Source organism: Peromyscus maniculatus, chromosome 4, assembly GCF_049852395.1.
Source record: "Peromyscus maniculatus bairdii isolate BWxNUB_F1_BW_parent chromosome 4, HU_Pman_BW_mat_3.1, whole genome shotgun sequence".
Taxonomy (NCBI): domain Eukaryota; kingdom Metazoa; phylum Chordata; class Mammalia; order Rodentia; family Cricetidae; genus Peromyscus; species Peromyscus maniculatus.
The window spans coordinates 158002818-158144639 of record NC_134855.1 but is presented as its reverse complement, the minus strand read 5'-3'; the positions used below and the strand labels follow the sequence as shown (position 1 = coordinate 158144639).

At 46.8% G+C, this 141822-nt stretch overlaps 3 protein-coding genes and 1 pseudogene across 37 annotated transcripts; 1 reads left to right on the top strand and 3 right to left on the bottom strand.

Annotated features, from left to right (window-relative positions):
* Positions 1-14875: 14875 nt before the first annotated feature.
* On the bottom strand, positions 14876-47550 carry Slc17a9 (solute carrier family 17 member 9). Of its 12 annotated transcripts, none has more exons than XR_013051000.1 (15): positions 47203-47550; positions 41541-41738; positions 41034-41173; positions 39706-39805; positions 37844-37974; positions 36880-36976; positions 36540-36636; positions 35876-35963; positions 35054-35088; positions 34058-34173; positions 33400-33522; positions 33248-33277; positions 28434-28631; positions 26477-28277; positions 14876-16987 (listed from the first exon to the last, which is right to left on the bottom strand). XR_013051000.1 is itself a non-coding variant. In XM_042276943.2 (13 exons), exons 1-13 carry the CDS (start codon positions 47292-47294, stop codon positions 32545-32547), a joined length of 1269 nt encoding a protein of 422 aa, XP_042132877.1. In that variant the 5' UTR covers positions 47295-47545; the 3' UTR covers positions 31666-32544. The 12 variants fall into 12 exon arrangements, 6 of the variants coding, with proteins under 6 accessions (XP_042132877.1, XP_042132876.1, XP_042132878.1 ...); XR_013051002.1 differs by lacking the exon at positions 26477-28277 and adding an exon at positions 30040-30119 and having other exon boundaries at positions 47203-47546; XR_013050998.1 differs by having other exon boundaries at positions 26477-28631.
* A 7066-nt stretch (positions 47551-54616) lies between these two features.
* Positions 54617-62119, bottom strand: Gid8 (GID complex subunit 8 homolog). 6 transcript variants are annotated; one of them, XM_006976065.4, is made up of 5 exons: positions 61830-62119; positions 58939-59068; positions 57202-57398; positions 56355-56552; positions 54617-55536 (listed from the first exon to the last, which is right to left on the bottom strand). In XM_006976065.4, exons 2-5 carry the CDS (start codon positions 59054-59056, stop codon positions 55363-55365), a joined length of 687 nt encoding a protein of 228 aa, XP_006976127.1. In that variant the 5' UTR covers positions 59057-59068; positions 61830-62119; the 3' UTR covers positions 54617-55362. The 6 variants fall into 6 exon arrangements, with proteins under 6 accessions (XP_006976127.1, XP_015850490.1, XP_076427488.1 ...); XM_015995004.3 differs by having other exon boundaries at positions 57202-57422; positions 61830-62009; XM_076571373.1 differs by having other exon boundaries at positions 57202-57419; positions 61830-62009.
* A 15-nt stretch (positions 62120-62134) lies between these two features.
* Dido1 (death inducer-obliterator 1) lies at positions 62135-120955 on the top strand. Of its 19 annotated transcripts, none has more exons than XM_042276938.2 (17): positions 62135-62272; positions 84933-85022; positions 87021-87132; positions 87857-88688; positions 89591-89912; positions 92424-92636; positions 93995-94223; positions 103056-103515; positions 103629-103788; positions 104888-105004; positions 105147-105251; positions 106080-106215; positions 106440-106947; positions 107315-107468; positions 107836-107925; positions 108679-108874; positions 116323-120955. In XM_042276938.2, the coding sequence occupies exons 4-17, from the start codon at positions 87859-87861 to the stop codon at positions 119571-119573; spliced, it is 6771 nt and encodes a 2256-aa protein (XP_042132872.2). In that variant the 5' UTR covers positions 62135-62272; positions 84933-85022; positions 87021-87132; positions 87857-87858; the 3' UTR covers positions 119574-120955. The 19 variants fall into 19 exon arrangements, with proteins under 19 accessions (XP_042132872.2, XP_006976124.3, XP_076427467.1 ...); XM_006976062.4 differs by having other exon boundaries at positions 84933-85123; XM_042276939.2 differs by lacking the exon at positions 62135-62272 and adding an exon at positions 62390-62542.
* A 14587-nt stretch (positions 120956-135542) lies between these two features.
* LOC143273093 (ATP synthase F(0) complex subunit k, mitochondrial pseudogene) lies at positions 135543-139401 on the bottom strand (annotated as a pseudogene).
* Positions 139402-141822: the final 2421 nt, after the last annotated feature.

Genomic DNA, 141822 nt, shown 5'->3' with positions numbered 1-141822 from the left:
GATGGGTAAAATCATTTTTGTTGGTGATGTTTATGTCTCCACATGTAATCATGGCAGCCTTCAAGTCGCCGTCTTGCTCACCGAGCTCACCTCTTCCTACCAGAGATGTTTCCAGTACTCCACGCTCATTCGTGGCTCATGGTCACAGTGGCCTTGGGGCAGCTCCAGCTGTGACTATATAGAGCACTGAAATGCCCTTTGCTTCTCCCCTTTGTCTGATAATTACCAAGAAATGCCACCGATCTAGGGAACAGATTCTAGAGCCACGCAAACGCAAACGCACAGTGCTCTATCCCTTTTCTCTTTCGACACTGCTCATAAAATCTCTCAAAGATGCTAGGGGTGGGACTGATGAGAAAAGCCACTGTCAGCTGCCCATCAATAGGGGGATGGGCAATGTCCATTGAGTCTCTGGCTCCATGTCCTCCTGCTTCACATTGTCTGACCACACCCAAGCCAGGGGAACCCACCATCAAACAAGGCTGGAAGCCGGTGACAACCCTAGGTCCCTCCCACCTGGGAAGAGGTAGTTTTGAATCAGCACCACTTTCCTCTGCTGACCACATGAGTGAAGTCAGCCTTGCTGGTTGCTAGTTGAGCAGCTCAAAGACACTGACTTGGCCTATCCTGAGAAGGGCATGGTGGAGTCCAACTTACAGGGGCTTGAGGGGTATGAGCCCAGTGGCTCCCTAGGAACCACATTGCCCAGCCGGGTCCTACACCATCTTCACTAACTGTCATGTCCACTCCAGGATGTCTGATCTGGCCTGCTACTCTCCCCAGGGCATCCAGCTTGCCACACAGGTCAGGAGACCTGATTTAAGAGCCAAGACTCTTAAGTTCAACATCACCTCCCTTCCCCTCCTTTCTTAAAAGCACACAGACCGGTCTCTCCTTAAGTTTCTATGCTTTGTGCTTCCTGTAACTGAAACACTGCAGGTACCAGCCACATAAAGCCAAACTGTTTGCTGACGGTTCTCCCATCAACACCTGGGGCTTGTGGCGTATTCAGTCCCCACAGACCTCAAGGTTCCATCTACACAAAGGTCTTTGTTTCTCCCAAGTTAAGAAAACTTGTTCTGAAACACACACACACACACACACACACACCACAGAGCCAGGCTGTCGGGGCATCCAACAACTCTGAATGCTACTGAAAGTTCAGCTCCAACCCCAGAGAAGTAGAGGTGGCCCAAGGCACCCCTTTCCCAGCATCCCCTCCAACTCTGCAGATGTTTCATTTTGTTAATTTCATCTCAGAGTTGAATTCACACCCTCTCTCATGCAGATTTACCCAACTCATTGGAGAATCAAGTAGAAGTGTCCCCAGCCCAGATGAAAATATTAACAGGAGGGACTTTTAAAAATACTTACTTTATTTTTAACTGTGTGTATCTGTGGGTTGATATAAGCACACAAGTGCTGATGCCCTCAGAGACCTGAGGTATTGGATCCTCCTGGAGTTGAAAGTTACAGGTAGTTATGAACTGCCTGGTGTGGGGCTGGGAAACAAACTTGGGTTCTCTGGACAAGCAGCCAGTGTTCTTAATCTTTAAGCCATCTCTCCAGCCTCGAGAGGCACTTTTAGAAAATGTTCTTACTTTTACACTTTTACTTACTTTGTATGTGACAGAGAGGGGCGTGCGTGCATAACACACATGTGGAGAGCAGAGAACAACTTTCAGGAGTCAGTTCTTTCCTTCTACCATATGGGTCCAAACTCAAGTCATCACCTTGGTGGCAGGGGCCTTTCCTGCTAAGCCATCCTACCGGCACAGGAGGTACTCCTTCACAAAGGACAAACACTATTTTTCTAATTTTCTATAGCAAGTGAAAAACCACCATCTCATCCCCAAAGTCACTTGGGCCATACCGTCGGCTCTGCCAAAGGAAAGAAGCCGGAGTGCAATTGCTGAGCAGAGGCTCCTAAGCCTGGGTTAATCCGGCAGAGAAGGATGACAGCAATTGTATAATGTAAATTTGTTTGTGATCTGTTTCTGGTCTTTATTCCCTTTTGAAGGGATGGAGATGGAGGGATTTGCAATGTATTAAACCATTTCTCTAACAATTGCCTCTTTGTAACCAGCCGTTCGTTGTGTTCCAACACCTCAACCACAGTCTGTTCTGGAAAACAGGAAAGATACGACATGAATGCAAACACCCCCCCAGAGGAACAAAGCCCATGTTGCCATGATTGCCATGTTGCCAGAAAGGTTCCAACGATTAGCTAACTGACCTTCAAAGCCAGTATTGTCCCTTCGGTAAAAGGGACTCAGGTCAGTGCTTTGCCGGCCTGAAGCTCCCCCGTGGGCATTTACTTATGTCATGTAGAAAAGCTGCTTTTGAGTCACTACCAGAAAGGAGGGTGACAGTTGTGGGCTGCACATGGGGAAGAGGGTCTCTGAGTAGGCCAGCATTGCCCTGGGTCACTATCTCTGTTCTCCAAGATTACCTTTGTAAACTTCTGGGGCTCAAGCAGCCAGAGTCTGCATAAAGGGAGGCATGACCATCACAATGTAATGTTGAGCCGGGTGTGACCCTTGGGTGGCCTGTGTTCTCAAGACTCTCAGGTCACCTGGCATGCCCATTCTACCCTGGGCTACTAACTTAGGAGCTCAGAATGACAGCCAGCACATCAGAGAATACCTACCTAATGGATCTTTCTGTCCAGTTTCTACCTCTGAGTCCGACTTTGTCCAAAGCAATGAACACCTAGTTGTCACCCTCCCCAGGCCTCTGATTTAGCCTGACATGAGGCTAGTCTCTCTAGCCTCCGCAGCTGCACCAAGCCTTCTCAGCACTTCCTGCTTTCTGAGTACTAAATGTTCTAAAACCCCTGGAAACAAATGGTTTCACACAGGGAAGATTCCATCTTACACAGCCCCAGCAGACCCTGAGGCATCAAGTGATCTTCAGTCTGCCTTGGCCAATGCTGTGGTGCCATGGTCTGATGAGGGCCAGAGACAGCCCCAGAGGAGCACTTCATGACCTTTCTGTCTGACTGTGGTGGTGTGGGTGGGAGTCAGGACTTCAAAGTCCACGGACTTTGTGCTTATGCTCTGTGTACAGCAGTGGAACACTGTCCGTGAGCTGCACGCTGGATTCCATGTTTAACACATCCAAGTGGGAACAGACCACAGTGTCAGTGTCAGAAATGTACAAATGCACCATCAATGAGCTGGTTAGTGCCAAGGACCTCAGCAACAGGCTGATTCAGAAGGACTGTTGAGACAAGTACACTGGACAGAGACAAGTAGCCTCTGGACAGAGCTATTCCTTCTACCCAGTGTGTCCTCATACACTCCACAGAGGATGCTAGGGAATCAGAACTTCCAATGTTTAGGACAAATAAAATGATATTAATTCAGAACTTTCCAGGCTGTTTGTTCTACCTTGGTGACTCAGAGGACCAGAAGGAGGAAAAACATCAACCAGAATGGACAAAACCTGCTCCTGGAGTGTAATTGTTAAAAGGTCTTATTAATAAGAACAAACTCAGTGCCAGGTATTGGGGTGAATGCTGAAAGATCAGAGAAGCAGAACAAGCCACAGCCACCTCGCCTCACCAGTTCCTCAGCTGACCCTGTTTCCTCAGATTGGAAGCCTCTGAGTCCTCATCCGAATGGATCTCAGCTGAACTGCTGCTCCAAAGCCTAACCAGGCTCTACTTCCTGGTCCTCACACCTTATATACCTTTCTGCTTTCTGCCATCACTTCCTGGGATTAAAGGTGTGAGTCACCATACCTGGCTGTTTCCAGTGTGGCTTTAAACTCACAAAGATCCATCCGGATCTCTGCCTCCCAAGTGATAGGATTAAAGGTGTGTGTGCCACCATTTTCTGGCCTCTATCTAGTGGCTGTTCTGTCCTCTGACCCCAGATAAGTTTATTGGGGTGCACAATATATCAACCACACCTGGAGGGCCTGCAACCAGAGCAGGGTCCTGTCCATGTCCATTCCTGGAAAATGCTGGGCTCACTCCTCGAACTTCCTCTCTGAACCATACCACCACCTGCAGGTTGGGACTCAACATGGGTCCTGCCCACATCCATGCCTCTCTGTGCACAGCCTTTCCCCCAACCGTCAAGGAGCATCCCACGTGCATTTTTGGGTTCCAGGCCATGTTTACTGCCCACAGGTGAGGTGCTAATGGATCTGGTTTTGGAAAGGCCTAGACGGGAAACCCTGATTGGCAAAGAACAACTGAGCTGCCTTCAGTCCTGTCTGGAACCACGTGAACGACAGGTGAGCACAGTATTCTAAACACTATTGAATGTGTGTATACATGTGAAATACACACACGTGTCCATGTGACATGTGCACATGCACTTAGGTTTCATATGTGTGGGTTTTGATTGCATGTGCACATGAATGAGTGGCAAGAATATATATGTGTGGTTGCATCCCTATGTAGTGCAACATGCCTATGTGTACATGTGTGTACATACTAGTGGAGGTACACACAGCTTTTTCCCCCTTGAGGCTCCTGAGTTCTAGGTTCCAGTCTTCTTTTTTTAAAGATTTATTTATTATTTTATGTATATATGAGTGCTCTATATAGAGAAGGCATCAGATCCTATTATGAATGGTTGTGAGCCATCCATGTGGTTGCTGGACATTGAACTCAGGTCCTCTGGAAGAGCAGCCAGTGCTCTTAACCACTGAGCCATCTCGCCAGCCCTAGGTTCCAGTCTTGAAGCAGAACATTCCCAGCTCTTTGGATCACCAAGCCAGCTTCAGATCTCATCTGGCTCTGAGAGACCCTTGGTTGTCCAGCTCTGCAAAGGGCAAAAAGGGACCTATCAGCCCAGGAAATGGCTATGTGCGGCCAGGTGGCTTCTGGTTTGAAGAGATGTGGTACCTACTCATTAACATTGGAGGACATGCTTCCCACACTACAAGGAACAAGGACACAGCGTAATATCTCACTGGAAAATGGCTATGCTAACGGATGACAGGAGTGGACAGACTCCAAAGACACTTTCTTAGGAAACCTTGATACCACTTGTGGCCCTCTGAACACACCCATAAAATGAACAGGCCCACAAAGAGGATGCTGGTTTTCAACTGTTCTTACCCTGCACCTCTGCCCCACCACACAAGTGAACAAGTTCTCTCTGGCACTGTGAACTCTTTTCTCAGATCCTGTCCTCAGAGACCAGGCTTGAGATGGGCACTCGGGCCTCCCCGTAATCCCACCTGGGCGCTCCCTACTCTATGGAGTGACAGTGAAGAGGCCTTCTGTACTGAATGTTAAGTGGGAGAGTCACCTTCTCCAGGTCCTTGTAGGCACTCACTCAAGCTCATTGTCCAGGCAGCTGAGAGTCACATGGATTCTACTAAAACTTCAGTGACATAGCTTTGTGGCTCTTTGGTAAAAGTTTCTGGTCAGGGAGGTTCACATATAACCAGGACCTGGGCTCCGACTGAAAGAATGCTGTGGCCAACAAACACAATGATTATTGTTCCGAAAGGCCTGAAGGTGGGGAGAATGCATGACTGCTCTTCAAGGGAGTTGAACAGCCTCCCACAATATGATTCTTTCCTTTTTCTTTTTCTAAGTTAATTTATTTTATGCATATGGGTGTTTTGCCCAATGATCTCAGAAGAGGGTATCATATCCCCTGGAACTGGAGAGACAAATGGTTGTGAACTACCATGTGGATGCTGGGAATCAAGCCTGGATTCCTCTGGAAGAGCAGTCAGTGTGCTTAACTACTAACATCTCTCCAGCCCCTTTCCTCTCTTCCTCCTCCTCCTCCTCTTCCTCCTCCTCCCCTTTTTCCTCCTCCTTCTCCTTCTCCCCCTCTCCCTCCTCCTCCTTCTCCTCCCCCTCTTCCTCTTCTTCTTTCTTCTTCAATCATGGTAAAATATGAATAACTTAAATATTTTCTTGTGTAGTACTAGGGATAAACCTGAGTCTTGGATGTGCTAAATAAGCATTCTATCACTGAGCTACACCCCAGTCCAATTTTAATCACTTTTAGATGTCTCATCCAACAACACTAAAGTTGTTCACAACATCAGGCAACCCCCATCTTTCTCCAAAACAGTTTTACAGCTCACAATTTTATTTCTAAGCCACCGTTACTGAGGTATTATGCCTATACAGTAAAATGCCCCCTTCTGAGATGTACAGTTCTGTGGATGCTGATAATACACAATCAATACATGTGCCCGCTACCATGACAAGCTATAACATACTGCCATTACCTACTCCAACCCCCCCCCCAAGCACCCTGACCCTGTGTCTCTGATCTTCCTTTGTGCAGGTGATGACTCCAGAGTGTTGCTTCAGTTCAGCAGCTGAAAGGGAGGCTTTGCTCAGCAGACTACCCAGATTCCTTCCTGGGCCTCAGCCCATCACAAAGGCGAGAACAGGTCTACATCTGGCGTTGAGAAAACAGGGCAACACTGGTAGCTCAGTCTTGCCCTTGGGCAGGCATTGTCTGCCTGCAGCTACCATGGCTGTCACCCGCAGACAGTCCCCACCCCTGATTTCTATAGGTGTGACCTCAGGGAGCCTCTGGGGTGAGAGACATTTGGGGATGAAGATTCCAGTCTGAACTTAATCTTGCTGAAAGAAATCCCACTAATCTATCCCAAGGCATCCCAAGTTCATGCTCAGGCTACAGAGAAGCTCCACCATGAAGGACCAACACTGCACCCCCCTTCTGGGTGAGCTTGCCTTCTGCGTTCCCAGAGAAGCTTCTGTGGCTCAAGCACAGCTAGAGCTGCAGATCTGCCGGGAAGGTGGAGATAAAACAGGAGGGAGAGTCAAAGTCAGCCCGAGCGTCTTGAGTGAGGAGTCTCCATGAATGCTAACTAAGCAGAAATGGCAGTCTAGGAGGAGGCCGCAGTGGGTCCGGAGCTCATCACCCAGGGCTGCAGCTGAGCCTTGGTTCTCATGGCTGGAAACCTAAGAAACCACAGACTTTAAACCAGCTGTGACGGATCTTATGAGGGAAAGTTCCCATGAACAGCAAGGAAGAAAGCCCTGGATACATTGAAACCACCCCTAATGAGTGCCCCGGAAAGACACCACAGAACGCTGGCTGCCTCCCAGAGACAGAAGGGGAGGGGGCCCAACTCACATGTCATCTCCCAATTTCCCTTTTATACTTCTTTGATCAGGTGATATCTTTAATAAGTAAATCAAGGTTGAGTCACTCACTGTTCAGGTGACAGACCCCGCCCCAAGCCCTGGAGGGTTATCCAGGGCCACTTTCTAGGTTGATACAGGGCACACACGGGGATTCAAAATCCCCCAGTGGTAACAGTTATGCATCCAGCCAATGGATGCTAGGGATGAAGCTGTGATTAAATTTCCTCCCGTAACGACCCTAAGTAAATCTTTGCAATTTTCATTTTGCTGAGAATTAATATAGATCGGTGCCCTTGTTGCCGACTCCCACTTTAATCCAAAAATCGCTCATTAAGAAGAGACCAGCAGACGTCGGTGGGCAAGACCTGTGGCTGAGCCTGGATGGGAATACCAGGGCAAGCAGGCTCCAGATGGACAGAAGCAGCTGCCCTCGTTACGTGCTGGGCGCTGATCTGAAATGCTGACCTGCTTCTCTGCACATTACACATATTAAATAAGACCACAATTCAGGAGAACTCACACAGCAAGGGCCCCCAGAGAAAGTGCTCTGCTGTCTCTTCTGGAAGATGATGGATATTCCTGCTCCCTGGGCTGCTGGGAGCAGGGCTGGGAGTTTGCAGTCTAAGCACAGGATGAAATAGGGACCTTTATTCCAAAACCATTAAGGATTTTAGGAGGATAACAGCAGAGTCTTGAATGATGCTTAGATCCCTTTACAGTCACCAGGCCCTGGACAATACCCAATCATAAAGCTATAAGCCACCCATGTTCAGGGAGTCCCTTGCACCCGAAACTGGCTTACATCCACTTTACTATCTTCTTCCTTCTCCCTGCATAGCCAGGACCCAAAAACCACAGCCACATGTGGCCCTTGCCCATACACACACACACACACACACACACACACACACTTGTACATGTATACACATGCACACACAAGTGCACACCCACACATACCTACACATGCAGTCCACACATATCTAGACAGGTACACACCTATGGTTGCACATACACATGCATGCTCACTCACACACTTGTACATGTGTGTTCACACATCCACACACTTGCATATGAATGCCTTGCACACAATCCTCTGGACATTAATGCCACTTAGGAAGTGGTAGCAAATGTGCCTGCCGCTATTACCCTTGCTTTGCCCAGAGAGATGAACCTGTTTGGTCTTGAAGAGATCTAATACAGAGTGACAATTGACAGCTCTGCCCTCAGCACTGCCAGACCCTGGCACGAGGCCCAAGCAGCCAGGTGACCAGAGGCCAGTAACTTCCATTCTGTCAACCAGGACCAAGAAATGACTTGGCCACTCACTGAGAGAAGACTATGCAACCACCCACTGATAGCATCCATCCACCTAGACCCTCTGATGCAGACAATTCCAGAACCCGAGGGAACACATGAGCAGAGGAACTGTTGGCAGCATATTCAGCCTCCGTTTTGGTTTGTTCTTGTTGTTTGAGGCAGGGTTCTGTTTTGTAACCTTGGCTGGCTTTGAACTCACTAGGAAGGCCGGGCTAGTGTTGTATTTGTAGAGATCCATGCACCTCTGCCTCCTGAGAGCTGGGATTAAAGGCCATGTTAGCCTGGCCTCCACTTTGAGGCAGTGGCAGCCGCCCAGGCATAAACAACTCTGGAGGGACATGTGAACAGGCCACCATGGGTCTCCAAGTGCTCAAGAACAGCAAATGGGACAAGGGGGAGGCCTTCTTCTGCACATGCTTCTACTCCCTGAATTATCCTCCACCACTTGTGGATATTTTTATGGGCTGGGAGACAATCCTCAGAGGGTATGTATGGTCCCAGCATGGCATGATCTTAGCCACCATGAGCAGCAACTTGATGATGGGCCCTAAGTGACTCTAGTTGGTTATTTTGCATAAATTCCCAGAAAACTATAATTGAAAAAAAATACACTACAGTGGTGCATACAGCTCTCCCAGTCAGCGACCAAGCGTGGATGTGCCAGACTGAAGTGAGCTTGAGATAAACCAGCACAGTCCAGTGAATAAAGCTACTGCTTTGTCTTGTGTTCATACCCCTCCTGTCCAAACATGGAACCCACTGGGCCTGCTGCCATCCAGGAAAAGGGACACTCAGTGAGTCCCCAGCAAACTGAGCTCCATCCCTGCACAGTCCTGGACTTGCTTGCCTCTCTTGGTATCACTGCACCTCGGGCAAATCCTCATACATGGGACTTCATCAGTCCAAAACCAGCCACCATCCTGTTTCCAGGTCTGTGACCATGGCCTATCTGATGAAAAGTGGTAAAGCTGCAAGTCTGGAGAGCAGGCAACATCCCCTGTTGTCCTGTTCTGTGTGACCTGATGAGAACCAAGACAGGAGCTCAGAGACAGAACATAAGGATGGAGCCAAGAGAGGCAGGCAGGAGGATTGCTGCCACTGATTCCGGTTCCTGCTTCAAAGTGTAAGAGGGAGCATATTTTGATCTCGGCCATCTAGTGTATGGCACTTAGTTGTGGAGCTCCAAGGCCTCTGGCAGCAGCCTTAGAAGATCATTCAATTCTGTGAGAAGTCAGAGCCACCCAGCCATGCCTCAGGCACACACCTTTCCTCCTTTGGGCACATTCAAGTCTTACCTCTGACTTTGTTTTGCTAGAGGAATCAGAGGCTCAGAGCTGGGCAGCTATGTGTCCCTAACCCTGGCATGCAATACATGTGAGGGTCAAAGGTTACACACCTGTGCACACATTACAGGGAAACTATCTGATCCCAGAAACTAGTCAGCAGAGATGCCTGCCAGCCCAGCAGCCACGAATCTCTGCCCAGAAGCTACACTGTGGGGCCATCTTAGGGCCATGTGGGCTCAATGCTATTGCTATGCATGCCACATGCTCTGGAAATACAAGCATCAGTGAGAAGAATCATGTATCTTGTTACTCCCACCTAACAGATGGGAGAGAGGAGAAGGAGGTGAGGGGGGTCATCTCAGGAGGTCCTTCAGTTGCTGCCTACAGGTACCAGAACATGAACCAAGGTCTCTGACTCAACCTCACCCACAGAAGACCATGCCCTACCTAGTCCAGTCAGGGTTGGGGTGCCACCTTGGAAGGTTTCTGGGAAGGGAGTCCTTGCAAACTTCCCTGTATTCTAGTTTTCTAGGCACTCACTTTAAGACATCCTAGCCACACGGTATGGAAGGGCTACCAGAAGTTACAGGTATGTAGGCAGCCACCCTAAGATTGCTAAGAATGTAGAGGGGCACCCTAAGAAAGAAACTAGTAGCCAGGCTTTCTGCAACAGCTGAATCCTAGTAGTCAGGAGGGTGGCCTCAGCCGGCAATAGCCTCGGGAAACAGTGCCTGGTCCAGTGGAAAGGAGACATCAGCAGAAGGAAGAGGAAGGGGGAGAAAGAAAGGAGAGGAGGAGGCACTGAGGGATAAAGTGTAGAGGATGGGAGAGAGGAGAAGAGGGTCAGATAGAGAATAGCACCTTCCCGCCGCACTCTTCCTACTCTACCCTTCCCACTCTACCCTTCCCACCGCACTCTTCCCACTCTACCCTTCCCGCCGTACCCTTCCCACTCTACCCTTCCCACTCTACCCTTCCCGCCGCACCCTTCCCACTCTACCCTTCCCGCCACACCCTTCCCACTCTACCCTTCCCACTCTACCCTTCCCGCCGCACCCTTCCCACTCTACCCTTCCCACTCTACCCTTCCCGCTGCACCCTTCCCACTCTACCCTTCCCGCCACACCCTTCCCACTCTACCCTTCCCACTCTACCCTTCCCGCCGCACCCTTCCCACTCTACCCTTCCCGCCACACCCTTCCCACTCTACCCTTCCCACTCTACCCTTCCCGCCGTACCCTTCCCACTCTACCCTTCCCACTCTACCCTTCCCGCCGCACCCTTCCCACTCTACCCTTCCCGCCACACCCTTCCCACTCTACCCTTCCCACTCTACCCTTCCCGCCACACCCTTCCCTCGTCTCCAACCAGCCTGATTGGCCAGTTTCCTGCTTATCTATAATTTTCAGGCTCAGAAATATCTTCAAGGTAGAACAAAGCTCATCAAAAAGCTGAGTATAGGTGGCATGCCCACCTCTCACACAGATCCTGTGATGACCAAGGGTGCCCATGAAGGGAACTTTGGAGGCATGGACAGCACTGCCTTCTGGAAAAGAATGAAAGAGAGGGCTTTGGATACACTGGGCTAAATGGTGCCGGGACTGATGAGTTTCGTTTGGTTTGGTTTGGTTTTTGGTTTTTGGAGACAGGGTTTTCCTGTGTAATTTTGGTGACTGCCCTGGATCTCGCTCTGTAGACCAGGCTGGCCTTGAACTCACAGAGATCCACCTGACTGTCTCCCAAGTGCTGATGAGTTTTTAATCACTGTAGCTATGAGAACCTGTGAGCTGGCCTAGTGGTGAGTGCCCTGTGCAGCCCAACTGAGCAGTGACTGTTTCACCTGTATGCCGCATCTGCCTGCCTTACCTGCACACTTCACCGTCTAGTTGATTCATCCTAGAGTCGCCTCACAAAAGGAGTAATTGTGTGGAGTGGCTGTGAGGAATTGTCTTAATTATTAATTGGTGCACAAGACCTCGGTCCACTGTGGGAAGTACCATCCCTAGGCATTGTTTGTGGACTATATAAGAAAGCTAGCAAGCTGGGCAGTGGTGGTGCACGCCTTTAATCTCAGCACTTGGAAGGCAGAAGAAGACAGATCTCTGTGAGCTGAAGGACAGCCTTGTCTACAGAGTGAGTTCTCAGATAGTCAAGGCTACACAAAGAAAACCTGTCTTGAAAAACCCCCCAAAAGAGAAAGAAAAGAAAGGCAGGAAGGGAGGCAGGGAGGGAGGGAGGGAGGGAGGAAGGAAGGAAAAGAAAGCTAGCAAATAGTCTGGAGAGATGAACACTTGACAGTCTTGCAGAGGACCTGGGTTTGGTTCCCAGTACCCACATGGTGGCTATAACTCCAATTCCAGGGGATCTGATAATCTCTTCAGGACCCCACAGACACCAGGCACATATGTAGTATGTATACATGCATACAGGCAAAACACTTATATGCATAAAATAAATAATCTAAAGAAAAAAAAGAAAGCTAGGTAAGTATAACCCTGGAGTGAATAATCATGAGAACAAGTCAGCAATGATTTCTACACCAGGGTCCTGCTTGAGTTCCTACCTGACTTCCCTCAATGATGGATTGTAATCTGGAACTGTAAAGCAAATTAATCCTTTTCTCCCAAGATACTTTTGGTCAATGTTGTATCGCTGCAAGCTAAAGGAAACCAGGATACTCACCTAAGCACCTCTCCTGATCAGGGTCTACCTCACATTAGCACCTCACTTGTGTCCCTTACCTGAGTGGCAGCTGCCTCCCCTCAGGTCCAGGAATCTATCAGCCTTCATGCTCGGAAGTCAAGGAAGGATATGTTCATCCACATCAAAATGAGCTGAGCAGAGGAGAGCTCATGACCATGGGACATGTGCAGGCTGAGCAGCCAGATTGAGTCTACCCACATGGCCAGGCTCTGGAATTTACACTGGATCCTTGTGTGATCACCAGACTCCTGCAGAGCTAAATGTGCCCACTGAGTCTGTACAGTGACCAAGAAGAAAGCATGCGTAGCCACATTTTCCCAGAGCAGAGCCAGGACCCAGAGGCAAAGTCCATTTCCTGGCCGTATACAAAAGGCAGGAGATGACATCCTCATCGTGAGGGTCTGTCAGAGTCACGTGAAATAACGGGCTGCCCATGGAAAGCTCAACAATGGTCCCTAGCATCATAATAGCCATGGTGCTAGTGGTACAAACAAAATCAGGCTGTATAGGCCAGACCTGCCATAGAATGTCTTCCATGTCAATAATGCTACCTGTCCTAGATCCATGTCAGTACAAGGACCTCCATTAGTCACATGCACACAGTAGCTTAAAAGTCAACCCCCTGGGTGCCAAATCACAGCTGGGGTTGAAAGCTCCACCCACTCATCCCCACAGGAAGTCTTAGCTCTTTCTTTGTACCACGTGCTAGGGTGGGCTGTGCCCAGCTCCTGGGAAACCTGTTACCCTAGCCCCTCCCAGGGCCTTCTCTCTTTCCTTTCCCTTATGGTCTGGATAGACATCTGGTTTTGCTCAGGCTCTGGGCTGATGTCCACCTCTGCACAGGAGAGAATTGTGGCCTCCATTGGATCCTTCCTGTCCTTTGGAGGCTCCTAGATGCCAGAGGTAGTTTTCCAGGAAGCAAATATCTCCAGCAAGCAGAGTTGGGAGACAAAGCTGGGGAGAGGCTTGGTGGTGCTTCCACAGACCAGTCTATGTCCTCTTCATAAGCCCAGCTCAGCTCCGCCAGCCACAGCCCAGCTCATACATATGGATGACGCTCCCTCAGTGTGGAGCCAGCTCTTGGCCTCATGGTCCTACTCGGACTGCTGCAGAGTGCCCTGCTCCAAGATCGATCAGGCTTTGTTGAGTATCAGGCCACGCTGTGGCGACAGATGGATGCCCACTTCAAACCTCCATGCACAGAGCCCGCACAAAGGATCCAGGGATGTTTTTAATATCACACACTTGCCTCAGGCGAGTTTTCAATCTCCATCTAGCGGGGGCTCAGGCTTTTTATCAGGCAAACGCCTTAAGCACTTTGTCAACTTGGACATCTGGCCACTCAGTTAAAAAAATGTTCCTTTGCTAAAATATTTAGTGGTGTAGCAGAGGCCTAGCTGGAGACTCTGGCTGTCATATAGACACTCACACCCAGCAAAACACAAGTACCCACTAGCAACTGGGGGCCCCAGATTAAAGGGGTACACTATGATCACCAAGCCCTGGCCTGGTAGGAGCCTGTTATTATCTGCCTATCAGAATCTGTTGCATCTTGAGGCAAGATGGATGGTCCTCTGTGACTTCTTTCTATACCAGCAAATAGCCAAGATCCTGGGAGAATCTGTGTGCTCAAGGGTCACAACTAGAAACAGACTGAGACAAATGCTGGACACACACAGCAGCATCCTCGGTGCACTCAACCTTACGCAGGGCTCAACAGGAACAACTGGCGCAAATGCGTGTCAGCTTACGTCTAGACAGACGAGCCATGCCACGTGGTGGACTATTGTTCAGTCCTGAAAAGCTTGGAGCACTGACATACCACACAGATGAGACTTGAAATGTGGTCGGAGGAGAAGCCAGGCACAAAGGCCACATATGTCCTCCGTTGTTTCATTTCTATGAAGTGCAGAGAATAATGAACCCATGGGGACCAAGGATGGCCACTAGGGGCCACCAGGGGCTGCCAGGGTGTTAAAGGGGGGAATGGGGATGATCGATATTTTGGGCAAGGTGAAAAAGATCTAGAGGCAAATGTGCTAGTTGCTCAATTATAATGCATTTGGTGTGGCTGAAATGAGCCTTAACACAAATGCTTGGCTTGTTTTGTGATTATATTAAACACACACACACACACAAATTAAAAAAAAAAAAAACAAACAGCTGGGCACATGACTCAGGTGTCAGAGGCAAGTGGATCTCTGTGAGTTCGAGGCCAGCCTGATATATATATGGTGGGTTACATGACAACCAGAGATATATAGAAAGTTTCAAAAATCCAAACAACAGGGCTGGAGAAATGGCTTGGTTTTAAGCACTTGCTATTATTACAGAGAATTCCCAGCACAGCATCCACAGCTCACAACTATCCATGATTCCAGTTGAAGGTGATCTGACACACATATGCAGGTAAACATACATGCATACATACAAAATGAAATCATTTAAAACATTTAGGAGGGAGTAAAGAGAAGGAAGAAATAACTCAATTATATTATAATCTCAGAAAAATAAAAAAAAATCTGTACTTTTTAAAAAAGTCATTTCAGAGTAAAGACAGTGAGTTACTGACTACAGCATCTGCAGCCTACTGGGGGGCAAAGGTCACTGCACTGATCTCCGTCCCACAGAGGGCACACCTGGGCCAAACCCTGGTAGAATCAAGAGGCTCAACAGGCAAGGAAGAGGGTGTGGGAGGGGCTGAGGCAGCACAGGGGCACCTGGGGGAGGAGAAGAGGACGTTCAGGGAGGCCCAGGAAGTGGAGGACGGTGGTGATGGAGCCCTGGGCAGAGTGAAGTCAAGAGGGGCACTGAGGACATGGACTGAAGCCTGGGTTTTGCCCAGCAGAGCACTGCTATAGGAAAGAAGGGGAAACTGAGGCAGCTGGCATCACTGTGATTGGAAACCTAGCCTGTAAACATGTCCCAGGAGGCAGCTTTGCCAGCAGATGCCTGGTATAGACTCACATAGCAACATTGGCCTTCATCTGCTTCCTAGGACCCTACCCACTTCCTGACAGAACACCTGCCTGCCTCAACCTACCCACTTCCTGAGGAGTGTTTGCCTGTCAGAACCCAATTCTTGATGTGGAGGCTAAGGCTCAGAGGAGCTTGGCCTCTAGCCAAGTCTGCAGCTTCTAAGATGCAAACAAGTTTAGATCCAAGTTTGGATCCAGATCCTCAGCAGGACTGCAGAGAGCCACCTCTGAGGGCAGTAAGAAGGGAAGTAGCTCTGCAGCTCCAGAGTGGGTCCCAGAGAGAGGAGACTGGGGTCAGCATGAGCCAGTCCTGAGAAACCAGCTCAGGAGCTGTTGGGTCCCAAGGAGGCCAAGGGCCTGCAGCTTCAGGGCTGATTCCTCAGTGCTCTGAGCTGACAGGTTGGAAGTCACCAGCTCTCACACTCTCCTCGGTCACCTTTAGAGACTACCACTGGGCTTCACTGTGTGTCATAAGGCCTGATTACCTCATAAGCTATTCACTTAGAGTGGGCCTGGGCCACCAGCCTCCCATGCCCACTGGGCCTCTAAGTCAGCACAAAACGGCTGTAATGTGGATCATCTCTGTCCATTAACAGTGTGTAACATGGGAAGCTGAGTAGGACAAAAATTATGTAGCAGAGGGGCAAGGGCTACGGCATCTGATGCTGAGCATTCTTAAGCATTTCCCAGGCCCCAGGCCCACTGCTCCAAGACTTGGGATAGACAGCAGGGGCCCTCAGTGCTGGAGAATCCACCTCTCATGCCAGGAGCACGGTGACACCATGAGGGGCAGACTGGACGCCAAGGGAAATAGAATCCTTATGAGGTTTGGTGACTGTGGTACTGAAAGTTCCTGAAAGGGAACAGAGAAATGGGGAGGGGCCTAGGGCATGTTGAGGGGCATTTGGGCTAAGACTGTATGTATTTGGGTCTGCCATGTATCCATACATCCCATTCTCAGAGAGGCTGGCCTGTTACAGAGCACATTATGTCTGCCGATAGTACCTAACAGCCAATATCCCTGCACCCAACCTCTCCATGCCTCCAGGGCCTTGTGGGCCGGCTCCCACTGCCCTGTTTCTCCTCTCTCAACCTGTCCCCTTCTCCTGGGACCTGACCCTTTGCTACCTCCCAGACTGTCAGGGCCTGTTCACTGTACCAAGTGGGATCTTGGGTAACTACTGCCAAGCATGCCAGTCCTCATCAGTCCTCCCTGGCTTCTCTCCTGTCTGTACCCACTATGCAGGGCACTGCGGGAGGAAGAACAGCAGTCTGACAACCCCGTAGTGGGTGGGCCTCTGTTTCCCCATAATCCATCCTCAGCTCCCAAGCCAACCTTGCAGAGAACCAAAAAGGATCAGGGAATTCCAGAAGCTTCTCCACAGCTAACGCAGAGCCTGCACACACACCAGGCCTTTGCACATATGAGTCTAAGCTCCGGTACTCTTCACCCCACCCCCAATCTCTCCTCAGTGTTATCCTCTTGGAGAAGTTGATTTCTTTAAACGTAGGCAGCCACCATTCCACACTGCATAGAGATTCCTGCGTTCCTGAGCTGAGGGACAGTGGGGGGCGGGCATGCTGCTCACTGCTCTCATCTGCAAAAGGAACAAAAACAGAGAAGACTTAATCCAAGTGGAGAGTAGCAGGCACAGTCAAACCGCCTGGGCCTGGACCTGGACCCTGAAGCTGCAGGCCCTTGGCCTCCTTGGGACCCAACAGCTCCGGAGCTGGTTTCTCAGGACTGGCTCATGCTGACCCCAGTCTCCTCTCTCTGGGACCCACTCTGGAGCTGCAGAGCTACTTCCCTTCTTACTGCCCTCAGAGGTGGCTCTCTGCAGTCCTGCTTGGGGGTTGGATCCAAACTTAGACCTACGTCCTGGTTTGCATCTTAGAAGCTGCAGACTTGGCCAGGGGCCAAGCTCCTCTGAGCCTTAGCCTCCACATCCATCGGGAATTGGGTTCCGAAGGGACAGCATCCATCATGCTGCAGGAGCTGGCCCTGCTCACTGCAACTTCTTCAAAAGGAACATTTGTTCTTCTTTCAAGGAGACAGGGCTGCTCCCTCACTGCTCCTCAAATGAGCTTTCATGTCCCAGCAAAGGCTCAGTGACATGAAACACTCCTGCCTGGAGCCTGCCAATTATGTCCTGTCCTGAGACACAGTGGTGCCCTCTCCTGTGGCTGCTGTATTTCAAAACAGCAATGCACTGCCCATGATGTTCCTTCCATTTGAGAGAGTCCTGAGCCTGTCACCCCCACCTCGGTGCCTTTTTGTGTCACCTGCTTGCATCTGGTCCCTGGGGACCCCAGTGGGTCTGGGCCCACAGCCTCTCCCCCGGGCACTGGGACCAGAGCCACTGGCCCAATTCTGCTGTTCCTCTGCCTTTAGATGTTCAGCAACATGAATATTCTTATTTTTTATTTAAAACTAATTTGGAGTCCTCACTCTCCAAGGGGCTTCTAATCACCAAAAAGTGCCTACGGCAAAAACTGATTGACAGGCCAACGTGGGCACTTCTGAGGAACAAATTGGCCATTGGCAGCGCCACCTACAAAGAGAGATGCTAAGTGCTTGTTATTTATGAGCTATTAGGAAAACGCTTTCCACAGCTGCTTCCCACATGGGCAAAACACCTGTCAGACATCAGCAAACCATGAAAAGGCACTCAACCCGTAGTTACTTTGTTTAGAAAGTCATTAAAATTAAATGTCAGCTAAAACTTAGGAAAACATTTATTCTTCAAACCCCTTTGAATCCCGCCTGCAAGCAAACAGACACCGACCCTGTCTTTGTAAGATGAAGATGCAGGGGTGAATAGCAAGACAAGGCTATGAGAGGAAGCCAGAGTCTCCTGGAGCAAGACCTAGTGGGCCACACATGTGGTATGGGCGTGGGAGCATGGCCATTGCTTCCTGGGGCCACTGCTCTGAACAGGACCACAAATACAGTGATTGTGGAGATGCTCAGAGTCTTTTCCCTGCCACGGAGACTGAACGCAAGGGCCAGCTCTAGAGAGCAGCTAATCCCACAGGGTTGGGCAAAGGCTGCCCCTAGTGCTTCTACGTGATCCTGTCCTCACCGACACCTGGTTCTCCACCCACCTGGAGGCAGCTTCAACCTCTCCATCTCTGTAAGAGTGCAAAAAGCTGCCAATTAAGGCCAATCCCAAAGATGCCTCATGACAGACACTCCCAGGCCCAGGGTGAGGTCAGGGAGACAAGCAGGAGAACTAATTAAGGAGGCAGAGTGTCTCCTTTGCTGGAAGGTTAATGCAAGTGTCCATCTGTCTCCTAAGAACAGATAGGCTAGAGAGAGACTGGCCCAAGGCACTTGCTGCCTGCAATCTATTCAATATGGACGGAACATTGGATTTGAGGGGCAAGAGCCTCCACTATGGCAAAGCTCAGTGGACAGAAATGAGGGACTATATCCCTGACTGCTGCTGACCAGAGGGACAGAACCCCATAGGCCACCAAGAGAGGTTCCCAAGAGACTCTGGTCAGCAGCAGATCTGGCTCCAAGAATGCTGCTCTTAGCTAAGATTTTTGCCTTTTCTTGGCTACCTGGTCCTTGCACTTGCCTGGAGAGTCATTTGCTGTCCACTAAAGGCAGATGGATGAACAAACTGTAAGATAACAGACTCCAAATCAACTAGGATCTCAGACTGGAGAATGTGGTGACTCTGAGAGGGTGGAAGAGATGTCAGGTCAACTCTAACCCAACCAAGGAACCAATGCAGTTATGTTTGTCACAGAGAAATTAACTGTGGTGATATATTGTGTCCCCCAATATATTGTGCATCCTAATAAACTTATCTGGGGTCAGAGAACAGAACAGCCACTAGATACAGAGACTAGAAAATGGTGGCACTCACACCTTTAATCCTATCACTTGGGAAGCAGAAATCCATCCGATCTCTGTGAGTTTAAAGCCACACTGGAAACAGCTAGGCATGGCGACTTGTAGTGGGTAGCCATTCCAGCTTTGATCTAGAAGTTCCAACCTCCATTGAGGCTTCGGTAATGGTCACACCTACAAGGCGGGCCTGAGAGAAGATGCTGAAGACCCAAGATCCAGATGCACGGGCTCTCTTGGTTCCTGGACCCTGGACGCTGGAAGTAGACTGAGCAGAGTTCTCCAAAGAACACGGCCGGACTGCGCTGCACCTTTCCCAGACCCTGTAAACTATCCCTTCACTTGTAAGTTACCCCACAAAATAAACCTCCCTTTTAACTACGTGGAGTGGCCATAATAATTTCACCAATAGTGACTCATACCTTTAATCCCAGGAAGTGATGGCAGAAAGCAGAAAGGTGTATAAGGTGTGAGCACCAGAAATTTAGAGCCTGGTTAAGCTTTTAGGCTTTTGATCAGCACAGTTCAGCTGAGAGGCATCCAGTCTGAAGAAACAGGATCAGCTGAGGAATTGGCAAGAACAGGTGGCTGTGACTTGTTCTGCTTCTCTGATCTTCCAGGATTCACCCCAATAACTGGCACCAGGTTTCATTTTATTAATAAGACTCTTTAAGATTCATGCTACAATTAACCATGGTGAAAGTCCTTTTAGCCAATTAAACATGATGAGGGGGGAATGTTGGAAGCCCCATATAAGACCAGTTAGAAGGAAGCTGAGGGTCCACAGAAAAAGACCCCAGCCCTCCAGCATCCCACAGAGGCAGTCACTTCTCCAGTGCCTTAACCAAGCTCATCTCTTACAGAGGACAAAAGTGACACATCCACCTGACCCACACAGAAGAGGACTCCAGAGTTTTGGGAGTTTTTCCCTAACTTTCCACATTGGCTTTGGGCTGGAGGAACAGGAAATTGTTCAGGGACGAGGAAATCAGGACTGTGCTTAGGTCAGCAGAGTGATAATGGAGGCATAGGCTCTAATCTCAAAGACTTGGAAGGTTGCCTTGCTGATTACAAAAACCCTGACTGAAGTCAGCTCCACAGACTGAGGATGCTATGAGCTGGAGGTGTCCACAGGAAAGTTCTCAATTCTGTTTATAGAATAGTCACATGGCCCTTAGATGGGGTGACCAGACAACCAGAAAATCCCAGAATGCCCCTGCTGTGTACAGCCAGAGCTGAGGTGTAAGCTGGTCTGTGTACTGATACCTCTGTAGTCAGATACAAGGTTCCCTGTGGCCCTACACAGGGCAGGGTCCAGTCTTGCTTTTCTTGATGAGCCCAGGGAAATATTAGAATATGTTTCCAGCCTGCATTCTGGACCAAAAAAGGCGGGAGCATGGGAACCACTCATGCATTTAGAGGACGGTAATTAATATTAAGTGCATTAAATAATTTAATTGGACAGGCTATGTTTTATGTCACATATCTTGCATGCTTAGTGGTGTCTCCACTAGCATGACCTTGACACAGACTCACTCAGCTAAAGGCTTTTTCCTGAAGTAGCTCTGAGGTCCGGCTGCCTGCTCTGATAACATGGGGCACAGGATTGAGATAAAGTAGGCTATAGTCAGTGTTGGTCAAATTCTCTCCAAGCCACAGTTGTGAGCAGACTAAGGCACGAAGCAGCAGAGGCTCTTGGTGGTGGCCACTGCAGAGCTATTGACTCAGGACAAAAGGGTTTTTTGCATAACCAGGTGGAGTGAAGACCGGGAGAGGGGCTTGGGCAAGGGTTAGAGTGGCTGAGGAGGAGGGAGGAAGAAAAAGGTTCTGCAGATTGTAGGTGGATTTGAATCAGGTCAAGAGAGGAGAGGAAGGAAAGATGGGAAACAGAGGAACGGAGGACAAAGAGGAGACCGATAGAAGAGCTTAGTTAGGGCTACAGGAGGACGGGAAGAGAGGAGACAGAGAGGAACTGAGTGTGAGAACAGACCTGAAGCTGTGCAGATAAAATTTTGTCTTAGAGAAATAAAATGGACACACGAAAGAGCACAGTGTATAAAGATTCTTTTCCCTTGGATTACCCCACACCAGCTGTAGTGTCTTCCCCAAGACTCTGGGAGAAATCTTCTCAGGGCAGGCCCCTGGGAAAATTTCGATAGATCTTTGTGAGTTCAAGGCCAGCCTGGTCTACAGAGTGAGTTCCAGGACAGCCAGGGCTACACAGAGAAACCCTGTCTCAAAAAAAAAAAAAAAAAAAAAGTTAATCAAAATTTATGTTAAAAAGAAAGAAAAGAAAAGAAGGAATAGACCTCTTCCAAACCCTGTGGTCTCTCAGTCAGGAACTCAGGCCTGAGCCAGCTTTTCTAGGTAGCTCCTGCATGGAGTCTTTGCACAGCATGGCAGCTGGATTCCAACACTAAGTGTTGAAGCTGCAGAAACCTCAGCCAAGCTTCTAAAGCCACCAGAGTCGGGGAGGGGGTGGGGAGAGTCACAGCCACATTTTCAACGGCCCCAGCATCCTATGCACATTCCGCATCTTTGCCCACTTTTGCCAGAGAGGGGCACAAAATGAACTCCTGCCCTCTCACAGGAGGCAAGGATTCCCAGGTACCTCCTGTAGCTGTCTGCTTCCATCCAGCAGTCAAACAAGGAGGCCACGCTTCCCAAGCCGGGCGAGGGGCTCTTGAATTTTCTTCAGTCAATAACCACTACCAACTGGGGCAACTAGATACTGAGGCGCACTGCCCATGAACTCCAGGAAACAGGGACCCCTGTGTGTGTGTGCAGATATGTGCATGCACAATGGTATATTGATATGTCCATGTATTCGGAATACGTGTATGTGTTTGTATGGGTGTATGAATTGTGCCATGTTACACATAAGTAAGTGAATATTGACCGGTGTGTGTGAAATGTGTGAAAGTGTTCTAAGACAGAAACAAAGCAGTAAAGAGTCAAAGACAGGTAGAGTCAGAAAGGTGGGCATGGCAAAGAGGGAGTGGGCCGGGGGGGGGGGGGGGGGGGGGAACAGCAGCTTTCTGCTCAAGTGTTTGTCCAGTAGGAGCTGGGGCAGTGAAAGGACCCTGTAGCATAGGGTTAGCCTTGGGGCAGGAGCAGCTTTCTTTCCTTCTTTCCTTCTTTCCTTCTTTCCTTCTTTCCTTCCTTCTTTCTTTCTTTCTTTCTTTCTTTCTTTCTTTCTTTCTTTCTTTCCTTCTTTCTTTCCTTCTTTCTTTCTTTTTTTAAGATTGATTTATTTATTATGTATACAGTGTTCTGCCTGCATGTATGCCTGCAGGCCAGAAGAGGGCACCAAATCTCATTATAGAAGGGTGTGAGCCTCCACGTGGTTGCTGGGAATTGAACTCAGGACCTCTGGAAGAACAGCCAGTGCTCTTAACCTCTGAACCATCTCTCCAGCCCTAGTATTTATTTTCTTTTGTTTTGTTTTGTTTTGTTTTTCGAGACAGGGTTTCTCTGAGTAGCTTTGAGCCTTTCCTGTAGTCCAGGCTGGCCTCGAACTCAGATCCGCCTGCCTCTGCCTCCCCAGTGCTGGGATTAAAGGCGTGCACCACCACCCAGCTGGCAGCAGCATTCTGCTGCTGTGTGTCAAGGGTTGAGCAGGAAGTCCCTCCTTACTGGCCATAGTCACTTTCTCCACTCAGTGAGCAGCTTGTCCCCCTGCTTCAGGGCTGTCTGGGGTGACCCAGCAGGAAGAGGGAAGCTAGACACAGCATGAACCTCAAGAGGCAACCTTGTTCATCAAAGCAAGTAGCAGGACTTCTGTCTCCTGTTTCTGCTTCCTTCCAGGGCCCAGCACCACTGCCAGGGGCCAGGGCTCTGCCTGCTGGGCTTCACTTTACAGCTGTGCCTTCAAGCCCTTGGAACCCTTCTGTAAAAAGAGTCTTTCTACGGGTGTTAGGAGTTGAGGCCCTTCTGCTTGTTGCTAAGATGGATGAGTAACCATAGCCTTACTAACCACCTGCTCATGATGAAGGGGAATAAAGCTGGCACTGGGGGTTTTGTGTCCCTAAGGACAGTTCCCTAGGCCCCCCTCCAGGACTCTGGGCCCTTGGGGAATCAGTGGGCACTAGGTGCAGCATTCAGGGGACTCTCCTTCCCTTTTGTAGCTGTGGGCCGGGGTCCTCTCCTGCACTGGCCTGTGACCCTCATAGCCTCTAGCCTCCCCCAACTTCACTGAATCAAGGGTGTCTTTTGTATTCCAAAGGCCAAAGGGCCAGGCTTGCCTTTAATTAAAATGCACATCCTTTAATTAAAGGCCCCATAACACATGAAGGGCATCACTGAAATACGACGTGTGACATAGTCATCACCCTGCTGTTAATTACTAATTAATGAAGCTATTTCAATTAATAACTTCTCCACCACTACTCCCCCTTGGACAGGCCCCATGCTGAGGTGAGTCCCTGAATCACCAACAACTGGCTTCTTGCCAGAGACTCCAACCTGAATATTCATGACCCAACTTCAGTGCTTTTCAATTAAACATAATAAAGTAAATCCCATCAAAAGTGTATTTCTAACTCACAGGCCATCTCCCTTTACTACCTCACTTATCAGGAGCCAGTGGATGGGGGAGGGGCAGGCAGACAGGTGAACAGAGAACACTGGGGACTTGGGACGCTCCTCAGCCCAGGGCACATCCCAGGTCTGGTGGCTTCACCCAGAAGGTTGATGTCCAGGAGTTCCCAAGGGAGCGAGTAGGCACCTCGAGGCATTGTTATCCTACAGCTGAAGGACAATAGCCCAGACATAGGGAGAGCTCAGAGATGTGGAGGGGACATTAACATACTAATTATGAATATTAAACAGCCATTAAAGATTCTGCTTTGAAAAAAATGACAGGAAAGTCTCACTTAAAGTAACTAGGAGGGGGAAGCCCTGTACCTGAGCTAGAGCTAGAGGGTGGGGGATCCCTAGGGAGGTGTGCACAGGGCTTCTGGAGCCTGCGGACAGGCCAGCAGCTTGGTTAGGTACAGCCTCAGCTGGAGGGACATTTAGGCAGAAAGAGGTCGGAGGACTCAGGTTCAGGGAGACACTAGGCATGACCAGGGTGTGCCTCCAGGGCCACACAGGACCCCAGGAGATGTGTCTGCCCCTCCAAACTCCCCTATGGATAATCCAGCAATAGTCACAAATATGGTCAATCCCAGAATCATCATGAGGGACAAACCATGTACAAAGTGGGGTTCATTGCTGCCCTAGCCTGGCTCTCTTGCCCTAGACTGGGTTCCCAGGAGACCCCGCCCAGGATGGCTCATCCTTGATGGGCCCCAGTGTGGGGAAATGAGCCTCTTTTCCCATGAAGGATTATCCCCTGAGGGAGAGATTGAAGGTCTCCAGGGCCGTCTACTGAGGCCCACATGTGCCCAGGCAGAGGACAGCTCTCACCACCAACACTAAGCCCAATATCTCAGTCACTCTTGCTCTGAGAGGGAATGAGGACAGGTTCCCAGGGGCAGCAAAGGCCTAGGATATAAAGGGAGGATGTGGGAGGGCAGGCGCTGTAGTACCACACTGCTGCATCATTGGGAGATTGGACCTGCAATCTCTCAGCACCAGCGTTCTGTGTCTTCTCATCAAAGATGGAGTCAGGAACCACATGTTCAGCTCTGCTGGCCAGCAGGAGGTACCCACTACAGATGTCCCAGACTGAGGGTGGGAGGGACTGGTGGAAAGGTTCTCACCTGTCATATGTCAGGCTCCTACCCAGCATCCAACATGCCCACCCCAGCCCTGGGGAAGGATTGAAGGCCTAGAGAAGGTTCCTCCTTGGTTTCATATCCGTCTTTGCCTCACTATGTATGAACTGGGCTTGACTTCACCCCTGCCATCTTCAATGTGTTCCCTCCTCCTCTTCTCTTCGAGGTGGCAGAACACCAGCCCCCACTTCCCCTTTGTGTACTGAGATGGACACTAGGTGGCACCAGGCCCCACAGAATCCTGAGGTTAACATGGCTCTGTCTGGTAGTGCCCTCTCTTGGACAGAGGTGGAATGTCAATGGCTGTATGCAAGGCTGTGAGCTGAACAGACAAAACACCACCAGCCTCGTACACCCAGGCATAGACATTCACACACACTCATACTCACACTCATTTACACAGACTCTGTTTCTGGGATGTCCTCAGGGTTCCAGACCTACAGGAGAAAGACCCCACAGACACCAACAGGAGCCCTGGACTGCCCTGGAAGCTCTAAAAACCTTTTCTAGACACTGAAGCAGGAGGAAGGCTCTGGCATCAATCTAAGGGCCTGAGAACCTGGTGTCTGCGGCTCTTCCTCCAAACAAGGCCAGACTAGCTATGTGCATGTGCAGGGCTGGGGAGGTGAGCCCAGCTGGGCTCCATGAGATGATAAGAGAACCTGGCAAGTGAGGAGAGAAGGAAGGGAGTCAAGCTTCTCACCACTCACTCTGGTGTCTCTACAGCCTGCTCAGAGTTCCTGCACTCACTGCCCTTCATGTGAAGACCTCTCTCCAAATGCAGCGTGTACATGATCACTGTAGGGTCCTAATGCCTCTACTAGCCCTCCCCAGGAAGGTTCCCTCTTACCCCTTCTAAATGCCTCTGAAAAGCTCGATGCCCACCATGGCCAAGACCTCCTACCCAGAACTCCCTAAGACAGCCAAAGGACCTCCACATCCCAGTGGCTGCTTCCAGAGCTTGGAACTGTGAGAGGCAGGTTATAGGATTTTGCCGAATGAACCCACAAAGGCAAGAATTTACCAGCAAACAATTAGCCAGTTGGCTCTACTGGTACTCAATTAGCTACTTCATGCTCATCCTCTCACAGCCCGTCTCATCCTAGTCTGTGGTAGAAGCATGCCTACACCACCCTGACCATGACATACCTGCCTACCAGATTACAGGCATGCAGCCCCACCTTGCTGTAACTCCAGCACGCTCCTTCCACCAGACACAGCCTGAGGGTGACAGAACTCTGAGACAATGGCCCAGGTGAAGCAGCTGAGGGGAGGTGACGCCCCTGAAGCTCATGCAGCAGCCTCTGCTTACCATCTACCCTTTAAAGAAATGACAAAATGTGGCAGATGCATCTAGGAACCAGATATAAACCACTAGTTTACTCTGGAATGTGATACCTTTAAAGGATCCAGCAGGGCCTGACCAATGGCATGAACTGCATCACCACAGGGGCTTCAAGGAACTGGAAGGCCACATAATTCAGGGCCTCCAGGAGAAGGGAACTTACCCCACAGCAAAGATTGCCCAGCTAGCTGTGGATAAAGTCCTGAAGTGCCAATTTTATTCGCACATGGGCTGCAGCATGGTTCACATGAGGATAGAAGTAAGCCATCATCAACAGGCAGATGAACAGATGACTGAAGTGGAACCCATCCCTGTGGTCCCAGCTAACAGGAGGCAGAGGCAGTTTGAGCCCAGTAGTCAAGAGACAACATATAAGGCCCTTTTCCCTCAACTGTCTTTGTTATGGTTTTATACTGCTGTGAAGAGGCATCATCACCATAGCAACTCTTATAAAAGAAAGCATTTCATTGACTGGCTTACAGTTCAGAGGTTTAGTCCATTATCAGAAAGCATGGCAGCAAGCAGGCAGACATGGTGCTGGAGAAGAGCTGAGAGTTCTTCATCTGGATCAGTAGGCAGCAGGAAGAGAGAGTGAGCCACTGGGCCTGGCTTGAGCTTCTGAAACCTCAAAGCTTGCCCCCAATGACACACTTCCTCCAACAAGGCCACACCTCCAATAATGCTGCTTCCTGTGGGCCTATGGGGCCATCTTCATTCAAACAGTCATACTCACTCAATGGAATATTTGACATTTGCTGTGGAATAATCTTGTACACTGTAAAGATTTGTTACTCAAATTGGTTTAATGAAATACTTTTTGGGCAGTATCCAGGTAGGAAGTACAGGCAGGGCGACCAAATTAAGAATGCTGGGAAGAAGAAGGGCGGAGTCACCAGCCAGATACAGAGGAAGCAAGATGAGAACTCCAAACTGAGAAAAGGTACCAAGCCACATTGCTGTGGGACGTTCTGTATGTCAAATGTGTTGCTCTAATTGGTTAATAAATAAAACACTGATTGGCCAGTAGCCAGGCAGGAAGTATAGGCGGGACAAGGAGAGAGGAGAATTCTGGGAAGTGGAAGGCTGAGTCAGAGAGACACTGCCAGCTGCTGCCATGGAAAGCGAGATGTAAGGTACTGGTAAGCCACGAGCCACATGGCAACTTATAGATTAATAGAAATGGGTTAATTTAAGATATAAGAACTAGATAACAAGAAGCCTGCTGCAGCCATACAGTTTGTAAGCAATATAAGTCTCTGTGTGTTTACTTGGTTGGGTCTGAGCGGCTGTGGGACTGGCAGGTGAGAGAGATTTGTCCTGACCGTGGGCCAGGCAAGACCAGAAAAACTCTAGCAACACCACATGGCTAAACATAGATAAGAATTATGGGTTAATTTAAGTATAAGAGCTAGTTGGTAATAAGCCTGAGCTACCAGCTGAGCATTTATAATTAATATAAGCCTCTGTGTGGTAATTTGGGAAGCAGATGCTGGGTATTTGGGAGTAGTTGGCAGGACAGAAACCTCTATTTACAGAAGTTGGCTTTCCCCCTACCCCTGTGGTAATGAAATTGATTCAACCCAGGCAACTCTCACATATGAAGTAAGAGGTTGAGTACTGAACTCTATCCTAGATTCAGACAATAGAGTATTATTCAGCCTTGGAAAGGTAGGAAATTTAGACAAACAAACAAACAAAAATGGGGTTTCTCTGTATAGTCCTGTCTGTCCTGGAACTCACTCTGTAGACCAGACTGGCCTCAAACTCAGAGATCCACCTGCCCCTACCTCCCAAGTGCTGGGGTTAAAAGTGTGCATTACCACCACCTGGCTAAGGTAGAAAATGTTGGTGCTTGCCTCACCATAAGTGACTCCTGAGGGCATCGTGTTGAAGAAAAAATTTCTTCACAAAGGTACAAAGGAGTCAAATTCATCCACAAAAAGTAGAGTGATGGGTGCTAGGAGCTAAGGGTAGGGAAAGGGAGTTAATATTTGACAGGGACAGTTTACTTTGCAAGTTAACGAAGTTCTTAGATGCTGGTGTGATGATTGCACAATGCAATTGGTTTAATACTGCCCCACTACATTTTAAAAAATGCAAGATAATAAATTTTACATTACCTGTAATCAGGAGGATGAGGAAGGAGAGGAGACTGAAGAGGCAGGCTCCACTCCTCAGGTCTTTCTTAGGGTTTTCATTGCTGTGACTAAACATTATGACCAAAAGCAAATTCAGGAAGAAAAGGTCATTTCAGCTTACAACTTTCAGGTCACACGGCATCACTGAGGGGAACTGGGGCAGGAACCCAAGGCAGAAACCTGAAGGCAGGAATTGAAGCAGAGTTACTTGTGGTGGCATTGTGTCCCCCAAAATGTTGTGCATGCTAATAAATTTATCTGGGGTCAGAGAAGAGACCAGCTACAATATTAAACATAGAGGATAGGCAGTGGTAGCACATGCCTTTAATCCTAGCATTCCAGAGGCAGAAATCCCTCTGGATCTCTGTGAGTTCAAGGCCACATTGGAAACAGCCAGGCATGGTGACTCACGCCTTTAATCCCAAGAAGTGAGGCTTTAATCCCAGGGAGTGATGGCAGAAAATAGAAAGGTATATAAGGTGTGAAGACCAAGAACTAGCAGCATTTGGCTGGTTAAGATTTTAGGCTTTTTTTTTTTTTTTGGTTTTTTTTGAGACAGGGTTTCTCTGTGTAGTTTTGCGCCTTTCCTGGAACTCACTTTGTAGACCAGGCTGGCCTCGAACTCACAGAGACCCGCCTGGCTCTGCCTCCCGAGTGCTGGAATTAAAGGCATGTGCCACCACCGTCCGGCAGCTTTTAGGCTTCTAGCAGCACAGTTCAGCTGAGAGGCATCCAGTCTGAGGAAACAGGATCAGCTGAGGAATTGGCAAGGTGAGGAAGCTGTGGCTTTTCTGCTTCTTTGATCTTCCAGCATTCACCCCAATAACTGGCTTCAGGTTTGATTTTATTAATAAGAACTTTGAAGATTCATGCTACAGTTACTAGTTTACTCCTCATGACTTACTTGTTCAATCTACTTTCTTATACAACTCAGGATCATTTGCCTGGGGGTGGTATCACCCACAATGGGCGGGGCCTTCCCATATCAATGCTAATGGAGAAAATGGCTCCACAAGGCCCATCCAGATCGCCTGTAGGCATTTTCTCAATTGAGGCTCCTTCTCCCCAAATGACTCTCACCTGTGTTAAATCGAAAAACAGTAGTCAGCACAGGGGCCTTCTTGGATACGTCTCCCCAGTCTCAGGAACTCAACCATGGAGGCTTCTGGAAGCACAGCCTGAGGCTCTTAGGAAGCTCCCCCTGATGAAATGCTCAGGTCCCATCCTACAGGGCCAGGCTAGAGAGAGAGCTCATTGGCTAAGCACATGCTTTTTTAGACGACCCAACTGTTGTTCAAATCTTAGATGGTCTTATAATAAAAAAACCCAAAGCCAGATATCAGGGTGAAAGCTGAAAGATCAGAGAAGCAGAGCAGCCAGCCACTAGTTCTTACATCTATGAAATCTTCAGCCTAAAGAGTGAGTTCCTGTGTCCTCAGGCCTTATATACCTTTCTCTGCCCAGCCATGTCACTTCCAGGGATTAAAGGTGTGTACCACAACTTCCTGACTTCTGTGTCTAATCTCGTGGCTGGCTCTGTCCTCTGGTCCTCAGCAAGTTTATCAGGGTACACAATACATCACCTTACCTGAGTTTTGTTCTTCCACTCTGGGCATCTTATAACTGCCTATAACACCAGCTCTGGGGGATCAGATGTCCTCTTCTGGCCTGTATGGGCACCCCCACACATATAGTATACATTCATACACACATGCATAAAAATAAAAACAAACAGGGTGGCGATGGCACATGCCTGTAATCCCAGCTCTCAGGAGGTAGAGCCAAGCAGATCTCTGTGAGTTTGAGGCCAGCCTGATCTACAGAGTAAGTTCCAGGACAGGCACCAAAACTACACAGAGAAACCCCGTCTTGAAAAACTAACTAACTAACTAACTAACTAAATAAATAAATAAATAAATAATAAATGTCTTAAAAGATTATTTTTTTTTATCAAAATTGAGAGACCCTGGGGGAACATTTATGCTCATATGCCACTTTACGGCACATCTGGTGGTATGGTTCAGGGCATCTCACTCTGGAAATGTGTGCACACTACTGACAGTTGTATTAGACAGGTGAGGAAGCACTGCTGGCTACTAAGTAAAGCAGTTTGGGCCTCACATCCACATCAGTGCTCTGAGGAACTCCTCTGACTGGCACCTGACTGTTTTCCTTGTGAGTGGATCATAAACATCCTCAACACATGTTCATTCTTTAAAAAATTAATTGCATGTGTGTGTGCTTTCCCATGCTAGTGCATCTGGAGGCTAGAGGTGGGCACTGGGTGTTTTCTTCTACAGTTCTCTATTTTCTGAGACAAGGTCTCTCATTATACATGTAGTTCACCATTTAAGCTAGACTGGCTGGTCTGTGACTCCTCAGGATTTGTTGGGGTTACATGTGTACACCACAGTATCTGGCTTTTATCGGTAGGTTCTGAAAACCCAAACTCAGGTTCTCATACTTGTTCACCAAGCATTTTACCCACTGAGCCTCCTATCCAGTCTCCACATGTTCATTCTTAGAAGTACAGGCATGTTGTGGTCATTTTGAAGTGAGAACAGCTGATTCCTAGCATGAGACCCTCACAAGACTGAGTCCATTAGCATGCCCTCACAGGAGAGGGAGAGATCATGAGGCAGTTTAGCCATACCAGGCCCCTCCCCCGATGGCTCAGTGAGGAAGACTTTCCTTTGTGGTATAGCTGTAAGTTGCCCGTGTTCCTGTAAATAACTCCAGTTAAACTCATTGGTAAACTGGGCACAGTGGCACAGGACTTTAACCCCAGCACTTGAGAGGCAGAGGCAAGAGGATCTCTGTGAGTTCTAGGCTAGCCTGGTCTACATAGTGAGTTCCCAGGACAGCCAGAGCTACACAGTGAGACTCTGTCTCAAAAAAAAAAAACAACCTCATTAGTTTAACCAAGTTAGACTTGGGTGGAACCATTTTTGGTTTGTGTTTTGTTTTGAAACAGGGTCTCTCTACATAGTCCTGGCTGTCCTGAAACTCACTATGTAGACCAGGCTGGCCTCCAACTCATAGAGAGATTCACCAGCTTCCCAAGTGCCAGGATTAATGGTGTGTGCCCCTGTGCCTGGCTATGTAGAATCATTTTTTGTGTGTGATCAGTGATCTTACTATGGGTGAATAGAAGTTTGTTTGTCTCCCCAGTAAAAGGTCAATGCAACAAAAGGTGGTGAATAAAATAACAATCTTCTTTGAAATAGTTTAATAGTTTTCACTTAAATAAGGCTTTGGTGAGATTCACCATATATAAAGATAATCTCTATATAAACAGGCATCTTGGAGAATTCACCATCAGTTCATCAAACCACAGCTCCACAAGTATAAAAGGGGAGGTAGAAAAACAAGGCCAGAAAGTGGGGAAGGTTTCTCTGAGTTCTGGGGTCTGTGACAGCTGGGGTGTCCAGCCGGAGCCCAAGGAGTGTCAGGCACCTACCTACCCAGGACACATCAGTAGTGCTGAGGGATCCACAGGAAGGGAGTGGGGGCTGGGGAGGGGCTGGGGAGGCAAGCAAGGACCTCTGGCCCACTGCACACTGGTCCAGCTAGAGTGGCAGCCTGACTTGGGGGAGAGGCAGAAACCATGGCTTCTTTAGCACTGCGGTTCTTGGGGGCCTGTCTTATCATGGGTACTCAGCTGAATGTCAATAGACAGGTTATCACTACTGGAGAGATGGGGGTTGGAAGATGCCTGGAGTAGGTGGGGGTCAGAGCTGCTCCTGAACATCCTCCAGCATACAAAACATCTTCAACACAGAGAAAACTTATCAGAGAAACCACCCACATAGACCGGAGCTGTGAACGACTCCCATCAGTAGTGCAGCTTTCATGAGAGCAGGCAGCCGTCCCACTGCATCTGAGAGGAGGGCAGGATGGTCCTGACTAGCAGATGGGGACACTGAAGCTCAGAAAGGCCGTGACTCTACTCCTGACATGGGCCTGTGTGGGTTCATGTGTCTGTCTCCACCTATCTCTCCAATTCTTTAGGATTCCCCAAGAGACCATGGTCTTTGTTGTCTGCTCATACATCTGAGATGCAGATTCAGTTTCACCAACAGAACTGCTGTCCTTAGGCTGCTGACATCAGGGTCCTGGATGGGAGTGGATAGTCAGGGAGCTAGAGGTCCTCATGAGTAGGGGTCAGGTCCACCCTCTGGGCCTTCCCAAACACCAGAAAGGTGCCCAGTCCCAGGTTGCTGATGATGGCCACCAAGTTGAAAACACACGTCCAGGAGCCAGTGGCCTCAATCAGGTAGCCACCCAGACACACGCCTATCACACCTGGACAAGAGAGGCAGAGACTGACTGATGCTCCAGGGAAGCTGGCCCCACATATCAGTGAGCTCTAGGGGCAGAGCAGGGCAAACTATAGACTCCCCCGAAGACCCTGAGATAAATTTCAAAATCTGAGCTGTGGACCACAAAAGACTCAGTCTCAGGAGTCTCAGAGGACACAGACTTCACAGGCCATTCCAAATTACATATTGATGGTGTCCCCTCGCCACATCCCACCCAAGAGAAACAAAGCAGAAGGTAGAGAATGAACCTCTGTTAGCCCAGGTACTCGGTGGAGGGACCAGTCAGGGGAGAATGGCTTGGGAGTCTCCCACCATTACCCAAGTCAAGTGGCAGCTCAGCTGGCACAGCTGTGACCCCCTTGGGCCATCTTGGGGTTTGTGCTCTACCTTGACTCCAAGTCCAAGCTCATGTACTAATTGACCCAACCAAAGAACAAGAGAACCTCTAGGCCTGGGCCTGGAGCCGCCCCTTACCTGCCAAGGCCCCTGCAGTGTTGGCCACACCTGCAAACAGGAAATTGTGGGGAGAGACACCATGAGAAGACCCCCTGTTGCTCTACAGCCCAACCACCTGGGATAGCCCACTGGCAAGGGTAGGAATGAAGCAGGATAAGCAAGCGGCTCACCAAACAGAAAACCAGCACAGGATGGGGCCAGGTCCTGAATATTGACGGAAATACCACTGCAGGAAACAGGAAGGCATGTGAGTGGCACAGGCATGGCCACCTCTGCTTGGCCTGAAGGGGCTGCTAGCACATAATGAGGGTTATAAGTCACCAAAAGATACCCAGACCTGCCCCTGCCCCTACCTGCCAGGTGCTGCTAGGCCTGCTGACACCATCTACCCCACACCCCAGCTCTCCCACTCTCTTGCTGACACAATACCAGAAGCTGCTCCTGAGAATGTACACAAGGCCAGAAAAGCATGCTTCAGGAGGCTCGCTGTCTGTTAATTTGAAACAGCTTTGAACTGGGTTCCTAATGCGCCCGAAGATGCTTCATTAAGATTGCTATTGCTTGGAATAAGAGAAAAGATGCAAAAGGAAGAGAACAGACTGCAGAGGGGCATCAAGCTGGTGTTTATATTCATTCCTCTTCCCAGGCCCTCCTCCCAGTACTGGGTGTGGGGGGGCATCCCTATTTTCTTGAATGACCCTAGCTCAGTACTCAGATCTGCTCACTGTGACAGATTATGGTAAGCTTTCCCTAACTCCATCTTCATAAGCCCCTGAGCCAGAATGCTCTAAAACCTGGCAGCCCGTGGAATAGACCATGAACTCTTACCTGTGGTTGAAGGTCTGGAAACTAACGGAAGCTGATGCAAAGATAATAGCCTTGAGGAAGCTTGTGGTATGACCCAGACACAAGGCAAAAATGCTTGATAGACCAAGGCCCATCACCTGCAGGACAGGACTGGTGAGGGGCCAGGAGCCATGCTGGCCAATATGGCTTATCCTGTCTTGGCCCCACCCAAAGGATCCCTAGTGTTCTGAACAAGATCAGGTTGGTTCTCCCTAAAAACTCCTACCAGGCTGGGGCTTCCCTACCCTATGTGCCCTGAACACATAGAACACAGACCATGTTCAGAACTCAGAAAAGGTTCTCAGATAGCCAATAATGACCCCAGAGCATCTTCCAGGGGCCATCTACAGAAGCCCCTTTCTGGGCCCTATTGATGTAGATTGACCTCTGATGGTTTGATATCCCAGATTTTTGAATCTGAGCTGACCCTGCCAATGCCTAAGAGCAAGTGCTGCTTCTGAGACCATGAAACCTGGTACAACTTTCCCAGCTCGTATCTTTGATCTCAGCCTGGTTCAAGAAGTCAGGAGATTTGAGTACACACCCTCAGGTCCCAGGAGACCAGAACGAAGTAAGGATGTCCATAGAAGGATGTGGTTATTTGAATTAGAATGGTCCCCATCGATTCAAATATTTGAATACTTGGCCTCCAGTTGGTGGAACTGTTTGGGAAGGATTAGATGTGGCCTTGTTGGAGGAGGTGTGTCACTAGAGGTGGACTTTAAGGTTTCAAAAAAACCACACCATTCCCAGTGTTTCTTTCTCTGCTTTGTGGTTGTGTCTCAAAATGTGAGCTCTCAGCTACTGCTCCAGGGCCATGCCTGTCTGCTGCCATGCTGCCCACCATGATGGTCTCGGACTCTAACCCTCTAAAACTAGAAGCTCTAAATAAACTCTTTCTTCTGTAAGTTGCTTTAGTCACAGTGCCTTATCATAGCAATAGAAAAATAGGACAAGGGATTCAAATGATTTTCCTACCTGCATGAACTTACGCACTGTGATGACTCTGTAACCTGAGCAAGGAGAAAGACCCAGGATGAGTTTCCATCAGCTTATCTGGGTGACTCTTAAATGTGTCCTCAATGGGGTCCCCCCAAAAATCACAGAAGAGGAATACGGGTGCTCAGGGCAACACCTCAGGGTTCCAGACAGGAGATTTCCTTCATGGTTTGAACCCTCCCATGCTCAGTATGTGTGTCAGAGGGTTTCCTGTGGTGCAGTTTGGGTAGGAACATGGAAGGACAGCCCCATGGGCCGTTACAAAAGTGTCAGCTATCAGGCAAGCTTAGTCCAGTTCCTCTGAGTTTCTTCAAATTACCTGATCTTACCACAATGAATATGTGCTACTTTCTATTGAGGAGAACCTATATCCTGCAAATGAGCACACATGTGCCAGTCCTCTACACCTGAGTCTGTAAGGGCATTCCCCACAGGGCTGCAATATGGCCCCGTGGGGCTGCAGTATAGCCCCTGGAATTCTGGAAGATTCAAGAGCAGAGCTGGGTACCTGTGACAGTTGACGCACCAGATGCCTTCCTTTCCGTGGAGAGGTTCAGGATTATGTTCACTAGGATCCTCTTACTGTCCCCAACCCTACCCATTAAAGAGGACACCTCGGAAGATACAAGGGACTCCTCAGCCCCAGGCTACATCCATTCCTTGAGCTGACTCTAAATGATGGTCTGTCGTCTGTCACAGGATGGTGGTATGGCCTTTCCCCAGTGAGGCAGCTGCATTGCCAGAGGGGAGTGAGATCCCTGAGGCTGTGGATTACCCGCGACAATTTTCCCCAACACTCACCCTGACTGATGAGGCGATCAGAAAGGAAGCCACTGAATAGACTAGCAGGAATTGCCAGCAGCCAGGGCACTACATTGAAGACCCAGCCCTGTAGGGAGAGGTGATACCTCAAAGGTGGCCAGGGTGGCACCTAGCCTCTGGATGACACCCAGGCAAGAGGACCACCCTAGGTTCACCATGTCAGTTGAGCTCTGCCCACCCACAGGCTGGGCCTAAGAGCAGAGGTTCCCAGGAGGACAGGCCTTGACAGCCCATTACCAGCCCCCTAGGCAAGTACTGAGCCCTCTAATGGCTAGCTCCAGAAGCCACATTCCCCACATGCTCACCTTATTGTTATAGGGCTAGAGCCAGGCCAGTCTGCCTGGGAATTTATAGCCCAAGAACTCTGGTGTTCACAGGTCTCGCTTGGATGTGCCATCAGCAGCTTAACTAGCCAGCCCTGAGAGAGGGGGCTCTCTTGGGCTGAGGTAGCTACAGCTATTACAGTGGTAGCTCTCATAGCCGTGAACGAATGTCTGTTCCCAAATGGACTGTCATCTCAAGGCCTGAAGCCCATACGGTGATGGACTTACCAAGCAAAGGGTGTTACCACCCACACACAAGGGCCTTTACACCCCAAGCTTTGCCCTCTTGACCCTGTGAGGACCCAGGCAGCATTACCTACCTTGGAGTGGGGGAAGGTCTCCTTGAAGAAGGTGGGCAGCCAGGAGAGCAGAATGAAGAAGGAGCAAGCCGAGGACAGCTGGGAGCAGACTGCCGCCCTGTGTGTGGGGGCACCAGGCTCAGGATTCTACCCAGCTGCCGGTCGCTCCTGACACTGATTCTATGTGGGACCCAGTCCTTCCCCCAGGACACCAAGGCCCTACCCTCTGAAACATGGGGCATTTGCTGGAGTGTTAGGACTGGGTCCTGCCAAGCATAGCCAGCTCCATGCAACAGTGGCTGCTTTGCCCCATGCCCTGTCCTCACCCATGCTCTGCCTAGCCATGCCAACCCTGGCTCACCAGACAGAGGGCTTCCGGAAGAGTTGTCTCCAGGGCACTTTGGAGGGCCTGGCCATAGGCAGGCCTTGTGCCAGGACACCCAGGGCCAGAATAAGGTCTGGGGGAACAAATGATTTCACAGTGATAGCTTTCAGGACCAGGCACCCCATCTCTGTCCCTAACACAGCAGCCATTTAGGAGCTGCTAGGCAGAGGAGTCAGGGTGCATCTTACCATCCCTTCTAAGGAGTGGCTATCAGGAGGGACCACCCATGAGAGTACAGTTCTATGTCTAACTCGTGCCTGTGCCTGGAGCCCCTCTGAGGCCTCTTCTTGCTACCTGAAGACTCAGCCTAGTCCTACCACCTGCCTTCACCTGCTAGATTCCCTATGTCAGCCTTAGCCTCGATGGAACCATATGATGAGAGTCCAGGGCTGGGGCTGGCAGGCTAAGGGATCAGCACTTAGGTTTTTGAGCTGGTCATTACTATCTTCACCAGGCAGCTATGATTACCCACAAAGATACCCTCAATATGGAGCCTGCTGATATTAGACTCTCACCTGAGATTCCAGCCACTCTTGCCTGTGCTCCCCCCTTACTCCCACCCAGACCCCAGGATGGGGTTTCCCTGTGTAGCCCTGGCCATCCTGTAGACCAGGCTAGCCTCAAACTCAGAGATATGCCTGCTTCTGCCTCCCAAATGCTGGGATTGTAGGCATGCACTACCACCGCCCATGTTTTTTGTAATATTGCCCCAGCTACAAGTGGCTTGGGAGATTAAGGTAAGAAGGGGACTCCACCCATGCTGGGGTGAAACCAAGCTAGATTTGAGTGGAATCATTTCTTTGATCTGTTGGTGGTGGTGCTCTGTCTGGGAGGAGTACATGTTTATTCACTCTTCCCAGGAAAAGTTCATGCAACAGATGTTTGCGGCACTGCGGGGAGGGGAGGGGGCACACGGACTGGCCCGCGTGGCTGCAGTTACCTTTCTCATTCAGCAGGTACCTGTACACGTAGTACACCCAGAGCAAGGTGAGACCACCGGAGAAGTAGAAGACACTCTGCCAGCCACACCAGTCCAGGAGCACCGATCCTACGCCCCCAGTCACCAGGGTCCTGGGGGATACAGAGGAGTGCCGCAGTGACCTCGGTGGCTGTCCACAAATGAGTCAAGCCCCCAGGGCAAGAAGCTATTCAGATGGCCTGCCTCATCTATTTTGCTCTTCAGAGACTGGAGGTGGGACAGTTGGGCAAAGGGAATCTGGGAGCAGCTAAGGAGACTCAGCAGGGAACTGCTGCCGCAGCATTTCTAATTTCTTTCTTCTAGACCTTCAAATTGGTATACAATTTGTCATGTGAATGCTTGGGAGAAAAAAGGTAAGGATAAAAGGATAGCTTAGGAAACATTGAAATGAAAATACTCCTTCCCTCTTTCTTTTTCTCCATGTGTTATGGAGGATAATATTCCAGAAAAACTTCTAAGGGCGAAAGCATGACTGCTAGCACCACGCCCACAGCCTCCTCTTCCCTTTGGCTCCAGGGTGCTATGGTCCCAGAGGCAATAAATGGTACTTTTGCCTCACCCTCCAACCTCCACCTATCACCCTGTGCACTCATCCAAGAGAGAGAGAACACTGGGCTCTGGTGTGAGGCTGAGCTGCCTTTCTTCTTCCTGTGCGTTCATCTGTGCCCCAGGCACAGCACCTGGGCAGTAGTCTACCCTTGGTGGAGGCAGCACTTTCCCTCCCCAGCCCTCCTGGCCATGCATAGAACCCTGTCTGCTGTGCAGGACACCAGGACTGGGATTGAAGGTGTACACTGGACCCCTCTGTAGAATTTGAGCCCCATTGTTTCTTTGACACTCACACTTCACGATATAAACTGTGCTTTTAGTGTTAAATCAGACCACCCTAATCAGCAGAGTGGCTTCTGTGTTCCCACTTTCTCCACTCCCCATCCTGAACTCAGCAACAGTAGACCCAAGCCTGGATGATTCAGAAAGTCCCCATTAGCCTCCCAGGAGTCCACCCAACATACTAGTTAGTGGCCCTTCCTCCATGCATGCTTACATAGGGATATCTCACAGAGGGTGGGGCAGCCTCTGGCTCCCCTAGGGTAAAGCAAGTGCTCACCCACTCCACATGCCAGAGCCCCAGCTTACAGCATCCAGAAAGGCAGAGACATGCTGTGATGGTTAACTTTTATTGTCAACTTGACAAGATTTAGAATCATCATAGAAACACACCTCTGGATGTGTCTATAAAGGTATTTCCAGAAAGGTTAAACTGTGGAGAGGAAGGAAGAACTATCCTGAGTGTTGGCAGCACCAAACCATAGGCTGAGGTCCTGGCCTGAGCTGTTGTGGTGGCAGACACCTTTAATTCCAGGTCTCAGGAGGTGGAGGCAAGGGACGTCTCTGTGAGTTCCAGGCCAGCCAGGGCACACAGTGAGACTTTGTTTCAAAACAAACAAAAACCAATCCCCCCTCCAAAAGGAGAGAGTGAACTGAGTAGTATCAACATGTATCCCTCAGCTCTGGCAGTAATGCAATGTGTCCAGCTGCCTCATATTCCTGCTGTCATGATTTCCCTGCATGATAGACTGTACCCTCAAACTACGAGCTAAAGTAAATCCTGTCTTCTTAATTTGCTTCTTGTCAGTTGTTCTGTGGTGGCAACAAATGTAGCACTTCTCACAGAATTAGGGACAGCAACCAGCCATTGGAACCTAGCACTAGCCAACAGAGTTCTCAAGTACCTCTACCCTGACCATCACGGCTGGACTTGAGGAATGGACCTTCAGGGCTCAGGTGGAAGCTTCCTGAACCCTTGGGAGGTAGGGCCTTACCCGAACTGGGAGCCGGCACCCACAGTGCTGTAGGTAAAGGCCCTTTCACTCTCCTGAACTCTCTGGGACAGCAGACTGGTCAGGGCCGGGAAGTAAACACCTAAAACAAGCAGAGAATGCTGTAACCGGGTTCCCAGAGAAAGCCGGTGAGGGTCAGGACACCACTTGAGTTCGGGCTGTGAATCCAGAAGACGTCCGTGTCTCCTTTCCATTACCTCACTGGGCTGTAAGGGACCAGCAGGGCTGGGCTTTTGGCAACATTTAGGTAAGGAACCAAATTAATTCAGGGTGAGAGTTCTACAGAGTGATGTAAAACATCCCTTGGAGAGCACTCTACTTCAAAACACCTCTGCCCCAGGCATACTACCCGGCCCCCAGGCTATTGTGCACACACACACACACACACACACACACACACACACACACACACACACACTTATATGCCCCACATCGGCTCCCTGGAGACACTTGCTAGCCCTCCCACTAAAACATTTATGTGTGCACACACAGACTACACAGAAGATTCTCACCTGTGCTCTGGCACCCTCAGACACTTCCATACGTGTGCCATGTACACAATATACCCTTCCAGGAAAGAAACTCTACCTACTCTTCTTTGGAGAGTTTCCTCCTTTGGTTTGTAGGCAGCTTAAAAGCTTGGAAATATCAGGATACACAATTCTAATCCCAGTACTCAGGAGGCAGAGGCAGGCAGATCTCTAAAACTTTGAGGCCAGTCTGGTCTACATAGTGAGTTTCAGGCCAGCCAGAGCTACACATAGTGAGACCTTGTCTCAAAATAAATAAAAAAGCTTGAGTATTCTCTTCATTCTAGAGGGTTCTAAACCCCAGTCTGGAGAGACTCCTCGAAAGGTCCCTTTGTGGGTGTGGTAATAGGAACCCACAGATTCCCTGTTGTTATTACTCACAATGGGGAGGCAGGAACCATCAGCCGGCTTCCCCTTTGGAACTTTTTATCACCATGTCAATAAATGGGGCTCCTTAGAAGGCAGTTCTTGTTCCTTGAGAGCATGAGACCTGGGACCTCAGCAGAGGCCAAAGACCCACCACCCTGTGAAGGAGAGCCATGGGGTTGGGTAACTTCATCATCTCTCTCTCTCTCTCTGCCCACAGATAACAAAGATATGGCAACACCCTCCCCCATCCCTGTCCTAGTGAATAGTCATTCAAATAAATATCTTAGTTATATAGAACAGACTTTTGAGCAAAGGATATAGGCACACGGGTGGGTATGCACAGGGCTCTCTCCACCCTTATCTGGCAAGGTTGAATGGCAACATCAGGAGGAAGCTGGAGATGGCCCTCACCTTGGAGCAGACCCGTAAGGATTCGAGAGAATGTCATGAAGGCCAGGTGGCCACTGCCAAGGTGGGCAAGCAGTGGTGTGACGACAGTAATGAAGCCCCAGGTGGAGGCTGACAGCAGGATGACCTTCTCTCCTCCGATGCTGGAGGAGACACGGGGACAGGATGAAGTACTTTTTGAGAGGGCTGAGGGAGCACCACCACTAACCACTGTACAGAGCCTTGTGGTGGGCACTGCACGGCCTGCCCAATAGAGGAGGGGCTGAGTGCTGTGTACGGGACTCAGTTTAGCCTGTCTGTTTCATGTTTCTGTACCCACTGCCCAGAGCTGCCACACCCGACCTCCTCTTCCTACAGGTTAAGCCTCTTCCCAGATACTTGTTGAGCTCCTCCCCCATCGGCCCCTCCTCTCCTGTGTGCAAGGGCAGGACTGACCATACTGACTCTCTGAGGCACCCAGGTGATGGCCCCCCTTCAAGCCTGAGCAGTGGGGAGAGGGGGGTTGGTTACCGATCCCCAAGGTGGCCGCCCACCACCTGAGTCAGGCAGTAGCCCCAGAAGAAGCTGCTGAGCACGATACCAGCCTCCTTCTTGTTCCAGCCGAAGTCCTGGCTCATGGCAACGGTGCAGACGGGCATGGTGACTCGAGCGCAGTACAGCAGGCAGGTGCCCAGGAGTAGCATCCCTGTCCATGCCTGGCACTCAGGCCTGTGAGGCACAGAGAGAGGTCAGGAACTGGAGAGGGCCCACAGACAGTCTTGATCACTCAGATACCTTCCAGAATGGAGTCATGCATACAGTAAGGGTTGGAATTAAGATAACCTCTTTGGTGGGGAGTTTGGCACTGACTTCTAGAAGATAAGGCCAATACTAAACACAGGGGCTGAAAATAGTACAAGAGCCCTCAAGATGTGGGCAAGTTAAATACATGACAGCACATTCACAAGGCTCAGAGCCTGGGTCCATGCTTCTGGCTGCCAGGACTACACCAGGATCCCAAGTTGAGGACCAGACACTAGCATTGCCCATATTCTCAAGCCTCTTATTGACCACAGGGATTCAGAAAGGGAGCCAGAACTAGCAGACAGCTAACAACCTTCAGGGCAGGGGTATGCTAAGTAGGGGAACCCAAAGAAGGCAAGGCTCAGGGGGAGCAGAAGGCTCCCAGTACAGTCAGCCCTCGAAGGTCCCCAGGAAAGCTCTTGAGCCTTCCCAGAAAGGGAGGCAGTCAGGAGAGGATATAGAACTGTGGGGGTAATTTACCCTGGAGGAATTCAGGCAGAGCAAGGTTGATGGGCAGTGAGATCCCACACAGCAGTGCAACTGGGAGCTCAGGGCTCGCACTTGTGTTGGGCTTGTTGTACATCAGACAGTGGGAAGGCAAACAGCCTCAGAGGGGAACAGACCCTGGCACGGCTTCCAACTAAGAAAGGAGTTGGAGTGAGATATCTTGGAGTGAGATATGTGGCCCAATTATGGGGGCCAGGTTCATGCTTCCTGAGAAGAGCTTTGAAGATAATTAACTTCCTGGTATATTTAAGGTCACATGGTAGGCTGGTGGGCTTAGCTGGATGGAAGGGTAGCAAGCAAAGTGCTCTCTCTCTCTCCCTGCCCTGCCTCCATCTTACTGTGCAGACTAGCCTAGAATGATGAAGCTTAGGGTGACTTCAGACTCAAAGCAATCCCCTTGCTTCAGCCTTCTGAGTGCTAGACCTACAGGTATAAGCTACTAACTAGCTTGCTGCTGCTTCTTCTTCTCCTTTTTTAAGACAAGGTCTCTCTATTTTGTCCCAGAGCTCACTATGTAGACCAGGCTGGCCTCAACGCACATGGATCCTCCTGCAGTGTTTTTAAAGGTGTGTGCTGCTATCTGCTGCTGCTTAACTACTTCTTCTTCTTCTTCTTCTTCTTCTTCTTCTTCTTCTTCTTCTTCTTCTTCTTCTTCTTCTTCTTCTTCTTCTTCTTCCTCTTCTTCCTATTCTTCCTATTCTTCTTCTTCTTCTGTTTTATTTTTTCGAGACAGGGTTTCTCTGTGTAGCTTTGGAGCCTGTCCTTGAACTGGCTGGCATCAAAATTACAGAGATCCACCTGCCTCTGCCTCCTGAGTGCTGGGATTAAAGGCGTGTGCCACCACCTCCCAGCTGCTGCTAGCTTCTTAAACATTCAAGTTTTGGATTAATATCCACCCAGAGAATTCTGCTGACCCCAGTGATCTGATAGTGAAACAGGAAATATGGTATGCCCTCCAGACCAGCCTCATCTGCTTTGTCTTTTTGCTCTTCAGTGAATTTGGATATCAGCAGTTTTATGAGAGATGGTGATGACAGACATGTAGGTCTGGGTATTGTTCATGGGTTTGATCACACATGCATAGATCTAAGGTCCACATTATTTCCCTCATCTCAGCTTGTAAAAACCCCAGCTCTCTACTGGGGAGAGAGATCTGATTCCTTTTTTTTTTTTTTTTCCTTTCTAGAGGTGGAAATCAAACCTAAGATCTCACTCTTGCTACGCAAGTACTCAATCACTGAGCCATGTCACTAGTGGGAGGTGGATTTGAGACTTGCTTTCCTGTCTCTGTGTGTGGTCACCTGGCAAGCAGATTCTTTTTTGTAAGAGTTTATTGTTTGAGTAGGCAAACTTGGCCTGATTCTGCCAAAGCAGGACAGTGGAGAATGGCCCTTGAGACCCTCCTCTTAAAGACACCCTGCACAACAAATGTCAACATGAATATTCTACACAGCACTGGCCAGTCAGTCATCAGCCACTTAGAATATCCACAATGACTCACAAATAGTGATGAGCATACCATCCATCGAGGACAGCAATGGAGAATGTGGGTTAGGATGTTTGGGGATTCTGCATAACTATCCTCACGAGGATTCTAGAAGAAAACTACAGTTCAGATTTTTAAAGTAGGAAATGGGTTTGAGGTCTAGGGAAGTGGGTGCTCCATACAGAAGGAAGAGGGAGGGCTTGGGGGAGGACATCTTCTCTGGGAGGGGGCAGACAGGGGGGTTGCATAACTGGACACAAGTCCTTTGGAAGTGGGCTGGAGTCTCGAGGCAGGTGACTGACACTGGCCACCCCCTCAACATAGGTACAGACAGAGCAGGGAAGAGACAAACTAGCAGATCTCCAGCTAGAGGACTAGGTTTGGGTGACCGGAGGCTGCAGCTGGGCTGGATTCAGAGCTCCCTAGGGTAAGTGCTGGACAGAGTCACAGGTGAGAGCCAGGAGGCAGAATGGACAGCCCACAGGAGCAGCAAAGTCAAAATAAAACAGCAGAGAGAAGACTAAGAGCCACAAGCCAGGAACCCAAATTGTGTGATCAGTGTCTAGCAGGCGAAGAAGGTAGCATGGGCCTCAAAGAGCAGAGGAAGGCTAACAGTGAGACAGGAAGCAGGTAAGATGGGCTCCTGGGGGCGGGGCGTTATACCCTGTATTCCCCAAAAGACGTGTGGTGTCCTGGGGACCAGCAGCAGTCCCCAGACTAGAGTGCCAAGATTCTTCCAGAGAGGTCAGGGGAGGTGGATACTTCTGAGGTCTGCTCTAGTAATGGCCAATGTGGTGTCCACTGTGTGGTAAGGAACCTCTGAACCCCAGAGTCAGGAATGAATCGCTTGAGTAGGTCCAAGAAGGACTGAGTCCTCTGCCACTTATCTGGGGACACCAGGTACTGAGGAGGGCAGCAAGCTGGGAGCTTACCCAATATGATGTCAACAAGTTCCCTGCTGGTTGAGGGGGAAGACTCAGAGCTCAAGATACTCCCAGGCTGGGATCCCCAGATGCTACTTTTTTTCATAGAGAAGACAAGGCATGGATAGGCTAGCAGGCAGGAGGGGGTCATCATCTGGCAAGACTCCATGTGAATTCAGTGGGTCTGAAGCTTACTAGTTGGGGAAACTGCCAGCAGCTGGTTCAAGAAAGGTTTTGCCCCCTTAGCTGGTGCCACATGTACATGGCATAGTGTAGCTTGGTTCTTTCTCAGGCCTCTAGGAGCAGGGTTTCTGAGTCTTCCCCTCCTATCTCCTCAAGAGTCTGTTCTTGGATTTGACAGATCTCTTCCCAGTAAGAGCTCAGAACACAGCAACCCCCACCTTCCAATTCTGCTTTCATTTCTTGTCACGTCCTGAGCAAACATTGCTACTGGATTATTGAAAACACAGGTGACCAGTCAAGCATTAACGCTGCCCTGGAAAGTGTCCTGCTTGCCCTAAAGTGTTGTCCCGCTTGTGGAAGCCCACTCCTAGGTGAGGATTCTATATGCAGCATAGGTGGCTTGTTTCAGCTGACTGGAGGCACAAGGATCACAGCAGGAGCACAGGAGCAACACTAACTCACCCACACAATCCAAAGGTGTCTTTCAAGAGGAGCTTTATTCCTTTATGTGACTAAAGTCAGAGTCACTTGTGTTCAAGAGAGACCCACCCAATATGCTACTCTTCCCTAGGTGCACCTATGATTGCCCAGCCCTGTTATTGCTAGAAACTAGTTAGAAGCAGGAAGCCAGTTAGACCCACACCTTCCAAATGAGAGGTGTCTCTAGCTTCCTGATGGCGATGAGAGGTCAGAAAAAACCTAGGCAACATCAAAGTCCTCCTGGTGGGGTCCTACCAGGCCAGCTGCTGAGGACTAGTTAGAACTTCAGGTCCAAGATCCCTCATCTTGCTGAGAGCTCTTTAGGACCAGGAGCTTGGGTCAGGATTGCCTGAAAAGCTCCACCTGCCCGATTGGAGCCAGAGCTCAGGCTGGCACTCTCAACAGGCATGATACTTCCTCCCAGACTTCTGCAGCCTTGGCTTCCTGTAGATGGCCTGTGCAGAACATCCGGGGTTGAGCAAACAGGTGGTCACATGGCCCTTAGTTCAGAAAGGGGAAATGTGCTGGCTCCAGTGGCCAGAGCACCAGACAGACCATAGTGTACCCTGGTGCTATATCTCCCTAACTCAGCCTCCACCAACCTCCCCATATCCCAAAATTTGCTGAGGAGAGCATTGCCTTCCAAGTCACAAAGAGGACTGGAAGAGATGGGAGGCAGACAGAATACTTATTGCTGTTACTGTTACCCCCACATGAGTTGAGAGTGACCTTGACCCTGCAAAATCCCCCAGAATTCTCAGCCACCACCTCTGCCAAAGGTGACTGGAGCATGCACACAGGGAGAGCAGTAAAGACAAGGGCCAAGCAGAGCCATTAAATTGTAACCTACAGCAAAATTGGCAGAACAGTTCAGAGTTCTCAGAAAGCCCACAGTGGTGCCTCCAGGGCCCAGGTGAGGCAGAGTCATTGGGATAAACATGGGGTAGGGTGGGAGGTAGCAAGCCAGAGAGCAGAGAGAGAGAGCTAGTGAGAGCAGGCACACAATGCTCCTCTTCAGGCCCTCCCCGAATTGTTACTGGCAGGGATGAGATCTGGTTTGGTGCCTCTCCATAACCTCCTGCTGTGCCTTTCAGCTGCTCTAGGAGGACCTTGAAATTCCTCCCAGGAGATCCAGGGCTCTTGCCTGAGGTGACTGGGAGGTACCAAGGCTTGACTCTGGGCCCTGGGTCCAGCACCTCCATCTGGGGGCCTCAGGAACCGGAGCAGGGTGTGAGATTTTTTGTACTCTGAATCTCCTTTTCTGGGCTCCCATTTGAACCCTCTCACAGTGGTCCTGTAGCCAGATGCCACCTTCTTGTACCTGGTTTCTGTGGGGCTACTTGTTTGGAGGGCAGTGGAAAAGGTGGGAATGGAGTATGAATGAGTATGGATGGTAACTGCTGTTTCCCTTCTTAGTTGAGAAGCCTTGTGAACTCAGGACCTGCCTCTCTGACACAGAGGTGCTGCTTGGATCCCTAGGCTGGGAGCATCTGTCTAGCCCAGTGCGTCCATCAAGTGTCCCAGACCTCAGAATACTGGCAGGGAGAAGGGCGAAGGAGCCATTTGCCAGATTTTGGTATTTGATTAGAAGAGGAGGGTCCCTTTACTTGGTTGAGCATCTGCGTTCTCCCTCTTCTTGGGCAGCTAAGAGGAGCATGCCAGTTCCAGAAGTGAAGGTGGCAGGTTACATACAGAGAGCCTAGGAGGCGCCCCTAGAGTCTGGTGCTCTCTGCACTCTGGTCCCGTAAAGTTGCGTCTCCCTAAATGTAAATGTCCTCCCTGCCCCGGCACCACCCACATCCCCATTCACCTGGACCATTGTGTATCCTCTGCTGCTGCAGATGGGGTCTTGCCGGCTTCCTCTGGTGTTGACTGCATCAGGCTGGAGCGCTGAGATGGCATGGGCACCGCTGTGTCCCAGTACCGTGCCCTCCCCTCAGGCCTAGGCCAACCCACAGGGCAGCACCGCCCAAGTCCACGTGTCAGTCCCAGTGCTTCCGTCTAGCTCTCCTAGGACGTGTCGCCCCCGGAATTGAGTCCCGCCCTACTAATGTCTGGGGAGGCAGGGCCAGGGACCTTCCAGCTCCACAGCCCCAGGCTTGCCACTGGGACTTCCGGCTGGGGAAGAGAATTCCCTGGGGAATTGTGGTCCCAGACCTGCCAGCAGTAACTTTCAGAGCAGTACGTATGGGGGTCTCTGGTCCTTGCTACAAAGTCCTGGGAGATAGGGATGAAAGACCTCATCCGGCTGTGAAACGGTCTAGTAAAAGCCAGGGATCAATCCATAACCAAATGCAAAGACAGTAAAACTTTAGGGCAGTCAACTTTAAAAATGGATCTTTGGGAGAACTGAGCTGGTGATAGCACTAGGGGCAGTGAAGGTGGTCACTGGCCTTGAAATCCTGGGCAAAGGATTTGAGCAATGACCACCGGTTAGGCACTAAGGTGGGTCCCAGCTACACCTCACCTGCAGGCTTCTGGGGCTCCTTCCTTATACTGGCTCATCCCTCCTTTATTTCCAGCTATCCTAAATAAACCCCTCCCCCACACAGCTGCAGGCAAACTGGGACACACCCACTAAAGGTTTCCCATTGCACTCAGAAGTTCCACTTTCTCTCCACCCTCCACACAATGCCTTATGAGCCTTCAACAGCCCAGCTCACAACAGGTCTTCACTATAGTATACATACGTATTAAAAAAATATTAGGACCTGAGTGTGCCCAGCATATGTGAGGCCCTGGATTCAATCTCCAGTACTGGGGAAAACAATCAGGACCTAATAAAAGTAAGGTCAGTCTTCCATCTACATCAGTTATCCAGTAGGACACAAAGATGATGGAAGAGAAAGGCTTGCTTCCCTAGCAGCCCAGGGATTGTATGTTAAGTGTACAGTACTAGTAAGTATGTTCTCTTCTAGTTATCCATTTTATTATGTGACTCTCTTCAGAAACTGTATATGAAAGATCCAGAATCACAGAGCAGGGCAGCTGTTTAGCATTTCTTCTTGAGGGGTGTCACTGTTCTGGGGACAAGTGAACAAAAGTAGAGAAGGGATGCTACCTTAAGTAGGTTGAATGGAGGAGGGACCTGTAAGATACATGAGGTCTGCAGGAGTAGCCACAGGGTGTTTGATACATATCAGGCCAGAGCCTCAACAACAGAGTGGATAGCTACCCTGCCAGAGTTAACAGGGCAGGTGAGGCCAAGGTACAGGGGAGACTTCTTCTTTTTTTTTTTTTTTTGGTTTTTCGAGACAGGGTTTCTCTGCGTAGTTTTGCGCCTTTCCTGGAGCTCACTTGGTAGCCCAGGCTGGCCTCGAACTCACAGAGATCCGCCTGGCTCTGCCTCCCGAGTGCTGGGATTAAAGGCGTGCGCCACCAACGCCCGGCATGGAGACTTCACTACCAAATTTTAAAGACAGAGTCCCCAACCCCTCAGTGTTGGGATACCCCGGCTGCCATGTGAATAGTTGAGTAGCCAAGGTAATGCCTGGGGGGGGGGGCATTCCTCCCCAGGCTCCCAGTCACTAAAGCAGAAGGCATGGGTACAGCCAGAATTGCCTGAAAGATCACATCTAGCTGGGAGGTGAGCAACACCAGAAGTTGGCAGTAGCTGGGGTGGACATTCTCTAGTTGATACTATGAGCTGCCCTACACCCAACTGACAAAGCCATCTTTGCAGTTCAAGTTGGAAAATTCCATGTGGAGACATTAGGTAGGTAACATCTGTCATAGTCCACCAAGCACAGGCTTCTTGCTCTGGAGCAATGGCTGTGCCTTTTGAGTGCATCTGCCTGCCCCATGTCAGCATGTTCTGTTATACAAACCTGGCACGGGGGCCATGGCACGGTCCCTGGGGGTGAGAGACTCACTCCTTGCCGCTTATACTGTCATCCTGGCCTTCTTAGATCTTTGCTTATTTCTACTGAGAAGGCAGTCTGGGTCCAGATGACTGCGTTCATGAATAAAAGCAACTCCCAGACACTACCCTGGGCCTAAGCCTCCAAGACTCCACTTAATCCCTGCCTCTTCTGTAACCCAACACACACAGTTCAAAGGTGAGAAGTCCAAATAAACCAGACTGAAGAATTAGATTTTACTCCATTAGTGACAGGCATATGTAACAAATAAGACTTTGTAGCTGCAGAGCTCTCCAGCTACCAGACTTCAGGAGCCAGATGTAGTGTTGCATGCCTGCAGCACAGATGTAGCCAGACTGGGCTACAAAGTTAAGATCTGAAAAGAAGAAAAAAAGCTTTTGGTACTGAACATAATTTGTATCCACCTTCTAAGCCAAATGTGCACATGGTAGAGAAGAGTTCAAGCAGCCTTGTCTGAGTCTGCCGGAAGCCAGACGGTGGACATCATGATGACCAAAGATGCTTGTGCGTGGCCAGTTCCATTCACAAAATTATCTCTGGGGCTCTGGCACAGCTCTTTTTTGGGTGCCTTCAGCTGAACCTTGTAAACACCAAAAGTGCTGAGAAACACAGCCACCGCCCCACTACTCTCTCACTCTCTTCACACCAGTTCCAGGTGACAGGACAGCCTGTTTTACTTTTGAGAACCAGCTGGGGGAGGTTGTCAGATATCTGACCTATGAGAGGGATAATTCCTGTGTGTACATGTGTGCATACATATGGGTGAAACCTGTAGATGTTTACAGGAAAGGGGAAGTCAGAGCTGTTTAGAGCCTATCTACCAGGCATTGCAGGTCCCGCTTTAGGAGACTGGCAGTCATGCATGGCATAGTAGATTCAGGAAGTGGACAATCACATGCACTATAGTAGTGTAGTAAGGATATAGTGTAGTAGCTATCTTCCAAAAGCCTCCAATCCAGAGTCTCCATCAAACTTTCAGAGAAGCCAGGCAAAAGAAATTTCATCAGGACCTGCATCTAAGAAAGAACTCCCTTGAATTCACATGCAAATGGCTGGAGAGATGGCTCAGTGATTGAGAGCCCTTCTTCTGACAGAGGACCTGAGTTTGATTTCTAGAACCCACATTATAGCTCACAACTGTCCATAATTCCAATTCCAAGGGATCCGATACACTCTTCTGACTTCTGTGGGCACTAGGCACATATATGGTGCATGAATATACATCTAGGCAGAACACTCATCCACATAACATTTTTAAAAATCTAAAGGAAAAAAAAAGTTATATACAGGCAGCATCCTGTAGTCATATCTCTTGATTACAGTTAGGCACAAACAGTTCTGCAGTTTTCTTCTGTATTAGGGTCACACTGGGCCCTTAACTTGGTCTTCATCTAAGGGCATGAATGAGATTCAGATACAGCAGACTTCCACAACCCTTTAAACAACCATACCCGCCTGAGGCCACACATTCCTGCCCTACCAGTCTACCAGATTTACATGTAACCCCATTGATGGGTAGTTGCTCAGGACTTAATACCACTGGAGATATTCTGCTTCCAGAACAGGCAGACTATTTTAGGACATATTACCCATAGAACACAGAACTGTGTCAGAGTCCGTAACAGGTAATGACACCAGGGGCTAAATTTTGTGTTCTTTCATATAAGTATAAAGTCTCAAGTCAGGATGGCATTCCAAAATTGAGGGAAAGCATTCATGATAGGCAGATGGTCTCCCAAATTCCACAGATTCAACATGCAAGAGTTCACATTCAAGCATACAAGAAGAGATCTCTGCCACTGGGAAGTTTAGCATCATTCTCTGGAAGCATGAGGGAACTGTGAGCGATGGTCAAGAGTGCCACATCATGGCACTGCCATGAAGGGCCCAGGGATGGTAAAGGCCCTTTCCTGTATACAGTCACACCCACCACCCAGTGCAGGATGCTTCTGCAGTGTGCTGCTTGGTGCCCTTGGAGGCTTCTTTTCCCTGCATTTCCCTCAAGCCTGATTGAGAAAACGGCCATGGAGAGGTCCACACTGGCCAGCAGCGTGGAAGCCACTGCACACTGCACAGTGCACCCACAGCCATCTCATCCTGAGGTCCAGGAATGCTGCAGCTGTCAGCTGGGTGGACTGGCACTATGCTGAGGCATGGTAGTGCTTGTATTTCTGATGTCTGGAAGCTTTCTTGTAATAAGGTAAACACTGCTGAAGTGGGGACAGCAAAACCAGAGTGCAGATACATCTTCCTACGCTTTCAATTCTACACTGACTTGCATTTCCCCCAGGGAAATGGGGGTGGGGGCGGAGCTTTCAGACAACCATTCTGGGAAAAACATGAAAACTTGTACTAACAAATCGCAGCAAGAAGCCAGAAGCTACCCATCTGTACTTCTCAGATGTGTGGCTGGGTCACAAATGCCCGAATGAAGAATTACAGATAAGTATGCACATGAGTACTCTAGTAAGCTAAGGATTTATACAGATTCTACACATCTATTGCTGCCAAACCAGCTTACTAAGCATCACAAAAAAGCAACACGTGTGAAACAACAAAAAAATGCACATGGTGTCAGAAGAAAACACGTTAACAAAGCAACAGTGAGTGAAGGCTGGCCATCAGACTGGAACCGTGCATGCCGTCCACTGCACACAACTCAGTGTGTTCAGATGCAGGGGTGTGCACAGACCACTCTGTTCACTTGACACTGGAATTTGGTCTTTTGTTCATTCTGAGACTGGACAGCAACAACCTGTAAGGGAATCCCATTTCATTCTCTTGATGACATCAGTGTCTTTATCATGGAACATGTAAGAGTCCTTCTGGAACCCTGATTCCTCCTCTCTAAAACTAATAGCACAGGAGAAAATAAAGACATCACACTGCCCACCTCAGGTTCACAGGCCTGACCTCCAAGACACTATTCTTCAGCTACATACACTATAGAGGTCTCAAACACCAACTCCAAACTATAATTCAAGTGACAAAACTAATAAATCCTCATCTTTAGTGTGCAATTAATCACCTGCTTTAGAAAATTTCAAACTGGGGTTACTCCTTGCACAGCTCTATGATATTGGAAGAGTATCAGAATATTCTTATTTCATTTATTTCAAGGCACTGTCCATTAAAAGGTGCAAAAAAGAAATAAAGCTACTTTGTAAAAAGCCATAAGCACTTTTTTGAGTGAGACTCAGAGACAAGTAGAAAAACTAATCTATCCTGCATGCTCAAGTAGCTTAACTTCATTTGTCTGCTGCAACAGAAGTCTACATGTACTCCCTTGGGAGGGGATGTCTATGCACTGGCAGATCATGGATAAATAAGCAGTTCTATTTGAAGTCTTCCAGCCTTGCTGACATCTGTGGTGTTGGCTGATTAAGCGACTGACTGAAGTGGTAAGATGTCAACACCTTGTCTTACGGCCATTTAACATTTCATGCATGCAACAAGCCTCTTTTGTGGATTTGTGGATAATCTCTACTGAGGGAACTTCCCACTACTATACATTTCATGCCCTCTAGTTTTAAGAACATATCAAACTGATTTGTTATACGAATGATCATATATATATATATGTTAATATATATATATATATATTAACAAAAGATACAAATATGCTGGCTATCTGGTGCTATTTTGTTTAAGAAAGGATCTCATATATAATATAGCCTAGGCTGGACTGGAAAAATCCTTCCTCAGCCTCATGAATACTATAATTACAGGCAGGAGCAACCACACCTAGCTTTATATAGTACTTTAAAAACAAATACTGTATCTTTACTGATACCCCTCCCCAACTTCTGCTTCATTTAACTTACTAGCTACCTGAAAACTAAAACTTCCTTTCCCTCTACCTTTAAAAAAAAATATTTGCTGGGCAGTGGTGGCACAAGCCTTTAATCCCAGCACTTGGGAGGCAAAGGCAGGTGGATCTCTGTGAGTTCGAGGTCAGCCTGGTCTACAGAATGAGTTCAGGACAGGCTCCAAAGCTACACAGAGAAACAGTCTCAAAAAAAAAAAATTAAAAATATATAAAAAATTGTCTGTGTATGAACATGTATACACGCACCTGCATGTCTGGCTGGGTATGCGGAGGCCAAAGAGAGCATCAGATCTCCAGGAGCTGCAGTTACAGGCATCTGGGGAACACCTGACTTGTTATGTGCGTGCTGGACTCTTGCTCCTCGTGATTATTCGTCATGTCCTCTTAACCAGCATCCCATCTCTCCAGTAACTCCTTCCATCTTATTCTTATCCTCAAACCTAATGAGAGGCTACATCTGAAGACGATGTTGAAAGCCACCTGTTTAGGAGGTGGAGGGGAGGTCTGCTCACTCCTTACTCACAGACCAGAAGAGCAGTGTGTGTGTGTGTGGGGGGTCGTAATGACAGCAACAATTTCATCCTTGAGCCTGTTGCTAATGTGATCCTAAGAATACTGCCAAAGCACCTGCATTCTGCAGTAAAAGCAGAGAGCTGGAAGACACTTCATCCCATCCCAACAAGGAAGGTATCCTGTGGGAGAAAAATAGATACTGATGAATACTGAAGTATGGACATGATAGAGGCAGCTGGTTAGTTGTGCTACCTGAGCAGCTTAGGTGTCAGCAAGCTGAACAAACCCAGTCTGACCCAGCTGTCAGTATGCACTGTACTGCTCAAGAACAAGGCAAACAATCCAAATTCAGTAGTTACTAAGGACACTGCTTGTCAGCAATAAGCACCAGAACTCTTTGCTCTAATGTCAGACAGGCAAGAGCTTCTACCAATGGACAGTGCCCATATCATCTCCACCATCCGTATCCATGGATAACTGGCTGAGGGCTCTGCAGGTCTGTGCATCCCCATCCCAGCCTTCAGCACTGCTCTAACAAGGCCAATCAGGCCTGGGCCACTGCCAAGAATCAACCAAACACACCTGCCCCGGCATGACACATGTATATGCTCAACACTCTGATCACTGACCTACACATGCACCTCACACCTCATAGGTAATGACCCTCCTGCCTTCCACTGAGTATGTAACAAATAACTCAAATAGCTCATGAGAATCAGGACACTGTAGCACTGCTGACATAGAAGCACAAGATAAGAAACTACTTTGCCAAGCAGAAATTCAAACTAGCTAGCATGAACACCCAGTCCTGTGAAGCCTGAGACCACCCAGCCATGCCCACCAACACCAGGTTGCCTTGCTGTCATGGAGGGCATTCCCTAGGCACATGGACTTTTCAACTAATCCTTCAGGTATGGGTAAAGGTGCTGTCCCTATGCCAATAGGGACAGGACACCCAAAAAAAGGATGTGTGGATGACAATTTTTTAGAAGCCATTGTGGTCATTTTGGAAGTAAAGAGAAATCTTTATTTTCAACAAAGTTGCCTACAAGAGATGGTTCACTGGTCCACTATGAACGAATCTCTCATCACATACAGCACCAAAAAATATATTTAAAAAATTAAGAAAACACAGCCTCATCCCTCACACACACACACACATTCCCTCCCAAAAGCCACACAGCCCACACCAAAAGGTAAAGAACTAAATCAAACTCAATACCCGCACACAAGTTATCTTTGAATTAAGATTTACAAATTTATATATTCTTTCCTATGAAGGAACACAAAGAGGAGGAAAAGAAAAGAAGAAAAGGGGTAAGGAAAAACTTGAAGAAGGCCTGATAAGACCTAGGAAAATAAAACACTGCCTGCCTGCACGCTAGCAGAAAGCAAAAGAACGTCAGTGCTTTTCATATGCTGTGAGCATGAGGCCTTCAGCTGAAATGACACTCCCTAGCAGTGCAGCACACACGCAGCAAACCAGATCTTCCAGAGCCAGCAACACTGAAAGCACTGGGATAGTCAACTGCAGTGTGCAGTGCTCAGGACGCAGGGCATGGCAGAGGTGGTGTCTTCCATCATGGGTTTGCCAGTGTTTAAAAAGGCCATTTCCCCTTTTTAAACAATAAGGGCCAAAGAAAATGACAGGGGGAAAGGTTCTCTACTGCAGTGACAAATCTGCCAGTCGCAGACAGACGGGAACGAGTCCTGTGCTGGTTGACAGTGCTGGGTCCGTGCACAGGCTCTACTTGGGCTCCTCAATCACACCTTTGCTGAGGTCTGTCATTTTGGGATATTTTACTTTCTTCTGGTCTAGCTCATTCTGAGCCCAAAGTAGCAGTTTCAGTAATTTTGCCAGCTTGGGTGTGGACTCTCGGTTTTCGTAATCCAGAACAGCCTGGTTAACTTCACTCCACACCTAGAAAAGAAACACATCCAATAGAGATGGCCACATACATGTACTACCAGCAAGTCTGATATATACTTAAGACATCTTTTTGTAGTGCTAGGGATAGAATCCAGGTCCTTAAGCACGTTAAGCAAGCACTCTACCATTAAGCTATATCCAGCCCATCTGGATACTGTTCACACCCAAGAAGCTCGTTACTCATTTAAAAACACATCAACCACGTGGCTATAAGCCACTGCAGTCCTCATCTGAAGGGGTCTTACACTTTGGTCAGCAAGTGCCCTGACCCTTTAAACAAGTGCTGTGAGGACCCTAGGGAGAAGAGCAGCACAATGGCTAGGTGAGCTCCCTGCAGGCAAGCCTTAAAGAGACATCTCAGGCCTTAAGGATGGGCAGTCCTTCTAACGCGGTGTGGACAGGACAGAGCCCTAGGAGAGAGGGATCCAGCACATGGGAAAAGGAAGACATGGGCCTCGGAAGCAATGAGCTGTCATGCCTGCAGCACACTGAAGGAACAAGAAAAAGTTTCAGAAGAATAAACAGATCTTAAGTTGAAAATACTCAGGATACCCATTTCTAAACTGACAGGAAGAAGGTTAAGAGAAGAAAAATTGACAAAGGGTTTTGGATACTAACAGTCACAATGCTGCTGCTCCTAGTTTTACCAGATAAAGGGTACAGATGAGTACAGTACAGAGGAGCTGCCGGTGTCCTACTGGAGGACCCTAGCCCGGTGTGTTTCACCCCATCACAAACGCAGCCTGTGCACCCTCCTCCCACAAGTCCCGAGTGTCCACGAACAGAGCTCTCCCTTTCCAGCCTTTTACCTTTTGCCTTTGCATCATGTGGAGAAGGTCTCCAAAAGGTGACTCCTCAGGGCTATCGAAGGCCAATAAGGCCAATGTACGCTCCATTTCTGTGAGGCACTCTCTGCTTTCCTCACCCTGTTCTGCGAGCTGCGTTTGGGCAAACTCCAACGCTGCTTCTGTCTCACGCTGACGGATAAGCTCGATCAAGTGCTGTTGCTGGTTAGTAACAAAGACAGACACGCTGAGCTACACAGTCTTGTAGGTGACACCCAGTATGGACAACAGCAAAGACAGCCAACCCTGGCTGGCACACACAGTCAGAAGTCTATCTTACGGGCTGAGGGCGTAACTCTGGGTTAAAGGACTTGGTTAGCATGCAGTCAAGGCCTGGTTTCTACCCACACCACCACAAAAAGAAAAAACAAAAACAAAGACATTTCAAAGGAAAGGCTTTTCTAGCATCTCCAAGTTAGTACACTTCCATTTTAAAAGCAAAAGGAGAGGTTGTTGAGATGCTGCAGTGAAAGTGCTTGTTGTGAAAGTGCTTGTTGTGCCAAGCATGCTGTCTCGGTTTGATTCCCAGAACCGGTGTAAGAGTAGAGAAAGGACTCCCAGGATGGTCCTCTCACTACCACACATGCTATGCGCTCGTGTTCTCCCCCCCCCCCCCCCCCCCCGTCTCTCACACACACACCTTTAAAAAGTACCTAGTTTCTATATAGTACATCAAGCAGCAGTCACCTCAAAGCCTGTCCCCTTCTCAACACTAAGCAATGTTCTACTAACACCCAACAGCCAACGTCTTTCTGAGCCTTTGTGAACAAGCGTAACTTACCAAGCATCCACTTCAGACTCTAAAACTCACCTGAAGGTGAAAGTAAAGATAGCGGTTTGTGTCCAGGAGCTCTGGGTGGAGGCTATTGATCAGGGCGATGGCCTCCTGGATCTGACCCTTCAGAATCATCTCCCGAATCTTGATTCGCTCATCAAGTGTTTCTAGGTCCACACTTGGTTCGATCCCAGACTCCATTCGAAACTTCTCTGCTGCTTCCTTAAAGCCCTCTGAAAAGAAAACTATCTTCACTGCTAGGAAAGATAACCAGGAATTAAGGCTTTTTACCTCTAGAGAACCCAACCACCATTAAAATGATCCTACATATAATCACACTTTCCCAGGGACTTGGGTTTTTTTTGTTTTGTTTTGTTACTATTTTTGTGATTAATAGTGAATGCTGTTATTCATTTGCAGCTTTCCCAAACTCTAGCCTCCATCTGGGGGTTATAGACTGCTAGCCCTTGTGTGCTGTGACACCTTCAGGGCAGGGATTTTGGTTGGGATGCCAGAGCAACAGAGCCAACTCCGGGTGAGGCAGACACACAGGGCCACTGTGCTTTGGTGCCACTTTACCCACAGGAGCCTGGTGAAACGGCAGGGCCAAGATTTCTATAGCCACTTTCTAAGAAATTTTAGCAGAAATTAATTGGAGGGGTGCAGGAAGCTAAAGATTACTGGAAGACTTCCACTCTGCTTTTGAAAATTGGGCAGGATAGCTGACTCTCTCACCCCAGTTGACAATAACCTTCCCCTGAAACAGGAGCATCAAAGTGCTGTTTTTTTTCATATTCCACCATTTCCCTTCCCTTCACTGTTCTGAGTTGGGCACACCTAGAAACAGGCCAGAATATTTTTTCAAGCTGGCCAGAAGATATCAATTATTTGGGCTTTAAATCTACTCAAACTAACTAACTTTCTTTCTTTCTTTCTCTCTCTCTCTCTCTCTCTCTCTCTCTCTCTCTCTCTCTCTCTCTCTCTCTCTCTCCCTCTCCCTCCCTCCCTCCCTCCCTCCCTCCCTCCCTCCCTCCCTCCTTCTTCTTCTCTCTCTCTCCTCTCTCTCTCCCTCTCTCTCTCTTTAAATTCTGAGACAGGGTCTTGCTGTGCAGTCCAGGCTGGCCTAGAATTCAGAATCCTCCTGCCTCAGCCTTCTGAGTCAGAACACTCTTAATAATCCTGAAGGCTTAACTAGAAATTGTCAAGAGCCAAAAAAGGATGTTCCTTTAAGGTCTCAGAGACCTGGAGCAATTATTTTATCGACAGGAAAAGTGTTTTTTTTTTTTTTTTTCGGAGTAGGGAAGTTGAGAAAAGGTCTCATATAGCACAGGCTGGCCTTGAACTCAAAATCCTGCCTCAGTCTTTCAAGTGCTGGGATTATGGATGTGAATCCACTTAGGGCTAGAAAAGGCCATCTTGAACATGTCCATTTGGTTTACAAATATCAAGTTAACATTGTGTTTTTATGATTTCTCAGCATAACCTAATATCATTATGCTTCAGGGGTAAAGGGCTACTTATTTATTTTTTGTTTTGTTTTTTTTTTTTTTTTTTTTGGTTTTTTCGAGACAGGGTTTCTCTGTGTAGCTTTGCGCCTTTTCCTGGAACTCACTTGGTAGCCCAGGCTGGCCTCGAACTCACAGAGATCCGCCTGGCTCTGCCTCCCGAGTGCTGGGATTAAAGGCGTGCGCCACCACCGCCCGGCTTAGGGCTACTTATTTAAAAAGAAGAGAGCTACTGCCAAGTGGTGACACCGTCACAGCCAGGCGTTACCTGTGACTAGGTAGTTCATGATGAGACGGTTCATATCTGCTCGTTGAACATGTAAGTTATTGAGCTTTTCCATCCATTCATCTTTGGTTATTTCATCGGGTTTTTCTGCATAACTCATTATGATTTATTTCTACAGGAAAAAGATACAACAACTGAGGAAGAATTATATACCCACTGTAATCATTTCAGAAAATAAACACATCAGTGTAGTAAGAAATGGAAGAGTAGGAGGACACTTTTAATCTTGAGACAAGCAAAAAAGGCCTGAGAAAAATACATGTCTGGGTAAAATAAAGAAGGTCAAGGGTGGGAAGTATGGTCAAGGGTGGGAAGTATGAAATGAAGAGATCAAGACATCAGATTGGGTCAGATAGAAAAATCATCACACTCTGAAGGAGGTGGTTAGTTTTGAAGCTAGGTATAAAGGAGAGCTATATACTAAAAATTTTATGCCATGATGTAAAAAAGGAGGCACCAATCAAACAGGCAAAATGAAGACAAGTCTTAGTGAAGGATAGAACTTCTCCAACTCTTTTGTTGGAACACACACGTAGAGAAAGCAATTTAACATTCCTTATAAGGTGGCACACAATGCCTCCTGCAGTGCAGCAATTGTATCCCTGCATTCTAGAAAGGTTCTAACACACACCAAAGATGTGCTGTTCACCAATACACACCTCAAGATGGCAAAAATGTGGACACCACTCCCCAAAATGTTCATTCAACAGCCTGAATAGAGGCAGTTATATAGATGACATGACCAACCCTTGGGCAGGTGTGTTCTGAATGTGGAATTCTGCAGCTTGCACATAGATAATATGGCACAAGTTCCCATCTGCTTTATGTACGACAGCCTCTCCAGAGACTAGGGAGCATGGTCTAAGTACACATCATTTATTCAGTGAAACACACTTATTCACACTCAGTGTAAAGAAAGCTAAAAGATGTTATCAAGTTTTGCCAACAAACAGGTTTAAAAAAAATGTTTTGGCTGAGTGTAATGGCACACAATTTTTTTTTTTTTTTGTTTTTTTTGAGACAGGGTTTCTCTGCGTAGTTTTGCGCCTTTCCTGGAGCTCACTTGGTAGCCCAGGCTGGCCTCGAACTCACAGCGATCCGCCTGGCTCTGCCTCCCGAGTGCTGGGATTAAAGGCGTGCGCCACCACCGCCCGGCAATGGCACACAATTTTAACCCTAGCATTTGTGAGGTAGAGCCAGGTAGGTTTCTAAATTCATAGCTAGTCTGAACCTGGTCTACAGATCAAGTTCTGGGCCAGCAAGAGTTACATGGTAAGACCCTGCCTCAAAAATAACTAAAATTAAAATACTGCTTTTACATTCAGAGTATTTAGACTTCAGAAGGAAATATGGTTGTGCATCACTTTAAAACAACACTGAATGGGAAAAAAGTTAAAACAGAAGTCCAAGCGTGACCTGAGTTTTGCAAAGTCAAACAGGAAATGAACTACATGGCACGTCTTTAGCACAAAATATTGAGTACTTTTAAGCAAAGACATGGAATCTGAAAGGAATTGTTTCATATGGGAGGAAGGCAGGATGGCAGAGCCACAAGAAGGCAGCTGGGGTAGCTTGGGAGCATCAGCTGGAACATTTTCATACTTTGTCACTAACATATATCTCATGGATATTATTTTGCACACTGCAAATGATAAGCTACTTTGCTTTAATAAATCATAAAATTGAAAGATAGCTTTGGTTTCTGGGCTGACAAGGGAATGCCTACTGGGTGGGGAGAGCTAAGCAGTCCAACAAAGAGACATCCTAGTGCTGTCATAGAGGGCAGCAGAAGAGAACAGACACTCGAGATCAAGTATTGGCCTCCAAATCAGTGGCGGCTGTTGCTGGACTAAGTGTGAAGGAACAAGAGAAAAGGAAGAAGCATGGGCAACCAGAGACTGCAGGTTTCGAGTGCCAGGTCTTGGAAATGGGACCACAACAACGTGGGAGGGGTGCGAGTAGAACAGGTTGGAGGAGCAGGGCAAGTCTGGGTGCAGAGGACTCCGGATTACAGGTCCCGGGACCCACGCTGGAAACAGTAATTAGGGAAACACATTGACACACACTGGGAGGAAAGTTATTTAAGCAAGAGTGTTTAAAAAAAAAAACATAAGGTATTAAAGTTTCAAAGCCCACTTTTGGAGAATGTGGTCAGAGAATGCAGAGGGGCTTAGAATTTGAGGCATACTAGGACTTCTAGTTCTGGAGGACTTGGGAGGCCCCAGAGCCTGAAAGGTAGCCGGGGAGGCGGGAAGTGAAACTCAACGGGGTTGTCATAGGACTGTGCCTCTCCATAGCCACAGGATAACAGCAGAATTTACCGATTCAACTTTTATTCTGGATACACAGGTAAGCGAAAAATTAGTCTGGGAAAATGTCCCCCAATTAGGCCCCTTCCTCTCCATTTCCACTCGGCAGCCTGAAGCAGTTACCCAGCAAGACTGCGGACAGAGAGACCCGGCGATAGGGTTTCTCTAAGAGTCTGTGATCCCAAATCCAGCGATTACACAGTCGATAGGGAAGCATCCTGAGCCCTGAGGATGACTTTCAGCGAAGCAACTGATTGCATCTTCACCTTTCAGCCTCCGCTTTCCTGCGGCTTTCATCACTGAGACATGGGAACATTTGCAAACTATTCCGGTCCCGGTAGCACCGCAAGTGAGCGCAGCCTCCAGACCTCCCGCTCCGGGGCAGGGCCGCGGAGGGCAGGGCCGACTTCCCTGACCCCGGCTCCCGCCGCGGGCTTCGGATACCCGAGGCAGGTCAGCCTGGCGGGCACAGGCCCCCAACCTTTGACCTCCGCGCCTCGGCCCACCCCGGAGCCCCGTGAAGACGCTCGGCACCGCCGCCGGCGCCCGCTGCGGCCATCTTACCGTGCGGATCCCGCCTCCCGCGCGACAGGGTCTGGGCGGCGGCTCCGCAGCCGCTCCCGGGGCCGGGGAGGGGCGGCAGCGACAGCGGGAGATAGAGGTGGAGACGGAGGCGGAGGCCGCGGCGGAGGCGGGGGCGGGGCGCGAAGCGGAGGTAGACACACCGGCGTCCGCCTCAGACACCTCTCGCGAGATCGCGAGATCTCGCTATGCGAACGAGCAACCAATGGAATCCTCTCGCGAAGGGGCTGGGCGGGCGGTCACCGGACACTTGCACTTCGACTTCCGTTTTTGCGCATAACTCTTCGGCGGTGCCCTAGCTCTACGGGTTGGCGCGAGAGTCAAAAGGCCTATGTGCTTTCTGCGTAAGATGGCTGCTGCGGGGGCGTCTGCGTACTGAGTGCTAGCACGGGGATGGAGACGTGTAGACTGAGTTCGAGGCAAAGGTCTTAGCTCTTTTCTTGTTTTGTATGTGTATGAAGCTGGGGGAGGGATTCAGGTGTGTGGGGACGCGGGGATGCGCGAGAAAGGGAGGGCATTCTCCGTCTTGCAGTCCTCCGGGCTCTAGTCCCAAAGGCAAGGCCTCCGGACGTAAGCGAGCGCCTAGGATTTTGCTCCGCGGACGTTATAATCGAGGCCAGATCAGCGTCAGAACAGCGCTGCCTAGAGCTCGAGAGCGGACTTCGGAGACTCCTGTTCCCTGGGCACTCTCGAAGGTGACTCCTTAGTGTTGGGGCTCTCAGGGATGGGAGCATGCACAGAAGTGACTCCCTGCTTCTAAGGCACTCACGGAACGGAGCGGATCCATGCTTCAGAAGCGCTCACGGTGGGGACTACCCCCGGGCACAGAGGGCCTTCCTACTTCTAGGCGCTCACAGAGTGTACGCCTCTTAGCTGCGTACGGTGGGGGACCCTGCTCTAGACGCCGGCGGAGGGGATTCCTGCCGCCGGAGAAGGGACCCCCATGCACTGGGAATTGTGGTTACTCCTTGCCTTGGGATGGGTCCTAAGAGCTTGCGGTAAAAGCTGGGGGTAGCTGGAGGCCCTAGAAAACTGCCTGGCTGCATGTTTATGTGTTTATTGTCTACCTATTGTCTACCAGAGGAGAATGTAAACTGAGTCATTGTAATGTAAATAATTCTGGAATATTTCTGGGAGGAATGTTGGACAGCTTGCGTTGAGGTAGTTGAGTATGCTTGCTTAAAATTGAACTGAGTTAGCCAGGTGATGGTGGCACAATCCTTTAGTCCCAGCACTTGGGAGGCAGAGGCAGGCAGATCTCTGTGAGTTCGAGGCCAACCTGGTCTACAGAGTGAGTTCCCGGACAGCCACCAGGGCTGTTACACAGAGAATCCTTGTCTCGCAAAAACAAAAAAGACAAAGCACAACAAGCTGTGACTTGAAAAAGGAGTCTAGGGAAAGTAACTTTTTGGGCGGGCGTGCTTCGAGACAGGGTTTCTTTCTCCGTGTAGCTTTGTGTCTTTCCTGGAACTCACTTTTGAAGACCATGCTGGCCTTGAACTCACAGAGATCCGCCTGCCTCTGCCTCCCAAGTGCTGGGATTAAAGGTATGCACCACAACCATCCAGCAGTTTTATTTATTTATTTTTAATTAATTAATTTAGTTTTGGTGTTTCGAGACAGGGTTTCTCTGAGTAGCTTTGGAGCCTGTCCTGGAACTCACTCTGCAGCCCAGGCTGGCCTTGAACTCACAGAGATCCTCCTGCCTCTGCCTCCTGAGTGCTGGCATTAAAGGCGTGTACCACCCCCACCCGGCAGTTTTTGTTTTTGTTTTAAATATATTTTATTTTCCAGATAGAGTTTCTCTGTGTATCCCAGGTTGTTTTGGAACTCAAGGACTTGTTCTGTAGCCCAAGCTGGTCAGGAACTGACAGAGATCTGCTTGCCTCTGCCCCCCCCCCCCCCCCCCCCCCCCGAGACAGGGTTTCTCTGTGTAGCTTTGCGCCTTTCCTGGATCTCGCTCTGTAGACCAGGCTGGCTTCGAACTCACAAAGATCCACCTGCCTCTGCCTCCCGAGTGCTGGGATTAAAGGCACGTCCCACCACGCCTGGCAAATCTTTAAAAATAGAAAGAAATTTGGCTGGATGAGGTGGCACAGGCTTTTAGTCTCAGTGCTTAAGTTCAAGGTCAGTCTGATCTACATAGAGAGTTCTAGCACAGCCAGGGCTACATAGAGAAACCCTGTGTCAAAAAAAGTCTGAATGAATTTTTCCCCATGATTTATTTTATTTTTGTGTGTGCATGCCTGAGCATGTGGGTCTGGAGGTCAGAAGAGGCTGTCAGAACCCTTGGAGCAGAGGTTGTAAGAGCCAAACTCCACTTCTGAAAGAAGAATAAGTGTTCCGAGCCCCTTAGTCCAGCCTGGAATTTTATTTTTTGGAAGACAAGGTCTTGTAGTCTATGCCGACTTTAAATTTATGTGTAGGCAAGAATGACAGTGAATTTATGATCTCCTACCTCTACCTTAAATGCTGGGATTATAGATTAGTAGCAGGCTTTCTTGGACCACCAGCTCCCAAACCATGACACCAAGATTTATTAATTATGAATGCTCTGTCTTAGCTTAGGCTTGTTTCTAGATGGATTTTTTTTTTCAACTTAAATTAACTCATTTGTATTAATCTATGTGCTGCCCTGAGTCTCATTTACCTCATCTACATACTGTCCAACCTGCTTTCCTGCTTCCTCCATGTCTGGATGGCCTCCCCTTTCTCTCTGCCGGCCAGCTCCACTTATTCCCCTTCTGCCTACCTATTGCTGTTCAGCTTTTTATTAGATCAGTCAGGTTTCTTAGTCAGGCAAGGTAAAATAGCAACATATTTTTACATAGTTAAACAAATGTCCTATTCCACAACATAGATTTATGCCACTACACCCAGTTTATGTGGTGCTGGAGATTGAACTCAGAGCTTAGTGCATACTAGGCAAGCCGTCTGCCAGCTAACTACATCCCACTCCTGATTTGTTTATTGGCAAAACTCAAGTCAGTAAATCCAACAGCAGTTTTTAAAATTAATATCCTAAACACCATCCAAAGTTACTAGTTGGGCACGCAAACTCAAATGCTGAAGAATGACTGTAAGAGAGTGTTTTCAAACTAAAAAACTATTGTTTGTTTTGTTTTTTTAGACAGGCTTGAAGTCTGCCTGCCTTTGTCTCCCAAGTACTGGGATTAAATGTGTACAGCACTACATCTGGCTTCTGTTGCATTTCTGAAAGAGCATAAGTGAGCTGCAAACCAAAAACACTGCAGCTGGTTGGTGGTGGTGCACGCCTTTAATCCCAGCACTGGGGAGGCAGCAGAAGCAGGCGGATCTCTGTGAGTTCGAGGCCAGCCTGGTCTACAGAGCAAGATCCAGGACAGGCACCAAAACAACACAGAGAAATCCTGTCTCAGGGAGAAAAAAAAGAAAGAAAGAAAAAGAAAGCAAAAATATTGCAGTTCACAAAAAGCAGTAGTCTTTAAATATGAGCAAGGTGCATTTGTAGGTGTTTCATGGCATATATAAACTATGCATGTTTTATATTCAGAACTAAGACTGCAGCCCAGAGAAATAGCTCAGTTCTTGCTGCCGTTGCTGGATAGTTTTATTCCCAGCCCCCACATCTGGTGGCTTATAACCACTTGTAACTCCAGCTCCAGGGGATCTGATGTCCTCTTCTAAACTCTGCAGGTATCTGCACCTATGTGCACAGACACATGCTTATAATTTAAAAATAATGATAAGTCTTTTAAAAAGAACCAAGACAGTAATTGATCAGTGCAGCATAGGTGGACCTTGCTAGAAACACCTCAGGGCCATTATGTGTTTGATTTTGATTTATTTGCTATATGCATAGAAACCCATAACTGTTGCCAAATTTTTCATCATCTATCTCCCTATTTCAGTTATGCAACCCCATATAGGACTGCAACTCACAGTTTGAGAAACTGGGTTCTGGAGTTAGAAAGGTGGCTCAGCAGTTAAGGACACTTAACTGCCTGTAGCTCCCCATTTCAGGGGGTTGGGCTCCCTCTTTTTTTTTTTTTGGTTTTTCGAGACAGGGTTTCTCTATGTAACAGAGTCCTGGCTGTCCTGGAACTTGCTTTGTAGACCAGGCTGGCTCGAACTCAAAGAGATCCTCCTGCCTCTGCCTCCCGAGTGCTGGGATTAAAGGCGTTTGCGCCACCACCGCCCAGCTCTGGGCTTTCTCTTTTGATCCTCATGAACACTGTTCATGCATATGGTACGCATACATACAGATGCAGGCAAAACACTCATACACATAAACATGGTAGGGCATGTCTTTAATCTTAGCTCTTGGAGGCAGAGGAATTTGAGGTCAGCCCAATTTACATAGTGAGTTATAGGTCAGCCAGGGTTATACAGAGAGACCTTGCCTCAAAGAAAAAAGATGAACTAATTTTTTTCCCTTGGCTTCCGACATTCTACTCCATGTTGCCGATGCCTTATATCAAGATTCCCTAAAAACCTAAGGTTCACTGTGCTGGGGAAATGGCCCAGTCACTAAAGTGCTCACTACACAAACATAGGGACCTGAGGCTGATCCCTATGTAAAAAGACAGACACTGGGGCTTCTGTGTCTAACTCCAGTGCTAGGAGGCAGACAGAATCCCTGAGGCTTCCTGGCAAGCCCACCTACCTGAACTGGTGAGCTCCAGAATCAATGAGGCGTAATTCTCAAAAGTAAGATAGAGATTGAGGAAGACCCAACATTGACCTTTAGCTTTCTGCCTGCCTGAGTACACAGGTGCATCTTCACACAGACATGAACACACACACAAAGGAAAGGAAGGTTCCTTGTGTATTGGGCATCTCAGTTAATAAAAATATTCGCCACATTTTTTAGGTACTTTATATGAATCTGTTGTAAATGGGGAAATAAATGCATGAATAGTACTGATGTCCTTCCCCAGGATGAATACTTGCAAAGGGGAGAGGGTTTGAACCAATAACTCATTTCGTTTTTTTCTTTGTGTGGAGATGTACACCCAGGTGTGCATAAAGGCCAGAGGACAAGGCCTGTGTTCTCTTTCACTCCACCTTATTTCTTCAAGACAAGATCTCACTAAACCTGAAGCTAGGCTGGTAGCCAGCAAACCCCAGCAATGCTGTCTACCCCTTCACCACCACCCACACACAGTGCTGAGATTACAGGCACAAGTTTATGTCTGGCTTTTTATTATGTAGGTGGTAGGGATTAGAACTCAGGTGCCTCTGCTTGAGCTTCAAATGCTCTTACCCACTGAGTTATCTTCTGATCCCTGTGAGCCACTTTTTGTATGTTAGACTTTGAAATGCTTTTGAATTTGAGGTATACATGGGAAGGTTCTGGGGACCAGGTGAGAAGGGTAGATCGATCCAGAGTAGAGGTGGTTTCTACAGTATGTGTGGAACAGATAGGACAGTGGAGCAGAGTGATGAAGACCTGTGTGCAATGGTACTAAGGATGTAGGAGAGTAGGAAATAAGTGAGCGTGTCCAGAGACAGCCACACTGGCTACAATCTGGGACAGTTGCCAAGTTGACAGAAATGTCATCAGCCTGGTGGATTCATTAACTAGCCAAGCTTCCTGTATGTAAGAGGTGGACCTGGGGGAGAGACGCCATAAGGTTTGGTCCTGAGGTAGGAGGGTCTACCCTGTGATCAAAGGTACCACTGTTATGCAAGCCAAGGCAGCTATTTGAAATTGTTTCGCTGTGAAAGAGTAGCAGTTCTCAAGCCTGGCAATGGTGGTACACGCATTTGAGAGGCAGAGACAGGAGGATCTCTGAGTTTGAGGTCAGCCTGGTCTACAGATGGAGTTCCAGGACATCCAGGGCTACATAGACAAACCCTGTCTTGAAAAAAGAGAGTAGCAGTTCTAGAGAGAGAAACTAAAAGTATATGGCTAAAAGAACTGGTGGGTGAGGTAGCCCAACAGGCTAAAAAGTATTTGTGCTTGCTGCATGATGCTGTGAACCTGATGACCTGTGTTCTAGAGACCCTGGGAACCCATGTAAAGGTGGAAGGAGAGAAGATTCCACACCTGTGCTGGTGGTGTGGGTGTATGCATACCACAATAATAAAAATGTTTAAAATTTGAAAGAACACTATCAAGGGTCTGAGGTGGTATCTCAGTGGTAGAACACTTGTCCATCTATAGTGGATTCAATCCCTAGCACTGAATAAATAATCAAATATCACAGAGGTTTTGTTGTTGTTGTTCTTTTTAAAGAGGGAAAAGCATTTTGAGGATAGAATACAGAATACTTCCATTAGGTGAATGTTCAGATGCCAGGATGCCAGCTTTGAGACAGCATCTAACTGTGTAGACCAGGTTACCCTTGAGCTCAGAGACCATCCTGCCTCTGCTTTCCAAGTTCTGGAATTACAGGTGTATACCACCAGGTGTGGCCAGAACCACATTGTTTCTGTGGATACTTTTCTTTTACTGTCACCAAAAAAATATAAACTCTGGCATTCCGGGAGCCCTTGGCTTCTATAGAAAAGATCTGCAAAACAAACAGCTTTTCATTTACTCCTCAAATTTTTTTTTTCTGTTGGAAGAAGGTAACTTTTGTATGTGTCACTTTTCCTTTCAGTTCAAGGGGATCTGACACCTTCTGACTTATTTGGGGTCCTAGGTATACCTACATTCAGGCAGAACACTTACATACATAAAATAAATCTGAAAAAAAAAAAGATTATCTTTGACCTCTCACCTTTTATAGGTAGATTTGCACAGATTGTGTTCTCTTATGGACACATTAGTTTGTAATACACACACACACACACACACACACACACACACACACACACACACACAAGCTTTGGTGTTTCTTTTGTTGTAGCTTCTTTTTTGTTGTTGTTGGTGGTTTTGGGTTTTTGTTGTTTTAATATTTATTTACTTTTGGTTTTTTTGAGACAGGATTTCTCTGTAGCCCTGACTGTCCTGGAACTCACTCTGTAGACCAGGCTGGCCTAGAACTCAGACCCACCTTCTTCTGCATCCTCAATGCTGGGATTAAAAGCATTACCACTACTGCCTGTCCGAATTTTTTTTAAATTTTTTTTTAAACTTTATTTTATGTGCATTGGGGTGAAGGTATAGACAGTTGTGAGCTGCCATGTGGGTGCTGGGAATTGAACCCGGGTCCTCTGGAAGACCAGCCAGTGCTCTTAACCACTGGGCCATCTTTCCAGCCCCGATTTTTTGTTTTTAAAGACAATGTTTCACTATGTAACTAAAGTTAGCCTGGAACTCGGTCTTCCTGCCTCAACCTCTTTAGTGCTAGTAATATGAATTACTACAAAGTCTGAGTCGTTCTCTTGGGGCTTTTCTGTTCTTCCTTTACCCTATGCTCTGTACTATGGTGGCTGGTGGTGCTGGTTCTCAGCTGTGTGTGGATGTAGCACTGCCAGTTAAAGATCTGCAGATTGGAACCTGCTGTTTGTTTTCTTTAAAGAGGAACCAAAGACTTCTGCCTTACTCTGTTCTGCTTTGTGTAAAGCAACTGGTGATTTGATTGTTACTGGATTATTCAGTGCTGTGCAAATAAATATATCTAAATTTAGCTGTTGGGACTACCAGATCACTCATGCCTAGCATGTCCTAGTGTGGCTCTGGGCTCGGTCCCCAGCACTGCACATAATAAAATGAACTAGAAGCTAACTGTTGACTTTTGTATTTTAGATTTTTTAATTTTTATTTCATGTGTATGCGTGAGTGTTCAGCTTGCATGTATGTGCCCATACAGTGGGTGCCTGGTGCCCAGAAGAGGGCAGTGAATCCCCTGGAATTGGAGTTAAGGGTAATTTGCCTCCTTTGGGATGCTGGGAACTTAAGTCCTCTGTAAGAACCGCAAGTGATCTTATAACCACTGAACCATCTCTCTACTTGGTTTTTATAAGGGTTTATCAGTTTCTCAAAAAGCAAAATAAAAAAAAAATGATTTAAGCTTTTATTAGGAATAAGAAAACACATCATCCTTACACGCCCCATCCTTCCCTTAGTGACCAGTGTATCTGCATGTTCCGTACCTGTAGGCTCAGCTAGCTTAGGATCAGAAATGCTCTGGAACCAGGCTTGGTAGCACAAGCTTGTAATGTTAACATTTGGGAAGCTGAAGCAGAAGGATCTTGAGTTCAAGGATGGCTAGGCTACATTGATAGATTTTGTGTGTGTGTGTGTGTGTGTGTGTGTGTGTGTGTGTGTGTGTGTGTGTACAGACATGCACACATGGGTGTGCATCTGCACTGAACAAGTACAATATTGTTTCTTGTCCTTATTCCCTAGACAATGCAGCATAACATTTATGTGGCATTTACATTGTATCAAGTCATCCAGAGACTTATGTGTGTATGTTCTAAGGAAATAAATCAATTTACATAAAGGACTTGAGCATTTATGAATGTTAGCATCCTGGGTAGGAGTCATGCACCCAGCCCCCTCCTATACCTCCTGTGAGGGAGGGCTGTGCTAGGCTTCTCTTCTGGGAATCTGCATTCTGTCTCTGTAGAATAGGAGTTTTGTCATAGTTATCAGTCTATACACTTGTTTAGTTAGACTTCTGGGGATGAGAGTGTGCCACAGGTGTAGCTGGTCAGGTGTAGATGTACAGCACTACCCTTGTGTATGACCTGTCAGCTAGGGTGTAGGTCAGGGAGCAGGGGACAAGAAGAGGAAGCAGGCCAAACCAGCTTGGTTTACCTTATTTCCCCCTGCTTTATCCCCCCTTTTGAACCCTGATTAGTTTCAGGGTCCACACATCCCCTCAACAGTTTATAGGTGCCCATCTGAAGGGCCAGCAGTACTTTGGGTCCAGGCCCTTGTGTCTGGCTCTGATAATGTTTGTTTTGAGACAAGATCTTACTGTGGTGGGTAGTCTGTGCTTGTCTGAAACTTACCATCCTTCTGCCTCCTCAGCCATATGAGAATTTGGTCACAGGCATGGGCTGAGTTGGAAAGTGGTCCTGCCTACTAAGTTTCCAGTGTCTGCTGAATATCTTCAGGGTCTTGAAATTTTGGATGGGGGTTTCAGAGCAGAATTTTAAGTGGCATCATTCAAAGGACTTTATTTAACTCTTTGTATTACACTTTATTGTATGTGTTGCCATGACATCTGTGTGGATGTTATCAGAGGACAGCTTGGAATAGTAGGGTTCTCTCTTTTTGCCATGTGGACCCTGGGGATCAAACTCGGGTAGTCAGTCTTGGTGATAGCCCTGCTATCCCGCCCCCAACAGTTTCTCTGTCATGGAACTCACAGAGATCCACCTGCCTCTGCCACCTACCTGCTGGGATTAAGGGCATGTGCCACCAACCCCCAGCTTGCCCCCCCCCCTTTAAAGTTCGTCTGTGTACACACTTATGTGTGATGTGTGGTGTCCAGTGTTCTTTTAGGCTAGAAGCCAGCAAGCCATGGGATACTCCCATCTCCACCCTCCAACCCCCATCTTGGAGCCAGGGTTACAGACATTTGCCAGGATGCCAGCTTGTTATGTGAATGCTTGAGATTGGAAACAAGATCTGGTGACTGTTCTCTGTCTTCTGGTTTTTACTTTTAAAAAACAGAAAGAGGGCTGGAGAGATGGCTCAGAGGTTAAGAGCACCAACTGTTTTTCCAGAGGTCCTGAGTTCAATTCCCAGCAACCACATGGTGGCTCACAACCATCTGTAATGGCGCCCTCTTCTGTATACATGATAAATAAATCTTTAAAAAAAAAAAAAAAAAAACAGAAAGAATTATTCAGTTAGTAGAGTCCAACTTAAAAACACTCAAACTACAGATTTTTTTCACCAAGGAAGGTGGTTCCTATTGGAAATGCCAGCAAGTAAAAGACAGTGAGCAGATAGTTGTCCCATAGATGACCACTCTGGCACAGCTCTCAGAGCACAATGCAGGGTGGTTCACTGAACCTGCAGCCACCACATGAGCTTGGTTTTTCTGTCCTCTTGGTTCTTGGTCTGAGTTCTCCATGCTTCCTTCCTGTTCTTTAATACCTGGGCCTCCACTTTTGCCTGTGATGTGAGCAACCCCATTCTGCAGCTTGCACATGCTCACCATTTCAAACTAGATTCAACTCTGTCTAGTTCTGTGTCTGAGGGTAGAGAATCCTCCTTCGACTCAAGGTCAGAGTTGAGAAATCAAGAGTAGACTCCTGGACAAGAGTCAGAAAGGTGGTATTGAAGAATCTCACCAAGGGAAGCAGAAGCAGCTTCCTACTCCACTGGAAACCCCAGGAGTTGGCATGTGACCTGCTTAAGTCCTGGGCTTCTGGATAGAGCATTAGAGGTCTCCACAGTGTGGGTGAAGCTTTACTAGACAGGGACACGTATTTGTTCTTAGAAGAGGCAGAAATTAGGATCTGAAGACTGGCTTCCAAGCAATGTGCCTATGTGCATACGTATATTAGAAGCGGGCTGTATGGAGCAAAGCTGAGCACTCTACCCTGGTGTTAAGTGCTCTCAGGGCAAGTGGCTAGTTAGTGTTCATGGTGCTGTAAGAGTGTAGCGACCTATCTCCCGTTTCCTGAAGTATTTAGGGCACAGTGAAGGAATGTCACTTTAGTTAGCACTAGGGGGAAATTCTTAATGTTTGGGGGGGGGGGGGTCCCTGACCCTCGTATTCACGTATACCCAGGCATTGAGTCCTGGCTCCTTGTCGGTATTTAGGAAGAAATGGTTACGGGGCAGGAGTGTTTCTAGTACGGAGTGAAGCAGGGTTAAGTCCCAGGGAATTCCTGCTGGGCAGACGCCTCTCTCTGCCCCACACACCATGCCGGAGTCCAAGTGAGCAGTGCGGTCTGAGTAAGGGCTTTGGGCGGTCTTTTCCTTTCTGGCTCCTCCCCAACGGAATCGGACGCAGGTTCACTCCGAAGCCCCTATCCCGCTGACGCAGAGGGTTTCTAAAGCTTTTTTTGGGGGGGGAGGGCGGGGTTCGAGACAGGGTTTCTCTGTAGTTTTGTGCCCTTCCTAGAACTTACTTTGTATCCCAGGCTGGCCTCGAACTCAGAGATCCACCTGGCTCTGCCTCCGGAGTGCTGGGATTAAAGGCGTGCGCCACCACCACCCCGCTCTCTAAAGCTTTTTAAATGCTGGGCAGAGTACTGCCCCAGGATAGCCCGAGGGACCTCTCAGTGGCATTGACTCCCAGTTTAGCCCCTTGGCTCGGACGCGGGAATTTGTCAAGCTTGTCGAGCACACAGACCAGGCGGGCTCTCCAGGGAACCTGGGTAGCAGCGGTGGCGCATGCGTGCGGTCAGGTCGGCATAGCCGCTCTATCCTCGCTGCGTCTCTGTGGCCGGTTGATTTCTTCCGCTTGCTGTGCGGCCTGCCGCTCTAGGCCGGCAATCTCGGTGGCCTCCGCTCTAGTTCCGTGGCGGCTCTGGAAATGGCTGCGGGATCCCGTTGGCCGCAGTAAGTGACTTTGTGCAGCGAAGGAGGGCGGGAACCTTGTGGACCCGAAACGCGCTTGGAATCGGGACTAAGCGGCGCCGCGCCATGCCCGCAGCCCAATTCCTGCGAGCGGTGTTATCGCGCCGAGAAAATGGCGTCGCGGCCCGCTGGGCCCTTTCCGGGCCCGGACAGAGGGGTCGCGGAGGAGCGCGCGAGGCCGGGCGGGCGGGCGGTCTGCGTCTGGTTGAATCGTGTCGTCCAGGCTGGTCCGGGCCTGGGAGGCTGTGAAAGCCTTTGAGTGCAGTCGGAGTTGCGGGCCCAGCCGGCCGCGGCCTCACGTCCTCGGCACTTGTGGTAAAACACTTGTGGTAGACGTGACTGGGTGTGGGTTCGCGGGTGTGCGAGCAGATATCTTGGGGAGTGGGGGGTGGTTTGGGGAAGATCCAGCCCCAGTCTCGTGTGTGACTTAGGGCCTGGGCGTTGCCTCCGGCTCTCATTACCTCTTACCGATGTTGGTGACCAGGTGCATGTTAATGTAGATTAGTCTTAAGTGACTTGAGTAAGAAGGGGCCCTGGTTTTGATTCAGAGTGCTATGTATTGTTTAATTTTCCACAAAAGGAGGCTCTTTGTTATACCTGATTAACTGGAGGTTCTGTCAGGCAAACTCAGTTGTGTACAGATGAGAAACAGAACACAAAAAAAGGTTGTGCAGTTGATTGCCCCTGCCAGCACCCATGACCAGCACTTTCCTCCTGGCACTCAGGGCATGTGTAGCATCACAATGGCTTGCTGAAAACATGTGCTAGGGGCTGAGAGTCCAGATAGGTCTTGAAGGTGAGATGGTATGTCTTCCTGTGGAACGGTCGTTCGCAGGAATTTTCTATTGTCAGTAAAGCTCTCTGGACCTCTGGTAGGTACTGCCTTAATAGGCTCAAGAGTCTTAATTCCCGAGCCAGTACTGAGCAGCTCAAGGAGTGATTTCTCAGCATATGGATGCTTTGCCAGGCTTTACACATCTATCAGCAGGACATGTTTTACCATGTTATACACCTGTACTACCATGCCAGGTGGCTTCTGTTTGGCTCTGGAAAAACAAAGGTTCGATATGTAAACCAGCCTGTTTCAAGTTGCTCTTAGATCCCTGTACAGTGTTCCATGTTTTAGGATGCTTCTCATGCTTAAGTCCCAACTAAGAAATTGTTCTGAAACAGTCTTTTTTGAACCTTACTTAGATGACTGGGTCCTATAGACAGATAAGCCCATTAGTTCCTATGATTGTATCAAATGATGTGTGTTGATTCGGTTACAAAGGTTATGATTAACAGACAGTGATAGTATGCTCTTAGGAAAGAAGAGGTCAAAGCCCAAAGTCTGAGTTGTGCTCATTTGTTCGGAGTGTGCAAGCTCACCTGTAAGACAGACCATGTTGACCAGGCTTTAATTTATTTTCTGAGCGGTCAGTTTGAGAAGTTGATAAGGGAAGGTGAGTAGGCATTTGTACATACTTTTAAAGAATAATTCTGGAGCCTAGAGACATGGTGACTCAGCTGTTCTGTCTCTCTTCTAGAGAAACTGTTCTAGAGCTCCTTTTTTCTCTTCTAGAGGACCAGAGCTTGGTTCCCAAGCATCTATGTCATCTGGAGGGCTCACAAACACTTGTTAACACCAGCTCCAGGAAATCCTATGCCCTCTTCTGGTCCTTTGGGCACCTGCGCACAGGTGGCAGATAGCGTTTTGTTTTTTTTTTTTTTGTTTTTTGTTTTTTGTTTTTTTAAAGAATGATTCTGTGCTTGTGTTGATTTATTCCTAGGTGTTGATTCTCTTCTGCACTATTTGTAGGACATACACTTCTGTGTGTCAAATGTAAGTGCTAGGGATATGTTTTTCATGTGCTGATAGAAACTTAAGTGATATGTAATATACCATGAAAAGGTAAGCCAGGTTTTTCCAAAATGAAGGTGGCTTTATTGTGGTTGTGTCAAGAGAATGGGCTGGAGAGAAGTCTCATGTTAAGAGCATGTACTGCTCTTCCAGAGGACCTGAGTTTAGTTCCCAGCACCCATGCCAGGCAGCTCACAGCAGCATATAACTCCACTCCAGCTTCAGGGATCTGACACCTCTGGCCCCCACAGGCACCTGCACTTGTGCACGTGCAAATATATATACACAAAATTAACAACGATAAAAATAGATAAAAATTTTTGAATAATTTATTTTATACTTATGGGTATGTCTGTATGCCACATGTGTGCCTGGTGCCCTCAGATGTCAGAAGAGGGTAACTGATCCCCTGGAACTGGAGTTACAGATGGTTATGAGTTGCCATGTGGGTGCTGGTTATCAAACCCTGATTCTCTGGAACAGCATTTAGTACTCTTAACCACCGTACCATCTCTCCAGCCTCATAAGTTTTTTTTAAGGATAATATTTATACAGAAAAAAATCTTAAAACAGTGCAGAAATACTGCAAATAGCCATGTTATAGCTGTTTGAGTGTTCAGAAGCACAGATGTGTGGCACTGTGAACTATTTGTCAGTGCTCTTTTCAAGTATTGTGGAACCTGCCCAAGGGTTGATGTCTTAAATTTTCATACTAGTTACCTTTTTTGACAACATGACTGTGTGCACTCTTATATTAGTCTGCTAAATCAAAGGGATCAGGCATTACAATGTCCGCTTTGATGCTCTTGGTTAACTATGACCCTAAATCCCACAGGAAATGTGGACACTTGGGATTTGGTGTGTGATATTGACCATCTGTTGCACGTCTGCCATGTGGGGTGCTGATGTGATGTCTGACCTGGTAGGGCTTCAGGAAGGATTTTGGGAAACTTGAGGCTTGTGTCGGCCCCACTTCATAAAAGGTAATAGCCCAGTGCAAAGTCCACAATTTGCAGCCAGGACTGAAGGCTTGAAGGTTCCTTTTCACACTTGGTTCTTCCTGAGCCTCTAACCCACTCCTACTTGGCTAACTCTAACACCCAAATGTCTTTCAAGGGGATTCTTGCTCTGACTGTTGAAGATAGAAAATACTGGTTATTGGGACTGGAGCAGGAATTTGGAGCCTATATCTAGAGAGCTATCCCCTGAGAAGCCTGATAGTCAGGGACCATCAGGATTTGTTAGAATGTAACTAAAGAAAATCATGTCTTTTGGGTCGACACAGCCTTCTTGTTACCTGTTTTTACTTGTGTTAATGTTGAGTAAGTACTGGGTGTTGTTGCTCTTAACTGGCTTGAGAATGGAGTTCAGCTGTGTGTGGATCTGCACAAGATAATACAGGAAACACTGTTAGAACTCCTTTATCAGTGCCATACTTTGATATCCTAAACCCCCCCCCCCTTAAAAAAAACGAAAGGGAAAAAAACCCATGCACTGTCCCCTACTAATCTCAAAGAAGGAAAGGAAGATTCTAGCTGAAGTAACAGCTTCTGACTTGAGTTTCCCAAGCCTTACAGCCTCCTCAGAGTAATAACTGAACCTCAATGAGGAGGGAAGGAGATGGGATAAAGATTGGGTCTGGTTATTGCCCTTGTGAATCCAGGCTAGACAGAAAGGGTGCTTTTTACAGGTAGACAGCAAGTGTGGGAGCTCTGTGCTCAGTCCCCATACCAGCCATTCTCAAACCAAACTCTGGAGTCTTTATACTCAAAAATTCCTAGTGACACTAAAGAGCTTTGGATTTAGGCTTTGTTGATCCTGATTGTTCGATTTTACAACTGATACATTTAAACCTTTTATTCATTTTAAAATACTCAGTTAAACTCATCTGCCCTTATGCTAACAAATATTTTGTGGGAACTAATTTCTAAGTCTAAGACCACTTCATGAGAAAAGTAATGTTTATGCTTTTTGTAAATCTGTTTATCTCACAGTGACTGGTTTCTTCCATCTGTTTCTACTTTAAGTGGCACATTGCTATCACCTAGCTTCTGAAAAAGTGTGAATATAATTCTCAGTGACAATAAAGAGAGCATGTGATACCTTAGTGCTGTGCAAATAGCTTTGATCTGGGGATCCAATTATCCATTGTAACCATTACTGTATTACTGTTCATAATAATTAAAAATGCTCGTTTTGGTTTCTTTCTTTCTTTCTTTCTTTCTTTCTTTCTTTCTTTCTTTCTTTCTTTCTTTCTTTCTTTCTTTCTTTCTTTCTTTCTTTCTTTCTTTCTTTCTTTCTTTCTTTCTTTCTTTCTTTCTTTCTTTCTTTCTTTTTGCAACAGGGTTTCACTATGTGGCTCTGGCTGTCCTGTTAATCACTATGTAGACCAGGCTAACCTGCCTATGCCTCCTTAAGAGTGTTATTGCCAGGTGAGGGGCACATGCCTTTGAACCCAGCTCTCAGGAGGTGGAGTCAGGTGGATCTTTGAGTTCCAGGCCAGCCTGGACTACAGAGCAAGTTCTAGGACAGCCAGCACTACACAGAAACCCTGACTTGAAAAGGGTGCTCTTATTGTTGAAGTGAGTTGAAAGAATAGTTGACTCTAATAATTGACTCTAAACATCTAGAAAAACAGATCACTTTTATACTATTAGACAGTATCTTTGAACTATTTTCATTGTCTCAACCAGTTTCTTGCTTTGGGAAAAGGTATGGAACAAATGATTTTCTTGTGACATTGAAGGTGCTTTTATTCAGTTCATGCTCCTCCAAGGGAAGTGAGTTAGGAGTTGCCATTTCCATGACACTTAGGATAATGCCACATTCAGCTAGTGATGTCTGCATGGGAGAGACACCAGGATTGTGTTTGGCCAGCCCTTTGCATTTACCATAGGATGTAATATGCTTTTATTGTAGACAGTGAGACATAAGATGGTATAACTAACCTTCATTTGGGGCTGTGGAAGTGAATAATAGCTCTAGGTCCTGGGGACTCCCATGTCCTTTGCTTGTAGGCTAAAAAAGGGTCCTCCAAGTCATGTGCATGTGCACATATTGTTGAGTAGTCAGCCTGTGAGTACATTGTGGGTACTGGGTTTCCTGATAAGCATAAGAAATCATGATCAATGCAGGTAATCTGGTGGTGCCCTTAGAGCCACGGTACCTATCCAGAGCCCACTGTCTCTGGGAATGTGAAAGAGGCAGGAGGGGAGCCCACCCTTTGTAGCTGCTTTAAGAGACTTGGTGCAAGTGCTAGCCTCACAGTTTCTAGTTCCTGGCTACCACGAGAAGAGTTGAAATTTCCTCCCTGTTGCCACCAAATTTAAAAGCCTATACTTTTTTACTAGAAGCTGGAAGGAGTGAATCTGTGGGATACAGAGAGGCTTGGGACCTAGCTGCAACATCAGTCCTCAAAGTGGTTTTTGTCTTGACAAGTGTTTGGTCTCCGTGGTTTTATAAAGCAGTAATAACTGTGTAGGATATTTTTGTTGATTTTTTTTTTTTTTTGAGATATGGTTTTTCTGTGTAGCCGTGGCTGCCCTAGTACTTACTCTGTAGACCCAGGCTGACCTCAAACTCACAGAGTTCTGCCTGCTTCTGCCTTCCAACTGCTGGGATTAGAGGCATGCGCCACCACCTCCACCTCCTGGCTTTTTTTTTTTTTTTTTTTTTTTTTTTTGGTATGATTTCCTCATAACTTTTCCTCATTTTCTTTCACCTAACCAGAATAAGTTAATAACATGTGATTTGGTAAATAACATTTGTATTGCCGAGCAGTAGACACTGAGAGAAATAAAAACTGGGTTTCTTAATTTTCTTTCATGGGCCCAAGCATCAACACATGTGATAGAAAATTTTGGCAGCGGCTGGAGAGATGGCTCAGAGGTTAAGAGCACTGACTGCTCTTCCAGAGGTCCTAAGTTCAATTCCCAGCAACCACATGGTGGCTCACAACCATCTGTAACGAGATCTGGTGCCCTCTTCTGGCCTGCAGTCATACATGCTGTATACATAATAAATAAATAAATCTTAAAAAAAAAAAAGAAGAAGAAAATTTTGGCAGCTGCAGACCTTGGGGCTCAATGACAAGCACCAGGCCTTGCAGCCCACTGGGTAAGAGTCATGGACAGCAAGTTGCTCCTACTGAGAAGAGCAGTTTCCCATTTCTGAACAGGCTGAATTTCCTAAGCACATTCTAATAAAACTTAGTTTAAAAAGAGCCTTTTCTTAGATAATCTTCCATGTTTTATAAACAAGGTTAGCATCTTTTAAGTCCCATTTACTTAACAGATTTCCCATATAAAAGATCTTTAATAATAGAAAGTATAAGTAATGATAAACTGGCCTAGCCTGTCAGAATTAACAAATTCTGAGTTAGAGCCAAATATTCTTTATTACAGCACTGGATAGAATTTCTAACAAGTTAGAATTACTTTAAAATTAAATTTGGGGACACTAAAGGACTCTTGTTGGTATTCAGTAGAGTGCTCAGGCCCTGGGCTCACCCCCAGCATTGTATAAGTCAGGTGAAGCATGCCAGTCTTCTCAGCATCCCAACAGCACTCAAGAGGTAGAGGCAGGTGTATTTGAAGTCAGAGGCATCTTTAGCTACATAGGGAGCTGGAGGACAGTCTGGATTACATGAGAGCCTGTCTAAAATAAAATAGTTTTGATTATTATTTCAAGGAAAACTGAAGTTTGGAAACATATGTTGCATCCAGTAGGGCAAAATGTGCATGTACACTTGGGTATTAAGAGTCATGACTGTCATGACTGGTTTTCTGGACTTGCTGTGGCATGAGTGAGTATAGGCACTTCATCGTGGCCATATGTCACATTTCAAAGTAGCCCCTACTGAGAGCTAAGAAGTTAGTTTTATGGCTGTGGCTGTAGACATCTTTAGTGCACAGCAGTTAGAATAGTGGTTGTTAAATCTTCAGATTAGAGTGGTTAAAAGGTCATGTACCACACTCTTTTATTTTAACATCTGGGGAGATTGGTTTTTGCTTAATTTCTCCTTTGCAATGATAATGATGTTTTGCTGAGTCAGGAAATGGGAAGGGAATTTGGAGGTTGCATCTTTGGAGCCAAGAAAGATGGCTCAGTGGATGAGTGTTTGCTGCCAAGCCTAGTAGCCCGAGTTTGATCCTTCAAACCTGTATGGTGAAAAGAGATAAGTGACTACTGCCAGTTGTCCTCCGACCTCTACACACCCATGCCATAGCAGACATGTGCATGCACATGTACAGAGAAAGTAAATGTAATTTAAAAAATTTTAATATCCTTGAACAAACTGTACATGTTGTTTTTATTAGGCTTAGCTCTTAGGTGCATACCTATGTCACTTTCCTATGGGGAGTTGGTACTTGTACATCTTGTGGGATGTCTCCTTGGATGATAAGGCACTGCAGCTGTCAGGCTCAGTGTTAGGCAAGCATGATCTCCAATACAAATGATGTGAGTCTTTTTTGTTTTGTTTTGTTTTTTTGAGACAGGGTTTCTCTGTGTAGCTTTGCGCCTTTCCTGGAACTCACTTTGGATATCAGGCTGGCCTCGAACACTCAGAGATCCTCCTGCCTCTGCCTCCCGAGTGCTGGGATTAAAGGTGTACGCCACCACCACCCGGCAATGTGAGTCTTAAGAAAAGCAACTGAGGATTTCTTGATAAACATAAAATTTGCACTTTCAAGAGAAAATTAGAATTTGCAAGCTTACATCTGTTATTGTGAGCTTGATAGCTTTCCAGTTATTTAAACATTACTGAGGCAATCCAAGCTGTTACAGATGCCTTTCTTCTCTAACTCAGCATGAGATTCTGTGCTCTAGTGCTTTCTAAATGACCCATGTGTATGTGGTCAGAAGATGCAAGTTGGGTAAAAGACTCATATAGTGCCAGACAGGCCAGTGGGTTAATACAAGAAAGTAAGAGACCTTGATTAGAGGCATTAGAGTCCACAGCGCTGCTGATTTTTGAGACTGCTGCTGTTGATTTGGTGTGGTTTCAAAGAACATCCACAACTATGTAAAATGAATGACATGCTTCTGTAAGGTGAGACTTTCTTCATAGAGTTCACTCAAATCCATACAAGGCAGAAGCATATTTGGAAATCCTGTTATCTTGTTAAGCCAGAGAGCTGCAAAAATAAATACTACCATTCTTAATGCTTGTGTGATTTTGAAAATAACAAAAAAAAAATAAGTATAATGGACTTTTAATAAATGACTTTTCAGAAATAGCAATACATTCCACATAAACAAAAGCTCGTTGGAGTCCTCAGAGTGTATTTTGCTGAGACTAAAAGTTTTGAAACCTACCATCTACGAGTGTCAGCCATATACCCTGTTTCTGCTGCCACTCTTCAGCATGTAGTTGGTATTGAATCTTTGGAAGCTCTGTCCCTAGCAGCACTTTTGAGAAATGGTAGCTCTTTTTTTTTTGAGGACAAGAAACATGTCGTCCTTGATTTTGCTACAGTCCTCATATCTGCTCCCCTTGAATACTGAGATTATATGTGTATGGTGTGTACATGTGAATATGCATGCCTGTGTGCCTGGCATTCTGTGTCTTACTCTGTTGCTTTCTACATTATTTCCTTAAGACAGAGTCTCACTGAACTGGAAGGTTGGCATTTTAGCTAGACTGTGGCCATCAAGTGTTCAGGATCTGCCTTTCTGAGCACTTTCTAATGTTGGGGTTACCATTGTAGTACATGCAGCCATACCAAGCTTTCTGTGTAGGTGCTGGAGATTTGAACTTGGGTTCTCATGCTTACAAAACATGTATCCCACTGAGTAAAAAACATTACCCCTACGTAAAATTTTAATGCTGTAATTTCATTGTATAATCTGTACTTCTGGTTAATAGGAAACAGTGGGTTTTAGCTGAGAGGCTGGGAAAATGCCCTTTATAAGTATCTGGTTTAGTGTCTCACACCTTTAATTATAGCATTCAGGGGAAGACTAAAAAGACAGTAGGATTACCACGAGCTCTAGGGCATCTTGGCCTAGAATCAGACCCTGCTCAGAAAGAGACTGACAGAGATTGTGCACTGCTTAGAAATGTAGAAAATTAGCAGCCGGGCGTTGGTGGCGCACGCCTTTAATCCCAGCACTCGGGAGGCAGAGGCAGGCGGATCTTTGTGAGTTCGAGGCCAGCCTGGGCTACCAAGTGAGTTCCAGGAAAGGCGCAAAGCTACACAGAGAAACCCTGTCTCGAAAAACCAAAAAAAAAAAAAAAAAAAAAAAAAAAGAAATGTAGAAAATTAATTGTAACTTTAGTGCACTCAGAAATGGTCACTTTTTTCTTCTTTGGGGAGAAACTGTTAATATGATATGATTACAATTTCATGGCCACTTTTTATATGGACTGTGCTGTGTAGTGTGCAGAACTATATACTAATTTGAGTTAGAAATGTAACACAATTTTTTGCTTATTCTTTGGTGATGCTAGGCTTGGTACCCAGGACCTTGTGCACTCTAGGCAAGTGTTCTTACTGTGCTATAGCTACAGCTCTTACTTAGTTTTATAAAATGGTCTCCTTATATAACTGAGGTTGGCCCTGAACTAGCCTTTCTCCTATCCTCCCTATCCCTTCACTACTGAGAATCACATGCCTGTTGCTGTGGTGCAAGGCGCCAACACTATTTTTTACTTATACCTTATGATAGGTTTTATTTTGTTTGTACTTTTGCCTTGATACATTATGTGCTTTTATTTCACAAACTGAATTTTTAGTAGTTTTCTGCATTGGCAGAGTTACGAAAAAATTTTCAAATACAGAATAATCTATTATGAATGACTTCTGTCTTATTCTACTTAGCAGAAATAACTACATTTTTGCTTCTTAATATTCAGGAGTATTCTAAATACTTAGAAACATGTTTATTCTTCAGGTTAACCTGTGCTTTATACTCCAATGTTGGGCATCTAATCCATGATAGACACCTACTACCAGCAAACTCTCATGTATGAATTGAATCTTTAAAAGAAATTCTTTTTAAGTTGTTTCATGTGTGTGAGTGTTCTGTCTGCAAGTATGTCAGCGCACCACATATGTGCCTGTTGCCCGTGGAAGTCAAACAAATGAGGGTGTTAGATTTTCTGGGGATACTCTGGAACTGGAGTTGTAGGTACTAGGGACCAAACCCAGGTCCTCTGCAAAAGCAACAAATGCTCTTAATTGCTGAACCATCCCTTCAATCCCTATAAATTGAATCTTTTAAAATGCTTTTCATTCCTGAGATTATTGTGAGGGTTTTTGTTGTTTGTTGTTGTTGTTGTTGTTTTTGTCTTTATAAGTACTCGGTGTTATAAAGGTGTTTCCATTTTACTCTAAGAAACAGTTTCTGACTTCTTGTTTTGTTGTCTGTTTAGTTTTGTTGTTTGTTTGTTTCGTTTTGGAGACAGGGTTTCTCTGTGTAGCTTTGTGCCTTTCCTGGAACTCACTCTGTAGCCCAGGTTTGCCTCAAACTCACAGAGATCTGTCTGCCTCTGTCTCCTGAGTGCTGGGATTAAAGGCTTGTTCCACCCCCACATGGCATCTGTTTAGTTTTTGAGGTGCTACATAGATTCAATCAACCCAGGTTCTGTGACCTGGTCCAGCCAGTAGTTTCTGAACTCTGGAAGTTGATTTTTTTTTTTTTTTTTTTTTGGCTAGCCTTCCATGTGATAGAAGCTATAGTGACACCTCCTTATAGCTACATGGATTGGACGTGAGGTCTAAAAGGTCATTGTCACTTTAAGGACACATGGAATGTTTGCTCTTTGTCTTGGGTCACTAGGGAGACCACAGTTAGCTGGAAAGCAGTTGGAGCCAGGTAGAGAGAGGAGTTAAGAGGTGAGTTCTGCTCAGAATTGCTGGCTTTGGCCCTTGTAGTTTAAAAGACTGGCTAGAAACAAAGGCATCTGGAGAGAGTGTTTATATTATGGTTGTATGAAAGAGGAAAGGAGAGGGCTGGTTTGGAAGTTGGGGGTGGGGTGGGGTGGGGGTGAAAGGTATTCTGCTTTTTTAAGATAGAGCCAGAAAACATTGTCATTAGTTAGGACCTTACCAGGAAGATTGGGCAAAATTAAAATGATTATTTATTTACTTATTTTGGATTGAAGCAGTCTCCTGTGTAGCCCAGACCTCTGTAACTCATGATCTTCTGTCTGCTTCAGCCTCTGTGTGCTGGGATTACAGATATGTACCACCCTGCCTGGCTCTCAGATATACATAGATAACCATATCACATTGATGTTTAGTAAATATAAATTTAGTCCTCTAAATTTCTTAGATTTTTAAATTAACTTATGATACTTCTATACTGTTAAGATTTTTTTTTTTTTTTTGGTTTTTCGAGACAGGGTTTCTCTGTGTAGCTTTGCGCCTTTCCTGGGACTCACTTGGTAGTCCAGGCTGGCCTCGAACTCACAGAGATCCACTTGGCTCTGCCTCCCGAGTGCTGGGATTAAAGGCGTGTGCCACCGCCGCCCGGCTACTGTTAAGATTTTTAAAAACAATTATATAATTTTGTTGTTCAGGCTTGCCACTTTTTGTTTTCTCCTCTCAGTGTTGTGTTTCTTTGTGCTGGGTCTGCTTCATGATAGGCTCTTAATTGAGTTCAGAAGTACCTGATGCCCTGTGCCTTCTTCTTACCTTGCCTTTGACTCTTGCCTGGGTGGCTCCTTCTTTCAGAGTACACCATTATCACTACTTCCCTATTCTTCAGGTATCTTTGTAGGTCACTCTCAGAGTAGATTTACTTTTTCTTGGTTGTTGGCGTGTGGTTTAATCACAGTTGCACAGATCTGTAACATGTTTTCCCTTTCCTCTAGGAGCTTGCTCAGGAAGCAGTCCACACTGTCCCTTTGGTTGTTGGAAGCTCCAGAATCTTCTCACTGATGAGCTGAGACTGACAAAGAAAGGTGTGGTGAGACTTGGCTATCAGCTGGACCTGGTTCCCAGGTTTATTGTTATATGTAAGATTTCTCAGCCAAAGATTTCCAAGCTTTCAGTTTAGGGACAGGTAAGTGGCATTATTTGTATAAAGAAATTAGCATAATGTAGCATTTATATGTGTTTTTAATAATCTAAAGTATCAGATTTTATACTCTTGAGCACAGCTTTGTTTAATGAATGGCCATTGTTAAGAATTTGACTCGTTGTTTCTTTGTTTTCACTTTGGCTATATTATCAGTTTGTAAACCTTAATTGTGTAGTTTCTGTCTGATGAGAAAATAATTTTTTATTTGTTTGTTTTTTGTTTTTGTTTTTTTGAGACAGGGTTTCTTTGTGTAGCTTTGGAGCCTGTCCTGGAACTCACTCTGTAGTCCAGGCTTGCCTCTGCCTCCTGAGTGCTGGGATTAAAGGCATCTGCCACCACCTCCCAGCACGAGAAAACAATTTTGTAGAGGAAAAGTGGAGTTGCCTTCTGGGCTCTGGGCTGGAGGACTTCTTAGGAAGGCTGGACAGGGTGGCCCCTAGACTGCACTCTGAGTAGAGATGCAGTATTGCCTGAAGTTAGGATGCAGCTGTCTTGCTTCAGCCTGTGTCTGGAGTATGGCTCAGTGGTAAAATAGAGTAGTTTAAAAATGTTTTGGTACAAAACTTGTTTTGCATAAACAGCAAGACCATACTTCTCTCCCCCAAATTTCCTAACTTGAATGAACAAGCCACTATAGGAGGCACAGTTTGATATTTACTCAGCTCTGTGTATTTAATTTTTTTATAATTTGTAGAATTTTTAACTTTTATGTGTATGGACATTTTGCATGGTTGTGTACCATGTGTATGCAGTGCCAACAAAGGCCAGAGGGGCTGAGGGTAGAATAAGTTATTAGCTCTCTTGTGGATCCTGGGACTTAAGCTCAGGTTCTGAAGAGTAGCCAGTGCTCTTAGCTGCTGAACATCTCTCCATCCCTAGTTATGTTTATTTAAAAGGAATACACTAGGTGGGCATGGTGATGATGTCTTTAATTTCAGCAGTGGGGAGGCAGAGGCAGGTGGATCTTTTGAGTTCAAGGCCAGCCTGTGTAGCATGAATCTTAAAGAGTCTTATTAATAAAAACAAACCTGGAGCCAGGTGTTGGGGTGAATGCTGGAAGATCAGAGAAGCAGAACAAGCCAGAGCTAACCTCACCTCACCAATTCCTCAGCTGATCCTGTTTCCTCAAACTGGAAGCCTTTAAGTCCTCATCCAGAATGAATCTCAGCTGAACTGCTGCTCAAAAGCCTAAAAGCTTAACCAGTTCTAGTTCCTGGTTTTCACACCTAATATACCTTTCTGCTTTTTGCCATCATTTCCTGGGATTAAAGGCTCTTGTTACTACGCCTAGCTGTTTCCAGTGTGACTTTGAACTCACAGAGATCCAAATGGATCTCTGCCTCTGGAATGCTAGGATTAAAGGCGTGTGTGCCACCATTTTCTGGCCTCTATATCTAGTGGTTGTTCTGTTCTCTGACCCCAGATAAGTTTATTAGGGTGCACAATACTTTGGGGAACACAGTATCAACACAAGCCTGGTCTACATAGCAAGTTCTAGGCCAGTCAGTTACATAGTGAGACACTATCTCCAAAAGATAAAATGGAGCACACCTCAGGCTTATGAGGCCAGCCCCTCCTCTTGAGTAACAGCAGTTTAATGCCATTGTTTCTGTCCTTGGTGTCTAGGCAGTCTGAGGAGCTGTGCTGACTTAGTTGAGTTCTGACTTTTACCATTTTAGAGAAGGTCACCTAAGGTGACTAAAGAAGTGATTATTTACTCAACAGCTTCACAAGACCTAAAGGTCAAGGTTAGAGGGTGGTAAATATCAGTGCTAGGCAGCCTCTGTAGCTGAGTGACAACTATTTACTAAACTACTAGGAAGGAAAACAATATTTAGGGTACTAATAATTTTAAGTTTTCTGTGTTTTGCATTTTTAGGGTTTTCGTTTAATACCACTCCTTTCCCTAAGATGGACCGTGCAATAAAATCATTCATCACTAGCATTTAAATGCTATTAAAGCCTGGACAGCTAGGAAAAGAATTCTCAAGGTATATACCTTTTCCAATTTTGTCATTTTAAGCAACAATGAAAATTTCATCTTTTAGAGAGAAATGGAAAGACCTGAGTGTGTGGTGGTATATGTTATAGTCTCAGCACTTGGGATGCTAAGGCATGAAGGTCGCCACAAGTTTAAAGCAGACCTTTGCCACATAGTAATAGCAAGACCTTAGGGAGGGATACAGACATGGGGATACTTGGGAGGAATATACCTTGAAGCTGTTGTTTACTTAGATCAGTAGGTACAGGCAGACTAAACTGTGGTCAGGAATCTGGGTGGCAGTTCTTACTAGGTGTCCACAAGAGTTACTCCATGCTCAGTTGGTTCTATTTTCCAGACCCTGTCCTTCCCAGTCTAGGCCCTAGATGAAACTAAAAAAGCCAGGGCCAAAGCCCTGGCCAGACATGGCCAGACTTCAGTGGATAGGCCCAGATGTGGCACACACCATGTGCCTTGTGCTCATTGATGGTCATGAGCAGCCTGACACTACACATAGTGCCTTGAGAATGGTATGGCCTCTATAAGTTACCTCACATACACACCATAGGAAACAGTGATCAGAAGCATTAAGTTTATGTGCAGTTCTGCTCCTCTAAGAAAATGTCCTATCTTGCCACTGTTGGTAAGGGGCACCCCTGGTATGCCATCCAAGACTACATGGTGTGGTGGGTTTGTAGCTTGTTGGTCACAGTGTGATTGCCTTTTCTCATTAGGTATGGATGATAAAGGGCACCTGAGCAATGACGAAGCACCCAAGGCTATCAAACCCACCAGTAAAGAGTTCAAGAAAACCTGGGGATTTCGAAGAACCACGATTGCCAAACGTGAGGGTGCAGGAGACACCGAGGTAGACCCCAGTGAGCAGCCACCACAGCAGCATAGCCTCTCCCTGCGCCGCAGCGGACGGCAGCCAAAGCGTACTGAGAGGGTAGAAGAATTCCTTACCACAGTTCGCCGCCGAGGAAGAAAGAGTGTGCCAGTCTCCCTGGAGGATTCCAGTGAACCCACATCCTCCACGGTCACTGATGTAGAAACAGCCTCGGAGGGGAGCGTGGAGAGTAGTTCTGAGATTAGAAGTGGCCCTGCACCTGGCTCCTCAGGGAAGGAACATCCTGCCTCTTCCGAAAAGGCAAAAGGAGGTGATGAGGAAGAAGACACCTCTGACAGTGACAGCGATGGCCTTACTTTGAAGGAACTTCAGAACCGCCTTCGAAGAAAGCGAGAACAAGAACCTGTGGAGAGGCCTCTGAGAGGCATTCAGAATCGCCTGCGGAAGAAGCGCCGAGAGGAGGACCCTGCTGAAACTGGGAGTGTCCTAACAGGCAGTGCTGATGAGAATACACCTCTCTGTAAGCAGGAGCCTGAGGCTAGTCAGGGACCAGTGTCCCAGTCAGAGAAAGATGACAGAGAAAATCAGTCAGAGGGGATATCAACTCAGGGAAGTAAAGAGGAAGGCCCCAGGAATGTGGGCAAACCAAAGCCTGAGTGTGAGGTTTACGACCCCAATGCCCTGTACTGCATCTGCCGCCAGCCTCATAACAACAGGTAGGTGGGGGGAGGGAACTTGTGCCCATTTTCAGAGAGCCAAGGGATGGAGACAGTGAGCGGACTCCTGTTTGCTTTGATGCAAAGGAGCTTAATGCTGGGCTTGCCAAGCATTTGGTTTATTGAAAAAGGATGAATGAGTCCTATGAAAAAAGAAACAAAAGGAGTGCATATATGTGGACTGCCTCGAGCACCGCCTCCACTGTGGCAGTCACATATGGTCACTTGTGTATAAAGTGTCCAGCATGAGATGAAAAGCTCACTGCCTCAGTCTCTCAAGCCATGTAAAACCAGTGGACACTGTAGATAGGTGAGAACCATCTGTTGTCCCAAAGATCCAATGGAAGAGTGTTACTCAGGATATGACTGCATCCAGTGTGGTCCTTTGCTTGAGTTGGCTGCCAAGTGGTGATGGGGCATCCTAGTGGGGTTATATAGGAGATGAAGCTGCTGCTGCTGCTGCATAGAGACACTCTGAAGCCTCTAGTTCACTCCTCAAGTGGTCCATCCAAAAGATGAGGGACTGAGGATGTAGCTCAGTAGGTAGAGTGCTTGCTTACCATGCATGAAGCCCTGGGTTTGATTTCCAGTGCCTCATAAAATGGTGAGGTGGCATATACCTGTAATCTCAGCTTTCTGTAGAGGCAGGAGAATCAGAAATTCAAGATCATCCTTGGCTACATAGAGAGTTTGAGACATGAGAAACTCTGTCTCAAAAAATAAGTAAATAGAAAAGAAAAAATATGAAGCAGATTTGGAATACTGGTAACAAAAGGAAGGGCACATGGGTGTTTTCGTTCTGATTTCCTATTTTTACTTTATTTGCATGTTTTTCATAATGAAATGTTAAAAGTTTGACTTGGTAATATGTTAGACGTAACTACATAATCTTCCCATTTCAGGTTTATGATCTGCTGTGATCGATGTGAGGAGTGGTTCCATGGAGACTGTGTGGGTATTTCTGAGGCCCGAGGGCGGCTCCTGGAAAGGAATGGGGAAGACTACATCTGCCCAAATTGCACCATTTTGCAAGTGCAGGATGAAACCAATGCCAGTGCCTCTGATGAGCAGGACCCTGGGTGCAGACCTATAGGTGCTGACGGCACAGACTGTACAAGTATAGGGATAGTAGAACAGAAGTCTGGTGAAGACCAGGGGATAAAGGGTAGAATTGAAAAGGCGGCAAACCCCAGCGGCAAGAAAAAACTCAAGATATTCCAGCCTGTAAGTATCTGTCTGCCGTGGCAGGCACAAATGTCAGGCTTACTGCTGATACCAAGATTAGGAAGGTACCTTTCCTTTGGAATAGTTAGGTATTTTGTGGGGACAGATACTGTATCTCGTCTGGGTCTGAGCCCTGCAAAGGCGCATCCTGCTATTGCTTCCATCTTGTATCAGCTTAATGGCATTTTTGCACACATTTTGTCACTCAGGTTGGCCTCCAGTTTGTGACCCTCTGCCTTAGGTATATACCACCAACATGCTCTAATGGAGCTTTCAAGGGAAAAATACCCATCTCTCCAGAGTGCTGTTGACCTGTGCTTGGGATTACATGTTTTGAGTGCTCAGAATTATTGAGAGAAAGGTGACTTGCATTCCCCTTAGCATCTTGTTACAGACCATGATGTTCATATTTCCCATAAACCAAGTAAAACTAACAGTCTCTGCTGCTAAGGAGAGCTATCTCTTCTCAACGTCTGCATTGCATTTCTCATGAGGAGTGCCACTATTATGTGCATTTTCATTTTGGATCCTTAACCTTCATAGCCTGCCCCCCAGTAGGTGTAGAGTCTAGAATGTCACTGCCTTAGCATTCATTGTGTGCTGCAAGATGAAAATGTGGTGCTGTTAGCACCATTTATTAAAGGAAGTTGTCAGTTTGATATTTTTATTGCCAGTATGTTAGACATGGCCTGAATTTTATTCTGTGTAAACTTAGATTTGGTAGAAGAAAAGCAACTATGTTAAATATTGCCTGAATCAGTGTAAGGGACATGTTAATGTGTACTTAGCTTTTCCGTCAACATAACATTAGAAGTTGTAAGCGGAGACATCCATATGTGTTGTTTCTGCTGCTGCTACAGACTTAGCTTAAAATTCCACTTCTAGTCTCCATGGCTCAGATCCTGGTACAGAGCCCTGACCCCTAAGGGGCACAGAGTTTTTTCCAAGGCTTCAGCTTGGCTGGGGCTGTGATCTCATGAGAAGGTAGCTAGAGATGACCCTCTCTGGGGGCTCTCAAACTGTCAGGCATATGTTCCAGTCAGTCTTTCTGACATACTGCAAACTTAATGGTGTCAATGGTCACTATTTATCCAAAATGCATGTTTAATTGGGTATCCTGTGTCTTTTGGCTGTATTACCACCACCCAAAATTAGGGCTGCCTTTCTTCAAAACCAACTGGATCTCTTCTCTTTTAGGAAATGGCACATTTTTTCTTTTAAGAATTTTTCACCTGAGAGCTGGGTGTGGCAGAGCCCACATTCTGAAGGCAATATGAGTTCAAGGCTTTCCTGGTCTATATAGTGAGTTCCAGGCCAGCCAAGACTTCATTAGGAGACTTTTTCTTTCTCCTGGGTGCCTTGAAAGGTAGCTCAATGATTAAGAACACTAGTTGCTCTTCTAGAGGATCTGGGTTCAATTCATAGTACCCACATGGTGACTCACTCCCATCTGTAACTCAGATGTTAGGGAATTGGATGCCCTCTTTTGTCTTCTGTGCCACTACATGTAGAAAGACACACCTGTAGGCAGAACACCCATACACATAAAGGAATTTTCACCTGAGCCTCTGAGATGGCTCATTGAGTAATGCCGCCTGCCATTAAACTGATGACCTGAGTTATCACATGATAAAAGGAAGGAACTGACTCCTGAAAGTTGTCCTGACCTCAACTGTACACATGTGTGTACCTATACACACACACACACACACACACACACACACACATACACACACAGTAAAAATTTTTAGCATAATTTATACCTCTTTAAATAAACATTTTTACTTTTTTCATAATGTTTTATTTTTAATGTGTATGTCTACACATTAATGTGTATGTATACAGTGCAGGTGCCCTCAGAGGTCAGAAGTCTAAACTTGTAGGCAGTGATGAGTTCCCTGACATGGTCTTCTGTAAAAGCATTCCAAGCCATATTTCCAACCCTGCTCTGACTCTTGGTATCATTTGGGACCTGCACATGTTTTCTGTAGAGGGCATGTTGATCTGAAGCTCTCATGTATGTAGGGCTTGCTGGGATAGTTAAGGGGGAAATGGGTTTGTATAGTTCACATAAACAAGGACAGGGTCTTACTATGTAGCCTAGGCTGGCCTAGAACTTGGGAATCTTCAACCTTCCTTTCCCAAGTGCTAGAATTAATTGTATTAAAGATTGTGCCATCATGCACAGCTAACAAATAAAAAGAATAGATTTTTATTCCTATCAAAAATATTGTTAGAGTCAGCCATAGTGATACACACTTTTAGTCCTAGCACTGGGGAGGCATAAGCAGGTAGATCTCTGAGTTCAAGGCCAGCCAGGGCTGCATAGCAAATTTCAGGCCAGCCATAATTTAATAGTGAGACACCCTCTCAAAAACCATACAAACAAACAAAAAATACTGCTAGTGTCACAATCAAGTAACCATCAATGCCGTCACTCACTCAATGTCAGAGCACTCACTACTAGTGTCAGTACGTACATTGTCTGAAGTCACCTGTTTCATTCTGCAGGTCATAGAGGCTCCTGGTGCTGCTAAGTGCATTGGCCCTGGGTGTTCCAATGTAGCACAGCCTGATTCAGTGTACTGCAGTAATGACTGCATTCTCAAACACGCTGCAGCTACCATGAGATTTCTAAGTTCAGGTAAAGAACAAAAACCAAAACCCAAGGAAAAGGTCAAGATGAAGCCAGAAAAGTTCAATCTTCCAAAATGCAGTGTTCAGGTAAGCTGACCAAAGTCACCTTCAGGACAGTTGAAAAATTGAAACAAGAAGTGTTTGAAAGTGCTCTTTATAGATTTGTTTCTGTGTGCATGAGAAGTGCAGGGAGCAACAGTTATCAGTAAAATCTAGATTACAATTTCCTTATCTCTTCCTCATTTGCTGAGGGATTAGAATACAGTAAAACAAGCAAGCATGTGGTTTTTTTCCCCCTTTCTCAACCCCCCCCCCCCCCCAGGGTCTCACTATATAGCTTTGGCTGTCCTGGAACTAGTTCTGTAGACCAGGCTGGTCTCAAACTCAGAGATCTTCCGGCTTCTGCCTCCTGAGTGCTGGGATTAAAGGCAAGCACCACCACCACCTGGCCTATGTGGCTTTTTTCTTCTTCTTTTTTTCTTTTTTTATGAAGAACCAAGACCTCAGAATGTGTACCACACAGAGCCTTGTGCAAAGTCCACTTGGCACTTAAAGAAGGACATGGGTTCTGGGCAAGGCTCTGTGTCTTGTATAGGCTAACACAGTGGTAGAATGCCTAGCATGCAAATAGTCTTATGATTTCTGTCTTTTGATTTTTCAAGACAGGGTTTCTCTGTGTAACAGCCCTGGCCGTCCTGGAACTTGCTCTGTAGACCAGGCTGGCCTCAAACTCACAGATACCTGCCTGCCTCATCCTCCCCAAGTCCTGGGATTAAAGGCATGTGCCACCACCACCTGGCATTCTTAGATTTCTACATATGCCTTGGGGAGAGTGTTTCCTTTATTTTAAAGGAAGTTCTGTAGCCTACCCAGTCAGGTCTTGAACTTGGTTTTCTTCTTTTATCCTCCCACTCAGCTAGGATTACAGACCTGTGCCATCAAGCCTGGCTAGATAACTTTTTTTTTCTTCCAAAGCCTGTCATCTTGGATCTTACTCCCAGAAAAGTAGTTACTCTATGCAGTGTGAGGGTAATAGTACAGAGCATTGGGGTCTGGCCACAGTTTTCCAGTGGGCAGATTTTCCACAGGAAATGCAAATATCATTTGTTCTCTACAGGTCCTAATGCCCATATGCAGGCCCTTTTCATTTTGTTTTTAGCTTGTCTTGCTGAGAGGGGTTCATGCTGCTTTTATCTTGGCTGGTTCATGCCTCAGCTAGGTTACGGGACAGATCTGGGTCAGGAACCTACACATTACACATGTTTCATGGGAATGCTAAGGGTTATTGGATGTGTAGACGTAACCATATGGAATCACAAATTCTGCTCAGCTTGTGTGAAGGGTCTTCAGATATTAAAATAAAGGCAGTATCATACCTCTAATGGGTCTTTGAAGCAAAAGTATCATTTCAGACCTTAATAATTGGGATTTCACTGATTATCCAGGCGGGGATTAAAATCTCTTCTGTGCACAAGAGACTAGCTTCAGAGAAAAAAGAAAACCCAGTGAAGAAAGTGATGGTGGCTCCTAGGAGTGAAACTTCAGGGAAGGAGATAACCTTTGAAAGCACCACACCATCCTGGGCAAGTGACCACAACTACAATGCTGTGAAGCCAGAGAAGCCTGAGAAGTCTGAGAAGCCCACTGCACTCTCACCCACCCTATTGAGTAAATGTACGTATCACCCAAAGGCTGGCTTCCCAGGCCCCTCCCATCATCTGGATGGCTGCTGGGGCTATCTAGGACTGGAGTCCTGGTATTCTGGTGCTGCTGGTAGCCAGCAGCTCACGGCCAAACTGAAACAAATACCAAGATGCCTCTGGACCCCAGTGTTCCTGACTAGCCTGTGGAGCTTCTGAGGGTGTTTCCTAAAGAGCTGAGTAGGCCTCGATACTGAGAGTCTCACATTGGAGGCAATTTCTTATTTCAGTTTCAGGCTTTGGTAAGTATTTGCACTGCTCTCAAGATGGGACTACATCACTGTTCAGACTCCAGGCTCAGTACTGTGCAAGCACCAGTTCCTCACAGAACAGCCATGCATAAACCATGAGGAATTTTTCCACATTACCTATTTCTGCACATGAAGTCATCACTGCTCTTCTATAGCAAAATCGATTTTTCAGGAGCTAAGAAAGGACAGGTAGATAATTTGCTTGTGTCTATTTCACATACTACATACCTACATAATAAACAAGTTCACATTTTGAAGGTCATATTTGTTGCAGCTCAGACCCCATGGTGAGTAATCATGTTGACCTTTACACTAGGGCAGTGTTCTCATCAAGGGGAGAATTGTGGTTAGTGGCGTCCAGATTACTTTTAGATGTTTAGATTATTAGTCTGATCCAGATTTCATATAATTGAAATGGCAGTAGTTTGAGTAAATTTTCGAAACCCCAGATTAGATCACAAAAATATGGAGCCATTCTTGTCTCATAGCCCCCTACTTCTCAAGGTACACCCTTTGTACAATGGTTTCAAGTGAATTTTTGGTTGTTTTCTTGATAGTGTTTTGTCCATCTCTGCTCATCCTTAGCCCCAGATAGAAGCTCTTATAGCCCAGGCTAGCCTTAAATTTGCTTTGAAGCTGAGGATGACCTTGAACTTGTGATCCTCCTGCTGCCTCCACCTGTAAAGAATGTTGAGATTTACAGGCACGCACCTGATTTATGTTCTGGGGTATGAACTCAGGGCATATAGTCAAGCAACCTACCAACTGAGCTGCATTTCTAGCTCATGATCTTCAACTTCTGATCTTCCTACCTTCACTTCTGGGTGCTGGGATTATAGGCATGTGGTGCTGGGGGTCAAGCCCAGAACTTCATGCCTAACTAGGTAAGCACTACTCTGTGCCCCACCCCCGCTAGTGCATTTTGTACCCTTTCTAAAGCATCAGGTTAGAGAGCCCCGAATGCCATGAGGATAAACATGGTACATTTCTTATTAGCCTTTCAGCAAGATAACTAAGGGAGAGACCTCTTGCAGGTAGGTTCACAAAATGAAAATGCTATTATGCATGGTGTTGTAGACCTAGAGTTCTAACAGAGAGTTAGAACTAGAGTTCTAAGAGAAATTGAGATGAGGATTGTGAGTTTTAGGCTAGCTGGGATTGCAGAGTGAGAACCTGACTTTAGGGCACGTGGGAGGGAAAGGAATGTAAAAGACCCAAGGAAAGGAGTAAATGAGCCTACTCCACTGCATTATGAGTAGTGAGTTTTGTTTGCAGATGACACGTCTCGTCTCAGGTGTTCTCTCCATCACAGCAGCTCTACAACAGCAGCATTATGAACTAATGAGTATACTTAGAGCCACGTACCACCTCTGAGAATAGGGAAAGGCCCACCAAGTGTAGGGCTCAAGTGCTTTAAGTGTCTGTAGATCTGACAATAAAGGATAGAAACTTGGGGGCTGAAGAGTGATTACAACTCGATTCATCTTTATTTGTGTGTCCAGAATGGAAAAGCTGCTCTTGAACTTCTGACTCAGGGTCTCTCTCACTTTAGAAGCAGTTACTAGTTTCAGTTTCAGACCCTGGTAAGTATATTGCCTATGTGGCATCATAGACAGACAGTCCTGTGCCCTGGAGAGAGGATATTGGTGAGGAAGATGGAGGATAGTGGGCCTGAAATCTGAGTACTGTCTTCTGTCTCCCTTCCACGAGGTTGGGAGAGATGGAAGGCTTTCTAGGGGTCAACAGGGTGACTAGTTTATTTTTATTTTTGTTTTGTTTTGAGACAGGGTTTCTCTGTGTAACCTTGGCTGTCCTGGGACTCACTCTGTAGACCAGGCTGGCCTCGAACTCAGAGATCTACTTGCCTCTTAAGTGCTGGGACTAAAGGTGTGTGCAGCTGTTGCCTGGCTGGTGACCGGTTTCTATGCTCAGAGGTTCTTTTTCTTTGACCTGTCCCACCTTGTCTTACACATTGGCTCTTTAGTGGAGCTGATGGGCTCCAGGAGCAGGAATGTGGGACAAGTTAACTGATTAATCTCCCCAACATATCAGCATCTCAAAATTGACCGGCATTCAAAATACAGCATGCATCAGGACATGTTTCTCAACCAGTTGCTTCTGTTTTTTGCTCTTTATCCCATAAATGTTATCTTCCAAACATTGAGAAGAGAGTGGTGTCATCAATGAGGAACAGTGTCCCCTCTCTGCCTCTTGCTGTCCAAACAGGGCCTGTCCCCTTTGACCCCTCTTCCCCTGCACAGTGGGAAGGTACTGTGCAACTGTGGCCCAAGGACTCTGGCCCTGTCTCCCACTGCCTGTGTGCAGAACACAAATGAGGGGTCGGGGGTGGGGTTCAAAGTGAAACCAGTGCTGGGAACACTTCCTACAATCTTCTGAATGGATGTTCACCATGTACACTGTGAGAAGACTGCATGGCAGAGCTGTGACCTGCTGCTGCCCTCTTGAGTGGATACAGGCAGGCAGCATGCTGCCTGCACAGGAAGCCATTCCTCTACATGCAGGTGATTCCATTTCACGAACAGTTGTTCCTCTGATAATTTTTTTCTAGAATATCTGTACAATTTCCTTAAATTATAGAAACAATTGTTATTTTTAAAGTTCCCAAAGATCCTAATGTTGCTGTTATACTTTTTTGTTTCCTTCTGTGTTTCTTTATTTCCACTGACACCTCCTATTGTCAGGGGAGGGAAGGGGGCTGAACACTTGACTAAAATATTCCTGGATTATTAGTTTTGGAACAATTTTGTATTTATACTTGTATGCACAGTAGTATTTTGGACTCACTAAATGGCTCATCAAGTGACTTAAAACACTAGGTGTGTGAACAGGTATTACATGACAACACTGCATCTGGCTGTGGGGATTTAATGGAAAACACCCAAAGCCTATAAACCCAAGTCCTGGGGATTGACTCCATCCTACCCATGTGGAAACATTTTCCTTGTTGATGGATGCATCCTGCACCGGCGACCAGGTTGGGTAGTAGATGGAACAGGGAGAACATAGGTTTTAACCAGGTTATCTCAAGGTGTGGGCTCCAGAAGCGCATTTCATGGGATCATGAAGGAACCAATCCTCTGTAGTATGTGGAGGATACTAGAAACCTAAAGCTAAGGGTGGGCCTGTGTTTTATCAGCTGTATGAGCCGTTTATTTGTCTCCAGAGTTAGTGGCAATAAAATGGGGATAGGGGAGCAGCTTTGCACATTTAAACCAAGCTTCTCCCAAACAAAATTGGTGCTAAGGGGGTTAAACTTGGCAGCTATTTTCTGATATACATAGAGCTGAAACTTACTAGGTTGTCAGTTAAATTCTTTTGGTACTTTAAATCATTTTGAGTTTTACAAATCTTAAAAAAAAAAAAAAAAAAAAGCCTATTGTTAAAAATTGGATCATAGCACAAACTTGAACCTGCCAAGTGAGCCCCTAAGAATACTACAGTCTGTCCTACAGCTGTCCCTGTGTGTCCTTCACCTCTCTGAATTACCTTCCTGTAAACTTAAGGAGCTGTGGATCCAAGGGTTAACACTCCAAGAAAAATCCTTTGATTGCATTGCTGATGTCAAGAGTACAAAGGTCACCTCTGAAGATGCCTACCACGATTCCTCATTAGTATATTTGCATAAAGTGTTAAAATGCTTTTGCTACACACCAACATGCACATAGTTAACATGCTTAGTGTCCAAAAGTTAGTAAATGTAGAAGATCAGATTCTTTCCTACTGAGCAACATTGATTTGCCGCAAACCTGGAAGAGCTCAGCAAGAACCTAAGGTAACTGGTTGCATTCTCTTCGCCTGGTTCTCCACTGTGCCTCTAGCTTTGGACCCTTTAGGTCTAGTGGGTCCAAGGAAGGCACATGGATTGTTTTAACATGTTCCTGTCTTGTTAGTTTCAGTAAATAATTTAGGTACAAAGAAATAATGGTTAAAAATGAACTTTACTGAAGTCATCAGTGCCTGTGTTTGGAGAAATCTGAGAAACGGCAGCTCAGCTCCCACATAGCTGGGCAGACAGAACACACCCCATGGCCTTCAACTGCATTCCAGCCACTAACATAATGTATGAAATTAACATTACCAACCCAACATGATTTAAGTTAAAATTTTCAAGATACTATGTGAAATGGTTAAGATAATTTGCAAGTTTCTTAGAGTTGGTTTCTACATTAAGATGGAAGTCAAATACTGGACATCAGTAAGAAAATTTTGGTTTTCGTCCCTAGAACATAGCAGTTGGATGTGGACTTCTACAGGGTCATTGTAGTCACAGTGGGCATCTGAGGAGCATCTCTGATACGGCCTGTGCTGCTTTTGTCCAGGTCTCAGTTTCTTATATAAAAGTAAATCAGTACCTGCTTAAAAAAAACAGCTTGTTTTTTAAATGGTCTCAATATGATAGCTCTGGCTACCCGTCCCTTAGGGTCCTGCCTCAGGCTCCTGAATCGTGAGATTACAGGCATGTGTATGAGGCCTTGATAAAGGGGTGTTTCTTTGAAGATACATGTTTAGGGATAGAGAGTAACCCCCAAACATTGTCACTTGCTACTGCCGCTTCACTGGGAAGAGGTGCAGTGAAACAATGGGAAACTGTGTTATGTGGTCCACAGCTGAGGAGCAGAATTAAACCTGGTGCTGGTTATGGCCACTCAAAGCAGTTCCCTTGAGAGTGCTGGAGATGAAATATCTGCTTGGGGACAAGCTATGGCCGCCCCCTGTAAGGGCAGTCAACAGGCAAAGTGGGGTGGTTTACACTCTGTAGATTTGGACCCCTTTCTTGTGTGTGGACCCTGCTTCCCGTTAGGCTTCGACTCCATGCGGTTTCAGGGTTCTGCTTGGTGAGCACATGAATAGGGTTTGTGCCTCCAATTCTTTCTCCTTCCCTCCATTGTGGGTCATTGCTGCCATCTGGTGGCCAAAAGTGCTTTATCCTTTCTAGTGAACCCATGGTGTGACGGGAGTAGTGTAGCTGTTGATCCGAGCAGAGCAGTCTACTTCTACACTCCATCAAACTTGAAGCAGCTTAGTTTCCATTACAAACAAGAAGTGGTCTTGGCAGTTCACCTAGAGTAGTGGTCAACAGCACTGGAAACACCTTCCTCCTACTACTCAGTGTTGGTCAATACCTTCTTACCCCCACAAGAGGGCAGAGGAGGATACTAGCAGAATGGCTCAACTAGCGGGGTGGGCATGTGGATGGGAACCCAGTATTGCCCTTTGCCTAGTGGCACCAGGTATAGCTCTTGTTAGCCAGCAGAGAAAGCACACAGTGGAAAGTGCTGTTTATAAGATAGGTCTCCCCTTGGTTACAGCTATTTAATTTTCATACAGTGTGCAGCTAAAAGTGAGTTCTGGGGCTGAAGTGGCTGGATGATAGAATATTTGCCTAGTACATACAAGGCACTGGTTTTGAACCCAGGGGTTAGGGAAGGGAATGGAATAAGGATTTAAAAATTCATTTATTCTATTCAAAAATGAAAGTGAATCCTCGTTGGCATTGCAGCAGTTACTGCTCTTAAGTCAACATCACTGCTTTTCCTACTTATAAGGGCTAGAGGAGCATGCCAGTATCTTGAGCAATGGCAGTGCATTTGACCCCCTCCAGGATAGAGAGCTTGGTGTGTCAAGGTGCTGGTAGGCAAATGGCTAGTGACCTCCATTATTTGTGAGATGTATCTTCCGGTTTATAATTACATAACATGACCTCTTACACACTGCTGGAAGTGTCGCTAAAGTGTCCTGATGATTTGGCCTTCAATGGGCAAAAGCCACTGGAGCTGCAAGACTGTAGAGTGATGGTTAGAGAGCTACATTTAGTGATGGATGGTATTCAGATATGTCTGCTCTCAGGTCATCAGGTGTGTCCTGGGAGTGTTAAGAATAACCAGAATGCAGTCAGACCAAAAGAGAGACTGGCTCTGTTGTGGAAATCATGGCTTTGGAGTCCACATTTGTAACCAAGAACAAAAATATCACTGAGATGTTTCAGGCCATATTACTGCTACGTGGAGGGGTTTGTCGAGGTTCTGGCAATGTGTTGATTTTATAGAGGGGAAGAGAGCTGGTTTTAGATCTCGCTTTTGTTACCACTTCACTCTTGCAGTTGTCCTAAAGGGCTGGCAATCGAATATACGCTTATTATACCCCTGTCCAGTGTCAGCGTCTCACGGAGCACTTGGTCTTTACTGTGCGAGTGCTCATTCCTTCGTTGGCCCTTCCTCAAAGGAGTCTGCACCTACTATTTTTTTCTTCTGCATAACCCAGCAACCAGACATACAGGTGAATTGTTGAATACCCCTGGAGCTCTGAATTAGAAATAAGACTACCACTGCAGAGTCCTTGGATATTGATCTATGGGAAGCATGGCTGTACTCCTTGGCTCAGAATGTGCTCTTTTCTAATAATTATCTTACACACTGTATTGTAAAAAATAGGTCCTTGACAGTTAAAAGAAAAAAAAATTACATTCCGAGCCAGGTGGTAGTAGCACATGCCTTTAATCCCAGCACACGGGAGGCAGAGCCAGGCGGATCTCTGAGTTCGAGGCCAGCTTGGTCTACAGGGCAAGATCCATGACAGGTACCAAAACTACACTGAGAAACCCTGTCTCCAAAAACAAAAACAAAACAAAAAAATGTATATTCCATTGTTCAGAGTATACTCCTAATTTCTATTGTACAAATCTGCCTCTGGATATTTTCTATCCTCATCTAGTGTCAAGAGATGCAGTGTTGGATAGATGTGACAACTCTGCAAAGCCCCTAAAGTGCTTTGAGGCTAGGGTTTGGCATGCTTCTGAGCACACAGACCACTTGAAGCAAAGGCCCACTGGGGTGAAGTTGGAAGGGTTTCAGATGAAATACAAGGCTTGCATCTTCTAGGTTTTTCAGTGCCTCTTTGTAAATAGCCATATGGCTGTGATACATTGGCAGCCAGTTCTGGCAGGACTTGGTGGGGCCCCTTGACACCTGGAGGAGCTTGTTGAAGTGAGCTTTCTTCGTATATGGGATCTCTGCTCTTCCCTGAGCCCTCTACGCTTCCTGGTATCTTGGAAATGGTTACTGGGAGCAGAAGGTGGAAAGTAATCATCTATGATCTTGAAATCATGCTTCAGGGATGGCTGGAACTGCCCCTATAAGTGTGGGTTTTGCCAGCACAGACAGTGTTGATTGCCTATCTAGATGAGCCATCTCAAAGGTGTTTGTTCCTTGCATGGAAAGATGCCACTTCTGAGCCACATGTTCACAAACATTTCCTTACCTTGTTTGACCACTTGGGCTGCTGGTCAACGTGTTGGACAAGCATCATGCAGTTCTATGACCCAGGCTGTGACACTGATCCACTGATCTAACTCAGGACTTGGGGAAAGTATATGTGTTGGCGGGGGATGGGTGTCTATTCCTTCCACTATTTGGGTTATGGGGACTGAACTAAGGCTTGGCAGCAAGTACCTTTACTTGCTGAGACATTTTGTGAGCCCTTGATGCAGTATTTTTTATTAAGTTGATTGCCCACTGACATGTAAAAGCTTTGGTGCAAGCCAAAGCTCTTTGACTTAGCATATAATAAGCATTTAAAACACCAGGTTGTCGTTTTACCATGCTGACCTAATTAAGGGCAGTGTTAGGGGTAGAAACCTGTATAAACGGGCATCACTACTTTTGGCATCTGATGTTCATTGCTTCCCTGGCTTTCCCTCAAGAAAAAGTCTGTGCTGATTTCCTTTCACATAAACTGCAGACATGCAGGTGAAATGCTAAATATTCCGGGAGCTGAGAGTCCTTAGGAATAGACAGCCACTGGAGTCTTCTCTTTTGGCATCTGAGTTGTATGAAAATAGGTTGGCTGATCTTCCCTATATTGAAAACATCACCAGTCTATATTTTTATCAACTGTCTCCAGTGAACTCCTGCAAAGTGATGAAGTAATGTGTATTCCCTGTGCCAACAGGAAGGTGTCAACCTCCAGGACCCTTAGACTTAGCTGTTCATGGAGGAGAGTTTGTCATTTTCCCCTTGAAAATATTTTTTTAGCCGGGGAGTGGTGGCACACACTCTCTGTGAGTTCGAGGCCAGCCTGGTCTACAGAACTAGTTCCAGGACAGGCTGCAAAGCTACACAGAGAAAACTTGTCAGGGCTTGGGGGAGTGGGAGGTGGGGATGGGGTGGGGATTCAAGTTCATACAATAACACTTTGACTTGTTAATAAAAGTTATCTTGTAAATCTGCCCTATTTTGATGGGAAGCTCATCCTTTAGTTTTACAGCTTATCTAATGATTAGTTGGACCTTTGATAATTGGTTTGTTTGAAGTGAAAGGTTTAATACACTAAAGCCTTTTCTTTCTGAAATAAAGAATAATTACCATCATAAAATACTGTGGAAAACCTTTCTGAGTTTCAAGATCTTAAAAACCTGCAAATGTATCTGATTAATGCCTAGGTTGACTGGTTATTTCCAGGGTGGACATGGTACAATGTCAACTTGGAGTTTTTAATGTGTTGCCCGTATCTCACACTGTCTGCATTCTGCTTTCTAGCCATGAAGGAAGACAGGAGAGTGGAAGACAGAACAATGGCAGCAGCTGCAGTTCCAAAGAAGATGGTTCCTCCAGGCTCCCTGATGAGCAGACAGACTTCACCTAGAAATCTTGTTCCAAAGAAGCTTCCTCCTTATACTAATGTGGCAGGAGCCAAACCAGCCATCAAGAAGCTGCCCTCGGGCTTCAAGGGTACCATCCCCAAGAGGTCATGGCCCACAGCTACCCCTTCAGGCACTTCTGCCAGGCAGACAGGACCATCACCTTTGACAGCTACTTCCAAAAAGTTGCCTGGCTCTGCTGCTGTGGTGGGAGTTATCAGGAAGCCAATGTCTGCCAATGTCCCTGCAGCCTCTCCAGCCCCAGGACGCCTTGGGCCTGTGAGCCCAGCCCCATCACAGCCCAATTCACAAATTCGGCAAAATATAAGACGCTCCTTGAAAGAGATTTTGTGGAAAAGGTGGGCCATTGTACATGTCACTCTTGCAGATAAAGCATTGATGATAGTATTCTGAATTTCCTCACTAAGCAAGTGCCCCCGGTTTATGTAATTCCTCTTTTCATTCTATTCAGAGTCAATGACAGCGATGACTTAATAATGACAGAAAATGAAGTAGGAAAAATTGCCCTCCACATTGAGAAGGAGATGTTTAACTTGTTCCAGGTTACTGATAATCGTTATAAGAGCAAATATCGCAGCATCATGTTCAACCTTAAGGATCCTAAGAATCAGGTCTGTGTGCCCCCAGCTAGGTCTTGGGACTTCTTGACCCAGAATAGAGCCCTACATTCATTTCTGTTAGCTTTACAGTGACATACCATATAGCATTTGGAGTATCCTTTCTGTCTTTTTGGGTCATCATTTTCTCTGCCAGAACTGGAGTTAAACAGATTTTATAACCCCTCTACAAATCACATGTCCACCGTCCTGAGATAAAAGTTTTTCATCCCAATTTTCAGGGATGTCTGGTGGACTTTTTGTTGTTGTTGTTGTTTGTTTTTGTTTTTGAGACGTCTCACCATATCTTTAGCTGGCCTGAGTCTTGCTCTGTAGACCAAGCTGGCCTCAAACTCTTAAGAGATCCACTTGCTTCTGCGTAGGAAGTGCTGGGATTAAAGGTGTGTGCTACCACATCTGGGATCAGGCAACCTTTCCTGCCTTACCTTTCTTCCTCAGCCACATGATATGGGCCACCCCTTGCAGTTCTCAGCCTTGCCTAGCATGGTGCCCCTTGCTTTCTGCTGCTGGGGCTGTTTATAGTGTTCTCTAGACTGAACACACACAGCCCCTGTGTTTTAGAACCATATCAAGTGCCTTGGCTACATTGCCATGGTCTGCAATTCCATGGTAGAAGTGATATATTCCTGCCTTTATTTCTAACTTTTTTTGCGGAGGGAAACAGGGTCTCACTATGTAACTCTCTGGCTGGCCTCAAACTCAAATCCCAGTGCTAGGATTAAAGGTGTGTACAGTCTGGCCTTCTAAATACTATTTTTGAAGCAGTCTTGTGCTTCTGCTTCCCAGGTATATGCCACCTTTCTCTCCTGGCTTCCTACTTTTTAACCTATATTCCAAGTTGTGTGCATGAGTTGTGATCCTGAGAAGGCATAGAATCTGCAGATGGCCTTGAAGTCTTCTCTCAGATTCACTGTTGCCTACTGCAGGTGGGGAACACACTCTGCAGGGGGTGGCTAAGTTCTAGGAATAGTCAGTGTCCACCTGAGTTCCGTTGTGCTGCTTTGGTTCTTCATATTGATCCATAGCAGAAGGTAACATAAAAGGTTCATGGATGAGGAAATAAAAGGTGCTTTTTTTTTTCCCTTTTAAATAGGGGCTCTTCCATCGAGTTCTTCGAGAAGAAATCTCCTTGGCAAAACTTGTCAGAATGAAGCCTGAAGAACTTGTATCTAAAGAACTTTCCACGTGGACAGAGAAGCCTACAAAATCTGTAAGTATTGAGGATGGTTGTCTGAGGCCCTAGAGGTTTCATTTTTCTAGAATCCATTAATAAGCTGTTTGTAGGATGGATGAATATTCCTTCTCCCTAGAACCCAAAGCTGAAGCCTTCATTTCTGTCCTCCTTATTGTAGGTGATAGAGTCCAGGACTAAGTTGCTTAATGAAAGCAAGAAGAACACTGCTAAGCCAGAACCTATTCCTGACATGGAAGATTCTCCACCAGTGTCAGATTCAGAAGTGAGCATTTGGGGTGTCCAGTGTTTGTATGGAGACTAAGACTAACATCTCTTACCTGCTTTTAGGCGTCCTAAGTCACTGAGCAAGTCACTGACATTTAAACAAGTGTATATGTATGCATGGTGCAGTGTTTTCCAAGTGCTGCTATTTATTGGGATAATTTGGGCTCCTTTAGTTTTTGATGCAATTTCTCTTTGGCTGGCCTAAAATTTTTACCTCTGGAATTGGGGGATTATAGACCTGTCTTGGTGGGCTTTTTCTCCATTGGGTTTTTTTTTTTTTTTTCATTTTTTTGGAACTTGTTCTGTAGACCTGGGTGGCCTTGAACTCAGAGATCCACCTGCTTCCACCTCCAGGCACCACACTTGGCTCTCCATTGGTTCTTCACCATTTCTGCTATTAACTTAGAAATGGATTGGATTTTGGAAAGGAAATTAGCTATTTGAGTCAAGCATGTTGGCACTTACCTGTAATCCCAGCACTTTCTAGATCAGTGGTTCTCAACCTGTGGGTTGTGAGCCCTTTGAGGGTGGAGTGATCCTTTCACAAGGATCACATATCAGATGGCCTGCATATCAGATATTTACATTAGAATTCATAACAGTAGCAAAATTACAGTTATTAAGTAGTAACAAAAAATTTTAGAGTTGAGGGTCACCACAACAGGAGAGACTGTATTAAAGGGGGCAGCATAAAGGAAGGTTGTGAAGAACTACGCTAGATGGAAGCAGGAGGTTCAGGAGTTTCAGGGTCATCCTCTGCTACATTTCAAGACATGGTCTCAAGAAAATGACAAAGGCAAGACCTAAACTTGCATTTCAATTGTAGGAACAACAAGAATCAGTAAGAGCTGCGCCCGAAAAGAGCACGACGCCTCTCCTCGATGTCTTCAGCAGCATGCTAAAGGACACGACTAGTCAGCACCGGGCTCATCTCTTTGATTTAAACTGTAAAATTTGTACAGGTGAGCATAATTTAGGGCCTGAAACTTTGGAAATGAAACAAAATTGGATTTTGTTTAAAATTGCTCTTGTAAATGTAGCGGTCAGTTTTCAAGCTGTTTGGAGAGTGGCAGTCTGGTGTGTGTAGCCGTGCCTCAGTTGCTTTTGATGAGCATAAGAAACCATTCCCTGCTTGTGATGGAGCTGTGCTCTTGAATGTGTCTTCCTCATACCTCATACTCTTCAGGTCAGGTTCCATCATCGGAGGACGAACCAGCTCCTAAAAAGCAAAAGCTTTCAGCTTCTGCTAAGAAAGAAGACTTGAAGCCCAGGCATGACAGCTCTCCATCTGATCCAGTCTCTAACACTGCTGATGAAGGAATTGCAGAGACACTGCCTGAAAATGCCTCTGAGCCAGAACTGGAGGAGAGAAAATGTTTCCCTGGGCCTCCAGGTGATGGCCATCCTGAGCCCTCCCCACTGGATGGCCTCTCTCCCTGCTCTGCCTCTGGTGGGAGTGGGGTGGTTACCACAGTCACAGTGTCTGGCCGAGACCCCAGGACCGCCCTGAGTGGATCATGCACAGTCACAGCCTCCATGGCAGCCCACCTGGACAACTCCCACACATCAGAAACCAAACTGGACATGCTAAAGCCTGCTTTGACTCCTGCAGTGGTGCCTAAGTCCATACTGGCTAAGCCATCCTCCTCTCCTGACTCAAGATACCTGTCAGTACCACCATCACCAAATACGAGGTGTGTTTTTAGGAGGGTTCTGAGAAAAACCTCAAACTCTTCTTGCTTTAGACTGACAAGGAAAGGTAGTGATTAGATTGATCAAAAACCTGGCTTTAGTATCTTAGAAATGCTCCATTTCTTGGAAGTCTAATTGTTAATTTTGGTCATTCAGGTCTTGAGTATGAAGGTTTTAACTTATGGCCATTCCGATTTGTTCCTGATCCACTTATTTTCTTGACCAAATGTCTAAACCATTATGACTTAAATAGTTGCTTGGTAAAGGAAGCCACCTTTTGCTCCCAAGTATGAAGTTGCCATACTTTGAAGTATCCATTGTACAAAAAGAAAGTGACTTTTTTTTTTTTTTTATGGTTTGGTTTTACAGCGTTTCAGAATCACGATCCCCGCCAGAAGGAGATACAACCCTCTTCTTGTCTCGACTCAGCACGATTTGGAAAGGATTTATTAATATGCAGAGTGTAGCAAAATTTGTCACTAAGGCATATCCTGTCTCTGGGTGTTTGGATTATCTCAGTGAGGTTAGAACCAAGAAATTCCCCACCCGCCTCTCTCTTCTCCCCTTTCTCCTTCTCTTCTGGGTATGTGGGCATGTTGGTGTGTCTTGGAGAAATCAGATTCATGCTGCTCTTATATTGTATGGCCAAAGGCAGAAATGTGGATCAGAAGTCAGGCATCTCAGTTCCCTGCTTAGGTGGGTTATTTCCACATATGTGACCTGCCTCAGTTTTGGAACATAATATCCTTGGGAAGAAGTGGTTGTCTCCCACTCTGGCGACAGTCTTTCTAAAGTGGTGATGGCTTTGGTGTGTGATCTGGTGTTTTGGAATTAATTGTGTCAATTTCTGAAGACTGCAGCTCTGATGTTGACTTCATGTTCTTCTGTAGGATTTGCCTGACACCATCCACATCGGTGGAAGGATTGCTCCAAAGACAGTGTGGGATTATGTTGGCAAGCTCAAGTCATCGGTGTCCAAGGTACCTGCTCAGTGTGGTCTCTGCAACAGTGGGAAATTGTGTTTGCTTAATTTTTTTTTTAATTTCAATTTTATTGGGCTAAGGCTTGAAACATCAGCCTATAACTTACTAGATGTTGAAAATGTTTATAAGTACATAAAGGTGTGAAGGTATACTTGACTAGTAGCGATAGGAGTTTGTTTCTAATTTATCATAATGGTGTGAATGCATTCAAATTTTAGTAAATACACAGGCTTTGCTTCCCTCTTTCATGACTAAGGGAAAAGAAGGTAAGAACTTGGAGGTGTCCTGGCTCAGGCACCCAGTGTTACTTCATATGCAGGCTTAGGCTTCCTAAAAACCCTCAAGTCAGCTGCAGGTGAAGTGTGTGAGGTTTATTTTGAAAGTGGTCCATAGTTTGGAGCAGGCTCACAAGAGGAGGTAAACCATATATATAGGCTGACTTTCTAGTGTGGGGACACGCAGACACCTGCTGCTGGTGCGTCCTGTGTGCTGTGACCCCATCATATGAATAGTGAACGCTTGCTTGGTATCTGACAGCTGTACACAGTGGCTCACTGAAACTCCTGGGAGTGGAGGTGGTTTTAGCCCACTGGTCGAACCAGAACCTTTGTTCTTTACACTTGATGTAAGTGCAAGCGATAGATCTGACCGTCAGAACTACTAGGCAGTGTGTCTTAGGGTCTGCATCTGAAGGAGGGCTGTTCAGGGCAGCCCAGGTGCATGCTTCCCTGTGCTCTGTTTGCCTTACAGGAGCTCTGTCTGATCCGCTTCCACCCCGCCACAGAGGAGGAGGAAGTTGCCTACATCTCTCTCTACTCCTATTTTAGCAGCCGTGGCCGCTTTGGGGTTGTAGCTAATAACAACAGGCATGTCAAGGACCTGTACCTGATTCCACTGAGTGCTAAGGACCCTGTGCCATCCAAACTCTTGCCCTTTGAGGGCCCAGGTAAGCACCCAGTTTCTGGGAGGTGTAGGCACAGCCAGTCCCCACATAGTCCTCTACACTGACACAATTCTCTCAGGTTGTCACAGGGACATCTGCCACCTGGCCTAAACTCTAAAGAGCTAGATTAGGACAACTATTGCAGGAGAATCTGTTCTCTGAGAGATGTGGGCACATGGCTCTAAAACTATCTTAGTTCTTGTGAAAATTGACTCACTACTTACAACCAAATTGTTTGCTGCCTCAGACCAGGGAGCTGTTCAAATGCCACGATCAAGAACCAGATCCAGAGAGGAGAGACAGGGCTTGCCTGGATCCAGGGGTGCCTTCCACTCTAGAAAGAGGGTTGCTATTACTATTGCCACTCTGCTCAAAGTGAGCTGGCCTCTTCCATTCTAAGGTGCTTCTCCACAGGACCTAATTCCTAAGGGTCCGGTAATAGTGCCATAGAGAAGCATCTCAAAATGACTGCTTTTCGGTCACTGCACATACTGTAGTAATTTCTTTTATCTTTTCAAACTATCTAGATTTGCTCTTTCCTATGAAGCATTGCTTAGCAGATTACCTATACAGAAACACAAACGGGGGTTCAGATGACACAGAGGGGTCTGGTCCAGTGATGTCCAGCTCTGCTAAGTGCCTTCAAGGAGTTTTCATGGCTTCAATTAGGGAATTTGCACTAGGTTCCTAAATTGGTCTCTTTGGTCATTATGTCCCCAGAGGATTAGTCTTAACCTAAAAGCCACTGGGTTTGACATGTGCTAAATATTCTTTAAATATTGTCATAGAGGTAGCTGATGCATGCCCAAAGCCCTGTATCCACACCACTTGCACTACACCTAAACTTGCTGGGATGCTGAAGGCCCAAGCCCATTGCCCCAAGCACAGCCCTCTGCTAACTACAGCCTGTTCCTAGTTCATGGCATGGGTTTCCTGTGCCTGCAATTTCAAAATATGTATACACTAAGGTATTGGTTGGTGTCATAATTCAGGGGTTAAATGATAATGGACACGATGCAATAGGTGATTTTAGTGCCCAGCACATTTCAAAAGCAAAGTGTGTTCTGTGAAGCCATATTGGGGATTAAAAAAACAAAACTGCCACTGTGGGTGGCAGAAAGTGCCCTGGAAGTGTTCGATGACAGCCATGTGAAGAGCTCTGGCCAGCATATTCCATGACCATGGGGAAAGAGGTATCCAGTTCTCCTGGAAGTGAAGATCCAGAAGCTGCTGACCCTTGGCACCTGTGAGAAGAGCGGCCGGTTGCTTAGATGTGTCTCAGCTGGAGGGTAGGAGTTAGTGTCCACAGGTGGTGTTTGTAGTGAGGGTAGGTATTGCCCCTGGACACCCTCCTCTCAGGTGGAAAAGTACACCATTTATTGCAGAAGTGTGAGTTAGATCTCTTACCTCCAGTTTACGTAAAAACAAAAGCAGCACTTCATCCTTTATATTCTCTCTACCCCATCTCCATCTCAGCATTGCCAAATGAGAACAGACTGTTGGGAGTACATGGAGCTTGCAGAGTACGTGGGCATCGGGGTACATGGGACCCTTAACCAACTAGATCTTGGATGAGGTTCCCAGTGGCCAGGGCCAGGAGGAAACTGCCAGAGGAATGGCACTATTGGTTGTGGCTGCACAGTCATCTGGGTTCATGGTTGTAGAATAGCCAGCTGGGACAGGGCAAGGCCACACTGTGCTTCCAAGATGACAGGGGTTGGGGGTTGGCATATTGCATCCCACTAAGAGATGGACACTGACCACTGGCCAAGTAGAGGGGCACACTTGTTGAGGCCATGACACTGAAGGGCGCGCTCAAAAGATAGGCAGGTACCATTCACAATACATCATAAATGTGTCTTGCTAAAATAACAATTTAGAAAAGTAATGAAATACTACCTGAAAACTTCTAAAGATATTTTTAACTTAAGGACTGACATACAGTTTTTAATGATACCATTGCCACAATTACATGTGTGTGGTATTTGCACACTGTCAGTGCAGACAGCCTTGGCCTAGGCCAGGCTTGTGGCTGGACCTGCCTTATGTACTGATGGCTTGACTTGGCATTTTCTAGGTGTAGGGGTGTGTGTGTGTGTGTGTGTGTGTGTGTGTGTGTGTGTGTATGTGTATGCTTATGCTTGTGTGTGCTATATGTATGTAAGGCTGGGCTGGAGCCTTGTTCCTGGCTTGTTTTTTCCTGTCCTTATAGCATCTTTCCAGAAGCTCTGGACACCTTGGGCCAGAGGTAGTAGCTCTGTCCCCTCAGCCGACCAATGGCCCTGTCTCAGTACCAGCTACCGAGCAAGCTGGGGGTCACATACCTAGGAAATTACTGGAGCTTGGGTCTGCATACCCAAAGCCTTTCTCTCAATCCAAAGACTCCGCCTTGACTGTGAATGGTACAGTGCTGTCCTCATAGCAGGAAATGTCCTCATGACCAGGTAGAGTCAGCACCATGTAGTGTGTGTGCAGAAGATCATGATAGGAGTAGAGATGGCCTTGTAGGAAAGTGACCCACTTGTCTATGTACCCCATTTTCTACACATGGAACCACAGGTGGTCCTCGCCAACTGAACTCAGAGCCAAAGATTTTCAGACATTGGCTTCTTTCTTACTTTGAAGGATGACGAGACCTCAAAAGTACTTAGGCCACACCTTCAGAAGAACACTTACAGCCAGCATTTGGTTCTTGGCCTAGCATATGTGATTTACAGATCCAGTCAGTACATCTGGAGCTGCTGGGTTTCTTCATGACTCTAGAGTCCTTGTGCTTTTTAATGGTTTTCTACAAAAATGCTGTCTGGTCTTAGTGTGTCAGACACTGATGTTTATACCTTTTGATTATTTCAAAGGACAGCTAAAAAACCTAGGTCCCTCTGACTCTACTGTCCATCTTCTCCACACTAGTTTAGATGCTATCTTAAAGCAACCAACAGGTTCTCAGATGACTTATGGCCTTAGTCAAGGGAGTGAGACTAGTTTAGTTACAGGGAACCCTTGCGTTCTACCTGGCCCTGACAACACTGAGTCTGAAACCCATGTACCCACCTCATATTCATCAGGGCCCACTGCCAGGCTGGAGAAAACCAAGGGCACTTTGTTTGGTGTCAGTCAGTGCCTGTTGGACTCCCCAGTTCATTCAGCATGCAGTCAGTCTCCTCCCCAAATCACCCTCAGTGGCTCTGAGGGAAAGGGCATGCCTCTACATATAGAACACATTCCTCAGGAAGTGTTACACTCCAGTGTCTTTGTGTTTAAACAGTTCTATTAGCTGGAAAGTTTTATGCTTTGAAATATTAGCAGGTAAGCACTCCAGTTTTCTTGTGTGTGTATCAAAGCTTTGCACAGAAACTGTAATCAAAGTCAAATACAGTATTGAATGGAATGTACTACTTTGTCTATCTAAATCAATAAAAATATGTCATGGAAACTGGTCATTGTTTGTTTGACTTGGAACCATGTGGTAGCTAGGGCCACTTGCCCTAGGCCTGCCTCTGCTCCTTGTAAACCAGCATAACTCTCTTCTGGTAGTACAAGGGCTCCCAGTATCCTGCCAAGTGGTGCACAGCAGAGGGCATGCAGACTGGCATGCTCCATGGTGTCCTTTGTACTTGGGCACCTGGAAGAAGATGGACAGCGCCCTGGTTACCCCAAGCATGCACGGGGTCAGTCGAAGAGGGAGGACGTGCGTGAGTGTGTGTGTGCTAGGTGGGCTGGGAAGTATACAGTTCCCCTCATTGCCAAGTGTGTCCAAGTCATACACAGTGTTTGATCCAGCAGGTGTGCACATTTTGTTTTGACAGATTCAAACCATAAAAAGGTTTTCATCCTGAACATGTTGAACATACTGTTAAATTTGGGAATAGAGGTGTCGATTAGATAGGTGTGAGGTCAGTGGGAGTCTACTTTGGGGTGATTCTGTTAATAAACGGGAACGCTAACATGCACACAGGTCACAGCACCACCTCCCACTGTCTGTAGAAGCAGGTGGTTATCTTCAGCCACATCTTCAGACTTTGTTGCTAACACGTCTAGATACAGGTCCCGAGAGATTAACTAGCACACTTCTTTAGGTGTACCCTTGTCTGGTTTCTCTTCCTGTCTGATACCACTGAGTCCAAAGGCTAGAAAGACATTTGCACCTTGAAAATGAGGACAGATGTCGAACTTAAAGGGCTTGCTTTCATACACATTAAACAATGTATCCCTTCTAGTTGGACAGCACACTTTAACTGGATCTAGTATTTCAGTCTCCCAGTGCTTGTTTTGCGTAGTTGTGTGAATTGATGACCTCATAAGAGTCCCAAAGGGTGATGAGTAACACCATCCTGTCTAGTGCTGGCTCTTGTGGACCCCATCTGCACTGCAGCTGGGGTGACCATTGCATCCCACACTCCGGGGAGCTGAACTCTTTACCTGATGGCTGACGAAATGCAGCAAGCCTGGAAATTGGACCCCAAGAAACCTGGATCTCCACTGCCCCTCCAGGAGGTGTGGGGTAGAGACAGGGGCTTGGAGCTTTTGACCTTCATTAACATTTCCTGTTATATGGCATACCTTGCATACACAATGAAGCAGCATCATTAACTTTGGGACATGCCCCTCCTCAGTGAAGACACTTCCAAGGCCCAAGATGGATATTGAATTTGATTGTTCACAAGATGCTGCTGCTTCCAGGGCGCTAGCTACAGTTGGGTTTAGGTTTTGTTTTGTTTTTTTTTGTTTGGTTTTGACCCAGGCTGACCTGGAAGTCACCATATAGTCTAAGTTGACCTTGAACTCATGAAGATCTTCCTGCCCTCAGACTCCTGAGCAGATAATACATATGAGTCACCATTCCTTGTGGGTCTTTATGTAGTTGTAGGTATACATGAGGTAGGCAGTAAGGGTTGTTTCAGAACAGGGCTGTGCATTCTGGGGAGGTTAGCAGAAATTGGACCAGTCTGTGGAGCCCTGCAGTATGCACACGGGATGGCCAGGTGATTAGAAACAGCTGCTGGTAAGATGCCATTCTAGGCAGCCTGCTGTGCTCAAAACCAGCATAAACACTAACACAACTACCAGCTTACTATGGTTGCTGGAGCATTCTGCTGTGGTGGGACACATTAATTCTAATGAATACCCTGGACCCCATTATGAGTCTTGGTTGCAGTGGAGGGCCCATCACCTGCACTTGGGTGGTCTGGAAGTCCTTCCTGGAATGAGGCAATATAGCCCCCTCTGGAGGACTAGTGGTCCACATTAAGCTGCCTACCCTGCCCCCTCATACCAGGGCCTCCAGCCCTTAGCACCATGTTCCTCCACAACCCACAACCTCACACCCCCAGCCAGCCTCCTAGTGTCAGATTCTAGAAAAGGCCTGGCTTACAGAGCTGTCCAATAAAACTTCAGCCTGAGGCCCAAATGTTCCAGAAAGTTTTCATAACTCAAACTTGCAAGCTCTGGCCATTTCCTACAGATTTGCCCAGAAAGGCTTAAAAAAAAAATCTGGTTTAACAATTAGTCCAAACTATAGATCTTAAACAAGCCATATAATATCTAGGAAGCAATAGCAACTCCTGTTTTAAGTTTAAAATTCCCTTAGTTTTAGCCGGGCGGTGGTGGCGCACGCCTTTAATCCCAGCACTCGGGAGGCAGAGGCAGGCGGATCTCTGTGAGTTCGAGGCCAGCCTGGGCTACCAAGTGAGCTCCAGGAAAGGCGCAAAAGCTACACAGAGAAACCCTGTCTCGGAAAACCAAAAAAAAAAAAAAAAAAAAAAATTCCCTTAGTTTCTCCTTATTAAAAGAACTTGCCTTCCACACATCCTGAGTGTTCAGTAGGATCTGCCTGCTCTCCGGGTTGTTTTGTTTGTTTGTTTGTTTGTTTTGTTTTGTTTTTCTACTGCCTAGCTCTGTCTTTGATACACTAGGCAATTACAGCCCTATCTCAGTTTTTGTACATCCCTCCAGGAAGCAGTAGACTGGCTCACAGATTCCTGGGAGGAGAAAGGAGGGCTAAGTGTGGGGGCTGGGTAGCCAGCTCTCAAGGGCTGGCCCAGTCTGTCACCTCTGTTCCCCATTCTGTGCTAAGCCTCACTGGAATTTAGGAATTGTAACACCCTTAGAACTAACTACATTACAGTGTCTAAAAGCAATTGTTTACAGTAGCTTGAAATACAAGTAAAATCTTTGATAGTGATTTAATTATATGAATGTATTTTTATGACAGTTGGTTGAGTAGTATGGTCAGATTGGCAGCTTGTTTCATTCCACGTTTGTACTCTTGACTCTCTGTCGTTCCTCCTGCTCCTCCAAGTCACAAGTTTTGTGACCTGGACTTTTCATTCTTGCTTTGTTCCACACCCTGACGAGTGGGAAGCAGCACTGGAAAACTGGCATTCCTGAGACTGTTTGCCACACTGTTTTAGAGAGGTCCTTGCATTTAAAAGCAATGTGCCCTGAATCTCCCTAGTGCTTCCTCCCTGGGGTATGTTCTTTACCACTATTTGCAAATGTGCTGTGCCTACCATTCATTCACAGCTCAGGAGAAATCTGATATGTGAATGTCCAATGAATTTTGTTTTAAATTGAGCTTTGTTTTCTCATTACTATAATTCTGACACCAAACACTAAATTCACTGTCATTGGTCATTATAGCTTGAATTTAATTGGTCCCTAACTATTTGCTAGCTTAGTATAGTTAACATAGGCAACTCCTATGTTAAAGCTGAAAGGGGGCTGCTGTCTCCTGATGCGCAGTGGGGCGAGTGGGAGAGCATAGCTGAGACTTTGCTGCTGTTGTTGGTTTTCCAGACAGGGTTTCTCTGTGTAGAAACCTGTCCTGGATCTCGCTCTGTAGACCAGGCTGGCCTCGAACTCACAGAGATCGGCCTGCCTCTGCCTCCCGAGTGCTGGGACTAAAGCGTGCGCCGCCGCCACCACCACCCGGCTGAGAGTTTTAAAACATTGCCCTCAGGAGGTAAGAACAGGTAGATCTCTGTGAGTTCAAGGCCAGTCTGGGCTACAGAATGAGTTCCAGGACAGCCAGGGCTACACAGAACTCTGTCTCAGAAAAACATAGTTTGCCAACCCTGCCAGTCAGATGTTCCAGCAGCCGCCTGTCTCTCTCACCTCTTCTATAGCTTCGGCATTTTAGCAACTGGAAAGACAGCATAAATTCTACTGTGGGATCGGTTTGCTCATGACTTGAGTTCTTGTTTTGTGGTTTCTGATCGGGTGTTAATCTGTCATGGGTCCCTTTCAGACTACTAGGTGGGTATGCTGGTACATTCAAAGACTCCAATCCCTTGGCCTTCTACAATAAGCTTCTTAAACTTGGGATTTTATTTTACCACAGAATTTTTTCCTCTGCCTATTGAAGTTCCCCATCAGTAAAAGTTCCTCATCACCTCTGAAGGGTGAAAGCCAGGCTTAGATTCTAAAATTTGTCAAAATATTTTGTTTTCCAGGTCTTGAATCACCACGTCCAAATATAATTCTTGGCTTAGTAATATGTCAGAAAGTCAAACGTCCTTCAAGTGCTGGAGAGTTAGACAAGACAGATGAAAAGCGGACCCGAGTCCAACAGGAAGAAGTAGAAACTTCAGTCTATCCCAAAGTGACTACAGCTTTGCCATCTGAGAAGAAGCCTCCCAAGTACCAGCTGCCCTCTGCAGACACAGCTGCCAGCAGCTCTACACCCCCTGGTTCTCCTCCACCCCCTCCTCCTCTTCCTGAACCCCCAGTACTGAAAATACTGTCGTCCCTCAAGCCGGGCTCCACCAGCACTGTCACAGCACCCACCACGTCCGCAGTGGTCACCACCACAGCTCCCCCTGTCACTTCTGCCACTTCAAAAACAGCTTCGCCTCTGGAGCACATCCTGCAGACTCTGTTTGGGAAAAAGAAATCATTTGAACCCTCCACCAAAGAATCTGCTGGGTCTACCCTGTCTCCACATCAGGATTCCAAGGCCAAGGGGGAGGATGCCATGTCAGCAGCTCCTTTGTTGGATCCAATTGTCCAACAGTTTGGTCAGTTCTCAAAGGACAAGGCTGTGGAGGAAGAGGAGGAGGATGATAGGCCCTATGACCCAGAAGAGGAGTACAACCCTGAGCGGGCCTTTCATATGCTGCTTACAGAGCCAGGGAGGCACCAGGACGTGGAAAATGTCCCTGAGACAGCCGAGAAGGAAGAGGTGGCCTATGATCCAGAAGATGAGACCATCTTAGAAGAAGCTAAAGTGACCATTGATGACCTGCCCAATCGGATGTGTGTGAAAGTCAGCTCCACGGAGAGGCCTGCTGACTTTACCACCGATGCCACTAATGCCTCTCTAGTGGAGCAACAGAAAATGTTAGAAGAGCTAAATAAGCAGATTGAAGAGCAAAAGAGGCTGCTGGAGGAGCAAGAAGAAGCCCTTAGGCAGCAGAGGGCTGCTGTTGGTGTCTCCATGGCACACTTCTCTGTGTCAGATGCATTGATGTCGCCACCTCCCAAGTCTTCCCTGGCTAAGACAGACCTGTTCTCTCAGGAACAGCAGGCCCCTGACCCAAGTCATGGAGCCCTGGGCGCCAACCACAACTTAGACTCGAGACAGAGTAGGGATCCGAGGCAGGCCAGGAGGCTGGCTGCCGAGAACATCGAGAATGAACCTCTTCCCAGGGCCTCCACAGGAAGCACACCTGGCTCACAAGGCACCCTGCCTGCCAGGGAGACTCCTGCTGCTGGGACTGCAGCGGTCCAGGGCCCTGGGCTGACTTCCGAAGCCAAGGAGTCAGTGGCTAATCCCTGGGCTACAGGTGAAAATGCTGTGTTGAGACCTGAACATGATATCCAGAAGTGCGAGCACCCTGGTAACCCTGTCTCATTGCCCCTGGACAGCAGCCACTTTTCTACTGCTGGTGATGGCACAGCCAGGCCAGCTGCACCCCGCAGAGTGCTGCTGCCCACACCCCCTAGCACCACCTTTCCACCCAGCTTCCCTTTGCAACCCGAAGCACAGAATTTTAGTTCTGGGGGTAGGGAGCCTTTTTCAGGGCCCGTGTTTCTGTCTAAGGAAACATCTCTTGGCTCATCCCAGTACGAGGACCCTCGGGGTGCTCAGTCTGCTGGGAGGAGTGGTAGCCCAGTAGCTGATACTGAGGACAGCAGAGAGCCACAGCTCAGGCCTGCTGAGGGCACTACTCCATTCCCCCAACCTGGGCAGAGGGGAGGAGGCCCTCAACCCCAGTTTCCTGGCCAGCGTGAACCTTTACCACGCAATTTTGGGATGTCAGGACATCATGGCCCTAGTTTCCCAGGACCTAGGGGGCCAGTCCCTCCATTTTCAGAAGAGACTATTGTTCCTAACAATGATGGACCAAGAGGCCCTCCACCTGCCAGATTTGGGGTCCAGAAGCCACCAATCCCTTCCTTATTCTCTGGGCAACATGGGCCACCTCCCTATGGGGACAACAGGGGACTCTCACCTTCTTATCATGGTGGACCCAGAGGAGGGGCACCCGCTCAATTTGAAGAACGCAAGGATCCACATGGGGAGAAGAGGGAATTCCAGGACACTCCATACAACGAGATGACAGGTGCCCCTGCTCAGTGTGAAGGACCAGATCAGGCCCAGTTCATGGGGAACAGGGCACCCTTCCAGTTTGGAGGCCAGAGACGGCCACTGCTGAGTCAGATGAAAGGGCCCCGTGGAGGACCTCCACCATCTCAGTTTGGAGGCCAGAGAGGACCACCACCTGGCCATTTTGTGGGCCCACGTGGGCCCCATCCTAATCAGTTCGAAACTTCCCGGGGCCCTCACCCTGGCCAGTTTGAAGGGCCAAGGGGCCAAGCACCAGGTTTCATGCCTGGCCCCCGGGGTGTTCAGCCCCAGCAGTTCGAAGAGCAGAGGGTGAGCTCACCGCCACGGTTTGCAGGTCAGAGGGCACCGGCACCCCTGCCATATGGAGGACCAAGGGGGCCTGCACCCTTTGCTGAGAAAAATGAACAGCCATCTTCTCGATTTCACTTTCAAGGCCCATCTTCACAGCCTGTGAAGCCTCCCCCTCGGCCTCTGCTGGAGCTACCAAGCCACCCTCCTCAGCATAGGAAGGACCGATGGGATGAGGCAGGCCCAGCCACTACCCTGCCTTCCAGTGCTGGGCCTGGGCAGGGCCCTGAGGCTGACGGGCAGTGGGCCACATCAGAGTTCCGAGAAGGCAAAGGCCATGAGTATAGGAACCCGGCTTTTGAAGGGAGACAGAGGGAGCGGTTTGAAGCAGGACCTAAGGAAAAGCCTCTGGATGAGCCTGAAGCTCCAGGGTTGGAGAATCGGCAGGGCCGGGCATTTGAGGATCGGAGGCGAGAGCGAGAGAGAGGCAGAAACTGGAGTCGAGAAAGAGACTGGGAGAGGAGCCGGGAGTGGGACCGGCATCGGGAGTGGGACAAAGGCAGGGATAGGATCTCCAACAGGGACAGGGAGCGAGACACCGACCGGGCTAAGGAGTGGGACCGGAACCGCGAGAGAAGCAGGAATCGCGACCGAGACCGGGAAAGGCGGCGAGACCGAGACAGGTCCCGGAGCAGAGACCGAGACAGGGACCGTGAGAGAGCCCGAGACAGGGACCGGGACCGAGGCCGGGACCGGAAGGACCGCAGCAAGAGCAGAGAGAGCCCTCGGGACCTGAAGTCTGAGGCCAGGACCTCTGATGGGGGCCCTGCCGCAGCCCAGGCCTAGAGGCCATTGCACTCAGGGCTGGTGAGGACGAAGACCTCGTGTCAGCGATTGTTAATATAGGCTCAGCCTGGCCAAGACCCCTTTAAAAGCCAAGTGCATAAAATGTGTTGAGCAAAGAGTTTTTGAAATAGCTATGAACTTAGATGCAGGATATAATATTCTGGACTTCAGGAATTACTGTAATTTTGTGTATAATGGTTTGTTACAAAATTTCCCAACTTTACAATTCTGATGTTTTTTTTTAATAACTTAATATTTCCATTTAAAATTACAGAAATGGGAAAGTATCTACAAAAGCATATTGCTTTTTTTCAGATTATAAAGTTATCTTTTCCAATAACTTGACTGGTGTAAGTTTTAAGGGAATTTCAGTGGACTGTAGAGCTAGCTTTCCTGTGCTGCCATCTCTGCTTCCAGATACCCAGACCTGTCAGGGGCTCAGTGCTGTCCTGGGAAGAAAGCACTGTTGAGGGGTGAGCTGGGGGTGTGCTTGCTACTGTGGGAGAACAGTCTTCCAGGCCTGGTTCCCCACAGTGCATCACTTTAAAAGTTTTTTCAGAACATAATTAGAAGTAATCCATCCTAGTGGAAATTGTTAAATTTCAAATAACAATTTATTTTTAAATGTTCAAATTTATCAGCCTAAAGAAAGAAGCAAAGCAGTTCAGAGTAGCTTAAGAGGGAAGAGACAGGAGTCAATCCGAAAAGCATTGCCCAATGCTGTCCTCTCTGCAGAGTGGCTCTCTGCAGAGTCACAGACCCCAGACAGGATGGGTTTGGAAGCTTCTCCCTGGGACAGGGCAACGTTTGCACCACATCTGGAAGAGAGGAGGAGGATGGTGAGACAGACTGCTTCGTGAAAGGCTGCTCTGCTGCTGCCCTCAAGCCCCTCTGAAGATGCTGAGAAGATCCGCTAACTGATTTGACTGTGCAAATATGTTTGATAGTTCCTTTTATATTTTCATAAACTTACTTTTTCAGATAGAGAATTAGAGAGCTTCGTTTGTTCTTTGGAGTCTTATTTCATTGTACATCACTACAGATTTTTTTTTCACTTTATAGCACAAATTTTTAAGTTGAGATGACATGGAAAAATAGCAATTTGGGATATTTGCTATTATAAACCAAATGTCAGTAGGTTAAATTACACGAAAATGTCAGTTTCAACATCTTATAAGATGTGAAGGTTTTTTTTTAACATATAAAGTAAAATTTTCTAACTTAAATGCACAAACATAAAAATCAAGTGTGTTTCTTTAGGTTTACTTCATAGAAATTTCTGTACATTGTATTTTGTATTGCAGAGTGTTATATCACTGTCCATTTAAACACAGGACTTCATAGGTTTTGTTACTTGAAGTAGAATAAATATCTACAGAGTTCTTGTCTCTCTCTTGACTCAGCCTTGGACCCTGGTTGTCACAGGTGCAGGCAGAAGTATGAAGTATCCTGCTCCCAACTAGCTACCCTCGTCCCTGCACTGGATGTTGCCTGCTGTGTGGTGTCAGGATCCAGAGAGCAATGTGCTGGCTGGTAACCTATGTAGAGCCCTGACTGCATGTGTATGGGATTGCAGGAAGCCTGGGGGTGTTACTGAAGGCAGCCTGTGCTGGAGTAGGAAGCAGTGGCTCTGGAATGCACAGGTGTCGGGGGTAGAGTCCAGCCTTTCACTGCTAGCTTTTTAAAAGGAAAAGGCTTTTCTTTTTTTGCTCACAAAGCTGGTTGTGGAGCAACTACTCTGGTGGAGTTGATGGCCCAGGTTGCCTGCATGTGGCCCTGCCCTTGACTGCCACCTGCTGGTAAAACTTGGATCTAAATCCAGCTGTATATCTCCACATAGGTACCCAGTGCAGCAAGAACTTGGCAGGAAGATCCTGACCCGGACCCAGCTGGTGAAGTGTTTGCTGGGGCTTGGAGGCTGACAGTAACTCCCTCACCAAAAAAGCCTCTGAAAGCCACATCACCTTTTTGTTTTGAGATATCCCCTCAATATAGCCTCAAGTTCACAGCAGTCCTCCTTCAGCCCCAGTACCATCACCCCAGCTCCCATTTTAACTTGATCCTACATGTGTACTGTGACTGCATTATGTCACTTGTGTTTACCCCAAAACACCGATTGCAGGGTTAATACACACCTGACAAGGCAGATTAAGAGGAAATGAAAAGAGCTGTTAGGGCCCCCAATGTACAGTGGTGCCCTCTGCCCATTCTAGAGCCCTGGCAACAGCAGCCAAGACATGCATTACCAAGTCCAGTAACAAGCAAGCAATAGTACCTGTGTCCTAGGGAAAGCAGTAGACACTGGCTTTGGCCCGGCTCTATGACCTGTAGAGCAGAGAAGGCAGATCTCTACAGTCATACCAAGGGCAGCAACCACTGGGAAAGTAGCTGGTAAGTACTGGACCTCACACCTGCTCCCTGCAGCAGCACACATCTGTATGGCTCAGCAAAAGTTGGGGGTAGAATCCAGCCATAATTTTACATCCAGCAGACAGCTAGTAATGCTTGGTATACCCTTACATATTTGCCTTTCTCATTGTGACAGAATGCTTAATAGTCCATTACAGAGACTGGAGCACTGTTGTTGACAGTGGGAGTTTGTGACATGTCTTTTTCACATCTTAGTAAATTAAGAAGCATTGCTCAGGACCTGAAGCACAGCTGGGCTGTAACCCTCAAAGCCACCCTCCCCCACTTGGTGGCTGGTGTCAACCATCTAGTTCCCCTATTTTAAAGGTTTTATTAGCTCTCAGAACAGCACCACCAACTGAGGACCAAGTGTTCAAACATTTGAACTTGTGGGAGACATTTCAGATCATATTTAATTTTATCTTTTATTTTTGGTTTGGTTTGGTTTGGTTTGGTTTGGTTTGGTTTGGTTTTTTCGAGACAGGGTTTCTCTGTGTAGCTTTGCGCCTTTCCTGGGACTCACTTGGTAGCCCAGGCTGGCCTCGAACTCACAGAGATCCGCCTGCCTCTGCCTCCCGAGTGCTGGGATTAAAGGCGTGCGCCACCACCGCCCGGCTTAATTTTATCTTTTAAGTAGAATACGTTTATTGGGTTTTTTTTTGTTTTGTTTTGTTTTTTTACTTGTTAGTAAACTGGATGATTCCCAAAGGCATCACACATTCACCAAAACTCTTGTTTACAGGAGGGCGTGGTGGCACATGCTTCATAGGCAGGCAGATCTCTGAGTTTAAGGCCAGGTTGCACAGTGAGACCTTGTCTCAAAAACAGTACTGTTTGCATTTTTGGATTGTTTGAAAGGTTTGTATCTACTTTTTCCTCTGGGCGTAACATGATGTCATCTTAGAGTACAGATCAACTTGGCCTGGTAGTCATAGCAGTTAAACAGGACATCATACAAGGATAGTCAGGTTCATGGTAATAGTGCTGATAATCCCTGCTCTCCCCCAGCTACAAGTGGTCTTGGGTAATGCTACAGTAAATAGGAAGTAGAAAGTTAACTGAAAGTAGGACTCCATGATGTAGCTTCCATGAGGTCACCATCCACAATGCGAGACTCGGCAGTGATGCGGCTGCTTTGGAGTCACTCACGCTCCAAGTAGACTTGGTCACTCCTCAGTTGACGAGGTTGGACTTCGGTGGAACTGTTTCTTTGTTGTGTCAGAAGTGCCCTATCTGGAGTGAATAGACATGTTCATATCTTCCCAGGAAAAGTTAATAGGGTACAAGCTCACCGGGTGTGGTGTGTTATCTATAATCCCAGCACTTGTGAGCCTAAGTGTGGTAGGAAGACAGGAATTCAAGACTAGCCAGGGTCACATAGTGAAACAAGTTAAATAAATAAACAAATAAGTAAATAAATAAATGTTCCTTGTAGGTTTGTGAAGTCCTTGGTGCTCATGGTAGAGGAAATGAGAAATGAAGGAAGTGTGTGAAAGCCCAAAGCTACGGCACACCATCCTGGGACAGCCATGTAATGGTTCTCCCGCTCCTTTTTGCCTTGCCGTGTTACTACTGGTTGGGAGGACGACATGACAGAAGCATTTACTTACCAGAAATGAAGCTCCAGGGAACAAAGGACTCTGTGTGGCTCCATAAGCCTGGTGCGGTAGAGGGTCTGGCCCCTGTCGGGGTGCAGGCTTCATTACTGCTCAGGCTGGCTACTGCTGTACCCTCTGCCCTCAAAGCTGCCAGACAAAACTAACAAAAGATAGCAGGCCTCACAGGCATGCTTGCACCTATGGCCCTCAAGAGACTTGTGGCCGTCTCTTAGCCCTGTGAAGCCTGACAATCTGGATACAAGAGAAGCAAGGCTGCCTGAGTTCTTTGTTCCTGAACAAATCAGAGCCTAAGAGGACAGGGAAACTGAGTGTAGTGTGTTGTTCTTCAGTACATACCAGTGCTGTATGTCAAATGAGACAGGGTGCAGAGCAACTGGGCCACGTAGACAGGCAGCAAACAAAACATTGATCCACTTAGTAAAGCAAGCACTTCTCAAATGACCTAGAGACACCACTGACCAGCAACAGCCAGAGCCAGCTTTGTCTGGGGGGTGATGGGCTCCTGGGAGCAGGGATTGAGCTATTAAAGTGGTGTGTGGTCCTACTCAGGCCAGCACCTAAGAAGCAGTTTCCCAGTGCCATAAAAAGCTGGAGGGTTGGGGAAAGCAATAAGGTACGCTCTGAGAAGCACGGAACTGAGGAAATGATGTGGATTCATTCCGAACTGCCCAGTCTAGGAAATGGCCCGCGGTCACTACATCTGTTCATGGTCACAGTATGGGTGACAGCCAGAGTCTGTCATGGAGTAGCTGTGTGAGGTGAAACTTTGAGAACAGAAGGAAGATCAGGGTGGCCAGGCTGGGACAAAGGTAAGGGGCAGCACATGGAACACCTTGGGGAACTGGGACTGCTCTGTGTCTTGATGGCAATACTATCACATGACTTATTCCTCAAAAACTCAGACTTGGAAGAGGCTCCATCTGTCAGTGGGTGGCAGCTCCAACAGGGTTCAGGTCCCCAACAGGAGATGTGGAGTCCGTGGGGAAAGGAGGGGACTGACACTGTTAGGTCCTGGAGTTGTGCAAATAATGGGAATCAGACCACCGAAGTCTATTAACCAGAGCAACTTTACTTCATCACTGCAGGGTACAAAAACTTCTAACTAGTTAGGGCCACAGGCAGGTATCTGGCTCTGTGACCCTGAGAAGGGGCCATAAGCATCTTCTTACAGCAAAAGACCATGTGCTAATGAGTGGGGAGTACATGCCTGGAGTCAGGATTTACAGCCTCTGGAGAGTGCAATCCTGGGGTTGAGATGGACAGCAGCTCCACTTCAGCTTTGATGCTGCCTGGCTGGCTCATCATCTGTGTAGATGTAGCCAACAGTCTTATTAAATAAGAAACACAGAAACAATGTAAAAGAGAAAGCCGAGAGGTCAGAGCTCAGAGCTAAATTCTCACCCTTCCTCCTGCGGTGTCCCAGCTTCCCGAAAGAGAGCTATATCCTGTCTGTCCGTCTTTTTATAGTATTTTGTCTGCCTTCTCATTGGTTGTAAACCCAAACATGTGACTGCCTCGTCACTGTCTGAATGTACAACCCCCTAGGTCTTAAAGGCATATGTCTCCAATGCTGGCTGTATCCCTGAACACACAGAGATCTATGGGATTAAAGGCGTGTGCCACCACCGCCACACTCTTGCTATGGCTCTAATAGCTCTGACCCCCGGGTAACTTTATTTATTAACATACAATCAAAATCACATTTCAGTACAATTAGAATACCACCACACATCTGCTCTTGGGACGTGGCTACAGGGCCCACTGCAGAGGGGGCCGGGGCCAGAGCTGCAGAGCCCAGGGCCACAGCCTCAGCTATCTGCCCTGTGGGACAGTGGAAGGGGACAGTGTCCAGCAGCCCGACCCCGTTCCTGCTTGCCTTGTCACCACCCCACCCCACTTCCCCCCACCCCCCTACCCCACCCCTGCTGGCCTGCTTCCGGTTGCCACTTCATCATTCTCCAGTGGGGCTGGGACCATGGCCTTCGCCCTGGCTCGCTCACAGCCTGCCTGGGCCTGGCTCTGAGATGGATGGGGGTTAGAGGGGAGGGGACGGCATCCCATGCATGGCTTGACTGGTGCCATGGCTGGCCTCAGTGACTGGCCCATGGGCTGGAAGGGGCTACAGGCTGAGGCTGGCCAATTAGAAAAGGGCAGATCCTATAGCCCTCCCTCCCACCCCCAGATATGCCAGGGCTTGTCTGGACTTGCCCTGACATGTCCAAAGATGCCACAGCCAATCAAATTTAACTGCTGCCTGCTCAGCCAATCAGGTTTCTTGGAGATGACCTAACTGTCCCTAGAACTCCCCTAGCTGTGTATAAAAAAGGGAGCCCCAGACCTTCTCTCAGGGTTGCTACCATTTTGTTGGTGGCTGACCACAGCATGCTGGAATTCATTATCAAGAAATAAACATTCTTGCTTTTGCAGACATAAGTGGTGGTCTTTTGTGGGGTGACTTGTGGACCCTAGCAGGGTCGATTTACAGCCTCTGGGAAGTTCATCCTGGAGTCAGGATTTATGATCACTGGGGAGTGCATCCCCCCCACCACCATTGGAGTTGGGATTTACAACCTCTGATGGGTGTTAGTTCAAGATGTTTACATAGCCATGATTCTGTTTTAATGGCTTTTCCCGTATCTGGGGAGAATGTGGGGCAAAGGGTCAGGTAGCTTGTTTAAAGCAGCTATCAGCCCAAATACCCCTAGAATACGCATATAGGCTACAGGCCAACAATTCTTCATATTCCTGGGCTCTTCAGCATAATCTGAGGGTGAATTAGGATGACTGCCCCTTTATTGAAAAAAGGCTACACCTTTTTATACTCTATAAATTCTAATTATACTCTATAATTTCACAAAGAATTAAATGGGAGAAGGAGGGCATGTGAGCTAGGTGTGTGGCTTGTGACCAGAAATTAAGGAAGCTAGTATTGACCTTGACAAGCTAATGGGCACCAGTCATGATAATGGAAGGGCCACAAGTTCCTCTTGCCAGAGATAAGAATGTCTCCCTTTTTAGCAAGCAGGAACTTTCTTCAAGCCCCTGAGAGAATGGGGGGGGGGTTGTCTTGGGGGATCAGACACTCTATTGTAGAATGTTGCAGTTTTTTATATGGCTTAGTTTTTCTAATAGCTAAAGCTTAAAGCGAGCAAAGACAAAACTAGACAAACATTACTGTGAACCTGAGTAGACAGATGCCTAGCCGGCTCGGAGTCCCATGGTATGTCAAGTGTAATCTATGTGCATGCGCTGTGTGGCTGTGCGGTCTCTATGCCCATGCGCTAATCCTCCTTTAAAAGCCAGCTCTGCCCATTCCCCCTCTTCTCTGCCACTTCCCTTTCAGAGGGAGACCTCTAACTTTCAATAAACCTTCAGTGTGGGTTTGTTGCACAGCGTGATTTGTTCTCACTGCCACTAAACTATAACATTTGGTGCTGCAGGACTCTGCGGGTCCTGGACCCGGTCCACAGCCTGCTTTTCAACTAACATCCTCTGGCCCTCCATACAACACTGGCTAAAATTGGTGAGTTTCCCTTCTCCCACTCTGTCTAAACGCTTCCCCGGACCCGGGACTGACTGTTGATTGTTGTCTGGCACCCACTGGCACCCTTGGAGGTGGGGGAACCCCCAGCCACCATCCTCAAGGCTACAGCTAGCCCCCTTCACCAACCACCACCCGGCCATTCCCCATGAGTGAGGAGGCCTCGTCTCTCGACTGTGGTTTCTCGCCTCTTGGCCCTACTTGCAAGCTCTGTCTGTTAATAGATAACCCACCTGTCTCTCAGGCTCAGCCCTGGTCCCTGCTCTGTGTTTGATGAATTACTGAGCAGCCTGCACCTTCTCAATCAATCCTCCTTGAATTTTTTGGGACACTAAAAAATTTTCCAGGCCATGGATCTCATTTTTTCCTGCCTCACTCATGGGTAGTGCACCTAGCAACAGAAGCCCAACATCTCCTCTGGGATGTCTTTTAGGAAAATCTCTACACTTAACACCCAATTTAAAGGCTTCTAAATTCATCCAACTTTGCACTCAGACATGGCACAAATGTCCATTAGATAACCAGTCAAAATGGCTGCCTAATGGCACTTTAGACCCCCATTTTTACAGGACCTTTGCAACTTCTGCCTGCCGAGGGGTAGATGGAAGGCGGTGCCCTATGTTCAGGATTTCTCTTAACTCAGCTCCAAACACGCTCTCTGCATTTCCTATTCACCCGCTCACATCCTAGCTATGCAATCTGAACTAGACGAACCCCCTGCTACTCTGGACCCCACTAACGAACCCCCATTATTCTGACCTCAACATACAACTGCCCCTTCAGCTTCCCTAGCCCCTTCCTCCACCCCAGCACCCCACTCTCGCACCTACTTTCACCCCTGCTATGGGATGTTCTGTATGTCCCGTGGGAGCCTGTTCTTGGGTTCCTTGTGGCGTTACCCAGCAGGTCCCCATAGAGGATGATTTGGACCACGGGCCTGAGTGCAGGTGTCTGAGATGGTCTGCACTTGGCTGTGCTGGGGGATGGTCTGTATGTCAAATTGCTCTGATTGGTCAATAAATAAAACACTGATTGGCCAGTGGCTAGGCAGGAAGTATAGGCGGGACTAATAGAGAGGAGAAAAGAAAGAACAGGAAGGCAGAAGGAGTCACTGCCAGCCACCGCCAGGACAAGCAGCATGTGAAAATGCCGGTAAGCCACGAGCCACATGGCAATTTATGGAAATGGATTAATTTAAGATATAAGAACAGTTAGCAAAAAGCCTGCCACGGCCATACAGTTTGTAAGCAATATAAGTCTCTGTGTTTACTTGGTTGGGTCTGAGCGGCTGTGGGACTCACAGGTGACAGAGATTTGTCCTGACTGTGGGCAAGGCAGGAAAACTCAAGCTACACACCCCCTCCTGTTACTTGTTCTCCTGCCACTAGAGGACCCCACCCATCCCTACCCAACCCAACCCAGCGATTGTCCTCCTTTGTGAGAGGTTGCTGGAGTGGATGGACTGCTTAAGGTACATGTCCCCTTCTCATTACCTCAACTTTCTCAAATAGAGAAATAATTGGGGTCCTATACATCTAACTCTACCTCTTTGATTAAAAGAATTTCAATATATCACCCAATCATATAGTCTCATTTTTCATGATATATACATGATTCCGTCTAACAATCTACTTCCTGAGGAATGCAGGTGAGTTTGGGAACAGCCCAGAGCACATACAAATGAAAGACATCAAACTAATGTGGCCAAGGTGGTCCCTGACTGGGACCCCAATGGGACTATAATACCCCAAGGGGGTATTCTTGCTAGATCAGTTTACAACTTGCCTCCTGGCGGGTCTCCATAAGCTTCCCTCAAACCAGTTAACAATGAGAAACTCCAAGAAATTGTTCAGGACAGACGGGAAAATCCTTCTCATTTCCTAGAATGCATTACAAAGGCCCTCTTACAGTATACTAATCTAGACCCTAAAAACCCAGAGGGCAGACAACTCTTTATGACCTATTTCTTTTCCCAGAGTTTCCCCAACATTAAGGGCAAGCTTAAGCATCTGGAGAGAGGTCCCCTAACCACAGGCAGAAGTCTTAGTGCTAGCCTTTAACGTGTACCATGGGAGAGATGAGGAAGCCCGTAAACAAAAATACCAAATGCATCTGACCAGCCTTGGTGACTGCCCAGGCTCCCTTGCCCCCTGGGGCTTGAGGACCATTGGTTCCCTGCTTCAAATGTGGTCCTGGAGGGTCACTGGGGCCTGGCTTGCCCTAATCCCAACAGGCCACCTGAGCCATGTCCAAAATGCCACCAAGAGAGACATTGGTCTATTAACTGCCCCTATACACCTCGTGGCATGGGGCCATCAAACGGAGACCATCCTCCAGCCAGCCTTTTAGGGCTGGCCATGGATGACTGAGGGGACCTGGGCTCATCTCTGACAGGGAGCCCCGGGTAGTCATCACAGTATCAGGGCGGCCCATCTCCCTCCTCTTGGACTCTGGGGCCACTTACTTGGTCCTCAGGGAGTTTTGGGGGCCCACCTCTCCTTCTCATCTCCCTACTGTCAGGGTAGGGGGACAGCCTTACCTACCTCATCAGACCCCACCACTCAACTGCATTTTCAGGAGTATTCCTCTCACCCATTCAATTTTGATTGTGTCAGTTTGTCCTGAACCCTTGCTGGGAAGGGACCTTTTAGCCAAAGCGGGAGCTTCTATTTCTTTTGTTCCCCCCATTCGCCTGACCCCAGAGTCTCCAGCAACTCCTCTCCTCCTCCTCCTCCTCCTAGTCACCCACCCTACTGGTTCCAACATGTCTTTTCCTCTACCAGCCTCCCAGGTGGACCTCCAAATCTGGGACACCTAAAAGTTCTCTGTTGCTAGACACCATTCCCCCATTATCGTCCAATCACAGGACACTCCCCAGTACATTACCCAAGCCCAGTACCACTCTAATCCCAGAGCCTTAGGGGACTTATCATTTCTGACCTTCTAAGAAAAAAAAAACTACTTTGCCCTACATCTTCTCCTTTTAACATCCCTATATTTGCAGTTAAGAAACCTAATGGGACCTACCGCCTGGTTCAAGACCTCTGGCTCATTAATTCTACAGTAGTCCCCTCTATCCTGTGGTGCCTAACCTCCTCAATATCCCTTTAGGAACCTCCCATTTCTCAGTTCTGGATCTCAAGGATGCTTTCTTTTCTATCCCTCTCAGCACTCAGTCTCAAAATATCTTTGATTTCGCCTGGACTGACCCTGACACTCACCTCTCCATATCTATTTGCCCAGGCCCAAGCTTCTGACCTACTCTCTGTCTCTCCCCAAATCTAAACTTACACAGTATGTAGATGACATTCTCCTTTGTAGCCCGTCCCTACAAATTAGCCAAACTAACACCTCTGCCCTTCTAAATTTCTTGTCCAGCAGGGCTATAGAGTTTCACCTTCCAAGGTCCAACTGTCCACTCCTCAGGTCACCTACTTGGGACTAACCATTACCCCAACCCACAAATCTAGTCTCTTGAAGTCCCCTCTACTAAAGAGGGGAATTTATTGTTTCTAGCTGGTGTCTTACTTTCCTGGATCCTCTTTTTCCCTCCTTGCCCACTACAAGGCAGCCCTTGGCCCCCGACATGAACCCCTCATCAATCCCATTACTAAGCCCTTCCAGAAGCTCCGACAGGCCCTCCTCCAGACCCCAGCACTTCATCTCCCAGACCTAACTCGTCCCTTCTCCCTTTGTGTAACAGAACAAGGGATTTGCCCTTGGGTTCTTAGGCCACCAGCTGGGACCTTCCTTTGCACCTGTAGCATACGTGTCAAAGAAACTAGAGCTCACTGTTGAGGGAATCTTAGAAGGCCTTAATAAAAACAAACCTGAGGGCAGTTATTGGGGGTGAACACTAGAAGATCAGAGAAGCAGAACAAGCCACAGCCACCTCACCTTGCCAGTTCCTCGTCTGGTCCTGTTTCCTCCGACTGGATGCCTCTGAGTCCTCATCCAGAATGGGTCTCAGCTGAACTGTGCTGCTCAAAACCTAAAAGCTTAACCAGCCAAATGCTTAACTAGCCAAATGCTTCTAGTTCCTGGTCTTCATGCCTTATATATCTTTCCTTTCTGCCATCACTCCCTGGGATTAAAGGCTCGCTTTCTGGGATTAAAGGCATGTGTCACCATGCCTGGCTGTTTCCAACGTGGCCTTGAACTCACAGAGATCCAGAGGGATTTCTCTTCTGGAATGCTGGGATTAAAGGTGTGAGTGCCACCATTTTCTAGCCTCTGTATCTAGTGGCTGTTCTGTTCTCTGACCCCAGATAAGTTTATTAGGGTGCACAATATTTTGGGGAACACAATACCACCACAGCTCACCACCCAGGGATGGGCACCCTGTGTATGTGCTTTAGCAGCTGCTGAGCTCCTCATTTGTGAAAAAAAAAATAACCTAAACTTTGGGTCACCCACCACTATCTCCCCCCACATCCTGTCCCATTTCCTAACTTGTAAAGGCGTAGAAACTGCACCTCCTTCCCGGCTTCTTTCTCTCCAGGTGGCACTACTAGAAGATGCCACACTTACTTTCCAATCTTGCCCACCCTCAGTATCTCAAATCTTCTTCCTCAATCAAACACTGACCACTCCCCATCTCATTCCTGCACTGAAACCCTAGAGGAACTACTGCCCCAGCCCTCACACATACAGGAGGGCACATTGCCCAGGCCATCTATACCTGGTACACAGATGGCAGCTCCTTTTTACATGAGGGGACCCATAAAGCAGGCTATGCCATAGCGTCAGATACCAGGGTGGTTGAAGCACAGTCATTACCCGCACACACCACTAACCAACAGGCTGAGCTAATGGCCCTCACCCGTGCCTTCCAATTGGCACAAGGACAATCCCTAAACGTTTACACAGACTCCAAATATGCTTTTTATATCCTCCTGTCCAACACTGCCATCTGGAAAGAGCATGGGCTTCTTACAACAAAATGAGGATCCATAACTAACTCAGGTCAAATTATGGCCATGCAGAAGCCTTCAATCTCCTCAAAGCTATAGGGATTGTTCACTGCTGGTCCCATCAGACTGACAGCTCCATCATCTCTAAGGGAAAGAACTGAGTCAATCAATGAGGCAGCTAGAGCAGCAGCCCTCCAAGGCCCACACTCACCTCACCCACTGCAGGGAATCCATACACTACAATCCACTTCTCCACCATCACCCCCTGACACTCAACAAATTCTGTCCTGTCTACACCAGCTCTTTCATCCTATTAGCCAAGCCCTGTCTCCCTTTGTCAAGGCTCTCCTGCAGCCCATCCCTGAGCACTTGCATTTCTTAACAACTATTACTGCCTCTTATAAAATTTGCCAAATGTCAGACCCTAACTCCAGATATCACAGTCCTCCCTTTCCTACCCACCAGGCCAGGGGCTTCCTCCCAGGAACTGACTTGCAGCAACCTTACTTTACCCATGTGCCCACAGTCAGATGCGTCAAGTACATAAGTCTTAGTAGACATATTCTCAGGTTGGGTAGAGGTATTCCCAATCACTAACAAAAAGGCTCAGACAGTCTCTGACTTCCTTCTCCAGGAGATTATTCCCTGATTTGGAATCCCTGCCTTCCTCCAATCAGACAATGGTCCTGAATTCACCTCCCATATTTCCCAAACCTTATCTAAAGCTCTCAGCATCCCTTGGTATTTTCATATTCCATATCACCTTCAGTCCTCAGGAAAGATAGAATGCAAAATGTCAGAGGAACTTCACCTTGACTGGGTAAAGCTCGTCTCTAGTTCTTTCTCCCCAAACAACCCCTTTCAATTGCACCATTTGAACTCATGTATGGGAGTCCAGTTCTAACCCCTGGTCTCCCATCCAAACCCTCACCTCTCTCTGATCACCTACTCATCCCCTTACTCTATCATCTCCATTCTTTCTTGTGGAACTTTACTGACCACTCCCTACCCCAGCCATGCGCCAAGCCCTGCCCATCCCCAATTAACATTGGGGATCGGGTCCTTCTCTCCCCTCCAGACCAATGCTCCTCACCCCTTTCCTGTAAATGGCAGGGCCCTTGAAGATAATTCTTGTAACCCCCACAGCTGCTATGCTTGAGGGCCTTCCTCACTGGATTCACTTATTCCACCTCAAACCCTCCCCTCCACCTCAAGATAATTTTTCTTCATACAGAGAAACCCCAACTGGGCCCTGCTTCCTTAAGTTGCAGAGGACCCAGAGATCAACTACCTTGTCTCCAATTCCAGAAGAATGAGGCTTCACCCTACAACCATACTCAACTTTACCAGATTGGGAACCTCATATACTTTCCTTCCTGACCCCTCTCTTTGTTCTCTTGTCTCTACTAATCATACTCTGTTTCTTCAATCTCCTCTCTATGTATCTCCAATGACATATTTAAAACCTCTAATTAAACTAATTAGCTGTTGTTACAGGACTATCAATCATTAGCCACAGAGCTGGAAGCATAAAGACTATCAAATGTGTCCAGGTGGTAAGAAACACCCCACACCCCAGACTCAAAAAGGAGACTCACAGAACAGATTTCAATGTAATTTTTTACTACTGACTGCCCTCAGCAATCGACCACCTGTGTCTTCTTGGTGTCAAGGTGATGCCGTGGTGATGGAAAAGGAACAGGTGCTTTAAGGTTTGTTTATGTGAAGATGGGAAAGCTTAATTGGTGATAAGGAAAAAGTGTTTTAAGATATATAAAAGAATGAAACATGTTCCAGATTCCTCATTCTTGCTATGTTACTGTCCATAACTTTAACACTAACAAACTGATAGAATTCTGACAAAATGTTTGTTAATCGAGCTCTGGCAGAGTACTACCATATACTACACCACTATTTTATCATAGCCACAGCTCAGGATTTTAAATTCCCTTTGGTTGTTTTTTAATGTGTCTAAAACTTATCTCTTTTTGTAAACTTAAGAATTCTTGTGAGCTCCAGGGAGTCGTCTTGGATTCACCTGGAACAGCATCTTGCCAGGTCCAAGCAACACTGGTTCCATAGAGTCCAGACAGCAGTGTAACAACCCAGGACATGGGCAGCACCCCAGCTTTCTCAAGTCCCCCAAAAATGATTGATGCCCATGAAGTCAACAGGAAACAGTCTCAAGAACCCAGCGCCCACATTTCCTGCCCCACTTGTTATCCCTAACTCACTTTTTTTTTAATAGTAAACAAAAGGAGAAACGTGTAACTAGAGTTCTCCTGCCTTGCCCACAGTCAGGACAAATCTTTGTCACCCGACAGTTCCACAGCTGCTCAGACCCAACCAAGTAAACACAGAGACTTATATTGCTTATAAACTGTAAGGCTGTGGCAGGCTTCTTGCTAACTGTTTTTATAGCTTAAATTAATCCATTTCTATAAATCTATACCTTGCCATGTGGCTCATGGCTTACTGGCATCTTCACATGCTGTTTGTCATGGCGGGGCTGGCAGTGACTCCTTCCGCCTTCCTGTTCTTTCTTTTCTCCTCTGTTAGTCCCGCCTATACTTCCTGCCTAGCCACTGGCCAATCAGTGTTTTATTTATTGACCAATCAGAGTAATTTGACATATAGACCATCCCACAACAGAAATGTTAGTACTTCCTGGCATCACAAGGCCTACCCTGAGCTGTAGCCACTAAGAACACCTCCTGCACAGATGTGTTGTCAGTATTCAGGCAGATGCCTAGCTATCCCAGGGTCTTATGGCTGTATGTCATTATGTAATCTATGTGCATGTGCTGCTCAGTCTCTATAATCATGTGCTAGGCCCCCTTTAAAAGCAAGCTTCACCCATCCCCTCTCTTGTCTGCCACTTCCCTTTCAGAGGCAGGCCTCCAGCAACCCCTCCTCTCTTCCCACCCTTTCAATGAACTTTCAATGTGGGTTTGTTGCACAGTGTGATTCATTCTCACTGCTGCTAAACTACAACAACCAAAAAGCCCAGTTCCACATTCTTGATGGCTTCATTCTTCATCTCCTCCCCTGAAGTTGCCAGCCACCCAAGTCCCCAACTAAAGCATTCAGCTTTTGACCATACTTGGGCAAAAACCAAGCTTGTGGTGGACATGTCATTACCCCTCACCTACAACCTATATAATCTCCCTGCTTTAGTTTGGGCGTGTGGCTTCTCCAGCCTCCATCTATGGGACTGGAGAACCCACCCGGGAGTTTCTTTGCTCAGATAAACCTGCTGTTATACTTTTTCAATTCAGCTTGATCTGGCTTACTGCATTGGCAGAGAAACCTATTTTCAGGAGACAGAAAACCTATTAGTGAGACTAATTTTTTTTTTTTTTTGGTTTTTCAAGACAGGGTTTCTCTGTGTAGCTTTGCACCTTTCCTTGGACTCACTTGGTAGTCCAGGCTGGCCTCGAACTCACAGAGATCTGCCTGCCTCTGCCTCCCGAGTGCTGGGATTAAAGGCGTGCGCCACCACTGCCCGGCATAGTGAGACTAATTTAAAAAATGAAAATAAAAGGGTGCTGGAGAATTGTGATCCACGAAGCCAAAATGCTAGAACTTTGTCAAGCAGCCATGGTTGCCATGCGGTCCATGTCAGAGTAGAGTCCCAACTCCTATACACATGTATATGCAAACAAGTGCACACATACCCACACATGTTCACACATAGGCATATACACTCAAGCAGAGAAACTGAGCACATTCAGGGAAGGCACAGCCAAACCTTCACAGGAAGCAACAAATCAGAACTAATGTAACACAGATACCCTAGAAACACAGCCCATTCTCCCAACACAGGAAGAAGCCCATTTGACTTGTCAGTAGATTTATCTCCCCACTGCTCTTCACAGCAGTGTAAGGAGTTCTAGATTTTCAGGGACCTCAACTGAGGCTAGATTGGGATTGACGGCTTCAATGCTAAAAAGGATTTCAGGACTGGTTGTATATATTTCCTAAAATTTTTTATTGTACTTACTTATCCACTCACTCACACATTGATGAACATTTGTGTTGCAGGAATGTATGTGCCAGATTATGTCTATGAAGGGTCAGAGGACAACATGTGGGAACTGATTCTCCTCTTCTCCCATGTGTGGGTACTGGGAATCAAACTGAGGTTGTTATGTTTGTGGCTGTTACCTGATGAGCCATCTCACTGGCCCTTAAAATACTGTTTTAAAGTAGTTTTGATTTGCATTTCTATAATGGCTGAGGATGTTGAACATTTAAGTGTTTCTCAGCGACTTGAGTTTCCTCTATTGAGAATTCTGTTTAGATCTGTACCTCATTTTTAAAACTGCATTATTTGTTTTCTTGATATCTAGTTTCTGAAGTTCTTTATATAGTTTGGATATTAGCCATCTGTCAGATGTGGAGTTGATGAAAATCTTTCCCCATTGTTCAGGCTTCCACTTTGTCCTTTTGACTAAGTACTTTATCTTACAGAAGCTTTTCAGTTTTATGAGGTTCCATTTATTAGTTGTTGATCTTAGCGTCTATGTTATCAGTGTTCTGTTCAGAAAGTTGTCTCCTGTGCCAACGTGTTCAAGGCTGGCTATTCCCCACTTTCTCTTCTATCAGGTTCAACTTACAAACCTACAATCTATCCCACATGCAAGATGTGCTGAGGCAATGGAGGTGCAGAACTTAAAGGAGTGATCAACCAATGCCTGGTCTAATTTGAGGCCTATACCAAAAGAGGGAGTCCATGCCCTACACTGCCTGGATAACCAGGAACAGGAGGCTGGATAGCCCAGAGACCTATAATAGAAAAAAAGAAACAATAAAATGATTCCTAGTGATATTCTTCTAGACTTATAGATCAGTGGCTAGCACAATTGTCATCAGAGAGGCTTCTGCCAGCAGCTGATGGATGGGAGCAGATACAAAGACCCACAGCCAAACATTAGGCAGAGAGAGACCAAATTGGAGATCTCCATCAGATCCCTCCCCTTGGAGCTTGGGGAACCCCACAGAAGAGGGGAAGGAAGAAGTATAGGATCCAGAAGAGTTGAGGACACCAGAACAGGCCTATAGATATCAACTAAGCAGGGGCTCATAGGGGCTCACAAAGAATGAAGCGGCAATCCTGGAGCCTACATGGGTCTGAGCTAGGTCCTCTGCATATGTTATGGTTGTTAGCTTGGAGTTTTTGTGGGACTCCTAACAGTGGGAATGGGGTGTCTCTGACCCTTTCATCTGCTCATGGGACCCTCTTCCTCCTCCTAAGTTGCCTTGCCCAACCTTCATATGAGGGTTTGTACCTAGTCTTAATTAATTGTATATTGTTATGTCATGTTCAGTGGATATCCCTAGGATGCCTGTTCTTTTCTGAAGGGAAACAGAGGAGAAATGAATTGGGGGGTGGTCTGGGAGGAGTGGAGGAAGGGGAAACTTTGGTCAGGATGTATTCAAAACAAAACAAGAAAGTGGTTTAATATAGGCTTCAGCAGGCTAGTTAGGAGAAAAGGAGAGGCGCAGAAGAAAGACACATGGGAGAGTGTGGTGTGATCAAAAGAAGAGTTGCAGCTCATTGTTTTTACAATAGCCATTCGTAAGATTTTGTTAGATTTGAAGTTACTGTTTTTGAGGGTTGCTAGGAAACCTAAGTGAGATTGCTGGGTAGTTCTGAGGGGTACCTGTCAGGATTACATTTGATAAGGTAAAAGTCTAGCCCCACAGGGATATAGGAAGGTGCTGTGGGATGTCCTGTATGCTGTGAATATATGTTGCTATGATTGATTGATAAATAAAACACTGATTGGCCAGTAGCCAGGCAGAAAGGATAGTGTAGACAGGACAAGGAGAGAGAAAAATGCTGGGTGGAAAAAGGCTGAGTCGGAGAGACGCTGCCAGCTGCCATGAGGAGAAGCATGATATAAGATACCGGTAAGCCTCAAGCCATGTGGCAAGGTATAGTTTTATAGAAATGGGCTAATTTAAGATATAATAACAGATAGCAAGCAGCCTGCCATGGCCATACAGTTTATAAGTAATATAAGTCTTTGTGTGTTTGATTGGGTCCAAGCGGCTGCGGGACTGGTGGGTGAGAGAGGTTTGCCAGGTGGGACACAGGAAAACTTCAGCTACAGGAAGGTTTTGTTTGAGATTCTCTGGAAAGGAATGAGGAGCTGCCCAAGGTCACACACAGTTAGGCCTCAAGCCTGGGTTATTGCTACTTTAACATACAGTATTTATCTGAAAGAAGTGTTAACCCTATGTTGGCTGCTTTCATGGCATATGTGACTTATCATGCTGAAATTCTTGATTCTCAGTCATTAGTTTTGTTATTATTTTTTTTAGACAGGGTTTCACTATGTAGCTATGGATGGCCTGGAACACCCTGTGTACACCAGGCTAGCTTCACATTCACAGAGATCCACTTGCTTCCCAAGTGCTGAGACTAAAGGACTGTGACAGGAAGGCCAGCTGTGAGGTTTTCCTTCTCATGCCAGATGATTTCCTTGTCCTTCTATCCTGCTGTTCTGGGTGCAGTTCACCCTTCTCAAAGTCATCTCACATTGAGAATAAAGCCACTGCTCTTGGCGCATCTCATTTTAGTAGAAAGCCAGACATGGTGGCACCTGCCTGTAGAGGCCAGAGGACATCAGATCCCCTGAGGCTGAAGTTACAGGTGGTTGGGAGCCACCTGACATAGATACTGGGATCCAAACTCAGGTCCTGTGGAAGAGCAATATGTGCTCTTAACCACTGAGCCATATCTTCAAGTCCCCCAGTTCACCATTTTTTCCAGCTTCATAATTTATTGTACAAACTGAGTATTACATGATGAATTGACATCAGCTTCTTCAGGCATGGGACTTAACATGAAGTCAGACATTTCAAAGTCCATTTATGTTGCTTTCACAGCTGGAGTTTTTTAGGCCTTAACTTGAAGTATAAGACCAACAAAGCAGTGTCTCTGTAAGTGGCCGGCACACAATTCATCCTACCTGTGAGACTCTAAGAGTTGAAATACTTTTTAATATCAGTGAATTGTAACTGGCCATCAGTTTCTGGACCAGCCATGACTTCAGTCTCTGCCCAAATCACAAATTTCACAGCTGATGTCCTTCAACAAACCCAGCTACCACCCAGCTCACCATTTTTAAAAGTAAGTCTGGATATCAGTATCATGCCTAAGAACCTAACCCTGGATTCTGAAGAGTTTTGCCTTCACTTATTATTATTATTATTATTATTATTATTATTATTATTATTATTATTATTTTGTTTTTTGCTTTTTAGAGACAGGGTTTCTCTGTGTAGTTTTTGTGCCTGTCCTGGATCTTGCTCTGTAGACCAGGCTGGCCTCAAACTATTACTATTATTTCCTCCTCCTCCTCCTCCTCCTCCTCCTCCTCCTCCTCCTCCTCCTCCTCCTCTTCTTCTTCTCTCCTCTTCTTTCTCTTCTTCTTCTCCTTCTTTCTCCTCCTCCTCCTCCAAAAGGCATGTGACACTACATCTGACTTACCTTCACTCTCCTATAAATGAAGCTTCATGTAAGACTCCAGGTTTATGTTGTGATTCCCTTCCACTGCCCGTTGTTGGAGGGATCATCTCCACTGAGTTGGTTTTGCACCTTTGTGTAGTTAACTGACCCTGCTTGTGGAACTGCTCTTAGCTCTCTGCTCTGTTTCATTAATCTATATGATTATTTCTCCTCTAATACTACATTCTTTCCATTTTATTCTCTTATCAAACTAATAAAATATATTTATTTAGTGTGAGTGTATGTCAACATGCATGTACCATGGGCATGTATGGAGGACAGAGGAACACTTGTGGGAATCAGTTTTCTCCTTCTACCAGGTGGAAGCTAGAGATTGAATTTAGGTCATCAGGCTAGCTGGCAGGTACCCTTACTGCTGACAGTCTCTTATCAAACTCATAGCTATTCAAGTTTGTCTTTCCATTAAGTGTAGATTAAGTTTGTATTTGTAACTACAATAAAAATTTCCTGGATTTTAATAAAAATTTCATCAAACCTATTACTTTTGGGAGACTGTATGGTTACTCTTGGGTTTTCCAGCAGTAAATGTCTAGATCTTCAATTTCTACAGAGTATAACTTCTAGCACCCATATTCCTAATGCATATTTTTAGATTTATACCTAAGTGCAGTGTTGAATAGTTGCAAATGTCTACAAGTTTGTTGTTGGTATATAGAAATATGTTGACATTTCCATGGTCTTGAATTCTGCAATCTGGTTGAATTTCCCGGGTATTTTTCTTTAACAGATTCCATGGGATTGTTTACATAGATCAGGGTGCTGTTACCACCCTGTATCTTAATGTGTTTTCTCTAAGCTTGACATGACCATTCCTGTCCAATTGCAGAGCAGCTATGACCACCACATGAGATTCTACCAAAATTGGGCATTCCCTCATGGAGAGAGGGGTGGTTTCACAGGTCTGTTGTTGATGCTTCTCTAATTGGAGTGAACAAACATTTACTTTATTTGTTTTGTTTTTGAGAAAAAGTTAACTCTGTAGCCCAGGATACCTGGAACTCTCTCTGTAACTCAGGCTGTCTTCAACTTCACCTTGCTGCAACCCTAAGTGCTGAGATTACAGATGTAAGCCATATTTGTCACTAGAGGGGTTGCTTTTGACACAGAGTCTCACTGTGTAGCCCTACTGGCCTGGACCTCATTATGTGGGTTAGGGGGCCTCAAACTCAGAGATCCATCTGCCTCTGCACCTAAGTGCTAGGATTAAAGGCTTGTGCCTCACACAACAGCCTAGAGGATTTTATATATAGGCACTCTAGGGCTTGCTTTGTGTTCATCTTGGTAACCACTGTTTTTCCATATTTAGTGTTTTTTAGATTTATTTGTGTAAGTGTTTTACCTGTATGTTAAGTACATGCACCATGTGCATACCTTGTGTCTGTGAGGATGTAAAGAGGGCATTGGATTGTCTGGAACTCAAGTTATGGATGGCATGAACCACCACATAGGTGCTGGGAACCAAACCCAGGTCCTCTGCAAGAGCAAGTGCTCTTAACTCCTGAGCCATCTTTCCAGCCTGCTTTTCTACATTTAAATCATTTCTATTTTATGTGATCTTGTTGGACTTAAACCTTCCATCTGTTTATTCCCCATTTGTCCCCTGTGCCCACCTTTCTACTGTTTTCTCTTCTGCCTCTTTACACTGCAATCCCATGTTGTCATCTTCATTTTCTTGTCAGTGGTTGCTTTAAGGCTTTTGGTGAACATTTTTAACCTATCCAGGTCTTCCTTGGGTTGCGTACATCCCAATTTATACCTTCTCTGTATATGATATGATGGATTGCCTTAACTGCTCCTTTAGTACAAGTCTACTAGTAATAGATCATCATTTAATCTTTTTCTTCCAGTGCTGGAGACCAAACCTGGGCCCTCATACATCTATCATTGAACGCTATTCTGGTCCTATTTACATTTTTTTTTTTAACATTAGAAAAAGTCATCATTGTGTCAAGTGTAGCACATGCCTCCAATCTCAGTATCCAGAGGATGAGGCAGGGGGATCATACCCAGTTTGAGGCCAATCTGGCTACAATTTGAATCTTGTTTTAAAAAATGAAACAAAAAATAGAAAAGGATTACTTTATCTTTGCTTTTCAAAAGATAGCTTTGCTAGGCATAGGATTATGAGGTGATGCTATCTCCATTAGGTATACAATTGTGACACTAACTTTATGGGCAAGCCTGTGCACTCTCTTGATTGACAGTTGATGTGGGTGGTCCCAGCTCC

Excerpts from the sequence above, each read along its gene's own strand:
- Gid8 (XM_015995004.3), bottom strand. The coding sequence starts at position 59,056 with ATGAGTTATGCAGAAAAACCCGATGAAATAACCAAAGATGAATGGATG. Across the intron at positions 56,553-57,201 it reads ATCTTTACTTTCACCTTCAG|CAACAGCACTTGATCGAGCT; the intron begins GTGAGTTTTAGA and ends GTTACTAACCAG. Across the intron at positions 55,537-56,354 it reads ACATGATGCAAAGGCAAAAG|GTGTGGAGTGAAGTTAACCA; the intron begins GTAAAAGGCTGG and ends TTTCTTTTCTAG.
- Slc17a9 (XM_006976067.4), bottom strand. The coding sequence starts at position 47,294 with ATGCCATCTCAGCGCTCCAGCCTGATGCAGTCAACACCAGAGGAAGCC. Across the intron at positions 39,806-41,033 it reads CCTTACGGGTCTGCTCCAAG|GTGTTTACTTCCCGGCCCTG; the intron begins GTGAGGGCCATC and ends TGCTTGTTTTAG. Across the intron at positions 36,637-36,879 it reads TTCCGGAAGCCCTCTGTCTG|GGCGGCAGTCTGCTCCCAGC; the intron begins GTGAGCCAGGGT and ends CCCCACACACAG.
- Dido1 (XM_076571350.1), top strand. The coding sequence starts at position 72,927 with ATGCTGGGCAGAGTACTGCCCCAGGATAGCCCGAGGGACCTCTCAGTG. Across the intron at positions 73,252-84,932 it reads GCGGGATCCCGTTGGCCGCA|GAGCTTGCTCAGGAAGCAGT; the intron begins GTAAGTGACTTT and ends CCTTTCCTCTAG. Across the intron at positions 106,216-106,439 it reads AAACTGTAAAATTTGTACAG|GTCAGGTTCCATCATCGGAG; the intron begins GTGAGCATAATT and ends CATACTCTTCAG.